The sequence below is a fragment of the Rhinopithecus roxellana genome, chromosome 8 (assembly GCF_007565055.1).
Source record: "Rhinopithecus roxellana isolate Shanxi Qingling chromosome 8, ASM756505v1, whole genome shotgun sequence".
Taxonomy (NCBI): domain Eukaryota; kingdom Metazoa; phylum Chordata; class Mammalia; order Primates; family Cercopithecidae; genus Rhinopithecus; species Rhinopithecus roxellana.
Window position 1 is genome coordinate 112236767 of NC_044556.1, and position 144179 is coordinate 112380945.

Below are 144179 nucleotides of genomic sequence, written 5' to 3' on the forward strand. Positions count from 1 at the left end.
CCTATGTATGCTAACATCTTCCTTTCAAATCAAAAAGTAAAAATAAGGCTGGGCGCAGTGGCTCACATCTATAATCCCAGCACTTTGGGAGGCCAACAAGGATGGATCACCTGATGTCAGGAGTTTGAGACCAGCCTGGCCCCCATGGTGAAACCTCATCTCTACTAAAAATACAAAAATTAGCCAGGCATGGTGGCTGGTGCCTGTAATCCCAGATACTAGGGAGACTGAGGCAGGAGAATTGCTTGAACCTGGGGGGGTGGAGGTTGCAAGCAGAGATAGCAGCACTTCACTCCAGCCTGGGCGAAAGAGCGAAACTCCATCTCAAAATAAATAAATTAAAAAAAAAAAAAAAAAACAGGCCACCCCGTGGCTCTTTAATGTATGTAATAATACACTTTATATGATTTTTTTTCACTATCTAGGACAATGGGTTCTTTCTTTCATACATAAAAATATTAGTAAAAAGAAGATGTCAAAATATTTTGGCCCTATTTTCAGCAGATATAAGGAGAAAAAAAAAAACAAGTGCATGATTCTGTTCTAGGTAGGATGGGACCAATTATGCCTCAGCTGTTTTCTTAGCCATATAATGATTCTTGGGAACAGGGGAGGGGAGCAAATGGCTCATTGGTATTTATGTTTTTAGAACAACAGTGGATTGAGTTCCCTAATTTTACTTACGTGAGGTAGTAAATTCTTTTTATATCAAGGGACAAATTCTCATGGTTCTCATTTTCTCTCGGGACCTGACGGGAAATGGGGCAATTTGATGTGGTGCACGGCTCTGTCTCAGTGGACGTGCTAGTGATCCCTGTGGCTCTGAAGTTTCCCCAGCGGTGTGAGATGCCGATGAACCCAGGCTGCTATCAGGGTCCGTCTCCAGTCTTCCCTCAGCAGAGCTGCAACACCGTGTAAATGCAGTAAACCCATATGAATAAATACTGTGGGCCACTGCATTTATAAGGAATGGGCCAAGCCTGAGAGAGGCACTTGGATTTCCTTACACCTGGCAGTAGCACCTGTGTGCGTCCAAGAGGGTACACGGCATTTCGAGATCTGACTGAGGCCCTCTGGCTACGTCTGTGCTCCTGCATTCTTTCAGTGTTGCCTGGCAGCAGACAAGGAAAAATGGTGAGTAGGTTTCTGCATTGAGGAACTCAGCTCAGAGGTCTGCACTTCTAGGTTGGTTTGGTAAATAAAGAAGCCATAGGGAGTGCCTCAAGGATTAGAAAAATCTGAAGAACACACTCGTTGCTCTTAGAACATTTATAAATTATGACAGGCCGGGTGCAGTGGCTCACGCCTGTAATCTCAGCACTTTGGCAGGCTGAGGCGGGCGGATCATGAGGTCAGGAGATCAAGACCATCCTGGCCAACATAGTGAAACCCCGTCTCTACTACAAATACAAAAACTAGCCGGGCGCGGTGGCGGGCGTCTGCAGTCCCAGCTACTCGGGAGGCTAAGGCAGGAGAATGGTGTGAACTTGGGAGGCGGAGCTTGCAGTGAGCCCAGATTGCGCCACTGCACTCCAGCCTGGGCAACAGAGCAAGACTCCATCTCAAAAAAAAAAAAACATATTATGACAGACACACCAACACACAAAGATACACAGTCAGCACTTATGTCACAACTCATTGTTTAATTATAACAAAGCAATACATCTACCAATGTGAAATTATTATTATTACTATTATTATTATTATTTTGAGATGGAGTTTTGCTCTGTTGCCCAGGCCGGAGTACAATGGTGGGATCTTGGCTCACTATAACCTCTGCCTCCCGGGTTCAAGTGATTCTCCTGCCTCAGCCTCCCGACTAGCTGGGATTACTGGCACCCACCACCTTGCCCAGCTAATTTTTTTTTTTGTATTTTTAGTAGAGACAGGTTTTCTCCATGTTGGTCAGGCTGGTCTTGAACTCCTGACTTCAGGTGATCCGCCCGCCTCAGCCTCCCAAAGTGCTGGGAGTACTGGCGTGGGCCACCGCACCCGGCCTAATGAGAGTCTTCTTTAACCTCCACTTCACTTTCTAAAAGAGAGTCTTTTTTCGGCGGGGGTGGGGGAGGACAGGGTCTCACTCTGTCGCCCAGGCTGGGGTGCCAGTGGCATGATCATAGCTCACTGCAGCCTTGACCTCCTGGGCCCATTGATCCCCCTGTCTCAGTCTCCTGAGTAGCTGGGACCTTACATTTGTGCGACCATGCTGGGCTAATGTTTAATTTTGACTTTTGTACAGATGGGGTCTCCCCATGTTGCCCAAGCTAGAAATGAGCCTTTTAAACAATTTCAAACCGTACATCCAGATATCGGTTCTATCTGAATACAAATACAGTCATATGTTGCTTAATGATGGGGATTTGTTCTGAGAAATGCGTCATTAGGTGATTTTGTCATTGTGTGAGCATCACAGAATGTGCTTACACAAACCCAGATGGTGTATCCTACCACAAGCCTAGGCCATAAGTGTGTGGTATAGCTTGTCACTCCCAGGCTACAAACAAATACGGCATGGTCCTGTACTGAGTACTGAAGACAGCTGTAACACAGTGGTAAGTATTTGTGTCTCTAAACATAGAAAAGGCACAGTAAAAATACTGTATAAAATGCAAAAAAAGGTAACCTGTCTAGGGCACTTACCATGAATGGAGCTTGCAGGACTGGAAATTGCTCTCAGTGAGTCAGTGAGTGGGTGGTGAGTGAACGTGAGGGCGCAGGACATTCCTGTACACGGCTACAGACTTTATCAACTTTGTACACTTAGGCTATATTAAATGCATTAAAAAATATTTTTCTTTCTTCAATAAGAAATTATCCTTAGCTTACTGAAACTTTTTACCTGGCAAACCTTTTACTTTTTATTAACTTTGTGACTTTTTTGTAATAGCACTTAGCTTAAAACACACATTGTAAAACTGTATAAAATACGCTCTTTTTATTCTTATTCTACAAGTCATATTCCATTTAATTTTTTAATATTTATTTATTTTTTACTTTTCAAACTTTTTCTTTGCAAACTAAGACATAAGCACACACATTAGCCTGGGTGTCCACTGAGACACAATGATCAGTACCACTGTCTTGACCTCTACACCTTGTCCCACCGGAAGGATTTCCGGGGCAGCCACATGCATGGAGCTGTCACCTCCTGTGATCACAATGCTTTCTACAATACTGCCCAAGGACCTGCCTCAGACCCCTCTTGAGGAGGTGGAACCACCACATATGTAATTTGTTATTGACCAAAATATGTTGTTCTGCAGCATGTGACTATATACATATATACATACGATGTGTGTTTGTGTGTGAATAGTAAGAGAGTTTGTGAACAAAAAATGGAGTCACACTATATACAATCTCACTGTACATTATATTTAGCTTTCTTTTTCTTTCTTTTTTTTTTTGAGACGGAGTCTCGCTCTGTCACTGGGCTGGAGTGCAGTGGCGTGACCTCGCCTCACTGCAACCTCCGCCTCCCAGGTTCAAGCCATTCTCCTGCCTGAGCCTCCTGAGTAGCTGGGGTTACAAGCATGTACCACCATGCCCGGCTAATTTTTGTTATTTTTTAGTTGGGATGGGATTTCACCATCTTGACCAGGCTGGTCTTGAACTCCTGCCTTGTGATCCATCCACCTTGGCCTCCCAAAGTGCTGGGATTACAGGCGTGAGCCACCGCACCCGGCATATTTAACTTTCTACTTGTTTGATATTAATATCTTTTTTTTTTTTGGACAAAATTCTTGGTAATGTCAAACCAATTTAATGGTTGTTTCCAGTCATCATCTATTAAATCATGTCTGCCACTTTAAACACATACCTTGTTTCCCAGTATTATCTATTTCAGTATATGCTATAATGAAGTTTTTGAGGGTATGTGTTTACTGATTGAGGGTTAATAAATGCAAAGCAGATTCCTAGATGTAGAATTAACAGGGCAATGAGAAAAGCATGTCATTTAACATTTTATGAAAGACAGATATTTCTTTTGTTAAAATAATATGGACTATGTCAAGGTATATGTGTATTTAAATAGTCATATTTTTTTAAGATCTCTCCAAAGATACTATTTCAATTTTGACTCTTATCAAGAGTTCATGAGGCCAGGCATGATGGCTCACACCTGTAATCCTGGCACTTTGGGATTCTAAGGTGGGCAGATCGCTTGAGACCAGGAGTTCAAGATCAGCCTGGGCAACATCGCAAAACCCCATCTCAACTAAATATACAAAAATTAGCCGGTGTGGTGGAACATGCCTGTAATCCCAGCTACTTGGGAGGCTGAGGCAGGAGAACCTGGGAGGATGAGGCTGCAGTGAGCCCAGATCACACCACTGCACTCAAGCCTGACGACACAGTGAGACTCTGTCTCAAAAAAAAAAAAAAAAAAAAAAAAAAAAAAAAGAAATACTCATGAGATTGGGCTTATTTCCCACATTTTTTCAAGCTCTGGATATTACCACACTTTTCATTATTTACCTATCTGGAAAAGCAAATATCTTTATATTTAAATTTTTATAACTTCAATCATCAGTGAAAATATTTCTAATGTTTATATCACTTGCTGATAAACCATTTTCCTGTGAACTGTTTGTTCAAGTCATTACATATTTTTCTTTTGCTACATGTTTTTCTTGCCAATTTTTTGAGAAAAAAAATTAAGCAAGGTAGCCTTCGGTTGTCTTCTTGAATTTTTCTACTCTTGTCATTATTTTTTAGAGTTTGCTAGTAGTGTTTCTTTTTTGTTTTGTTTTATTTTGTTTTGTTTTTGAGATGGAGTCTTGCTCTGTCGCCCAGGCTGGAGTGCAGTGGCGCGATCTCGACTCACTGCAACCTCCACCTCCCGGGTTCACGCCATTCTCCTGCCTCAGCCTCGAGAGTGGCTGGGACTACAGGCATGCACCACCACACCGTGTAATTTTTGTATGTTTAATAGGGAAGGGGTTTCATTGTGTTGGCCAGACTAGTTGTGAACTCCTGACCTCAGGTGATCCACCCATCTCGGCCTCCCAAAGTGCTGGGATTACAGACGTGAGCCACCGCACCCGGCCAATAGTGTTTCTTAAGAGTGTAGATTTTTCTAAATAGGTAACACAATTTATCTGTGTTTTGCTTTTTAACTTTTGAGAATTGCAGCTTGGCTTATGATGTATACTTATTCAAGATGATTGGGAAAAAAAGGAAAAATATCACGCTTTCTGATAGTAGTTGTATTTTTGAAATGTTTAAATATATAATTCATAATTTTAATATTTTTGGTGTAAGGAATAAAGATGGGGCCCACACTCCCTTCCTCCCACAAATGCCTTGTCAGTTATCATGATATAGTTATTGTATTTTCAAAGCTTGATTAGATAGAAGATAAGATGGTTTCTCTTCAGTAGGCTTTTTTTCTTCTGGATTTCTCTGGCTAGACTTATGGGCTTATGTTCCTATTCTGTGTTTGCATGACACATCACCTTTTTTTTTTTTTAACATATGTAGAAACCTTTACACCCACTAAACTTTTATATGTTTTATATATTTATATTTCATATTTAAAATCTCAAAGCATATCTGTAAACTAAGTAGGGTAGGTTTGATTGTTACCATTTTAGATGAGAAAACTATGAAAAGGCAAATGAGCTTGCTGAGATCTTGTAATTTACTCTTGTTGACCTAGGGATAATGCGGAATAGTTTGGAGCGATAGCCCAAAATGTATGTGTGTATTTTTATTTGTCTTAGTTTGGGAGTACTGTTTTGTTACCTGCATGTTTGGATTTATTTTTATTTGTATTAATTTGGGAGTACTGCTTTTTAGCTGCTCATACATATTTATATTTATTTATATTAATTTGGGAGTACTACTTTTTAGCTGCTCACACATATTTATATTTGTTTATATTAATTTGGGAGTACTGCTTTTTAGCTGCTCATACATATTTATATTTATATTAATTTGGGAGTACTGCTTTTTAGCTGCTTGTACATATTTATATTTATTTAAATTAATTTGGGAGTACTGCTTTTTAGCTGCTCATACATATTTATATTTATTTATATTAATTTGGGAGTACTGCTTTTTAGCTGCTCATACATATTTATATTTATTTATATTAATTTGGGAGTACTGCTTTTTAGCTGCACGTATTGCATAGTGGCGAAGTCTTGGCTTTTAATGCGTCCATCACCCAAACACCAGGATGGACCGAGTCTCTCTATGTCCATCTGTAAGACTTGTGGTTTGTCTCATCAAATACGCTTTGCTTTGAATATGATGTGATACTGGAATTAGAATGTGATAAGAGTTTCTGTACTTATGCGTGAATTATTGCATTACAGTTATAATATCTGTTACAAAGTTTTTCAAGCTGTTTTATCCCCTCAAGCGGTATATAGTACTTTGGAAGAAAAACTCATACACTCTATTTCTTCAATACCAGGCCCAATTAAAAGAGAGAGACAGAAAGAGATTTTATGTGTATTTTGCTTGTCTCTTACGTTATTTATCTACTAAGGTATTTTAAAAATTACCTCAGAAATGATAACCCAATGAATGAGGTGTTTCTTTGAGACCGGTAATAGATAAAGTACTCTGTGTGTAATGAATATTTCCTAAATACTATTGATGGATTATTCTGAGGTTCCATGTTGAGTCCTTGAGGTTTTTGGCAGGAGCTTAAGGACTGGAGTCTCCAGAAAAATTCATCATTCAGCCACAGCAGGATTTGTCTTCACTTCATTGGATTTAGAGGCAGTACTAATAGTGGTTAAGAATGCACACTCTCAGCCACGTTGCTGGGGTTCAGAATCAGCTCTGCGTCTTCCTACATATGACAGTTTGCTCAACACACATGTGTTTCAGCTTCCTTTTCTATAAGTTGGGAGCTAATAATAATAGTGCAACTCCATATAACTGTTGGGGTTACATGAATAGAATACACATAAAAAGCATAGAAGAATGCTTAGCTTCTGTTGGAGTTAAATGAATAAAATAAATATAAAAAGCATAGAAGAGAGGCCAGGCACGGTGGCTCACACCTGTAATCCCAGCACTTTGGGAGGCCAAGGTGGGTGGATCACAAGGTCAGGAGTTCAAGACCAGCCTGGCCAACATGTGAAACCCCATCTCTACTAAAAATACAAAAAATTAGCCGGGCATGGTGGTGGCACCTGTAATCCTAGCTACTTGGGAGGCTGAGGCAGGAGAATGGATTGAATCTGGGAGGCGAAGGTTGCAGTGAGCCGAGATCGCACCACTGCACTCCAGCCTGGGCAACAGAGCCAGATTCCATCTCAGAAAAAAAAAAAAAAAAAAAAGAAGCATAGAAGAATGCTTAGCTTGTGTTGGGGTCAAATTAATAAAATAAATATAAAAAGCAGAGAAGAATGCTTAACTTCTAATAAGTTCTCCCTTAATATCAGCGTTATTATTATTAGGATTGATATTTCTATTCAGCTGCAGTAGAGATGGATGGAACCAATGGCAGCACCCAAACCCATTTCGTCCTGCTGGGGTTCTCTGACCGACCCCATCTGGAGAGGATCCTCTTTGTGGTCATCCTGATCACATACCTCCTGACCCTCGTGGGCAACACCACCATCATCCTGGTGTCCCGGCTGGACCCCCACCTCCACACCCCCATGTACTTCTTCCTCACCCACCTCTCCTTCCTGGACCTCAGTTTCACCACCAATTCCATCCCCCAGCTGCTCTACAACCTTAATGGAAGTGACAAGACCATCAGCTACACGGGCTGTGCCATCCAGCTCTTCCTGTTCCTGGGTCTGGGTGGTGTGGAGTCTCCTGGCCGTCATGGCCTATGACTGGTTTGTGGCTATCTGCAAGCCCCTGCACTACATGGTGATCATGAACCCCAGGCTCTGCCGGGCCTTGGTGTCAGTGGCCTGGGGCTGTGGGGTGGCCAACTCCTTGGCCATGTCTCCCGTGACCCTGAGCTTACCCCGCTGTGGGCACCACGAGGTGGACCACTTCCTGTGTGAGATGCCCGCCCTGATCCGGACGGCCTGCGTCAGCACTGTGGCCGTCAAAGGCACCGTGTTTGTCCTGGCGGTGGGCGTTGTGCTGTCCCCCTTGGTGTTTATCCTGCTCTCTTACAGCTGCATTGTGAGGGCTGTGTTATGAATTCGGTCAGCATCAGGAAGGCAGAAGGCCTTCAGCACCTGCGGCTCCCATCTCACCGTGGTCTCCTTTTTCTATGGAAACATCATCTACATGTACATGCAACCAGGAGCCAGCTCCTCCCAGGACCAGGGCAAGTTCCTCATGCTCTTCTACAACATTGTCACCCCCTCCTCAATCCTCTCATCGACACCCTCAGAAACAGAGAGGTGAAGGGGGCGCTGGGAAGGTTGCTTCTGGGGAAGAGAGAGCTAGGAAAGGAGTAAGGGCATCTCCACCTGACTTCACCTCCATCTGGAGCCACTGGCGGCATCTGGAAGGGCTGAATTCCGGCTGGTATGAGCTTGTGACTCCCAACTTGCCTTTTTCTGGACTTCTGTGAGGCTGTTTCAGTTCTGACATTGTGTGCTTTTGCTGTTGCTTTTAAAATTGAGACGGGGTCTCACTCTGTCACCTAGGGAGGAGTGCAGTGGTGCCATCATAGCTCCTCCAACTCTTGGGCTTAAGCGATCCTCCCCCGCCTCAGCCTTCCAAGTAACTGGGACTGCAGGTGCGCACCACTGACGGTGGGAATTGTGGCTTTTCTATTTTCTATGGAGATAGGGTCTAGCTGTGTTGCCCAGGCTGGTCCCAAACTCCTGGCCTCATGTGATCCTCCTGCAATGGCCTCCTAAAGTTCTGGGATTACAGGTGTGAGTCACTGCGCCTGGACAACATTGCCTGCTTTATGTGTGAACTGAATAACACGAATCATCCCCAAAACCCATCATGATCTGTAAAGCAGCTGCAAAGAACAAAGTGAGATAAACCATTGTAAAGATGAGTTTCCACCAACTTATACCAGAGTGCTAAGAGGAAATAACTCTTCTCAGTCCGAGCTTTGCTTTGTTGTGGTTGTTTGCTGTAAAGTCTAACACACCTGACATGTTTCAGTCAGAATGACCCTAAATGCATCACTGTTCTCCACGTGGTCCAAGTGCCTCTCTGTTTAGAGTCATCAAATCGTGGAATTCAGCACAGTTTGATATTTTCTATATTCCCAATTCCTACCCAAACCTTTTCATGAAATCGTAAAGTTTGTTGTACCCTTTATCTAAACCTTTGGAATTTTCCCCAAAATCTGGTGTAAGATTCTGCATAAACCAAGAAGTGAACCTGTAAATAATGATACATGGGTCATTTAAATCTTAAAGCATCATTCTTTCTCAGGCATGTTTTTTCATTATTAGGAAGAAGAACGGGACATTGGTTCAGTCCCTTCTGTGTACCAGACGCTCCTCATTCATCTAACCTCAGTATTTGTATGAAGTCAGCATGATTATCATTATTCCCATTTTATCTCCCTGGTCCTTGAGATCTGAAGGTTAAATCTTTTGCTTGAGGGGAACTGAATCAGGTTATTTTTCCAAGTTCTTTCTGACTCCTGGTTCACGTGGTTTCTATTGCATCATGAAATTTCAAAGAGCAAAAGTCTTTAAGCATTTGGCACGCAATGTCAAAGACCCTTTGGGGCTAAGGAGCATGCCTGGCCACTGTTCCTTACACAGTGCGGTCCCCAGTGTCTCCCACTAATGTGCACTCCAGTTATCTGAGGTCTCGTTCCAATGTGGTTCCAATTCAGCTGGTGGTAAGAGGGGTCTGAGTTTCTGTGTCTCCTCCCAGGTGATGCCCTTACTTTGGGGACTCGGACTCCATTTTAAGGACCCAGGAAATACATCACCCCCTGCTCTGGTTCCAGGCAGTTGGAGGGCAGACACGTTCGGGAAAAAGCTGGGAGAGCCTTCATGGACAAAGGGCGAATACAAGGTGAGAGGGAGTGGTGTGAAAGGCCCGCTGAGGGGCGGTCCTCATTCCTCTGCCATGGCTCCTGTGCTCGGCTCCCTCCTCCTCCACGGGTGTATTTCTGTCCTCTTTTGTAGCCTTCTCACCTCCACACCTCACATCAAAGGTCACCAGCCCCAGGGCATTGTGTACGTGTAAACAAACCAGAGCCCCGAGAGGGGGATCCCTGGGCTTCCAGAGCTCCCCCTCTGACTATTCAAGGAGCTGTTTGTGAGAAGTACTGATGTGGGTGGGCTAATGGTGAACTGAGAATGAGTTATCTGTCTGGCAGTCAGGATTTATTTCCGACAGTTACAAAACTCCCCAAGTCCACATTTTTTAAAGAAAATACTTTATTTATTTTTTTGAGATGGAGTCTTGCTGTGTCTCCCCGACTGAAGTTTCTTCTGCTTTAGCTGAATGGTTTTCTGCTGCAATCGCTGTTTGATTAAGGCCGCTTTTGGATGCAGGTGTCCCGTTCCATACTTATTCTTTTGCTTGTTCCCCTTTCTCTAATAGTCACTACATTTTATATTTTGTCACGTCTTTCTTTTCTTCTTTAAAAAAAAATCTCTCTTGAAACTCCTGTTTGCTTAACTCTTTGGTGTTGTTTTCCCTCCCCGGCCACCACCCCGCCCCGTCCCTCTCTCCCTCCCCCGTCCCCCGCCCCGTCCCTCTCTCCCTCCCCCGTCCCCCGCCCCATCCCTCTCTCCCCTCCCCCGTCCCCCACCCCGTCCCTCTCTCCCCTCCTGCCCCCCCCACCTCCTTCCCTCCCCCTCCCTCCCTCCCCCTTTGCCTCCCTCCCTCCCTCCCTCCCTCCCTCCCTCCCTTCCTTCCTTCCTTCCTTTCCTTCAGATGGAGTTTCACTCTTGTCGCCCAGGCTGGACTGCAGTGGCACAACCTGGGCTCACTGCAACCTCTGCCTCCCGAGTTCAAGCGATTCTTCTGCCTCAGCCTCCCAAGTAGCTGGGATTACAGGCACTCACCACCACACCTGGTGAATATTTTTTTTTTTTTTTTTTTTAGTAGAGGCAGGGTTTCTCCATGTTGGTCAGGCTGGTCTCGAACTCCCAACCTCAGGTGATCCGCCCACCTCAGCCTCCCAGAGTGCTGGGATTACGGGCAGTGAGCCACCCCACCCGGCCTCATTCACAGTTTTCCGTTGAAACATAATTATGTTTTTAGCTAATGATGGTTAATACTCTTGAGGTGCTTGGTATGTGTCAGTCAACTCAGACAATTTACCTGTATTTACTCACAGAGTCCTCAAGAAAGAGAGGTGGGAAATACATCACATCTATCTTACAAAGGAGGAACTTAGGGCTCAGAGATTTTAGATTTCAATACGCTGTTACTGCGGGAGTGGAAATTTGAATAAGGGTGTTCTGATGGTCACATCTCAGTTCCTCGCCGCTGGGCTATGCTCGGTGTGAAGCCCTGAGCAGCTGAGTCCTAGGAAGTCATGCGGGCTCCAGAGTGGACAACAGCAGTGTCTCTCCACCTGGGAAGGTAGTGCTTCATTTTTTAACTTTCCAATTTTAACTGGAATAAACTTTCCTCCTCCTCCCACTACCCACATTCTCCACTGAATCCTCTATTACTAATTCTATGGAAATTTGTGGAAATTAATAAAACCTTGTGGAGGCCAAGGGAAAACTTCCCCCTTCGTTTGACTCTTCACTGAAAATCAAATGGAAAAACACAGCTGAGAAATAATAAGAGAAAAGACATATGAATTTATTAAGGTGCACAGGAGTTTTACAAAACATAACATCTCAAAGAAATGACTGGATGGTTGACGCTTTTATACCATCTTGAGGTTCCAGAAGGAATGAGGCTTGGATCAGTGGCAAAATGGCTTATGGGACTAGAGAAGAGGTGGCCTGTCTAGCAAAGGTGGTCTTGTTACGTGGATGGAACCTCACAGGTAACAGTGCTGAGAGAGAATAGATGTAAATGTTTCAGACCCTTAAAAATGTCACACCCTCAGTTAATCATCCCTAAATCAGGATGAGGGAAGGCCTCAGAGAAAACCTGGCTGCATCAATGCAGATTTTTCTCTACAGATGCAAATCTTCACAAAAGACAGCTTTTCAACTAAATTTGTATTTCCAGCCCTCCTGAACAACCATCTTGAAACATCTCAAAGAAGTATATTTTAGGCTAAAGTATTTTGGCATCCTTTGAGATCTGAGAAGCCAAAGTAGATATCTCTTTATCGAATAAGATGAACCCCAAGGTTAAGGGAATGAAAAGTTACCTACGGGCTAAGGGCTCCAAGGCCTTGCTGTCATGGCAACTCCCAAATTCCTATGGCTACAGCAAAAACCACAGGTTTGATAAACTCCCTATCAATAGGAGCCATCAGGCAAAATGCCAGGCCCTTCCTAACTCCGGTTTGCGACCTCTCTTGGTGTCTGGCTTGGGACCCCTTTCTGGTAAGAATCCTGGTCATTCTTTGGGTGACACTTTCAACCTTGCATATACAATATGATATACTGGCCCTGTTTGACGAATTGTCCAACTCGGTGTTTCTCAACCTGTTTATTTTTTATTACTGCCGGCCCTAAAAACCTTTCGTGCCTCTTTTTTTCCTTATTATTCCCTCTTCCATGGGACTTAAATAATGTTTTTATTATAGATTCAGGGGGAACCTGTGCACGTTTATTACATGGATGTATAGTGTAATGGTGGAGTCTGGGCTTCTGGTGAACCCTTTGATATAGGAGTTAGTAAGAAATTATTTAGACAGATAGTGAGGATTGAAGAGTTCTCGATGGAATTTTCCTTTAATAAAAAGCAGCCCCCAAATCATTTCTTTTCTAATAAAAAGCAGCCTGAAAAATCAAGCTGCAAGCTTACATAAGCAAGCTGGAAACGTCCATAGGTGAATGCCAGCAGCTGTGCCAATGGAAAAAGGCTGCCTGGAAGCCAGATACATCCAACTGGAGATTCCCTCCACCCTTGTTGCCAGGTGTGCAGATGTCATGGCTTCAGCCAGGTAAAAACCCCATCTGCATAATACAAGATTCTTGGCTATGTAAATGGCGCACTTGGTCAAAGCAATCCCCTGGGCCCTATGTAAATCAAACCCTGCCTCTTCAAGCCCCTCTGTGAAATCGACCGCATCTCACCCCAAACTCGGAAACCCACTTGGGCGCTCCCTTCCTCCGCATGAGGAAGCTCTCTCTTCTTCTGGCTATTAAACATTCCACTCTTACACCTACTCTGTGTGTGTGTGTGTGTGTGTGTGTGTGTGTGTGTGTGTGTGTGTGTGTGTCTGTGTGTGTGTGTAAGACTGCGTCTTTGTTCTCCTTACTGCCAGACACCAAACCTTGAGTGTTTGTCCCGATCAAGGACACCTCTTCACCCTCGCCCAAATAGTGAACATAGTACCCAATAGGCTGTTTTCCCAACCCTTACCCTGCTCCTTTTTCCTCTTTTGGAGTCCCCAGTGTCTACATTTTCCATCTTTATGTCCATCTTATACCCATTGCTTAGCTCCCACTTACAAGTGATATTGTGTGGTATTTGATTTGGTGTCTGCATTAATTGACTTAAGAATTAACTGATGGATCCCCCCGGGATATTGGAAGTAATATCACCCTCCTCTCCTGCCTGGGGTATTGTCAACCATATCACAGAGGTGTGTACACATCCGGCGTTTGGGGAGTAATATCATCATCCTCTCCCGCCTTGGGTGTAACAAATAATATCACAGAAGGGTGAACATCCCCCGGGATATGGGGAATAATATCACCCTTCTTTTTCTCACTGGGTATTATGAATTATATCACAGGGGGTTATATACCCCCGAGATATAATGAGTAATATCACCCTCCTCTCCCCTCCTGGATATTACAAATCATACCACAGAGGGTTGTACGCCCCCCGCGATATTGGAAGTAGTATCACCCTCCTGTCCCCCCCTGGGTATTATAAACCATATCACAGGAGGTATACACCCCCTGCAATATATAAAGACGTATCACCCTCCTCTCCCCCACTAAATATTAGAAAAAATATCACAGCGGGGGTGTACACACCCTGCGATATTGGGAGCAATATCATCCTCTCCCCCGTAGGTGTTAGGAACAATATCACTGGGAGGGTGTACACCCCCTGTGATACTGGAAGTAATATCATCATCCCCCTTCCTGGATACTAGGAACAATATCACAAATGGAGTGTCCATCCTTCGTGATATTGCAGGTAATATCATACTCATTTTTTCTAAATATTAGAAAAAATATCCTGGGGGTGCACACCCCTTGCAATACTGGGAGTAATGTCATTCTTTATCCCCCTTAAATAATGAAAACGATAGCACAGGGGGGTTTTACTCCCTGCAATATTGCAGTGGTGCCTTGTTCTTCTTCCCTGTGTATGAGGAACAATATCACAGGAGGGGTGTACACCCCCTGCGATATTGCGAATAATATCATTTTCTCCTTCCATGGATATTTGGAACAATATCACACGGGTGGTGCACACCCCCTGTGATATTAGGATTAATATCATCCTTTCCTTTCTGGATATTAAGAACAATATTACGGGGGAATGTACATTTTCTGCAATATTGGGAGTAATATCATCCTCTCCTGTTTTGCATATTTCGAACAATATCACAAGGGGGTGTACACTGCCTGCGATATTGGGAGTAATATCATTTTCTCTTCCCTGGATATTATGAACAATATCACAGGAGAGGGTACATTACATGAAATATTAAGAGTAATTTCATCCTTTTACATCTGGATATTATGAACAATATCACAAAGAGGCGTACAGTTCCTTCGATGTTTGAAGTAATATGATCCTATTTTCCCTGGATATTATGAGTAATATCACAGTGAGGTGTACACCCTCAGCGATATTGCGAGTAATATCATTTTCTCCCACCCTGGATATCACAAACAATATCACAGAGGGGTGTACAGCCCCAGAGATATTGGGAGTGATATCATTCACTCCCCCCACTAAGTATGAAGAACAATATCACAGCGATGTGTACACTCTCTGTGATATTAAGAGTAATATCACCCTCTCCCTTCTGGATATTACGAAAAATATCCCATGGGGATGTACTCCCCCTTCGATATTGAGAGTAATAGCATCCTCTCCTCTTGTTGATATTACAAACAATATCACAGTAGAGTAAACACATCCTGCGATATTGAGAATAATATCATCCTCTCCCCCCATGGATATTAGGAATAATATCAAAGGGGGCAGTGTACACTCCCTACGATATTGGGAGTAATATCATCGTCTCTCCCCATGGACATTAGGAACAATATTACAAAAAAATGTACACCCTTTGGAATATTGGGAGTAATATCATACTTATTTCCCCTGGATATTAGGAAAAATATCACGGGGGGTGCACACCCCCTGCAATATTGGGAGTAATATTCTCTTTCCCCCTTAAATATTAAAAACAGTATCATAGGGGGAGTTTACCCCTTGCAATATTGGAAGTACTATCTTGTTCATCTTCCCTGGATATTAGGAACAATATCACAGGAGGGGTGTACACCCCCTGCGATATTGGGAGTAATATTATTTTCTCTTTCCATGGATATTTCGAACAATATCACAGGGGTTGTACAACCCCTGTGATATTAAGATTAATGTTATTCTTTTTAAATATTAAAAATAATATTACAGGGGGTGCGCACTTCCTGCGATATTGGGAGTAATATCATTCTCTCCTCTTTTGGTTATTTCGAGCACTATCAAAGGGGGGTGCACACCCCCTACGATATTGAAAGTAATATCCTTTTCTCCCTTCTGGATATTACAAACAACATCACACGGGGGTGTACACTCCCTGGGATATTGGGAGTAATATCATCCTTCTTCTTCTAGATACTATGAGCAATATCATAGTGGGGTGTACAGCCTCTTCGATATTTGGTGTAATATTTTCTTTTTCCCTGGATATTACAAGCATTATCACAGAAGGGTGTACAGCTCCTGTGATATTGGGAGTGATATCATTCTCTACCTCCCTAAATATTACGAACAATGTTTCAGGGGGTGTACACCCTCTGCGATATTGAGTAATATCATTCTCTCCCCTTTTAGATATTACAAAAATTATCACATGAAGATCTACTCCCCCTTCAATATTGAGAGTAATGTCATCCTCTCCTCTTCTTGATATTACAAACAATATCACAGAAGGGTGTACACCCCCTGCGATTTTGGGGAGTCGTATCATTATCTCCCCCTCTGGATGTTAGGAGCAATATCACAGCTAGTGTACACTCTTTGTGATACTAGGAGAAATATCATCCTCTCCCGTTTTTAATATTATGAACACTATCACAAGAAGGTGTACCCCTCCTGTGATATTTGAATTAATATCATCCCCTTTCCCTCTGGATATTATGAACAATATCACAAGGGAATGTACACCTTCTGTGATATGGGGAGAAATATCTTCTTTTTTCCTGAATATTATGAACAATATCGCAGAGGGGTATACACAAGAGGGTTTAAACCTCCTGAGATATTGGGTGTAACATCATCCTCTTCCCTTCTGGATATTACAAACAATATCACAGCAAGTTTACATTTCCTGCGATATTGGGAGTAATAACATCCTCTCGCCCACCTGGATATTATGAACAATATCACAGGGGGGTGTATATCCTCTGCGATATTAGGAGTAATATCACCCTCTTTCCCCCTGGATATTACAAACAATATAACAGGGGAGTGCACAACCCTTGTGATATTTGGAGTAATAGTATCCTCTAACCCTGGATATTACAAACAGTATCACAGGGTGGTGTACACACTTTGCGATATTAGGAGTAATGTCAGTTTCTCCCCCAGTAGAAATTACAAGCAATATTACAGGAGAGGGGTACATCCCCTACGATATTGGGAGTAATACCATCCTCTCCTTCTTGGATATTAGGAACAATATTTCCAGGAAGGGTGTACACCTCCTGCGATATTGAAGGTACTAGCTTTCTTTCTCTTCCTGGATATTACAAACAATATCACAAAGGGGCTGTACACTTTCTGCTATATTGGGAGGAATATTCTCTCCCCTCCTGGATATTAGGAACCATATCACAGGGGGGTGTACATGCCCTGCGATATTGGAAGTGGTATCATCCTCTCTCTCTTTTGATATTATGACCGATATCACAGAGAGGCATACCTTTCTTGCAATGTAAGCAGTAATATCACCCTCTCCCCCACGGGATATTGCGAATCATATCACAGGGGTATGTAACCTTCCCCGCGACATGGGGAGTAATGTCACCATCTTTTCCCCAGGATATTATGGACCATATCACAGGGGGGTGTACGCCCCCTGAGATATGGGGAGTAATATCACTCTCCTCTCCTCTTCTGAGTATTACAAACCTTATTACAGAAGGGTGCACGCCCCCTGCTAGATGGGGAGTAATATAACCCACTTCTCCCCTCTGGATATTACGAACCATTTCACAGGGGAGTGTACGCCCAACGCAATATGGGGAGTAATATCACTATCCTCTTGTCCCTTGGATATTATGAACCATATCACAGGGGGGTGTTCGCCTCCCACCATATGGGGAGTAATATCACCCTCCTCATCCCCCAGGGATATTATGAAACATATGACAGATGGGTGTACGCCCCTTGCGATATAGGGAGTAATATCACCCTTCCCTCACCCCTGGATAGTATGAAACATATTACAGGGGGGTGTATGCCCCCCGCGTTTTGGGGAGTAATATCACCTTCTCCCTTTCTGGATATTAGGAGCCATAACATAGGGGGGCATGTGCCTTTCAAGAATGGAAAGTAATATCAACCCTCCTCTCCCCTCTTTGGATATTACGAACCATATCACAGAGGGGTTAATACCCCCCGTTATGTAAGAAGTAATATCACTCTACTCTCCCCCCTGGATATTATGAAACGTATCACAGGGGTGTGTGTACACCCCCGCGATATAAGGAGTAATATCACCCTTCTCTCCCCCACTGGATATTACGAACCATATCACAAGAGGCGATGAGGAAAGAGGATGACATTACCTCCACTACTGCGGGGAGTGTACACACCCCCTTTCGATATTGTTTCTAATATCCAGGGAAAGAGAGGATTATATTACTCTCAATATTGTGGGGGGATTGCACAACCACCCTGTGATACTTTCCTAACATCCAGTGGGGAAAGACGATGATATTGGAACCATATCTCAGGAGGTGATAGGGTTCATAATATCCAGAGGGGGAGACGATGATATTACTCTTAATATCGCAAGGGGTGTACACCCCCCTGTGATACTGTTTGTAATATCCAAGGTGGGGAGACTATGACATTAGTACCGATATCACAGGGGGTGTACACCCTCCTGTGATGGTGTTAGTAATATTCAGGGTGGGAGAGTATAATATCACTCGCAATATTGCGGGGGATATACACCCCTCTGTGATATTGTCCATAATATACAGAAGGAAAGAGGATGATATTACTCCCAATATCTCAGGGATTGTACACCTTCATTTAATGTTGTTCTTAATATCCAGGGTAGGAGAAGATGACATTACTCTTAATATCAGGGGCTGTACACTCCTCTCTGATATTGTTCATAATATTCATGGGGAAAGAGGATGATTTTACTCCCAGTATCCTAAACCCTCCATGTGTACACCACCCTCTTACATCGTTCATAATATCCAGCGAGGAAGAGGTTGATATTACCCTCAGTATCACAGAAGGTGTACACCCTGCTGTGATACTGTTTGTAATATCCAGGGAAAGAGAGGATGATGCTACTTCCAGTCTCGCAGAGCATGTACACCCCCCTGTGATATGGTTCCTAATATCCAAAGAAGGAGAGGATATTACTCTCAATATCGCGGGCAATGTACATTCCCCTGTGATATTGTTTCTAATATCCAGGGGGCGAGAGGATGATATTACCCCCAATATCACAGAAGGGTATATGCGCCCCACGATATGGGGAATAATATCACCCTTCTCTCCCTCGTGGATATTACGAACAATATTTATTGGGATATTGTTTCTAATATCCAGGCGAAAAATAATAATACTTCCAATATTGCAGGGGGTGTGCACTGCTCCTATGACACTATTCCTAATATCCACGGGGGGAGAGGATGATATTATTGCCAATATCGCAGGGGGTGTACACTCCCTCTCTTATATTGTTCCTTGTATCCGGGGGGGAGGGAATTATATTACTCCTAATATCGCAGAGGGTGTACCCCGCCTCTGTAATATTGTTTCTAATATCCACAGAGGAAAAGGATGATATAATTCCCAATATCGAAGGGGGTGTACTCCCCCGTTATATTGTTCCTAATATCCAGGGCGTGAGGAAATGATATTACTTTTAATATCGCAGGGGGTGTACACCCTCACGTTGATAATGTTCGCAATATCCAGGGGAAGGGAGGATAGTATTATTCCCAATATTGCAGGGACTGTACATCTCCCTGTGATATTGTTCCTAATATCCAGGAGGGTAGAGGATGATATTACTCCTAATATCGCAAAAGGTATACAAACCCCCTGGGATATTGTTTCTAATATCCAGGAAGGGAAAGAATGATATTACTCCAAGTATCACAGAAAGTATTTAATTTCCTGTGATATTATTCCTAATATCCAAGGAAAGAGAGAATAATATTACTCCCAATATCGAAGGGTGTGTACAGCCCCCAATGTCATGTTATTCCTAATATCTAGGAAGAGAAGATGATATTACTCCCAAAATTGCAGGCGGTATACACCCGTCCTGTGATATTGTTCCTAATACCCGGGGGGGAAAGGATAATATTACTTTCAGTACCACAGAGAGTGCACGCACCCCATGTGAGATTGTTCCTAATATTTAGTGGAAGAGGGGATGATATTACTACCAATATCTCAGGTGGTGTAAATTCCTTTGTGATAGTGTTCCTAATATCCAGGAGGAAAGAGGATAATATAACCTCCAATATCACAGGGAGTGTACACCCCCTCTTGTGATACTGTTTTTAATATCCAAGCAAAGAGAGGATTATATTACTCTCACTATCGCAGGGGGGTACACAACCACTCTGTGATATTTTCCTAATATCCAGGGAAGAAGACGATGATATTACTCCCAAAATCACAGAGGGTGTACACCCTTCCTCTGATTTTTTTTTTTTTTTCTTTAAGATGAAGTCTCACTCTTGTCACCCAGGCTGCTGGAGTGCAATGGCACAATCTTGGCTCACTACAGCCTCCGCCTCCCAGGTTCAAGTGATTCTCTTGCCTCAGCCTCCCGAGTACCTGGGATTACAGGCACATGCCACCACGCCTGGCTAATTTTTGTATTTTTAGTAGAGATGGGATTTCACCATGCTGGCCAACCTGGTCTCGAACTCCTGACCCCAGGTGATCCACCCGCCTCAGCCTCCCAAAGTGCTGGGATTACAGGCACGAGCTACCACGCCCGGCCTGATATTGTTCTTAATATTCAGAAGGAAATAAGATGATATTACTCGCAATATCTCAGGGGGTGTACATCTCCCCTGTGATATTGTTCTTAATATCCAGGCAGGGGGAGAGGATATTAATTCCAATATCCTAGCGGTTGTACAACTTTTCTGTAATATTGTTTTTAATACCAAGGGGAGGGGAGGATATTTCTCCCAATATCGCAGGGGTGTACAACCCACCTGTAATATTGTTCCTAATATTCAGGGAGGGAGAGGATGATATTCTTCCCAGTGTCACAGGGGATGCACACACCCCCTGAGATAATGTTTCTAATATCCAGTTAGGGAGAAAATGATATTACTCTCAGTATCGCAGGGGGTGTACACGCCCCCTATGATACTGTTTCTAGTATCCAGGAGAGGAAAGGATGATTTTACTCTTAATGTTGAAGGGCGTGTACACCCCCATGTGATACCGTTTTTAACATCCAGGTTGGGAGATGATAATATTACTTGCAATATCGCACAGGGTGTACACAACCCCTGTGACATTGTGCCTAATGTACAGGAAAGGAGAGAATGATATTACTTTTAATATCGCGGGGAATTTAACCTCCTGTATATTTTTTTGTAATATAAAAGGAGAAAGAGGATTATATTAATTTCACTATCACAGGGGGTGTACAACTTCTTAGTGATATTTTTTATATCTGGGGGGAGAGGATGATATTACTCTTAATATCGCAGGGGGTGCACCGTCCCTCTGTGATATTATTCCTAATTTACAGGGGAGGAGAGGGAATAATATTACTAACAATATTGCAGGAGTGTACACCCTCCCTTTAATATTCTTCCTGATATTTAGAGGGGGAGAGGATGATATTACTTCCCAGGAAATGTACACCCCCCTTTGATATTTTTCCTTATATGCAGATGAGAAGAGGATGATATTACTCTCAATATTGCAGAAGGTGTACACCTCCCCTGTGATATTGTTCTTAATATTTAGTTTGGGAGAAAATTATATTACTCCCAATATAGCAGGTGTTGTACACTCTTTCTGGTGATATTGTTTATAATATCCAGGGACGAAGACAAAAATATTACACCCATTATCCCAGGGGGTGAACATCCACCCTTGATATTGTTCCTAATATCTAGCGGGGGAGAGGATGATGTTACTCCCAATATCACAGCAGGTGTACAACATTCCTGTGACACTGGTTTTAATATCCACAAGCAGAGAGGATGATATTACTCCCAATATCACAGGCAGCGTCCTCCCCCACTATAATGTTCCTAATCTCCAGTATGGGAGAGAATGATATTGTTTTTAATTTCCAGTGAAGGAGAGGATGATCTTAAATTCAATATCACAGGGGCTGTACACACCCTTGTAATATTGTTCCTAATATCCTCAGAAGGAGAAAATAATATTACTCCCAATATCGCAGGGGCTGTAAAACCCCCACCCCAATACTGTTGCTCATATCCACGGGGGATAAATGATATCAATCTTAATATCACAGGAGGTGTACACTTTCCCTGTGATATTGTTTCCAATATCCAGGAACGGAGAGGGTGATATTACTCCCAATATCGCAGAACGTGTACGCCCCCTGTGATAATGTTTTTAATAACCAGGCTGGGAAAGGATGAGATTACTTGCAATATTGCATGGGGTGTACACACCTCCTGTGATACTATTCCTAATATACAGGGGAGGAGGTGATGATATTACTCCCAATATCGCAGGAAGTTTACACCCACACTGCTGTAATATTGTTTCTAATATGAAGGGAGGAAGAGGATTGTATTCCTCGCAATATTGCAGGGAGTGTACACATCCCCAGTGATATTTTTTCTAATATCCAGGTGCGGAGAGGATGATATTACTCTTAATATCGCTGGGGGTGAACACTGCCTCTGTATATACAGAAGGAGGGAGAGGATAATATTACTCCCAATATCGCAGGGGTATACATAATTTCTTTGATATTGTTCCTACTATTTAGAGGGAGAGAGGATTATATTCCTTTCAATATCGTATGGGTTTCCCCCTCCTTTGATACACTTCCTATATATAGAAGAGAGAGAATAATATTACTCTCAATATGACGGGGGTATCCACCTCCCCTGTGATATTGTTCTTAATGTTTAGTTTGGAAGAAAATGATATTACTCCTAGTATCACAAGGGGTGTAATATCTGCTGTCTAAGTAATAGCATTCTCTTCCACACTGGATATTAGGAACAATACCACAGGGGCTTTTCTCTCCCTGTGGTATTGTTCCTAATATCCAGTGTGGAAGAGGATGCTATTACTTCAAATATCACAGCAGGTGTACAAGTTTCCTGTGATATTGTTTTTAATATCAAAAAGGGGAGAGGATGATGTTACTCCCAATATCCTCCTTTCAGATTAGAAACAATATCACGGGGTCTGTCTGTAAACTACCTGCGATATTGGGAGTAGTGTCATCCTTTACCACCCTGTATATTAGAATCAACATCACAGGGGGTGTGTACACCCGGTGCGATATTGCAAGTAATATCATTTTCTTTCAACCTGGACATTAAAACAATATCACAAGGGGGTGTACACGCCCTGCAATATTGGGAGTAATGTCATCCTCTCCTCTCTTTGATATTAGAAACAATATCACAGGGGGCGTGTACACTCCCTGCGATATTGAGAGTAATATTATTTTCTCCACCCCTGGATATTAGGAACAATATCCCAGGGAGGTTTACACACCCCCTGAGATATTGTTCATAATATCCAGTGAAAGAGAGGATGATATTGCTTTCAATGTCGCAGGGGATGTACACCCCCCTGTGTTATTGTTCCTCATATCCAGGGACAAAGAGGATAATATGATTCCCAATATCGGAGGAGCTGTACACCACCCCTCCCATCATATAGTTTCTAGTATTCAGGGAGGGGGAGATAATGATATTACTCTCAATATAGCAGGAAGTGTATGCTCTTTTTTCATAATATCAAGAAGGGGAGAGGATGATATTACTCCCAATATCGCAGGGCATGTACACCCCCCTGGGATATTGTTTTTAATATTCAGGTTGGGAGATGGTGAAATTGCCTACAATGTCACACAGGGTGTACACACCCCCCTGTGATATTGTTCCTAGTATACCATGAGGGAAAGGATGATATCACTCCCAATATCTCAGGGAGCCTCCCCCACCCCTGTGAGATTGTTCCGAATATGAAGGGAGATAGAGGATTATATTACTTTCAATATCGCAGAGGGCATACACCTCTTCTGTGATATTGTTTCTAATATCCAGGGGAGAGAGGATGATATTACTCCCAATATCGTAGGGGGTGTATACCCCTTCGGTGATACTGTTCCTAATATCCAATGGTTAAGAGGCTGCTTTTACTGCCAACATCACAGAAGTGAACACTCCCACCCCCGTGATATTGTTGCTAACTTCCAGGAAGGGAAAAAATGCTGTTACTTCAATATCACAGAGGGTGTTAACCCCTCCCTGTGATATTGTTCCTAATATCCATAGGAGGAGATATTGCTACTCCCAATATCATAGGGAATGTACCTTCCCCTCCCGTGATATTCTTCCTAATATCCAGAAGAAGAGAGGATGTTATTACTCCCGATATTGCAGGGGGTGTACACCCGCTTTGTGATGCTGTTCCTAATATCAAGGGGAGAAGAGGATGCTATTACTAGCAATATCACAGGGGGTGTACACCCCTCCTGTGATAATGTTCCTAATATTCAGGGGAGAAGAGGATGATATTACTGTCAATATCCCAGACGGTTTACACGCGCCCTGTGATACTGTTTTCAATATCAAGAAGGAGAGAGAATGATATTACTCCCAATATCTCACGGGGTGTACACCCCAACTGTGAGGTTCTTTCTAATATCCAGTGGAAGAGTGGATGATACTACTCCCAATGTCACAGGAGGTGTAAACCCTCCTGTGACATTGTTATTAATATCCAGGCGGGGAGAGGATGATATTCACAATGTCACAGGAGGTGTAAACCCTCCTGTGACACTGTTATTAATATCCAGGCGGGGAGAGGATGATATTCCCAATGTCACAGGAGGTGTACATCCCCCTTTGTGATATTGTTTCTAATATCCGGGGGCGGGTGAGGATAATATTACTCACAATGTTGCAGAAGGTGTACTCCCACCCTGTGATATTATTCCTAATACTCAGGGGGGGAAGACGATTATATTACTTTCAATATCGCAGGAAATGTAGACTACCCCCATGATATTGTTTTAATATCCAGGAAGGGAGAGAATATTATTACTTTCAGTATCACAGGGGGTGTACAACCTTCCCTGTGATATTGTTCTTTATATCCAAGGGGAAAGAGGATGATACTACTTTCAATATCAGAGAGTTTGCGCACGACCCTCTGATACCGCTTCTAATATCCAGGAAGGGAGAATATTATAACAATTTATGGGCCAGGCGCGGTGGCTCAAGCCTGTAATCCCAGCACTTTGGGAGGCCGAGACGGGCGGATCACGAGGTCAGGAGATCGAGACCATCCTGGCTAACATGGTGAAACCCCGTCTCTACTAAAAAAATACAAAAAAACTAGCCGGGCGAGGTGGCGGGCGCTTGTAGTCCCAGCTACTCGGGAGGCTGAGGCAGGAGAATGGCGTAAACCCGGGAGGCGGAGCTTGCAGTGAGCTGAGATCCGGCCACTGCACTCCAGCCTGGGCGACAGAGCGAGACTCCGTCTCAAAAAAAAAAAAAAAAAAAAACAATTTATGGTAGAACAATATTATATTCCTGTAACAAATAATGGTATCGCTGGGTCGAACGGTAATTCTGCTTTAAGTTCTTTGAGAAATAGCCACAGTGCTTTCCACAGTGGATGAACTAATTTACACTCCCACCAATAGTGTCTAAGCACTTCCTTTTCTCTGCAATCTCACCAGCATCTATTATTTTTTGCCAATAGCCATTCTGACTAGTGTGAGATAGTATCTCATTGTGGTTTGATTTGCCTTTCTCTAATGAGTAGTGATGTTGAGCAGTTTTTCATAAGCTTTTTGGTCACATGTGTGTCTTTTGAAAAGTCTGTTTGTGTCCTTTGCCCACTTTTTAATGGGGTTGTTTTTTGCTCATATATTTGTTTGAGTCCCATATAGGTTCTGGTAGACTTTTGTCAGATGCATAGATTTCAAATATTTTCTCCCATTCTGTAGGTTTTCTGTTTACTTTGTTGATAGTTTCTTTAGCTGTGCAGAAACTCTTTATTAAAATTAGGTTCCATTTGTAAATTTTTGTTTTTGTTGCAATTGCTTTTTGGTGTCTTTATCATGAAATCTTTGACAGAATGGAATTTTCTAGTTTATCTTCCAGGGTTTTTATAGTTTTAGGTCTTACATTTAAGTCTTTATTCCATCCTGAGTTGATTTTTGTACATGGTATAAGGATTGGGTACAGCTTTCATCTCCTTCACGTGGCTAACCAGTTATCCAGCACGATGTATTCAACAGGGAGTCCTTTTCTCATTGCTTGTTTTTGTCAGCTTTGTCAGAGATCAAATGATTTTAGGTGTCCAGAATTACCTCTAGACTTTCTATTCTGTCCCATTGGTCTACTTGTCTGTGTTATATCCATATCATGCTGCTTTGGTTACTGTAGCCTTGTAGTATGGTTTGAAGCAGGATAACATGACGCCTCTAGCTTTGCTGTTTTTACTTAGGACTGCCTTCGCTCTTCAGGATCTTGTTTGGTTCCACATAAATGTTTTAATCAGTTTTTTTTTTTTTTAATTACGTGAAGAATGTCATTGGTAGTTTGGTAGGAGTAGCATTGAGTCTATAAATTGCTTTGAGTTGTATGGCCATTTTAATAATATTGATTCTTCCTGTCCATGGACATGGTATTTAGTTGTGTCAGTCTCTGATTTCTTTGAGCAATGTCTCATAATTCTTGTGACAGAGATCTTTCACCTGTCGGTTTAGCTGTATTCCTAGGTATTTTATTATTTTTGTGGCAATTGTGAATGGGATTGTGTTCCTAATTTGGCTTTCAGCTTGGATGTTGTTGGTGTATAGGAATGCTACTAAATTTTATACACTGATTTTTTTATCCTGAGACTTTATTAAAATTGTTTATCTATCAAAGAGCTTTTGGGCTGAGACTATGGGGTTTTCTAGATATAGAATCATGTTGGCTGCAAACAGGCATAGTTTGACTTTTTCTCTTTCTGTTTCAATGCCTTTTATTTTATTCTCTTGCCTGATTGCTCTAGCTAGGACTTTCAGTACTATATTGAACAGGAATGGTGAGAGAGGCTATCCTTGTCTTGTGCTGGTTTTCAAGGGGAATGCTTCCAGCTTTTCCATGTTCAGTATGGTACAGGATGTGAGCTTGTCATAGATGGTTCTTATTACTTGAAGTATGTTCCTTCAATGCCTAGTTTATTGAGAATTTTTTTTAACATCAAAGAATTCTGAATTTTACAAAGAACCTTTTCTGCATCTATTGCGATAATCATGTGGGTTTTGTTTTTACTTCTGTTTATGTGATGAATCACATTATTGATCTGTGTATGTTGAACCAGACTTTCATCCCAGGGATAAAACCTACTTGATCATGGTGGATTAGCTTTTTTGATGTGATCCTGGATTGAGTTTGCTAGTATTTTGTTGAGGATTTTTGCATCTGTAGTCATCAAGGATATTGGCCTGAAGTTCTCTTTGTGTGTGTGTCTCTGCCAGGTTTGGGTATCAGGCTGACGTTGGCCTCATAGAATGAATTGGGGAAGAGTTCCTCCTCCTCATTATTTTTGGAATAGTTTCCATAGGAATGGAATGAGTTCTTCTTTATGTATCTGGAAGAGTTCAGCTGTGAATCCATCTCGTCTTAGGCTTCTTTTTGTTGGTAGGCATTTTATTACTGATTTCATGTTGGAACTTGTTATTGGTATGTTCAGGGATTTGATTTCTTCCTGATTCAGTATTGGGAGGCTGTATGTGTCCAGGAATTCATCCATTTCTTCTAGATTTTCTAGTTTGTATACATAGAGATGTTTATAGTAGATTTTGAGAGATTTTCCTATTTCTGTGGAGTCAGTGATAATGTCCCCTTTGCCATTTCTAACTTTGTTTATTTGGATCTTCTCTCTTTTTCTCATTCATTGAGCTAGCAGTCTATCTATCTCATTAATTTTTTCAAAAAACAACTCCAGTGTTTGTTGATCTTTTGTATGGTTGTTTGCATCTCAATTTCCTTCAGTTCAGCTATGATTTTGATTATTTCTGATCTTCTGTTAACTTCTGGCTTGGTTTGCTCATGTTACTGTAGTTCTACTAGTTGTGATGTTAGGTTGTTTATTTGAGATCTTTCTAACTCTTTGATGTGGGTGTTTGGTGTTATAAGCTTCCTTCTTAACACTGTGTTAGCTGTGTCCCAGAGATTCTGTTTTATTGGATTTTGTTCTCATTCGTTTCCTTAATTTCATTATTTACCCATAAGTCATTCTGGAAGAGGTTGTTGAATTTCCATGTAATTGTATGGTTTTGAACAATATTCTTAGTATTGATTTTCATTTTTGTTGCACTGTAGTCCGAGAATGTGGTTGGTGTGATATTAATTTTCTTTTTAATTTGCTGAGGGTTGTTTTACGTATAATTGTGTGGTCAATTTTACAGTATGTACCACTCTGATTTTTCAAGCAACCAGAGGATGGCACATATAATTTCATTAATATGGAGCAAAGTCCATGGGTGCCTTTCCTCCCAGACTTTTCACTTGAGAATCAAATAATTAGAATTCACAAAACTGTTATCAAAAGCTCTTTATGTCAGAGAGGGCTGATTTGGATTTTTCACAAATGTGAATGTGATCAGTACCATGGATTTTGAGAACAATAATTAATTTACTATATCTAAGAGTTGTGAATTTTGCCTTATAATATTTTTTTTAAAAAATGGATAAATCCTTTCATTAGACTTGATTATTCACTGTTACTTAGAGGTTTGTATGAAGGTTAAATGAGTTAACGTATATATCACATAATGCCTGACACATAATAATGTATACATCACATAATGTATACCTCACATAATGCCTGACACATAGTAAGTATTCATATAGCTATAATGACACTAACATTGATGATAATAATTATCATTTTCTCCTTGCTTTTCCATTTCTGCCTAATCCTAACCAAGGCAATGAGGAGTGAGTGAGTTACTCATGTATACACTGTAATCCGGTACAGTATGTTCTTTACCTCTCCCATATGCACTCTCTTTTCTCATTCACCTTTGAAAATTACTTATTTTAAATTACATGATGCAATAGATTGTCTTAGACCCTCATGCAGCTACTATCTTAAAACACCTTTCTGATAGTCCTATAATTACTTGTTTTAAATATGGATTTAATCATCTTTGTGGAAAATCCATCAAATAGTTGTTAACAATTCTTTTTTTTTTTTAATACTTTAAGTTCTAGGGTACATGTGCATAACGTGCAGGTTTGTTACATATGTATACTTGTGCCATGTTGGTGTGCTGCACCCATCAACTCGTCAGCACCCATCAACTCGTCATTTACATCAGGTATAACTCCCAATGCAATCCCTCCCTCCTCCCCGCTTCCTGTGATAGATAGGCCCTGGTGTGTGATGTTCCCCTTCCCAAGTCCAGGTGATCTCATTGTTCAGTTCTCACCTATGAGTGAGAACATGCGGTGTTTGGTTTTCTGTTCTTGCGATAGTTTGCTGAGAATGATGGTTTCCAGCTGCAATCATGTCCCTACAAAGGACTCAAACTCATCCTTTTTTTATGGTTGCATAGTATTCCATGGTGTATATGTGCCACATTTTCTTAATCCAGTCTGTCACTGATGGACATTTGGGTTGATTCCAAGTCTTTGCTATTGTGAATAGTGCCGCAATAAACATATGTGTGCATCTGTCTTTATAGCAGCATGATTTGTAATCCTTTGGGTATATACCCAGTAATGGGATGGCTGGGTCATATGGTACTTCTAGTTCTAGATCCTTGAGGAATCGCCATACTGTTTTCCATAATGGTTGAACTAGTTTACAATCCCACCAACAGTGTAAAAGTGTTCCTATTTCTCCACATCCTCTCCAGCACCTGTTGTTTCCTGACTTTTTAATGATTGCCATTCTAACTGGTGTGAGATGGTATCTCATTGTGGTTTTGATTTGCATTTATCTGATGGCCAGTGATGATGAACATTTTTTCATGTGTCTGTTGGCTGTATGAATGTCTTCTTTTGAGAAATGTCTGTTCATATCCTTTGCCCACTTTTTGATGGGGTTGTTTGTTTTTTTCTTGTAAATTTGTTTGAGTTCTTTGTAGATTCTGGATATTAGCCCTTTGTCAGATGAGTAGATTGCAAAGATTTTCTCCCATTCTGTAGGTTGCCTGTTCACTCTGATGGTAGTTTATTTTGCAGTGCAGAGGCTCTTTAGTTTAATTAGATCCCATTTGTCAATTTTGGCTTTTGTTGCCATTGCTTTTGGTGTTTTAGACATGAAGTCCTTGCCCATGCCTATGTCCTGAATGGTACTACCTAGGTTTTCTTCTAGGGTTTTTATGGTATTAGGTCTAACATTTAAGTCTCTAATCCATCTTGAATTAATTTTCATATAAGGAGTAAGGAAAGGATCCAGTTTCAGCTTTCTACTTATGGCTAGCCAATTTTCTCAGCACCATTTATTAAATAGGGAATCCTTTCCCCCATTTCTTGTTTTTCTCAGGTTTATCAAAGATCAGATGGCTGTAGATGTGTGGTATTATTTCTGAGGACTCTGTTCTGTTCCATTGGTCTATATCTCTGTTTTGGTACCAGTACCATGCTGTTTTGGTTACTGTAGCCTTGTAGTATAGTTTGAAGTCAGGTAGCATGACGCCTCCAGCTTTGTCCTTTTGACTTAGGATTGTCTTGGCAATGCGGGCTCTTTTTTGGTTCCATATGAACTTTAAAGCAGTTTTTTCCAATTCTGTGAAGAAACTCATTGGTAGCTTGATGGGGATGGGATTGAATTTATAAATAACCTTGGGCAGTATGGCCATTTTCACGATATTGATTCTGCCTATCCATGAGCATGGTATGTTCTTCCATTTGTTTGTGTCCTCTTTTATTTCACTGAGCAGTGGTTTGTAGTTCTCCTTGAAGAGGTCCTTTACATCCCTTGTAAGTTGGATTCCTAGGTATTTGATTCTCTTTGAAGCAATTTTGAATGGAATTTCATTCCTGATTTGGCTCTCTGTTTGTCTGTTACTGGTGTATAAGAATGCTTGTGATTTTTGCACATTAATTTTGTATCCTGAGACTTTGCTGAAGTTGCTTATCAGCTTAAGGAGATTTTGGGCTGAGACGATGGGGTTTTCTAAATATACAATCATGTCATCTGCAAACAGGGACAATTTGACTTCTTCTTTTCCTAATTGAATACCCTTGATTTCTTTCTCTTGCCTGATTGCCCTAGCCAGAACTTCCAACACTATGTTGAATAGGAGTGGTGAGAGAGGGCATCCCTGTCTTGTGCCAGTTTTCGAAGGGAATTTTTCCAGTTTTTGCCCATTCAGTATGATATTGGCTGTGGGTTTGTCATAAATAGCTCTTATTATTTTGAGATACGTTCCATCAATACTGAATTTATTGAGCGTTTTTAGCATGAAGGGCTGTTGAATTTTGTCAAAAGCCTTTTCTGCATCTATTGAGATAATCATGTGGTTCTTGTCTTTGGTTCTGTTTATATGCTGGATTACATTTATTGATTTGTGAATGTTGAACCAGCCTTGCATCCCAGGGATGAAGCCCACTTGATCATGGTGGATAAGCTTTTTGATGTGCTGCTGAATCCGGTTTGCCAGTATTTTACTGAGGATTTTTGCATCAATGTTCATCAGGGATATTGGTCTAAAATTCTCTTTTTTTGTTGTGTCTCTGCTAGGCTTTGGTATCAGGATGATGTTGGCCTCATAAAATGAGTTAGGGAGGATTCCCTCTTTTTCTATTGATTGGAATAGTTTCAGAAGGAATGGTACCAGCTCCTCCTTGTACCTCTGGTAGAATTCAGCTGTGAATCCATCTGGTCCTGGACTTTTTTTGGTGGGTAGGCTATTAATTATTGCCTCAATTTCAGAGCCTGCTATTGGTCTATTCAGGGATTCAACTTCTTCCTGGTTTAGTCTTGGGAGAGTGTAAGTGTCCAGGAAATTATCTATTTCTTCTAGATTTTCTAGTTTATTTGCGTAGAGGTGTTTATAGTATTCTCTGATGGTAGTTTGTATTTCTGTGGGGTCAGTGGTGATATCCCCTTTATCATTTTTTATTGCGTCTATTTGATTCTTCTCTCTTTTCTTCTTTATTAGTCTTCTAGCGGTCGATCAATTTTGTTGATCTTTTCAAAAAACCAACTCCTGGATTCATTGATTTTTTGGAGGGTTTTTTGTGTCTCTATCTCCTTCAGTTCTGCTCTGATCTTAGTTATTTCTTGCCTTCTGCTAGCTTTTGAATGTGTTTGCTCTTGCTTCTCTAGTTCTTTTCATTGTGATGTTAGAGTGTCAATTTTAGATCTTTCCTGCTTTCTCTTGTGGGCATTTAGTGCTATAAATTTCCCTCTACACACTGCTTTAAATGTGTCCCAGAGATTCTGGTATGTTGTATCTTTGTTCTCATTGGTTTCAAAGAACATCTTTATTTCTGCCTTCATTTTGTTATGTACCCAGTAGTCATTCAGGAGCAGGTTATTCAGTTTCCATGTAGTTGAGCGGTTTTGACTGAGTTTCTTAGTCCTGAGTTCTAGTTTGATTGTACTGTGGTCTGAGAGACAGTTTGTTATAATTTCTGTTTTTGTACATTTGCTGAAGAGTGCTTTACTTCCAATTATGTGGTCAATTTTGGAATAAGTGTGATGTGGTGCTGAGAAGAATGTATGTTCTGTTTATTTGGGGTGGAGAGTTCTGTAGATGTCTATTAGGTCTGCTTGCTGCAGAGATGAGTTCAATTCCTGGATATCCTTGTTAACTTTCTGTCTCATTGATCTGTCTAATGTTGAGAGTGGGGTGTTGAAGTCTCCCATTATTATTGTATGGGAGTCTATAAAGTCCCTTTGTAAGTCTCTAAGGACTTGCTTTATGAATCTGTATTGGGTGCATATATATTTAGGATAGTTAGCTCTTCCTGTTGAATTGATCCCTATACCATTATGTAATGACCTTCTTTGTCTCTTTGATCTTTGATGGTTTAAAGTCTGTGTTATCAGAGACTAGGATTGCAATCCCTGCTTTGTTTTGTTCTCCATTTGCTTGGTAGATCTTCCTCCATCCCTTTATTTTGAGCCTATGTATGTCTCTGCATGTGAGATGGGTCTGCTGAATACAGACTGATGGGTCTTGTCTCTTTATCCAGTGTGCCAGTCTGTGTCTTTTAGTTGGAGCATTTAGTCCATTTACATTTAAGGTTAATATTGTTATGTGTGAACTTGATCCTGCCATTATGATATTAACTGGTTATTTTGCTCGTTAGTTGATGCAGTTTCTTCCTAGCCTCGATGGTCCCTACATTTTGGCATGGTTTTGCAATGGCTGGTACCGGTTGTTCCTTTCCATATTTAGTGCTTCCTTCAGGGTCTCTTTTAAGGCAGGCCTGGTAGTGACAAAATCTCTAAGCATTTGCTTATCTGCAAAGGATTTCATTTCTCCTTCACTTATGAAACTTAGTTTGGCTGGATATGAAATTCTGGGTTGAAAATTCTTTTCTTTAAGAATGTTGAATATTGGCCCCCACTCTATTCTGGCTTGTAGAGTTTCTGCCAAGAGATCTGCTGTTAGTCTGATGGGCTTCCCTTTGTGGGTAACCCAACCTTTCTCTCTGGCTGCCCTTAAGATTTTTTCCTTCATTTCAACTTTGGTGAATCTGGCAATTATGTGTCTTGGAGTTGCTCTTCTGGAGGAGTATCTTTGTGGCGTTCTCTGTATTTCCTGAATTTGAATGTTGGCCTGCCCTACTAGGTTGGGGAAGTTCTCCTGGATGATATCCTGAAGAGTGTTTTCCAACTTGGTTCCATTTTCTCCCTCACTTTCAGGCACCCCATTCAGACATAGATTTGGTCTTTTTACATAATCCCATACTTCTTGCAGGCTTTGCTCATTTCTTTTTCTTCTTTTATCGTTAGACTTCTCTTCTTGCTTCATTTCATTCATTTGATCCTCAATCGCTGATACTCTTTCTTCCAGTTGATCGAGTTGGTTACTGAAGCTTGTGCATTTGTCATGTATTTCTCGTGTCATGGTTTTCATCTCTGTCAGTTCGTTTATGGCCTTCTCTGCATTAATTATTCTGGTTATCATTTCTTCCACTCTTTTTTCAAGATTTTTAGTTTCTTTGCGCTGGGTACGTAATTCCTCCTTTAGCTCTGAGAAGTTTGATGGTCTGAAGCCTTCTTCTCTCATCTCATCAAAGTCATTCTCCGTCCAGCTTTGATCCATTGCTGGCGATGAGCTGCGTTCCTTTGGAGGGGGAGATGCGCTCTTATTCTTTGAATTTCCAGCTTTTCTGCCCTGCTTTTTCCCCATCTTTGTGGTTTTATCTGCCTCTGGTTGTTGATGATGATGACATACTGATGGGGTTTTGGTGTGGGTGTCCTTCCTGTTTGTTAGTTTTCCTTCTGACAGTCAGGCCCCTCAGCTGTAGGTCTGTAGGAGATTGCTTGAGGTCCACTCCAGACCCTGTTTGCCTGGGTGTCAGTAGCAGAGGCTGCAGAAGATAAAATACTGCTGAACAGCAAGTGTACCTGTCTGATTCTTGCTTTGGAAGCTTCCTCTCAGGGGTGTACTCCACCGTGTGAGGTGTGGGGTGTTGGTCTGCCCCTAGTGGGGGATGTCTCCCAGTTAGGCTACTCAGGGGTCAGGGACCCACTTGAGCAGGCAGTCTGTCCGTTCTCAGATCTCAACCTCCATGTTGGGAGATCCACTGCTCTCTTCAAAGCTGTCAGACAGAGTCGTTTGCGTCTGCAGAGGTTTCTGCTGCTTTTTTTTTTGTTGTTGTTGTTGTTTAGCTGCGCCCTGTCCCCAGAGGTGGAGTCTACAGAGACTGGCAGGCCTCCTTGAGCTGCTGTGAGCTCCACCCAGTTCGATCTTCCCAAGGCTTTGTTTACCTACTTAAGCCTCAGCAATGGCGGACGCCCCTCCCCCAGCCTCACTGCTGCCTTGCGGATAGATCGCTGCAGACTGCTGTGCAGCAATGAGGAAGGCTCCGTGGGTGTGGGACCCTCCCGGCCAGGTGTGGGATTAATCTCCTGGTGTGCCCGTTTGCTTAAAGCACAGTATTGGGGTGGGAGTTACCCAATTTTCCAGGTGTTGTGTGTCTCAGTTCCCCTGGCTAGGAAAAGGGATTCCCTTCCCCCTTGTGCTTCCCAGGTGAGGGGATGCCTCGCCCTGCTTCAGCTCTCACTGGTCGGGCTGCAACAGCTGACCAGCACCGATTGTCGGGCACTCCCTAGTGAGATAAACGCAGTACCTCAGTTGAAAATGCAGAAATCACCTGTCTTTTGTGTCGCTCGCACTGGGAGTTGGAGACTGGAGCTGTTCCTATTCAGCCATCTTGCTCTGCCCCTTAATTATCCACTTTTATAAAGATTCTATTAGCCTAGACAAGAATTTATATCCCACTTTTATTGTCCTTTATCAAAAAACAAGAAGAAACCGTCTCATAGTATTAACTGGCTATGCTTTCTTTCCATCTATTTATTCATTCCACAACAGTTATTGAATGACTTATCTGTTAAAGGCACTGTTCTAGGTGCTAGAATTAAATATCTCATCAAAACTGACAAAGTCCCTGAATTTATGAAATTTACTTCCTCAGTAAATTGTGAAAATCACCTGTGAAATAAAAATGAGCAGATGGCTGGGCGTGGTGGTTCAAACCTGTCATCCCAGCACTTTGGGAGGCTGAAACTGGAGGATCACTTGAGCCCAGTAGTTTCAGATCAGCCTGGGCAACATAGTGAGACCCCATCTCTACAAAAAATATCAAAATTAGCCGGGTGTGGTGGCGCACGCCTGTTGGTCTCAGCTACTTGGGAGGTTGAAGCAGAAGGGTCACTCGAGCCCATGAGGTTGAGGTTGCCATGAGCTGAGATCACGCCACTGCACTCCAGGCAAGGCAACAGAGCAAGACCTTGTCTCAAAAATAACAGCAGCAACAACAACAGGAAAACAAACAAAAACCCTTAATAAAAAAGAGCAGAAAATGGTAAATCACTTCTGAAGATTACTATTGACCACTTCTGCCATCCTGGACGTACATGTTGCTCTCTCATGAAGATACAAGCCCTTTAATCTGATCCAGCAATGTGACTTGCTTTAGACAACAGAGTGTGGCAAATATCATGTAGTGCCAGTTCTGGAGCCAGGTCACAATAGTCCTGGCAGCTACTATTTTTTGTTCTCTTGGAATCCAGCTTCCATGTAAAGGAGCTCAGACCAAAGTCCTGAATGATGAAAGACCACAGAAAGAGAGATGGAGACGTGTCCTGCCAGACTCCATTCATTCCAGGATCCAGCAGTGTCAGTGAGGCCATCTAGCCAGAGTCAAACACACAGCAAGTGCAGCCTCTCAAGCAACCCTTAGCAGGCAGACACTGAGCAGAGGCGAGATGTTCGTGCTAAGCCCTGTTAAAATTGCTGACTCATGAACAACAGCAAAAATATTGTCGTTATTTCAAGCCATTTGGTTTTGGGTGGTTTGTTTGCAGCTATAAGTAATAGCAAGTGAAGTAGAGGAGAAGTCAAGAGGTTGGATTTTTGTAAAGCAAGCTCAGGAAGGGAGTATCAAATGTCTGGAATGCTGCTAAGAAACTGACAAGACAGCATTGAAGTGACCATGGGATTTGCCAGTCTGGAGGGGCCAGTGACATCTCTGGGTAATCATTTCAAAAAATCTGATAATCATTTCAAAGGAGCAGTTGAGAATGAAATCCCAGTTGGCCTGTGATGAAGAAAGAAGAGAGATCAGAAAGTGGAGATTTTGTTTATAAAATGCTCTGTGGTAGGAAAAGAAAATGTTTTATTATTATTATACTTTAAGTTCTGGGATACATGTGCAGGTTTGTTACATATGTATACAGGTGCCATGGTGGTTTGCAGCACCCATCACCCCATCACCTACATTAGGTATTTCTCCTAATGATATCCCTCCCCTAGTCCCCTACCCCCCGTCAGGTCCCGGTGTGTGATGTTCACCTCCCTATGTCCATGTGTTCTCATTGTTCAACTCCCACTTATGAGTGAGAACATGCGGTGTTTGGTTTTCAGTTCTTGTGTTAGTTTGCTGAGAATGATGGTTTCCAGCTTTATCCATGGCCCTGCAAAGGACATGGACTTATCCCTTTTTTATGGCTGCATAGTATTCCATGGCATATATATGCCACATTTTCTTTATCCAGTCTATCATTGATGGGCATTTGGGTTGGTTCCATGTCTTTGCTGTTGTGAATAGTGTGCTTGTGTCTTTATAGGAGAATGATTTATAATCTTTTGGGTATATACCCAGTAATGGGATTGCTGGGTTAAATGGTATTTCTGGTTCTAGATTCTTGAGGAATTGCCACATTGTCTTCCACAATGGTTGAACTAATTGACACTCCCACCAACAGTGTAAAAGCATTTCTATTTCTCCACATTCTTTCTAGCACCTGTCATTTCCTGACTTTACAAACAATGGGGAAAGGATTCCCTATTTAATAAGTGATGTTGGGAAAACTGGCCAGCCATATGTAGAAAACTGAAACTGAACCCCTTCCTTATACCTTATATAAAAATGAACTCAAATGGATTAATGACTTAAATGTAAGACCTGAAATCATAAAAACCCAGAAGAAAACCTAGGTAATACCATTCAGGACATAGGCATGGGCAAAGGCTTCATGACTAAAACACGAAAAGCAATGGCAACAAAAGCCAAAATTGACAAATGGGATCTAATTAAACTAAAGAGCTTCTGCATAGCAAAAGAAGCTATCATCAGAGTGAACAGGCAACCTACAGAATGGGAGAAAATTTTTGCAATCTATCCATCTGACAAAGAGCTAATATCCAGAATCTACAAGAAACTTAAACAAATTTACAAGAAAAAAAAAAACATCAAAAAGTGAGTGACAGATATGAACAGACACGTCTCAAAAGAAGACATTTATGTGCCCAAGAAACATATGAAGAAAAGCTCATCATCACTGGTCATTAGAGAAATGCAAATCAAAAGCACAATGAAATACCATCTCACAGCAGTTAAGAAAATGTTTTAATGAGGCAATGCTTAGTGGAGACTAGGATGTTTTGTGTAATTTTTAAAGATGGGTTCTGCTACATGTGTTTATAAATTGAAGCAAATGTTTCAATGGAGAGGAGGATGCCAGACAAAGGATCTGATATTAGGATTGAAATCTTTAAATGACCAAATTTGGTGATATCTAAAAATTTCAGTAGGAACCTGGCCATTTTTCACTTGTGACAAGCTGAAAGATAGTGTATGTGAACAGGTGCAGAAGAATATATAGAGTTATTGACTGTTATTTCCTCATTGCAGTGTAAGAACTAGTCACTAAAAGCAGGACAAGAGGTACAATGGTGGTAGAGGGTGTAAGCTGGAGGTTCGAAGAGTGATGAGAAGGTAAAACATCGTCTCAAACTGGAAGATTGTATTATCTTTCTAGGCATACATTTATTTCTTGCTATTTTTACCTTTTTACATCTATTTCTTGTTATGGTCACCTTTTTGCAATTTGTGGACATGCATTTAAAATGAAACAAATGGTGCATATGTTGATTTTTCTCTGGAGGTGTGAAGCTTATGTGCTAGTGAACTGTTAGCAGATAGTGGAGTTCTTCCAGATGTAAAGGTTTCCCAGATGTGTATGACTGAGGACAAAACATATCTCCATTTACAGTTTGAAGCAGGAAATTATGTTGATATTGCTTACAAATGACATAACAGGGTTAAATTCCTAGAGTGGTAAAATAAAAAAGGTTGGTGTGAAGGTACGTGAGTAATTTCTGATATCATAACAGAGAAGCACAACAAAAAAGGACCAGAAAAATTGAAAACACTTGATTATATAACAAGAAGTTAGTGCAGAGCAGCTCATGTTATTTGCAACTCCTTTCTAGCATCTTCAGGATACTTTTATCCTTATGCCTGTCTCTTCAGAATCACAAGAAGGCTGCTGTATCTCTAGATGACCAACATCATCATAGCCTGAGAAAGAATAAGCAGGGAAAAAAATAGCCAAGGGACCTTGATGGTTGAATCACTCCCTTCACAGTCCTTTCTGGGAAACTCATCCAGGATCCCCCATTTAAATCTCATTGGTCATCTCTATCTGGAAGGGCATCCGGAAAGGTTAGCAAAGCATATTTCTGCTACCCCATAAAATATCAATATTTCATTAAGAATGTGATGTTTCTGCCACAGAGTCATTTGTCAGAGACTGGAATAACTGAAGTCCATTCTTGGAGGGTGCTTTATTGGCAATGAGCTCCATCTTGTGCAATTACTCTGAATTGGAATCACCTTGCAGAGGATTTACAAAACTCATGGTGGAGCCCCAGCCCAGACTGATTTAATAAATATCTCTGGGAGACTGGTCTAGAGTACAGGTCTGTATAGCCAGAAGTTTAACCCAGGTCTAGAATATGATCTTGTCTGTCTTTCTTTTTTTCTCTCTCTCTCTCTCTTTCTTTCTTTCTCTCTCTCTCTCTCTTTCTCTCTCTCTCTCTCTCTCTCTCTTTCTCTCTCTCTCTCTCTCTTTCTTTCTTCTTTCTTTTCTTTTTTCTTTTTTTCCGATGGAGTCTCACTCTGTCACCCAGGTTGTAGTACAGTGGTACGATCTCAGCTCAGTGCAACCTCTGTCTCCCAGGTTCAAGCAATTCTGCCTCAGCCTCCCAAATAGCTGGGATTACAGGCACCTGCCACCATGCCTGGCTAATTTTTGTATTTTTAGTAGAGACAGGGTTTTGCCATGTTGGTCAGGCTGGTCTTGAACTCCTGTCCTCAGGTGATCTGCCCACCCCAGCCTCCCAAAGTGCTGGGATTACAGGTGTGATCTACTGTGCCCAGCTGATCTTGAGGTTTCTAATCTGAGGAGGATGGAGGGAAAAATGATGGAGTTGAGCAAATCAGGGATCAGAAAGTCCAGAGGTCTAAAGATTAGTCATAAGAAGGGTAAAATCACCAAGAAAAAGGAATAAAGATGTGATGTAGAAGATACCTTGTGACAAGGGAAGAGGCTGGAGTGGTGTGTACTATTACTTTAATGCGGTTGTGGGCTTTCTATTCATGAGGAGATCAATGAGAAAAACAAACGTCATAGCATTTACAAAGTGCTTACTCATATAAATGCTTTGTAGATTTAGTTCCTTTAACCTTCACAACAATTCTATGAGGTGGTATTACCATCTTCATTTTGCATCCTGATACTAAGGCACAGAGTTTTTTTTTATTTGTTTGTTTTGAGATGGAGACTCATCCTGTCGCCCAGGCTGGAGTGCAGTGGCACGATTTCGGCTCACTGTGGCCTCTGCCTCCCAGGTTCAAGTGATTCTCCTGCCTCAGCCTCTTGAGTAGCTGGGATTACAGGAGTGTGCCACCACGCCCAGCTAATTTTTGTAGTTTTAGTAGAGACAGAATTTCACCATGTCAGGCTGGTCTCCGAATCCTGACCTCAGGTGATCCGCCCACCTCCGCCTCCCAAAGTGCTGGGATTACAGGCGTGAGCCACCGCCCCCGGCCTACGCACAGGATATTTAAGCAACTTTCCAAGACTTGGTAGGAACTATGTGACTGAATTGAAATTAATTCATAAACAGTCCACTTCCAGAGCACTTGATCTTAATTTCTTCTGTATAATCCTCCAGGCTGTAAGTTAGATGGGAAATGGGGGAACAAAACCAAAAACAACAAAAACAAAGCTTTAAGTCACATGGCAATAGGAGATATGCTGCCCTGGGTCTCAAATGCTTTGATTTGATTAACCACTGAAGATTATGATAGCCGGAATGAATTTAATTCTGAACAATAAAAATATCCCACTGAATGTTTGGGCTTCTTATTGCCAGTCTAGGAGACAAATGTGTATGTGTTAATATCTAGCATTTGCTTTGAAGAACTATGGTGAGAATACTGTGACCCAGATTAAAAAAACAAGACTTGGCCTCTTATTCAATTACATATTAGGTAATCGTGGGGAAATTGCTTCCTTCTCTAGGTCTAAGTTTCTTCATCATTAAAATGGAATACTTACCATGCATCTCATTTTATAGTATTTAGTCTTTGGGACATTCTTCTACATAAAATATTTTATTATCATAGAAGCTATGAATTAGGTTTATCATCCACATTTAATAAATGGTAAGATTTTGGCTCAGAGACAATTAGTTACCCAGTTTCAAACACTGAGATAATTGAGCTTGAATTATTTAATTTACTTTCAATTCAATAATCTTTTCATTAAATGGAGACTATGTATTTGAAATGGCTTTGAAATTTAACAATAAGTGTGCTACTCTAATACAAATACAGGGATTTGCATTGTCTTATGAGATGAAGGATAAAGGAATAGAACTCCTCCAGACCCCTTCTCTTATGTATTATCTCTTGAAATCTCCATCAGAGATGGCATACTTATTAGATAAACCATAGCACTGGTCCAGTATGGCAATGTACTTTAAAATATATTGCGGGCCTGGCGCCGTGGCTGGGATTACTGTCGTGAGCCACCGTGCCCGGCTACAATTTTTTTAATACTATTATATTTATACTTTGTTAGATTCGATTTATTAAGATTTGGTTGAGTGAGGAGTTTTGCCTCTGTGTTTCTAGGAGTTATTGATCTGTAGCTGTCCATTTTTGTAATGTTTTTGTCTAGTTTTGGAATTAGGGCCTTATAGAATGAGTCAGAAATTATTCCCTGTGCTTTCATTTTTCTGGAAGAGGTGGTGGATAACTGGAATAATTCTTTTAATAAATGGTAGAATTCACCAGTTATCATATCTGGGCCTGGTGCTTTCTCTTTTAGCATATTATTAATTATGCATTTTTTTTTTTTTTGAGATGGAGTTTCGCTCTTGTTGCCCAGGCTGGAGTACAATGGCATGATCTTGGCTCATTGTAACCTCCACCTACCAACTTCAAGTGATTCTCCTGACTCAGCCTCCTGAGTAACTGGGATTACAGGCATGTGTCACTACGCCCGGCTAATTTTGTATTTTTAGTAGAGACGGAGTTTCTCCATGTTGGTCAGGATGGTCTCGAACTCGTGACCTCAGGTGATCCACCTGCCTCGGCCTCCTAAAGTGCTAGGATTACAGGCGTGAGCTACTGCTCCTGGCAATTCAATATGTTTAATAGATATAGGCCTGTTCAGATTTTGTATTTCTTCTTCTGTGAGTTTTGATCGATTGTGTCTTCCAAGGAAATGATTCATCAGGCTGTCACACCTCTGGACATAGAGTTGTTTTTAATATGCCTTTATCATCCTTTTAACATTCATGGGATTACATGTCTTTTCTTTCCCTTTTGATAGTAGTAATTTTTTTTTTTTCTTTTTTAAGACGTAGTCTCCCTCTGTTGCCAGGCTGGAGTGCAATGGCACGATCTGGGCTCACTGCAACCTCCGCCTCCTGGATTTAAGTGGTTCTCGTGCCTCAGCCACCTGACTAGCTGGGACTACAGGTACGTGCCACTATGCCTAGATAATTTGTATTTTAAATTATAGCTCCTGGTCTGATAATTCTAACATAAATAAGCCTATATTACTGGTTTTTATGTTTATCTACCTGAGAATTAGGTTGTGCTTGCTGCTGGCTGTAGCTGTGTTAGAGACTGTATTTTTCTTGATGTTTTTGTCTCTCTCACTGTTTTTTGGGTTATCTACAGACTTTCCCTTAAGTAAAATTTGAGATGCACAATTATTTATTTTGTATTTTTCTGTTATTTTATGGGAGCCCTATAGATGTGATGGTAAGAAGTGAGGGGAGGGAAATGGTTTTATAATCCTATTACTAGATCTCCGTGTGTGTGTGTGTGTGTGTGTGTGTGTGTGTGTGTGTGTGTGTGTGTCTGAGAGAGAGGAGAGAGAGAGAGAGTGAGAGAGAGTGAGAGAACTAGAGAGAGAGAGAGGAGAGAGCGAGAGAGCGAGCGAGCGAGAGAGCTAGAGAAAGAGAGAGTGGAGAGAAAGAGCGAGAGCGAGCGAGAGAGAAACAGAGGAGAAAGAAAGCGAGAGAGAGAAGAGTTAGAGAGGGAGGAGAGGAGAGAGCCAGCGAGCCAGCTAGTGCTCCTGGCCTAGGACCTTCATGAGTGCTTCTTGGTTTTGTGTTTGTTTTTCCACTTAGGTGAGACGAAAAAAGTTAGTAGGGCCTAGAGCTGAATATTTTTTTTCCCCAAGGTCTGTTAGACTCTGATTAAAACCCTGTCAAGTGACGTCACGGGTAGGGCAACTTTTATGTAAATGGAGCTGCTACTTCGCCACCTGCTGCTTAGACACGAAGGATTTCCCGTGCTGTGGGAGGGAATGCAGGAGCCGCTTGGTCCCGAGTCAGCCAGCTGGGCAGCAGGGCTAATAGGGCTGGGGTTGCGCGGGGCAAGTCACCCTGTGTGTAAAGGGGAAGGCGTGCGAGGCTGTGGAGGGGCGAGGGGCGCTGTCCTCATACTGAGGCGGCAGAAAAGTTATCCTGATGCCGAGAAGTGGTTTTCCTAAGAGCGAGATTTCGAAAGGCGAAGACTATGTTGGCGGTTCCCCCCACAGGTACGGGGACAAAAATGTTTTTTTTTTTTTTTTTTTTTTTTTTTATTATACTTTAAGTTCTAGGGTACATGTGCATAACGTGCAGGTTTGTTACATATGTATACTTATGCCATGTTGGTGTGCTGCACCCATCAACTCGTCAGCACCCATCAATTCATCATTTATATCATGTATAACTCCCCAATGCAATCCCTCCCTCCTCCCCCCTCCCCCCTCCCCATGATAGACCCCAGTGTGTGATGTTCCCCTTCCCGAGTCCAAAAATGTTTTCTATATGCGGGTTGTACTGAGCAAGCACCCCGCGTTCTGGTGGTTAACCCGGTGATCGTGGCTTTTTCGGCGGTCCGGCCGCTGGCCTGTTGGGGGTGAGCGGCGGCCGTCTGTCCGCCGTGGGTAGGGGCTGGGGGAGCTGGCGCTGTCCGTCCTCCTGCGTGGGGGCGGCGAGCTCTCGGGGCCCCGGGTGGGTGTCAACACGGCACGCTCACACTGCGGGGAACAGCTGTGGGTACCCGCTGCTCCGGCGCGTGTCGCCAGGTCAGGGCCGCCGTGACGGGAACACGCCGCGCTCTTCCTGGACTGTGAGTCGGGGTTTCCTGAGGAGTCGTGGCCGCTGCGCCGCCGCCGGGGTCCTGGGAGAGGCTTCCAGGATGTTCCTACCCCCGCCGGCCGCGGGCGCGTCCAGTCCTCAGTCTCGGCTCAGTGAAAGCTGCCGGCGTCATGCTGCGTCCGGTCCTGCCTCCGCTGCCAGCCAGCGCTCCAGACAACGCCCAACCCGTCCTCACCCGCAGCCGCCGCCTGTCCCCGTCCCCTCTCCAGCCTCTCCCATCACCTTCCCGGGAGGAGGGGACGAGCCTCGGCCTGAGCCGCACAGCGGGCACCCTGGAGATTTCCGCAACGTCCCTCCCCGCGCGGCAGAGAAATGGCTCCTCCTCACTCCAGAAGCACCTGCCTGGTTCTCCCTGCACCATTCACAGGAACGCGGTGTCCACCCCTCTACAGTCCAGAGGAGAACCCCGGCGTTGGCGGTCGTGGGCGTTTGGCCACGCTCCGGGGGGGTGTGGCCCGCCCGTCGCGTCCTCCCTTCTGATCTGCAACGTCCTGGTCCGTGAAAACGACCCGCCCAAGGAAAGGCAGGAGGGACGCGGCGGGAAGTTAGGCGCTCGCAGGCCCGCGTGTCCCGGAAGCTCCTACCCCGCGGCGCGGGCTCCGCAGAGCGCGGCTGCTCCACGCGCCCCGGAGCCCCGGCGGGAACGCAGGAGGCCCAGGAGCGATCAGGACGCCGCAGGCAGGAGCCGGGTCTGCTACGGGTACATCGAGTTCCATGAGGACGAGCCATTGACTTCCGCCCCCAGCGAGGGGACATTGTCTTGCTCAGATATACAATATTCCAACCAAGACCGAAGGCAACTTTCAGTTGATTAACATGAATAAATGGGTTATTAAAATGTTGAAGAAACGTGCTTGGCCTGGGGACCATCATCACTAACGGGTGCTCCGGATCCCTGATCCGGGAATTTCTGACCAAAAGCAGCCGACCGAAGACGGACACAGTGGCTGGGAACGGTGTGGATTCTGGTTTCCAGGTCGATCAGACTTCCGGAGACTTCCGGGCCGATCAGACTTGTGACGAGGACACGTGCTTTGTCGGCCTTTGGGAAGGCCTTTTCCATCCCGGCGTCACCCTTGACTTCTGTTTGACCTGCGCCAGCTCCTTCACGTTGCCAGGCCTCAAGCTGGAAAGTGGTACAGGAAAATAATAACACGAAGTACCTCCTAGAGCTGTTGCACAGATGTTAAACGAGGTAGTCTAACAGTACATCTAGCAGAGTGTGTGGCTTACATTAAGGATTTGCCGACTGAAAACAATATCTCAGGTTTTCTCCCCTTAGTTATGAAATATAACATAAGGAAAATTGTGCAGACTTCTGCTTCAGGCTTCTGTCACATTTGCATGAATTTTGCATTTGTGAATGTAACATCCTTTTAGAAAGTAATGTTAATGTTAAAGAATAACAAATGAAATTTATAAAGCATGTACTCACAGAAAGAACTTCTTAGCAGCTTTGTTTATACTAGTCGCCAAACTGGAGACAATTTCTATGCATCCAGAGGTGAATGGATATATTGTGATTTAGTCATCCAATGGAATACTGGCCTGTAGTAAAACGGAACAAATGGGAATGGATATATTGTGATTTAGTCATCCAATGGAATACTGGCCTGTAGTAAAGCGGAACAAATTATGGAAACGTGAGGCAGCATGGATGAATCTCAAAAATCTCATGCTGGTGATGAAAAGAGTGCATTCCGTGTGTCGCCATTGAGGTAAATTTCTAGAACAGGTGAAACGAACCTGTATAGTGACAGAAACTACATCATTAACTGCTGGGGTCAGGGAGTGGGGGGGTAGACTGCAAAGGGCACAAAAGGATTTTTTGGGGTAATAGACGTGTCATCAAACTTGAAATGGATGCATTGTATCATTTTCAACTCAAAACTTAATCTATTTGATTGTAAAAGTAATAAGAAAACCACTGCAAATCATAATGCCTTCTACTTAATGTATGTTTAGCCTTAGAAAAGTGTCTCTAACTGTGACTGGGAGTTCAGGAATTCCTTCATTTCTGTTTCTGTCTCTGTCTTTAGTTAAATTCATGCAGTATTAAATGGAATATTTTTTTAAAACCCTGTCATTAAGTTCTTATAAAATAGTTTCTACTGAGGGTAAGACTTATTAAGAACAGGATGCTCTGGGTGCATTCCAAGATGACTGCCTTTGCCCTCTTCCTACACAAAGTACTAGGGAACTTTTTTTTTTTTTTTTCTGATCTTCACTGTGTGAAGTAAAACTGGATATAAAACTCACAAAAGTGGGAGGAGAGGTTCTTCCTAAGACTGGGCTTCCCTTGATGCTCAAAAGGTCTTAATATGTCTGAAGGAAAGCTGTATGACATACTGATACATTTATTGTTTTCTTCATGATATATTTGCTTTAATTTCCTTATTAAACTTAATCAAATACAAAAGTTTGATCTTTTAGGTTTGTTTTCCTTTGTGTGAATTTAAAAGCTGTAATCTGAAATAAAAAGACCTGCTGGCTCTTTGCTGAAATCTAGAATAAAAAGCCCTGCCGGCTCTGTTGGTCAAATCTTAGGGCTCAGATACCCATGTGTGTGGTGTCGGAGTGCTTCCCATGTCGAGGGGTAGCAGAAATTTGCCTTATACGGGATAATGAACCTAGGACACAGATCCTGCCATCTAGCTGGGAGGAAATCAGCCCTGAAAAGTGACCATGTGATTTTGCTGGGCTGGGCATGTGGGCAGAGAGAGTGGCTATGTTCATATTGTTGATTTAATATTCTCCGTCTGGATGTTCTGTTTTTTTCAATTTTTTTTTTTTTTGCAGTTTTAATGTATTTGTTTACAGATATATCACAGTTGTACAGACTTTGGGGGTACCTGTGATATTTTGATATGATATGTAATGATGAAGTAAGGGTAAATGGCATATCCATCACTTCAAACATTTATGTTTTTTTTGTGTGTGTGTCAGGAACATTGCATTTCTTCTCATCAAGCTATTTTGAAAGATACAATTAATTGTTTTTAACTACAGTTTCCCTACTGTGCTATAAAATATTAGAACTTACTCCTTCTATCTGACTGTATTTTTCATGATTTATGCATTTTCTCTTTGAGTGGAATGGCTTAACTTTGAATATAAGAACAACCGGGAACTCATTGTTTGTTTTTTAACTTACTTTTCTATTGAGAAAGAAAGAGTCTTGCTCCACAGGCTGAGGTGTAGTGGCACGATCATAGCTCAATGCAGCCTTCACCTCCTGGGCTTCAAGCTAGATAATCTCACCTCAGGACCAGTCCACTGCACCAAGCTACTTTAAAAAAAGAAAAAAAAAAATGTAGAGACGGGTCTTGCTATGTTGTCCAGGCTGATCTCAAACTCCCGGCCTCAAAGAATCCTCTCAGCCGGGTGTGGCACACCTGTAATCCCAGCACTTTCGGAGGCTGAGGCAGTGGATCACAAGGTCAGGAGATTGAGACCAGATCGAGACCATCCTGGCCAACACAGTGAAACCCCATCTTTACTAAAGATACACAAAGCAGCTGGGCGTGGTGGTAGGTGCCTGTAATACCAGCGACTCGGGAGGCTGAGGCAGGAGAATTGCTTGAACTGTGGAGGCAGAGGTTGCAGTGAACTGAGATCACGCCACTACACTCCAGCCTGGGCGACAATGTGAGACTCCATCTCAAAAAAAAAAAATAGAAAAGAATCCTCTCACCTCAGCCCTGGAGTAGCTGGGATTACAGGTGCAATGCACCACACTGTTTACTAATTTAAAAAAAATTTTTTTTTTTTCTGTCGCCCAGGCTAGTGTGCAGTGGCATGATCTCGGCTCACTGCAACCTCTGCCTCATGTGTTCAAGGGATTCTCCTGCGTCAGCCTCCCAAGTAGCTGGGATTACAGGCTTACACCACCCAGCTGAGCTAATTTTTGTATCTTTAGTAGAGACGGGGTTTCACCATGTTGGCCAGGATGGTCTCGATCTTTTGACCTCCCAAAGTGCTGGTATTACAGGCGTGAGCCACTGCGCGCCTGGCCACTGTTTGCTCTATTTATGCAAATAAATAGCTCCTTCCTTTCCATGATGTCTGGTGAGAGCACCTACCACTGAAGCTGATTTTTGAAAAGCAAATAACACAGGAAAATAACTCACAATGTCTGGCACCAAACAAGCCCTCGATAAACATTATTTTGAATGATGATTAATATTGTTGTTATTGCTGATATTATTACCTTTTAAAAAGTATCATTCTATGGCTATTGTTGGAAAGTCAAAAAATAACAGGTGCTGGTGAGGTGGAGAAATGGAATGCTTGCTTACACACTGTTGGCGGGAGTGTAAATTAGTTCAGCTATTGTGGAAGACAGTGGGGCAGTTCCTCAAATACCTAAAAACAGAAATGCCATTTGACTCAGCAATCTCATTATTGGGTATATGCCCAAAGAAATATAAATCGTTCTATTATAAAGACACACACACACACGTGTTCACTGAACACTATTCATAATAGCAAAGACATGGAATCAACCTAAATGCCCATCAGTGATAGACTGAATAAAGAAAATGGTACATATATACTATGGATTACTATGCAGCCATAAAAAAGAATGAGATCATGTCCCTTGCAGGAACATGGATGGAACTGGAAGCCTTAGTAATCTAACACAGGAACAGAAAACCAAATACTGTACCTTCTCACTAAGTGAGCTAAATGATGAGAATACATGGACATATAGAGCAGAATAACACACACTACGGAATGTGAGAGGGTGAAGGGTGGGAGAAGGGAGAGAATCAGGAAAATTAATAGGTGCTAGGCTTAATACCTGGGTGACAAAGTAATATGTACAACAACCCCCATGACACAAGTTTACCTATATAACAAACCTGCACATGTACCCATGTACCTAAACCAAGTTAAATTTTAAAAAAATCCTGTGTAAACTAAGTGGCTTCAGGGATGCAGTCATTCACTGCTTTCCTCCGAGGGGACACAAACCCTTTTGATAATTATCCACATCCCATTTTGACCTGGTTCTGTGAATCCATAACTGCGAGGGAAAGCACACAATGAGTCCCTGGTCCTGTTCAGACAGAGTGAAACCGTCGTGCCCAGCTCCCTTCCACCACGGCACTCCATGTTTACTCTCGTGCTCAGTGTCTGACATACCTCCATTCAAGTTAATTTTCTCATAACTTTTTAAAATTGCTTACTTTTTGGAATGGAATTACCTTAAAAATATGTCTCTCACACAATACCAAGTGAATATAATAAAACAAAACTGGTAACTACTACTAAAATGTATTAGACCTTTATTCAGAGGCAGACGTGAGGCTAAAGAAACCCAGTCTCAGGGCCTTTCCTGTGCATAAGCCCTTCCAAACTGTATCTTCATTTAGTAATAGTATTTTTTTTTTTTTTCTGAAGGAGAACACCCAATACAATATGTGTTTCAGGCTTTTCAAAATTCAGGTTTGTCCTTCGATATCCTAGAAATATCCCCGTCAGTGATTTCCCTCAAACATTCACATTCAATGATGTCTGAATACTGGAGTCCTCCTTCTGTGGAAATTATTGTAAGTTGTTTTACCAAAAAGTGAGGCAAACTATTCCATTCTAAAGAACACAATATCTTAGCTAGGGAAAATGAAGAGATGTGTGTGATTGTTTAATAGGAACTTCTATATCAAGTAAGTACAGAGTAGACTAAGCCTGTGTATCTTTCCCTCAAATTCTAACTTACATCACCCTGTCTCCTAAGCTCCTGCACTTTTTTTGTTTTTATTCCTGAACAAAGGGGTTGTTATGGCATCCATGACATTTTGCAGAGAGATTGGTTAAAATTCAACCTCACATTTATTTTCACAGGTTATAAATAAGACTTGTTGCAATAGAGGATTAAGTGGTCACACGGCATTATCTGACTTGCTTTCTATGAGCCTGGGAACAATGAACTGTTAGTGGTTACAACAGTTGTCACTGTATCTGTGGACCTCTAGATATCTGACTTGTCTAGTTCTGTGACCACAACAATCTTTAAAAAAAAATCGTAGGAAAAAATATTGTAATATGTTATATAGATCATCTCCTGGGTTATGTAATTCCTTAAAATGACATTTTTTATGTTGTTTGCAGAAAAATTTTGTATCAGTTGGTTAATTATGCAGAACCTAATCTATATGTATATCTTAAATGTAAAATAGAATAAAAATATATTTTTAAAAGTCTCAGTTAAAAATATCCTGATTGTTTATCAATTAAACCAATATATTTTGAGCATTCATCCTGAACTCAATTTTATCTTCTTTTTTGGAATTAAAGACACCAGTTCTAATATGTGCTTAATTGTGGATTGGAGACCAAGTTTTCCCAGAAGGTCTCTTAGACAAAGAATATGAAGGTCAACCTTGATTAGGCAGTTAACCCATTTAAATGTAGACATTAGCAACCTTATATAGGATAAAAAATGATGACTTTTTGTTTAAATTCTGCTTTCCTCTGAATTTCCTATGCTAAATGAACAAAGGCTTTACTGTCTGAGGTAAAAAGAAAAAAAAGACCATCTTACAAATTCAGTATAACAATTTCTAAAATGTTTTTCAGATTAGAAATTTTAAAAGTATAGGACTTCTTTTTCAGAACTGTCACATTAAATAGCTTGATTATTTAGACTATATGTCATTCTGCTTCTGTTTCTTTTTGATATATATAATTGATAAATAATATAATTTTATTTAAAAGTAAATAAAAAAAGGAATTGCTCTGATGCTCTGATTTTCTAACTACTACCTCCAACTGTGGTGGCAGAGAATGCTTCTTATAGTTAATTTTGCAGAGCTATTCAGATACATCTCCTGTTACTTAAAAATATATATATACATTTTTTTCTGGGAAAAAATCCTAGAAGAATGAAATTCATCTCTATGAAAGAGGCTACATAAACTAAAATTGAAATCATTTTAAAATTAATTACAAAATAAAAGACAATCTATATATATATATATGTTTTTCTTTTGGCAGAGTCTCGCTCTGTCTCCCAGGCTGGAGTGCAGTGGTGTGATTTTGGCTCACTGCAACATCTGCCTCCTAGGTTCAAGCGATTCTTCTGCTTCAGCCTCCTGAGTAGCTGGGATTACAGGTGCATGCCACCATGAGTGGCTAATTTTTGTATTTTTAGTAAAGACGGGGTTTCACCATATTGGCCAGGCTGGCCTCGAACTCCTGACCTCCTGATCCACCCACCTCAGCCTCCCAAAGTGCTGGGATTACAGGTGTGAGCCACTGCGCCTGGTCTATATGTCTTTTACCTAGAGGAAAAAATGCTTTCAAGGCCAGCCTTTGTCAGTTTCAAAGACGTGGCTTGGTGGAGGCAATAAGGCTTGCTCATGGTGGCAGTCACCTAGCTATCAAATCGCTGGTTAGCCAACTAATTACTGAGGTAAATCAGAAGAATTTGTAGTTCCTTGACAAATTTACTGTAACTTATGTGAGAGAAATATATTCTGAAACTAGATTCAGAGATATATTTAAAGGTATGTATTTTATTTAAATAATTACATAGAATTATATTATTGGCTGCATAGATCATCCAGATATTAATTAATGTCTGCAAAAAGAATCTCAAGGTATATACTTGAGACATATTTGGTCTGATATTGAATTTAAACAATCTCCGCCTTACCAGGATGAAGGGGCTGGGGCATGTTGGTGCAGAGATGTGGGCAAGTGTGGGTGAGTTCGGCACATCCCCCACCTGAGAGAACACAACTGGAAGGATCTCTGTGGTCTTAATGGAGGTAGGAAACATCTCTTCCTTACTTTAGCCTCCAATTTTAACATTATGTTCAGTATGTAATTATATTCAACAATATTTTTGGAATGATGAAAGTTTAAAATTAGGTAAAATATTTCAAAAACACAATGTGTGGTGAAATTTTTATTCAGTTCTATCAAAAAAAATGTCATAAGTTGTATGCCACTAGCATACATGGTTATTATTGACACTTAGAAATTTATGTTGTTATTGCCTGTTAGTATTAAGGAGATAATGTATTTGCATATCCATGGCTTCTATTTCTGCAGATCTCCCTAGTTCTCATCTCCTGTAATGAGTTACCTAACATCTTTCAATTGTTCTATAGAAGGAGTTTTTATAAAAGCAGAATTCAAACTTCAAGGTAAATGTGGAGGTCAGTGATGCCAAAATATATGTAGATGATGATAAGAATGACAAGAGGCTACATTATGATGAAACCAACAATGAATTAAATTGCATATTTCAAAAATTATTTGGGTGAAAATGTGTGGCTTTCAGTTTATGGCTGTAATAATAGTAGACTAGTTCTCAAATCCGTCATGATCAGCAGAAACGACAACATCGCCTCCTCTCTACCTGCGGAAGGACTCGATTGGTTTAGAGCACACTTTCGATGGATGTTATTTAAGTTGCTTAACTCACACTGAAGGTCCAAGCTATTACCTAATGGAGTGGGCTGCATTATAATTATATGCCTTTGAGGTTGGAAATTGCAGTTTGTTGAATGTATTGGTGAATATAGTATCATAAATTATGTCATACTTAATAGATTTCTTTTACATTAATTTCAATTGAAATTTTTATTTGGGATTTCATCTAAATAAAGAAAGGGCATGTTGGCTTAGGCCTATAATTCCAGCAGTATGTGGGGCCAAAGCGGGTGGTCACTTGAGGTCAGGAGTTCAAGACCAGCTTGGCTAACATGGTGAAACCCGTGTCTACTAAAAATACAAAAATTAGTCAAGTGTGGTGGCACATGCCTGAAACTCCAGCTACTTGGGAGCCTGAAGCAGGAAAATCGCTTGAATGGAGAGGCAGAGGTTGCAGTGAGCCAAGATCATGCCATTGCACCCCTGCCTGGGCGATAGAGTAGGACACTGTCTTAAAGAAAAAAAAAGAAAGTAATATTTGATATTGGGCAAGGAGCTTGGGAGGTGGGGAAATTATTTCTCAGGACTAAGGAAACTCTAGATGTGTTTTAGGTGCTTCTGTGCTCATCTTAGCACATTTCTCTATCAGGTGAAATATTCACCTATCAGGTGAAATATTTACGTTTATACAACATTATATTTGCTATAGCCTTGGTCTTCAGCATTACGAAGAGAATCTTGTAGCATTTAATATTGGTGATGCTTACCAGAGGATTATGTTTTGTAATTAGAGGTGGGAGAAAATTTGATTAGAAAATCTTCCAATATACTTAACAAGCAGCTTAAGGATTCTGTTTAATTAAAATTAAATGAAGAGAATAACAAATACATATTTTTAAATCTCACAGATTTTTAAAGTGTCTTTAATGTATGCAAGAATTGGTGAGTAGTTGAGTGCGATTAATATTTCTGATTTAATACCTCTCAACCACATACTCTCAGCAAGTTGACTTGTGTAAAGAATCTAATTAAGCCTGATTCATTGAGGCCTGCTGTCAGAAAGGTGCTGCAGTCAACATAGAATTTTACTTACAACTCAATTTAGGAAGAGATTAAGAGTAGCGTGCTGTGTAGTCTTTTGCTTGGCTGTAGTCTTTTGCTTGGCTGAGGGAGATGGAATGGAGGCCAGTATTTATTCCAGAAGTTTAGTGAAACCCGTGACCTGCTTCATAGCAGAGTAAGATTTGCAACATCCAAACCCCAGTGTGTTTCTGTTTTGGAATTTTTTTTTGGTATTTCCAATCATGAAGCATCTTTGAGTGAATTATGATCAATAGATACTATAACTGTTTATTTTTGCATTTATGTGTTTGTATTTGTGTGTAAAATTTCTGTTTATCCAGTTTTCATGACTACTTTTTGAATATGTGACATGTCATCAGATTAGTCATTTAAAAAATTTATCGCCGGGCGCGGTGGCTCAAGCCTGTAATCCCAGCACTTTGGGAGGCCGAGACGGGTGGATCACGAGGTCAGGAGATCGAGACCATCCTGGCTAACACGGTGAAACCCCGTCTCTACTAAAAAAAATACAAAAAACTAGCCGGGCGAGGTGGCGGGCGCTTGTAGTCCCAGCTACTCCGGAGGCTGAGGCAGGAGAATGGCGTGAACCCGGGGGGCGGAGCTTGCAGTGAGCTGAGATCTGGCCACTGCACTCCAGCCTGGGCGGCAGAGCGAGACTCCTTCTCAAAAAAAAAAAAATAATCATGCATTCATAATTCTAAATTGTTTTTAGAAAAGGTATCATCTTCAACATGTAATATATGTTTGTACCAAAGATTATTTCATATATTACTGTAGTAAAATTCCAGTAATAAAACTGTTAGTCCAAAATGTATGGAAATGATGTTTATGGTAAAAAAAAATCTTAAAAAATTCAACCATGTGTCACCAAAAATATATTATTGTACATTGGACTACAGTCTTGACCTTTTAAAAAATAGCTTAATGAGGTTGTTTTATCCACATGACATTGATTTAGGCTTAGACAGATAATTACCCTATTTTAAACCTTCTATTTTCCTTTGTATGCATTACCTATTTATATCTATTTCCAGGTTATGCAGTCAGGTCTTTTTTCTCCATGTGCTAGAGCCTTTATATATAAGACAGTAAATAGTTTACTTTATTGCCCTAAGAATTTTCTGTGTGTTCCAGTTAAAATCAATTATTTTCTACATGTAATGTTTGGAGAAGTAAGCAGTAGTAAATTTGAAGCATAGTCATCATATGATGAAATGATCATTCCAATACTTCCAAAACTGTTGCTCATTTTCTTATTTTTATTTGTTATTCAATTTTTTTGCCCTGTACAAATGATTGATAATATGCATTATATGAGGTATGTTACTATATTTTGTATAGTAATTTATTTTATTATATAAATTTTATTGTAGCTATAATATTCTTTCTCTCCTGTTTCTGTATCATACTCAATTATAACCAATATTTTCTTCATTTACCTCTATAAAATCTTATTGTTTTATTTCCCCCCTGTTAGATTTTTGTAAATAATTTTCACTCTTGCTTCGAGTTAGATCTCTTCTTTCTAGATTATATTAAAATAATTATGTCATAGTCTGAAACATATAATGTTAAAATTTAGGTTACATTTTTATGAATTGTTTTACCAAGAATTACCATCTGACCATATTTTTTATGTGAATTTGGTGACTTTTCATACTTTTTATTGTATACATTTTTAGAAATACAAGCTTTTTTGTATGATATTAAAATGTTGTTTAAATATCATTGAGTAATTGTAATTAGTAATGCGACAATATTTTAGACTAGTACAAAAGAAAGATAATTGAATATTACTAGTTTTGTATAACTATAACTTATAAAGTCAGCTTTATGTAATGCTTTCAGCAATGATTTGTATTATTTTTAATTTTTCAAACACAACCAAGCTTTTCAGTCTAAATATATTATGAGTTCCAGAGATTATCACTGTATTGTGCTCATTAACCATTCATTACATGCTACTTGAGTCAAAGAATAATAAATATTTTTATATTTCAATGATTCATTCTCAAGCTCTTCCTAATATTTGGTTTACCTTTTCCCCCAAGTTTATAAAATTGTGTCTACATTCATAGAAATAGATAAATACTAGTTAAATCATAAGATCTGTAATAGCACTGTAATTCACCCCACGTGAATCTTTACGTTCTTCACTTAGACCATGTAATAGCATTTATATAGTAAAATAACATTGACTATGTAAATGTTACTACATTTAGATTATTTGTCTGAACAAGTAAAATAACATTTACTGTATAAATGTTACTACATTTAGATTATTTGTCTGAACAAGTAAAATAACATTTACTATACAAATGTTACTACTTTTATATAGTGTTTATATTTATATATTCTTGTTTATAACCAATGTAATCAAAAGAGAAATGAGGTAAAGAATCCTTGAAATTATATATTTGACTAATTCTGTCATGTCACATATATGAGAAAATTGAGTCAGTGAGTGATTTTTAACAGGTAAACACAGCTTGTCTATCATCTTGAATATATTTACAAAGGAGAAACATAACTTGTTCAGACAAATAATCTAAATACTCTATTTTATTTTCATTTTATATTTTATTCTGCAGTCAGTAAACACACTTATTTTCATGTCATCATTTGTAAAATGGGAATTTTTCTATGGATACATTCCATGTGATGAATAGGAGAGATATAAATTCATCCTAAAGACAGTCCAGATAATTCTATTGTATTTAGTATTGTCATTTTGCTTTCTCTTAAAGGGCAGTCAACATTATTACATGAACGTTTCAGATGTCATCTGCTTTGATATTTTGGTTTCAGCCATGAAAGCAGAAAATCAAAGTTTTGGGACGGATTTTCTACTTGTTGGTCTTTTCCAATATGGCTGGACAAACTCTCTTCTCTTTGTCGTCGTTGCCACCATCTTTACAGTTGCTCTGACAGGAAATGTCATGCTGATCCACCTCATTCGATTGGACACCAGACTCCACACTCCAATGTACTTTCTGCTCAGTCAGCTTTCCATCATTGACCTCATGTACATCTCCACCACGGTGCCCAAGATGGCGGTCAACTTCCTCTCAAAGAGTAAGACCATTACATTTATGGGCTGTGAGATTCAAACGTATGTGTTCTTGGCCCTTGGTGGAACTGAAGCCCTTCTGCTTGGCTTTATGTCTTATGATCGCTATGTAGCTATCTGTCACCCTTTACATTATCCTATACTTATGAGCAAGAAGATCTGCTGTCTCATGGTTGCATGTGCATGGGCCAGTGGTTCTATCAACGCTTTCATACATACAATGTATGTGTTTCAACTTCCATTCTGTAGGTCTCGGCTCATTAACCACTTTTTCTGTGAAATTCCAGCTCTAATGTCATTGGTGTGTCAGGACACCTCCCATTATGAGTATACAGTCCTCCTGAGTGGACTTATTATCCTGCTGCTACCATTCCTGGCCATTCTGGCTTCCTATGCTCGTGTGCTTATTGTGGTATTCCAGATGAGCTTGGGAAAAGGACAGGCAAAAGCTATTTCCACTTGTTCCTCCCACCTGATTGTGGCAAGCCTGTTCTATGCAACCACTCTTGCTACCTACACGAAGCCACACTCCTTGCGTTCCCCTACACGGGACAAGGTGGTGGCAGTATTTTACACCATTATCACACCTCTACTGAACCCATTTATCTATAGCCTGCGAAATAAGGAAGTCACAGGGGCAATGAGAAGACTGTTGGGATAATGGATATGCCATAGAAAATAGGACTTCAGAACCTTGTATTGATTGAGCATTAACAACATTAAAAGCTATTCCTGAAAACTATCTGGAAAGATGTAAATAAATGTTTTCTGTATAGAAGTCGCAAAAACAGTGTTTGTCGAACTTGTTTAACTTCTAAAGCAGTAGAATTCAGCCTTTTCAACCCAGTGTTACCCTGGCATTTTAATATTTTGACTTGCCGTCTTGAATATCTGAAATGTGAACCATAAAAGTAAAATCTACCCAAACATTTAACATCAAGATAATCTATATAACAACCAAAGTTAATAGAAAAATGCAGAATACATTCATTCATTCATGCACTCAGGTGTTTCAATGCCTTAATTTTGTATGTGACCCTGTTACAGGGACTGGTCTTGTGAGAGTAAATAAAATAAAAGCTGACAGAAATCTCTGCTGATGAGCAACCTTAATTCCGTCTGCCACCTTAGTTTCCCTTTGCCATAGAAGCTGACATATTCACAGTTGCTAGAGGTTAGGACTCGTGGACCTCTTTGGTGGGCCATTTTTCTCTCTACGTGTTTAATGTTTTGTGCAATAGTGCATGTTTAACAAAACAATACTAAGGCCAACTCCTAGCAACACTGAGGCCCAACCAATACCACCTGGTCATCCCTGAATTGCAGGGACGGCTTTCCCCAGGTGAATAATACTCAACTGAAGAATCTTTAATTTCTTCACTTAGACCATGTGCACCTTTCTGAACATGTGTTCCCTTTGGATTCGTTTTCCTATCATGATTTCATTTTATTTTATCCATCTATATACTTCAATAACATTTAAAATATAATTACTTCAATAACACATTTTAATTTAGTACTAAGAATTATGAAAACCAGGATTTCAGTGATTTCAGTGATTGATGGTGTGCTATTGCATTATGTAACAAAGAGTGCTCCCTAGTTAGTTATGCTTTTAGACGTTCACTAGGAGGGTAACAACATCACATCCTAAACACTTTTCAGTAACCAAGTGCTATGCAAACTCAGAAAGCGTATTTTTCTAATTAACATAAACACACAAAAACATTATTCAATGGTTTAAGCAAGTACCATTGTTTTATCCTCATTATATAGACTGAGACCAAAGTTTATGGTGAAGAACTCCATGAACAACTCACTGGTCAATAGACAAATCCTGACATGAACTCATATTGCCTGATTCTCAGATTCCTCCCAAATTAATGACTCTTTTATGATTTAATAATTTGGAACAGTGTAAATAAATTCTTTTTAGTAAAAATTATGTTTACTCGCTAATACATTTTTCAGTGGTTTTTTTTTTTCATTGTTGAAGCAATGCTATTGTTATGACAATCCACTTCCTCGGGAATAGTAAATGGTGTAACATCACAGTCAACTTGGTGTAAGGGAAGAAATGTATGAGTAAGTGTGGATGACTGGACTGATTATAGTGTTAGGTAGTGCACATCATATGGATGCTACAAAGAGTTCAAGTTTTTAAAAATAATCCAGACAGAATCCAGGGCACCCTACAAAAGACCATAGGTAACAAAGCTAAAGAAAAAGAAACTACTTACGTCAAATATTGGGAGCCAGTATTGTGGCAACAGGGTTATAGAAAGATCCTGCATGATATGAACCATTATGGGAGCTAAGTGTTGTAGATATTATGAGAATTCAGCCTTAACAACCTATCATGTATTGGGAGAGGGTAGAGGAAGGGAAAAGCACAAAAAATGTATCACAGACTACTTAATAACTTCAGATTTCTGAAGTTTTTTTTGAGAAAACAATTCACCTGTGTATGGACAGGTGCACTCCCTCTTCTTTAGAGTCCTAGGAAAGTCAGGAACCACAGTGCTATATTGCCGGCACAACAAATCCAGAGTAATCTTCAGAACTGTGATCACTACACAAAAATATATTAATATGAAAGTTTACATTTTAGACCCAGTTAAATAACATCTAAATATATTCTCATTCTGCTTCTGTTTTTCTGTTGTGGTTTTCTTGCTTTATTAATGAAAGTTTCTTTATAAAAATCCAGTGACTAATATTTATTAATATTTAATAATGAATTAACAGGAGAGAAATCGCTGTTTTCTCTTCTAATATTGAGGAAGGGAAGAGTCAACGCTTACAGTATCTGGAGGGAAAATCAGGACAGATGGTGGTAAAGATAGTAGGGCCAAAAACAGGCAAGAGTATCTATTGACGTGACTCTTTTCCTCCTGCACCATAATACCCTTTGTGCGTGCGCACGTGTGCACACACACACACACACATGAGGTGCACACCCAGGCCCACCCAGGCACTTTTCCCAGGTGCCTTTGATAGGGATTACAGGACTGCTTTCCCTCTGCCTTTATTCTCAGAAAATATTCTGAGAATATTTTCAGATTCATTCACTATTTCAACCTGGAAATTAATGCCCTTGGTTTGAAACCTAGATTTTATTCTTATCATGGTTTCATTTTGGGCAGTTACATAACTTTATTGAGACAAAATTCCTCATCTATAATGGGAGACAAATATAACAGCAGTTTTACGGGGCAACTGAAGTAAAATCATGCGAATAAACTCTTAGACACAGTGCAGATCATTTAGTCATTCCTTAATGCAAAATTAATATATTTACTTATTGATGCTATTAATGTTCTTCAATATTATCAGTATTTCTATTTTTTTTATTTAATAATGTGTTCAGAACTACCAGCTTTTGATTTCTGTTTTTGGTATTTTCCTCCCCTCTCTCACTTCACTGACTTCCTGTAATTACCTGCCTATTTGAATGTGAATCTCAAATAGCCCTTTATATATTGTTCTTGAGAATCCTATTATAATTATTAAAAACAATTCCACGAAGTCACCAAAGCATTAATCCCAGCATCCATTAGCTCTTCTTCCTGGTCCCCTCCCTGCTGCTACCCTTGACCCTCTGACAGGCCCCAGTGCTTGTTATTCCCCTTCCTGTGTCCTTGTCTTCTCATCATTCAGCTCCCCCTTATAAACAAGAACATGCAGTGTTTGGTTTTCTATTCCTGTGTTAGTTTGCTGAGGATAATGGCTTCCAGCTCCATCCATGTCCCTGCAGAGGACATGATCTCATTCCTTTTTATGGCTGTATCGTAACCGTGGTGTATGTGTACCACATTTTCTTTATCAGGTCTATCACTGATGGGCATTTTGCTGGATTCCATGTGTTTACTATTGTGAATAGTGCTGCAATGAACATATGCGTGCATATATCTTTATGATAAAATGATTTATATTCCTTTGGGTATATACCCCGTAATGGGGTTGCTGGGTTAACTGATATTTCTGCCTCTAGGTCTTTGAGGAATCGCCACACTGTTTTCCACAATGGCTGAACTAATTTATACTCCTACCATCAGTGTAAAACTGTTCTTTTTTCTCCACAATCTCGCCAGCATCTGTTGTTTTAATAATAGCCATTCTGACTGATGTGAGATGGTATCTCATCGTGATATTGATTTGCATTTCTCTATTGATCTAATGTTGTTTCTATTGATCTAATGTTGTTTCTATTGAATTGTTTGAGTTCCTTATGTATTTCGGGTATTAGCCCCTTATAATATTAATCATTTACTAACTATTTTCTCCCAGTCTATGGTTTTCTCTTTACTCTGTTGTTTCCTTTGCTGTGCAGAAGCATTTTTAGTTTGAGGCAATCTCACTTTTCCATTTTCACTTTTGTTGCTCATGCTTTTGGAGTCCTGTGGGGGGAAAGTTTCGGTGTCCTGTTGCACTGCATGGTGACCACTGTTAACAATGAATGTATATTGCAAACCTGCTAAAAGAATAGATTTTTAGGTCAGGAGCAGTGGCTCATGCCTGTAATCCTAGCACATTGAGAGACTGAAACAAAAGAATTTCTTGAACTCAGGAGTTTAAGACCAACCTGGGCAATATAGGGAAACCTTGTCTCTACAAAAATACAAAAATTAGCTGGGTGTGGTGGTGTGCTCCTGTAGTAGTACTAGCTACTTGGGAGTTGGAGGCAGCAGGATCTCTTGAACCCAGGAGGTCAAGGCTGCAATGAGCCATGATTGCACCACTGCATTCCAGCCTAGGTGATGGAATGAGACCCTGTCTCAAAAAAAAAGGATAGTTTTTTTAACATTTTCACCACAAAAAAATAAGTTGGTAAGGTGATTGATATGTTAATTAGCTTTATTAAACTTTCTACAATGTATACATAGATAAAAGTCATGTTATACTCTATAAATAGACAGAATTATTATTTGTCAAATACAAATAAATTTCAAAAGATAAAAATAAGTAAAAATGAACAAATAATATGATTAAATAGGAATAAGAAAAGTCCATTTGATATAGCACATGAATTGACCAGACTTCATTTATGTTATCTTTGAATACGAAGATATAAATAAGAAAATGACTGATTTGCATATCAACTTTGGTTACAGGATATTTTTTTTGTCTACTGTCTGTTTCTCAAAATATTTCGCTCTTAGAGTTAAATGCACATTCATAAATCCCTCCATTTCAGTGCATATGCTTTCATTGTTTTGTATTTTCATTGGAAACAGAAAATGTCGTATTCTTTTTCCAAGGACTCTCTGGAAGGCTCAAATAATGTATTTGTTTCTTAAACTGTAAAAGAGAGGGTTGAACATTGGAGTTAGGATGAGGTAGAAGACGGAGACCATGCTGTCCTGCTCAGGGGAGTGGTAGGACTTTAGCAGAAAGTACCTGATAATCATGGCCCCATAGAATAAAGACACCGTGGTCATGTGAGAAGAGCAAGTAGCCTAGGTTTTCCTGAGCTCCAGCCTTGAGTCTATCAACAGTACAATGGATAATATGCTTACATGGGAGGCCATAATAGCTGAGATGGGTGGGAGGAGAAAAATAACACCACTGACAAAAAGACCTTTTTCATACCAGGCAGTGTGAGCACAGACTAGTTTCAGTAGGGGTGTGATCTCACAAAAAAGTGATGGATTTCTCTGGAGACACAGAAAGGGGGAGGCATGGTATAGACTACAGGGGTCAAGGCAATGAGCAGTGCTCTCAGCCAAGATGCAAGCAGCATGAGGACACAGATGGTCAGATACTTGAGGATGGAGTAGCACAAAGGTGAGGATGGAATAGCACAGTGGGTAACAGATGGCCACAAAGCAGTTGTAAGCCAATGGCCAGCAGCTCCTCCGCTGCCACCAAGGTGGTGAAGAGGAATAGCTGAATGCCACACCCAGTGGCGGAGGGACATATGAAGGTCCCCAGACAGAAAGTCAAGGGCCGTTTTGGGGACAAATGTGGACATATACAGGGGGTCCATGAGGGACAATGGGCTGAGCAGAAAATACATGGGGCAGTGGACGAGTGGGTCAGTCCGAATGAGGATGTTGTGAAGTTGCCAACGGGACCAACAGGAGTGCTAGTATGGTGAGGGAGAAGGGAGTCCAGGCAGTCCATGTGCTATGAAACTGGTCCAAGAAGACAAAATCACCCCCTGTTGTCTGGTTGTTCTGCCACGCCATTCTCTTGCTCCTTATTTGTAACTTTGGAGACAGTTTTAAAATGCATTATGTTCATAATGTATAGATAATTCCACCAAATTAAATCACACACTACGTTCCAACATCTTAAATCCATGTTTTTTTTTTTTTCTGTTTCTCATCTTTTAGTTTTACTAAAAACTAAAAGTTTTGCATATTTATGAAATGGAAATATATTTGCCTTGCATCACAGTTTACTAAAGATCTTAAGAGGCCATTAGGATATGACAGTTGTCTCACTGAAAGAATCAACAAAATCACTGTTTATGTTTAACATATTCTTTCAAAACATTTTCTTTAATAAAGTCCTAGAAACTGAAATCCTCCCACAATTACAGTAGACATCCTCTTTAGTGAATAGTCTTTAAACCTAGAGAAATGCATTAATTAATTAAATACATTCAGTGGTATCTGGATAAATTGTTTATTCAGTTTATCAATAAATTGTATGGGCAAGTATGGGAAAAGAGAAAAATCCCAAGTCAGAATGGAGACACAGCTGCCATCAATTAAATATCAAGTTACCTCTAGAATTCTGGTGTGTTTCAAAATGTAAAAAAAAAGTTCTCAAGAATGCATTTTAAATTAGAAGAAATCATTTAAGTGCTATTCTTGAAGTTTTTTAAAATTTGTGATTTAATTAATTCAGTCAAACAAATGAACTCAATGAGGAAGGAAGAATGTGGAACTGACAATGTAAGTTACTTACATAAATGGCCTCATATGGCTTCAAACTGAGTCTCTACATTGAGAAGATCTTAACGTGTGACAATTCGGTACATGATAGAGAAGAAACTACACAATGAAAATTTATTTCTATTTCTTGAGCAAAATTGGAATGATTGTCCTTATTTGTGGCAGCCCAGTAGAAAGATTCCAAGGGTTTCTTTCCCTTCTTTGTTTTTCTTTTCTTCTAGGTTTTCTTCCAAAATTAACTTAAAGTAACTCCTGAGGTTGTATATTGTATAGTAGAATGTAGACTTTCATAACATTGTTTGGAAGGCTGATTATATGATGAATGCAAAATGTTGGGATTTTGCATTTCATAATGACAGTTATGAAACACTTTCAAAATAAATCAGAGATGACACAAATAAATGGAAAAATATTCCATGCTTATACATAGGAAGAATTAATATTGTTTAAATGGCCATACTGTACAAAGCAATTTACAGATTCAATACTATTTCTGTCAAACTACCAATGTCATTTTTCACAGAATTAGAAAAAACTAATCTAATGACCAAACTAACCGAAAGGCCATATCAATCTCAAGCCAAAAGAAAAGAGCTGGAAGAACCACACTATCAGATTTCAAACTGTACTACAAGGCTACAGTAACCAAAACTGCATGGTACTGGTACAAAAACAGACTTATAGACCAATGGGACAGGTTAGAAAACCCTGATACAAAGCTGCACACCTATAACCAACTGATCTGACAAAGTCGACAATAACAAGCAATGGGGAAAGGATTTTCTATTCAATACAGACTTTGGGATGACTGGCTAGCCATATGCAGAGGATTGAAACTGGATTTCTTTATTTCACCATGTACAAAAATCAACTTAAGATGGATTAAAGACTTAAATGTAAAACTTAAAGATAAAAAAACTCTGAAAGAATACCTAGGGAAATACCATTCTGGACATAGGCCTTGGCAAAAGTTTCATAATGAAGACTCCAAAAGCGATTGCAACAAAAATAAATATTGACAAGTGGGACCTAATTTAACTAAAGGTCTGTTAACCTAATTTATTAACAGAATAAACAGACAAGGCAGAGAATGGGAAAAAATTTGCAAACCTTGTGTCCGACAAAGGTTTAATATCCAGAATCTATAAGGAACTTAAACAAATCAAGCAAAAAAAAAAAAAGGAATTCCATTAAAAAAATAGGCAAAGGGCATGAACAGACACTTTTCAAAACAAGACATACATGTGACCTACAAGCATAGGAAAAATGCCTATCACTAATTATTAGAGAAATGCAAATGAAAACCACAATGAGATACCATCTCACACCTGTCAGAATGGCTATTTATGATTAAAACGTCAAAAAAAAAAAAATCAAAACAACAGATGCTGGGAAGGCTGCAGAGAAAAGGGAATGCTTATACACTGCTGGTGAAAATGTAAATTAGTTAAGCCACTGTGGAACAATTTGAAATTTCTCACAAAACTGAAAACAGCTACCATTTGACCAGCAATCCCATGACTGAGTACTTTCAATGGCAAAAATCATTATTACCTTTGCACCAATCTCATACATATAAAGCATGGAATACTACACAACCATAAAAAAGAACAAAATCGTGTCCCTTGCAGCTGCATGGATGCAGCTGGAGGCCATTATCCTTAGTGAACTAACACAGGAACAGAAAACCAAATACTGAATGTTCTCACTCATAAGTGGCAGCTGAACATTGAGTGCACATGGACACAAAGAAGGTAATAGTAAACACCGGGGCTTATTGGAGGGTAGTAGGTGGGAGGAGGGTGAGGATCAAAAACTACCTATCAGGTACTATGCCCAAAAATACATGACAATGATGAATTATTCTAGCACAAACACACTTTACATATAAAGATTCACATAAATAATAAATAATAGATGGAGATTTCTTATGCTGACACCGTGAATTAGCTGCATACTTCACCCAAGAAAAATGATTCAGGCTAATTATGGGCAGTTCATAATAATAAATGGGATGCATACTCAAAAATACATAACAAGCTTTAAATTACATGTAATGACAAAGATGGTCTTGTTATTGTCCCACAGGACCCTGAAGCTCTTTTCATCACTCTTTCAATCTTTTTTCCTCATTATATTTACATTGTGTAATTCCTATTTGTTTATCGTTAAGTTTGCCGACTCTTCCACTTGTCATCTATATTTTGTTATTACGCTGAACTACAGTGAGGATTTTATTATTATTATTTCCTCTGTCTTTTTTGGCTCTTACATTTCTATTTAGTTCTTTTGTTTTTCTTTGCTGAGAATTCTCTTCACTGAATTATAGACTTAATGTTGCAGAAAGTACATTTAGACCTCTTGTATTTCTGGAACTGTATGCAAGTCCAGCTGCTCACCACCTGGAAGCTAATTGCAAAAGAGGCGGGAGGCAGTGATGGGAAATCAGTTTTATTTTTTAAATGCTAGGAGATGGGAGATGGGCTGCCTCAAGCCTCGAAAAATAAAACAAAACAAAACATCTCAAAGCTTTGAGCTGAGGGTAGGGCTTTAAAAAGGGAAACGTGGTGTGGGAGGTGTGCAGGGGTACGCAGAGTGCGGGGTCTGCGTGTCTTGTTGCGATGCCTATCTTGAATGATTGTTCACCTAGAGTGCCAGCTGGCACCATCTCAAGTGTGGCTGGGCTGCAGAGTATCTATCTTGAGGTCATTTTAAGAGGGAGAGAATTTGCCGCTGGGTCTCCATGCCTGGCTTGTTTCAAAATTAGTCCCTAGGATCTTTCAACAAGCATACAATAAGATAAGTGTGCATGGTGCAAGGGAGTGCCTGGTCGGAAAGAGAGGGAAGCTGTTTCCATTTCAGCTCCTCAGGCCAGTATATTCCTAGCTGGCAAATTCCAAACCAACTTTTACCTTTCAGTTGGAACTAGAACTTCCAGGCAAACATATTTTAGTGCCCTGGTCATTGTTTCTAGATGTCATCTATACTGCCCTCCAAGTGACCCCCCTGCTCTGTGCTACAGGAATACACCTGTGTGAATAGCATCAGGGGCTTCACACTGACTTCTGATTGAGTTTGGCTCATGCAGTGTAATGTACAGTGTACAGTGTCATGTGCTCTCCACACCTCCCACTTGAGTGGGAAGTACTTCAAGTACTTGCTCCTCCAGCTGCCAGGAGAATTAGTATCTGACAGCTCTCAGCTAAGTCCTTCTCAAGTCACTGTTCCCAGTTGAGGTAAACTGCCTCACCCAAGCTTATGCTCGCTTTCTGCGGGCAAGCCACATGTAATAATTTCTTCTGTGGGAACACAAACACTGGGACATTTGCCTACAAGACAACATGGAAGGGTAATCTCAGAGTTCATCCAAGGAGTAGCCGAGACCGTAGTTGTGATTGCATCACAGTTCATTTTCTCCCTGTGCCCAATTTTGCTTCATTAAGGCCACAGGAATTGACACTAGGAATACTCCTCGGTCAGCTTCCTGAATGTCTAAATCTCCATCTCAGTCTTTTATTCAGGAATTTCTAAGTGATATTTATTTCTCCTGCTCAGGCTTGCTGGTCTGTGGATTCTTGACTATGCCCTCTGCAGGGTCACCTTTGAGGTGGCCTCCTCCATACAGCCCATCTGTAATCTGGAAGCTGGTCCATCCCCACATGCCATCAAGAGGAGAGTGGGCAGAAGGTCAAGGTCTTGCTGGTGTAGGGACTCAGCAGAGCCTCTCTTTGGTTTTTGTAAATTGTGCCCACATAGTAGTTAATCTCCACTCAGCTACCCAGCATCACTGTCCTTTGTGTTTTCCTGTGGCACTCTGGGCAGTACATGCATCTTTTTCTCATCTGACTCACAGCTTGTCTGGCCTTAATTCTCTCACACATTGCAGTCCTTCAGAGAGACTGATCTACTTAAGGCAAAAGGCTACTCCCCCCATCAGACAGTAGCTACCCTGTGTTACTACACCATCATATCGATACCCCGGGACCCCAGAGACATTAGTATTCAGAACATGGAAAGATAAAACTTTTATTATAAGTGATAGGTAAACTTTCATTGAAAGTTTTATTTGTAACTTGATATACTAAGTATCTGTGACTTACTGCTTGCACTTAGCCAGGAATTTGGGTTTTTTTCCACAGGAAATAAGATAACCTGACTTTAACTGTAGACTGCATGTGATCAATAACATTCTAAATCAGAGTAGGATTGGCCACTTCAATAAGATCCAACATGCAAAGGCAGAGGTGTCACTAAAATCTATAAAGGGCTTGCCTTCTAAACAAAAACAATGGTAATTACAACTTCACTTGGAATAAGCAATTGCAGTTTCTCATGTTTTGTGTAGGAGCAGCTTTTCCCCAGATCTATTCCATGAGAAATTTTGTTTAAATATATATATATTTTTACAGTTTTGGAAGCTGAGATTTATATATACTAGTAGTGAAGCCCAAGTTCACAAAACTTGCAAAAGGTGGAGCCAGGATCCAAGGGTGCTTGACAGTAGAAAATATTAAGAAGAAATAACACAATCACAAAAAGCAGCCCCAGATAAAATCAATCACAAAGTGCCTGGCACAGTGAATACAATCTGTTGTTAACTATTGTTGTTATCACTGATTTTATTACATAGATACAAACATATAGAATATTAAAAAATGCAATTATATCACAGAGATGCAAACATACTGATACTTATAATGCAGCAGAGATTCTGTCAAGTTTAGTTCAATAAGGAAACTACCATGGATTCTACCACGGTTTCTTTTTATTTCAACTACTCTCTTTGACAACAGCTGATCTTTCAATATCACACTGTTTCATATTAAACTACAGACAAGTAATGCCAGAGCCACATTACCTCACCCCCTTAATGTATTTTTAAGCATTATCTTTTTCCATGAACATCTGTTTACCTATCATTTTTGATCCTAAATAATTCTCTTCTTTCAATAAATCACAGCTTTCCAAAAGCATTTTGGAAGTGTATTAAAATTATGGGTGTCTATAAAATGTCCCCCAAAATTAAACATCTTTGGCAACCAAAGTGGCAAGCTTATGCCTCTCTGGTTTATTAATCAGATTTAATTTAGGCCACACCCCTAAGAAGTAGAGTGTAGGCACTGATATAAGTGAAGCCGATACAGCCAGGCTGGAAGAAGCTTTTCTCCACCCAAAGAGGCATTAAGATGATGCTGCTCAGACAGGATCCAGCCTTTTGGAAGGAGTCATCACTTTTATCTTCTGTAAGTAGACAATCTGTGATTCTGTAAATACTCATCACTTCATATTTAATAATTTTCCTGTAGAGTTTGAACTCCAGAGAATTCACAGCTATACATCTTTATATATTTTACAAATAAAATTCTATTATCTATTCTACAACCTGAAGAATCAAAACTTGCTAGCTGACACAGTCATCAGGTAAAATTCTTGTAATAACCTGTGAATTTTGTCAAATATATGATTTGGCTGTTTCCAATTTATTTTCTGACAGAACAAATTGATTAAGCATTTCAGTGTCTTGGGGAGGAGAGTTACAGTTTTACTATTAAGTTTTGGCAACAGGTATCAGAAAAGTACAGAATGGAATGTTAAAGGCATTGTTCTCAATGTTCTACAATTACCCAACAAAATTATTGATGAGAAAAAGGAAGGGATATATATGTGCCTTCTACTAGCATTGCAAAAGAGATCAGTGTGATTTAAAGTAAAGATGTCCACATTTTATCACCATTCTAAGTAAGAAACTATGGGGACAGAAGAAAATATAGTTCAAAATTCTCTAGCTTTCTAAGCTATAGTGAAGAAACAAAAGGAAAATACTTATTTTTCAGAGTAGTACTTTATCATACTTCTTCCTACACTAGTCAGTCTTGAATTTTCAACCTTCTTTTAAATGAAATTATAGACATTTTATAGCAAGATTATTTAATTCTTCATTTTTCATTTAACTATACTTTGTTTCCATGGCCAATTTTTTAAAAAAATTATCCCAAATAATCATTTTTGTAGGTTTATAAACATTTTAATTAGTGGCAAATTATCTCCGCTTTGTAACATAAAAATATAGACAGTAATTTTAATAAAGCAAATAATTTAATATTATCACATCATAGAAAAATACAATTATCTACTAATTTTATTTAACACATTTAATTGATCAGTTCATGAAATAATCTGAATGCTATGGCATGATGACCAGTTAGACCGATAAAAACTGATAATTTTTACACACCTGGGAATAAAGAATTTTTATTCCACTTAAACATAAAGAATTGAAATATTACCTATTTTCACTGAAAAGGTACAAGCTAATGACATCAAATTTTACAAATTACTTAACCATAGTAGGAACTTCATAGTAAGAAAATGTATTTCCTGAACTGAAAAGTCATGCATGTTGTTCAGATTATTCTCTGGAAACATATGAACCAGTCTGGCATAATTTAAGTGGCTAATGAATTGAAATTACTATATATTTATGTTATATATGTTTACCTTACCAAAAAAAAAAAAAAAACCTAACATCTGTTATCAAACATGCCATTAAATTGATACTTAAACATACAGCTGAAGTGAGTGGGAGCAACATTAATGGCTGTAACTGGATAATTGAATAAACTGTTATATATACAGATAACGAAATAGTATTCATCCTTAGGAAGGAAATTCTGACACATGGGATGAACATTTGAGGACATTATGAGAAATGAAATAAGCCAGACATACACATACACACACACACGCACACACACACAATACCACATGATTCCATTTATATGAGGTTTCTAAAACACTCAAATTTATAGAGACACAAAATAGAATGGTGGTTGCTGGGGGCTGTGTGTGAGAAGAAGGGGGAGTTATTTCACAATGGCTACAGAATTTCAATTTAAGGTGATGAAAAGAGATTCGTGAGATGGATATTGTGGACAGTCATAAAACAATATGATTATACTTGAAGTCACTATACTGACTCTGCACTTAAAAATAGTTAATATGATAGAAAAAAATAATTTAAGAAACTTGTCCAACACCCTACAGTTATGACATTACAGATTGATTTTTTAAAAGATATTTAAAGTTGATCAATCTTCAACACTAAGGAAGGTTGGAAAAGCAGAGAAATGGAAGACATCGAGTGAAAGAAATGAGTTAGGAGGGCTTTGAGGTCTTTCAGCAAAGTGACACTGAGGACTATAATTAGAGATTTTGTATAGTTCCTACGTGTAGAAAGTACATGTTATTGCATTTTCTAAGAAGTAAAAAGAAAAAAATGTGCATGTTAGAGATAAGAGGGTGTGAAGATCACAAAGTTTTGTCAAATGCAGAATTTATTTGTCAAGAAGGAAATATGTATATTTCCATGATGTTTACATTTTAAACAACCAAATAAAACCCTCAGGTATTGTGCTGCCAATAAAATTATGATGCTCAAGTAATGCACTCTGGTATCCACTGACGCAACTGCACTGCGTTTCTCAGTCGTGATTGGCATTTGAGTTTAGGGTGGATACAAAAAGTGGAGGCAAAGGGAATGCCCATGGAAGAGACGGGCTCCTTCTGCCATGTAACTTTACTGAATTAGACCATATCCTTGAGATTGAATCAGCATCGATATGCAGGTGTGGCCGTATTTATTCAACAAGGTAGAAAACTTCCTGCACCAGCAGATCTAAGAGGAAAATGCCTATAAAGATTTCATTTCTCTTGAGACTGAAGAAAAAACTAACTTATCTCTGTGATTGGATAAAGATCTTAGTTTTCTTTTTCCTCCTTTACCTGGTAAAGGTTATGCTTGTGGAGTGATGAAAAAAAGTCTCATTGCAACAAAGTACCTTGTACAGTTAATGAAAATGTGTATTTACATTATACTCTTACATTGCAAAGAAATAAAAAATATTCAAGAAAGTCAGCACTGTTTTTAGTCTATCACCTATAAAGGAGGACTAAATGTGTTCACAACTCCAAATTAACTATGTTTTTATTTGCAGACTCAGCCTTTCCAGACCTGAGAATATAAGTCACCCTGTTTATAAAGCTAAAAAAAAAAGTCTTCTTGGATTAAGTCAGGGAAAACCACCTGATTTTGGTAGGTTTCAATGAGTTTTGGTATGTTATAGACCCACAACCTTCATAATCAAGGATGTAGTTTTATATAATGAAATATACTGACTGAATTCAGCTTCTAAAATATTGACTATGCATGACATAACTCAAGCACAAATAAAATGACAAATTATGTGAATCATTTCATTCCCACTCACTTATGATGGCATCAGATAAAGCAAAATCATTCTAATAGGTTACTTGCAACTTATCCAGAACGTGGATTTGTTATACAAAATTAATCAATACTCAGCCTGAGAATAATTTATTATGAAATCCTTGGAAATGAGAAAAAGTTGAATTAATTTTATGCACAAATTAGAACATTTTGCAAGTGGCAAATGAAAGATTTGACATAGGTTTCATCGCTTTCACACAAGTACTTTTCAAGAACTATATAACTCAAATGGAGTACCATAAAGGATAAACACTGTCATCTTTTTCTCCATTTGCAGTGTCACTCTTATTTGAAATCATGGAAAATGGGAGCTCTACCTCTTATTTCATTCTCCTAGGTCTCTTTAACCACACCACAGCCCACCAAATCCTCTTCATGATGATTCTGAGTGTCGTTTTGACCTCCCTGTTTGGCAATGCCCTCACGATTCTCCTGATTCACCGGGACCGCCGGCTCCACACGCCCATGTACTTCCTCCTGAGCCAACTCTCCCTCATGGACATGATGCTGGTTTCCACCACTGTGCCCAAAATGGCTGCTGACTACTTGACCGGAAATAAGGCCATCTCCCCTGCCGGCTGCGGTGTGCAGATCTTCTTCCTGCTCACCCTGGGGGGTGGAGAGTGCTTCCTCTTAGCAGCCATGGCCTATGACCGCTACGCGGCTCTCTGCCACCCACTCCGATATCCCATGCTCATGAGCTGGCAGCTGTGCCTGAGGATGACCATGTCGTGTTGGTTCCTGGGTGCAGCAGACGAGCTCCTGCAGGCTGTTGCTTCCCTGAGCTTCCCGTATTGCGGGGCACGTGAGATCGATCATTTCTTCTGCGAGGCCCCCGTGCTGGTGCGTTTGGCTTGTGCTGACACTTTAGTCTTCGAAAACGCCGTGTACATCTGCTGTGTGTTAATGCTCCTGGTCCCCTTGTCTCTCATCCTGTCCTCCTATGGTCTCATCCTCGCCGCTGTTCTCCACATGCGTTCTACAGAAGCCCGCAAGAAGGCCTTTGCCACCTGCTCTTCACATGTGGCTGTGGTAGGACTCTTTTATGGAGCTGCCATTTTTACCTATATGAGACCCAAATCTCATAGGTCCACTAACCACGATAAGGTTGTGTCAGCCTTCTATACTGTGTTCACCCCTTTGCTAAACCCCCTCATCTACAGTGTGAGGAACAGTGAGGTCAAGGGAGCCCTGATAAGGTGTATGGGTCAGTGTGTGGCCTTAAGTCATGAATAAGAGTATGTATATTTGCTCCAACATTCAAAACTGTGCAAAGTGTTTGTGTGGAATTTCCTAGAGATAAGGAATATACACTTTTATGTCTACATCTGTTGTGTCTCTCTCTGTCTCTCTGTGTGTTTGTGTGTGTGTGTCTATGTGTTGCTTTGAATTGCAGATGAATCTTCATTCCTTGGGTTCATTTACTCAGCTATCATTATCCAATCAAATTGTGGATTGTTAAAAATCGGTGAAATCACTAATTTTTAGTAAGATGGTTTTACGTCATACCTCACAATAATATTTTATTCAAAGAATTGATTAACTGTTCGAGCAGTTTTGAAGGTTACTTGTTGCCATTTGTTTCAAATTGAGGTGTAGCTTACACATAGCAGAATTCTCACATTTAAGGTGTTCCTTTTCAACCGATTTCCACAAATATCTACCCTGGTAATTACCCATGATCAAGAGATACCATTTTCACCACCTCAGAAAGGTCCTGCAAGCCATTTTCCAGTGATACCCCAGGCCTAAGATACACCCACTGCTCTAATTTTTATCTCTGTTCATCAGTTTGGGCTATTCTAAAATTTCATATCAAAGGAAACCAGTAGTATTGTCTTGAATCTTGTTTCCTTCTTTCAGCTTAATATATTTCTAAAATCCCTCCACATTTTTACCTCATTGATATGTTGCTCTTCTTTTACTGCTAAGTAGTATTTCGTTTTTGGAAAATTTCATCATTTGTTTATCCATTATTTTGCTGATGGGCATCTGGGCTATTATAAGTTTGAAGCTCTTATGACTGAAATGTCTGTTAATCTCCTATTTGTAATAATATGTTTTTATTTTTCTTGGTAGCTGTCTGATGAACTCCTTAGTAAACTGAAGAGTTTTCAAAGTGATTGTTTACTCTTATACTGCCACTGACAATGCACACAAGTTCCAGTTGCTCCAAATATTGATATTTTCTTCATTTTAGCAGTTCTTCTGAGTGTAGTAGGAACTCAGTTTGCTTATAATTTGCATTTTCCTGATGACTAATAATGTCAAGGCCTCTTGCATTAGCTTATTTTCTATTGCCTAGTGATGTAAACTGTCTATTTCAGTTTTTGGAAAAAAAAATCTGTATATGCTTCCAAAGCAAAAACAACTTGGTTATTAATTAATAGGCAATCTATAGCATTCATAGGACTACTTGGAATTTTGGAAATAAAATCATATATTGGGTTATTTGTTATTATATTTCCTGACATATGTGTTATCATTCAATGCCTCAAGATTTGCTATTTTATTAAACCAGGTATTTAGTACATCTCTTCCACCTCCTGCATTCTGCTTAAAGCTATAAATCTGTTTGTTTTAATTATGAATTGTAACAGAACATTCCACTTCACTGGAGGAATGATGCCACTAAAAACACACAGATTTTATTAATTTTACATATACAGGGACTTCTTCACAAGAGTATGGAGTCTGAAGAAGTGGCCAAAGAGAGACAATTTTATATTTTCCCAAGAAGAAATGACAGGACAAAGGGGATTGGGTAGCAGCAATACATTTCTAAGTGAGTCATTAGGAGGTATATGAAGGGGAGTAAAACTTGTAGAAGGATTACTTAGGTAAGTGTATTCATTCTGATCCATTGCAGCACAGATCCCAGTGTCTGGTGTGAGGGCTATTTTCTCAGCTGGTACATGGAGGGTGTACCTGCTGAGGAATCTCTATGGCTTCACGCATGTATGAAGAGAATGATCAGCTGGCCCTTTCTGAAACGACCACTGCTCCTATGTTTTTAACTCAAAGTAATCAGTATTCCAATTTGGTCCAATTTGCTATTTGGGGGATGGCATGTCTCTCACTCCTTTACTAGTAAATGATTATATAGATATAGTAACTTTCAGGCAAGAAATTTGGCTTGTTAAAGTGACTGCTGCGTTTACAAAGGAAACAACAATAAATATACATTTATTTCTATATCAATTTATTTATAAATATATACTCATGTGATCTCCAAAGAGAAAAATCAAAAAATCAACTGGAATACAATGGTTTCACATATTTAGAGTTTTTTTTTTTACTTTGCTTTTTTTTAGTCTGAATCTTTTCTTTCACAACTTTTCCTTTTCTGGAAATAAGGAGCAGAGGAATGTAGAGCAGACGCTCTCAGGGAGCAGGAGCCAGTGAGATCCAGGTTGGCAGGTCCCTGCAGTACTGTGGAAGTGGCGGCCCCTGGGGATTGAGGAAGACAGGCTGGTTGAGACATTTACCTTGGGCCTGCAGGTTGTGCTTTAGGGTATCTAAAGCCAATTTATTACCCTTTAAACCTGGTTTATTTCTATAAACACAGGCATAATTTGATCATAGGGTAATTTCATCAAATAGTCAACTTCCATATCCTTTCAGACACATTAAGTGAATTGTTTTAACCCTCGCCTAGATGGAGTAAAGAGAGCATAATTTCTTATATAATAACTATAATAATAGTAATAAACAGAAATACCTCTTGTTCATTTAGTACTTACTTTGCAACTGTATTTTGCTTAATATTTCTCCTTCATTTTATTATTTTAGTTACAACCATAACCTTCCAGAATCGGCTCAGTGTTAATTCTCATTTTTTAAAAAACAATGGAGACAAGCTTATTGGGATAAAATTCATTGTCCACCTTTATATAGACCGGAATCCAGTTGCCTGCCTTTAAAAAGCTTGCACTCAGGAAACAGCTAGTTGTCACAGGGTTTCAGTGAGCACTGCCCCCATCCCGCTCATATACACGTGCACACTCATTTGAAATCGCCATCATTTCTTCTACTAGAGTTCAAGATGTTGTCAAATGGTTTTCCTCCTTTCACACAAGCTACTGCTGCAGGTTCTCCTCGCTTTTCTCACGCATCCCCGAGGGACATGGCTCCTAATGGTGCCCTGTGAAAGGGTGGCCGTTTTATCTCCCAGAAGCCACACACTACAGGACTTCCTGTTGGGAAGGTGTCTTTCATATGCTCCTTTCAAACCACATATCCCCCTTCTCCCTGCAAACTGTCAGCTAATCAGAAAGAAATCACTGAACTGAGTATCACCCAATGCCTCGGAGTCACTCTCAAGGACGTGACATTGAAACAAACATCTGAGTAGCATGAACAGCAGCTGGACACCATGAGGAAGGAAGGACATGATGCTGGCTTAAGGATATGGGCTGCATATTTCAAACTTTGTAGAATTCTCTTGAGTTTTCTTATGTGGCCAAGAACATTTTATATTGTATAGGAAATTCATAACTTTTGATCAATCATTTTATCATTCCTTGAAGCCTTCTGCCATGCTCCTCTTAAAGGGCACATTTTCTGCTCCATCCACTCCTGAGTGTTCTTTGCGCCTAGAGTGACCTGCTCTGCCTGCTCCAGGCTTTGGGGGGGCAGAGGTAATAAGGGTCATTTCTCCACTTCTACCCTAGGCCCTTGAGTGCATCTCAATGTCAAAGTTTATTAAATGGAAGAAGAAACTGCTCTTCTCTTCCGAAACAAATTAATTCTCCTTTTAGATCTCACAAATAAGTGAGAGCGTGCAATGTTTATCTTTCTGTGCCTGACTTACTTCACTTAACATAGTGACCTCCAGTTCCATCCATGTTGCTGCAGATTAAAGGATCTCATTACTTTGTAGAGCTGAATAGTGCTCCGTTGTGTGTAGGCACCACATTTTCTTTATCCATTTATCTGCTGATGGACACTTAGGTTGCTTCCAAATTTCGGCTATTGTGAAAAGGTCTGTAACAAACATAGGAGTGCAGACATCTCTTTGATACTGTTTTCCTTTATTTTGGGTATGTCCAGGGGGATTGATGGATCATATGATGGCTCTGTTTTTAGTTTCTTAAGGAGCCTCCAAACCATTCTTCATAGTAGTTGTACTAATTTACGTTTTCACCAAGAGTGCACCATGGTTTTCTTTTCTCCACATCCTTGCCAGCATTTGTTGTTGTCTTTTGGATATAAGGCATTTTAACTGGGGTGAGATTATATCTCATTGTAATTTTGATTTGTATTTCTTTTATAATCAGTGATGTTGAGCACCCTTTTTTATGCGTGTTTGCAATTTGTATGTCATCTTTGGAGAAATGTGTATTCAGATTTTTTGCCCATTTTATAATTATATTATTAAATTTTTTTCTAGACAGTTGTTTGAGCTCCTTATATATTCTGGTTATTAATCCTTGTCAGATGGGTAGTTTGCAAATATTTTCTCCCATTCTGTGGATTGTCTATTCATTTCGTTGATTGTTTCCTTTGCTGTGCAGCTTTTCGACTGTGATCCCATTTGTTGATTTTTGCTCTGTTGTCTGTGCTTGTGGGGTATTACTTAAGACATCTTTGCCCGGACCAATGTCCTGGAGACTTTTCCCAGTGTTTTCTTGTAGTAGTTTCATAATTTAAGGTGTTAGATTTAAGTCTTTAATCCATTTTGATTTGATTTTTGTATAGGGCAAGAGATAGGGGTGTGGTTTCATCTTCTGCATGTGAATATCCAGTTTTCCCAGAACATTTATAGAAGAGACTGTCTTTTCCCCAGTGTGTGATTTGGCACCTTTGGTTGCAAATGAGCTCACTGTAGGTGTGTGGATTTGTTTTGGGTTCTTTATGCTGTTCCATTGGTCTATGTGTCTGTTTTGTGCCAGTATCTTGCTGTTTTGATTGCATAGCTCTGTAGTGTAATTTGAAGTCAATTAATGTGATTCCTCCACTTCTGGTTTTTGCTAAGGATAGCTTTATCTATTCAGGGTCTTTTATGGTTCCTTATAAATTTTAGGGTTGTTTTTTCTATTCCTGTAAAGAATGGCATTGGTATATTGACAAGGGACTGCATTGACTCTGTATACTGCTTTAGATAGTATGGACATTTTAAGAATATTCATTTCTCCCATTCATGAACGTGGAATTTCTTTCCATTTTCTTGTTTCCTCTTCAATTCAGTGTTTTATAGTTTTTATTATAGAGATCTTTCTCTTCTGATGTTAATTCCTGGGTATTTAATGTTATTCATGGCGACTAGAAATGAGACTACATTTTTTTCATATTGTTCACTGTTGACATATAGAAATGCTTCTGATTTTTAAATGTTAATTTTGCATCTTGCAACTTTACTGAATTTGTTCATCAGTTCCAAGAGGTTTTGGTGACATCTTTAGGTTTTTCCAAATATAAGGTGATATCATTGGCAAACAAGAATAATTTTACTTCTTTCATTCCAATTTGGATGCCCTTTATTTCATTCTCTTGTCTAATTGCTCCAGCTAGGACTTCCAGTGCTATATTGAATAACAGTAGAGAAAGTGGGCATCTTTGTCATGATCTATATCTTAGAGGAAAGGGCTTTAGTTTTCCCCCATTCAGTATACTAGCTGTGTGTCTGTCATATATAGTTTTTATTATGTTGAGTTATGTTCCTTCCATCTTCAGTTTTTTTTTTTTTTTTTTTTTTGAGACGGAGTCTCGCTCTGTCGCCCAGGCTGGAGTGTAGTGGCCGGATCTCAGCTCACTGCAAGCTCCGCCTCCCGGGTTCACGCCATTCTCCTGCCTCAGCCTCCCGAGTAGCTGGGACTACAGGCGCCGCCATCTCGCCCGGCTAATTTTTTGTATTTTTTTTTAAGTGGAGACGGGGTTTCACTGTGTTAGCCAGGATGGTCTCAACCTCCTGACCTTGTGATCCGCCCGCCTCTGCCTCCCAAAGTGCTGGGATTACAGGCTTGAGCCACCGCGCCCGGCCCATCTTCAGTTTTTTAGTGGTTTTTATCATGAAAGGATGTTGAATTTTATCAACTGCTTTGTTTAGCATCAATTTAAACGATCATATGGCTTTTATCCTTCATCTGTTAATATGATTCATCACATTGATAAATTTGCATACATTGAACTATTCTTGCATCTCAGGGATAAATCCTACTTGGTCATGATGAGTGATCTTTCTAATGTATTGTATGCCAATTGTATTCTCCAGCTCTAGAATTTCTGCTTGATTCTTTTTAATGATTTCAATCTCTTTGTTAAATTTATCTAATTCTGAATGCCCTCTCTGTGTTATCTTGGATTTCTCTGAGTTTTCTAAAACAGCTACTTTGAATTCCCTGTCTGGAAAGTCACATATCTCTGTATCTCCAGGACTGTTACCTGTTGGCTATTTAGTTTATTTGGTGAGGTCATGTTTTGTTGAATGGTATTGATGCTAGTAGATGTTTAGTGTCTGGGCATTGAAGAGTTACGTATTTATTGTAGTCTTCACTATCTGGGCTTTTTGTACACGTCCTACTTGGGAAAGCATTCAAAATATTCAAAAGTACATGTGTGTTGTGATCTAAGCCGTGTCTACTTTAGGGGGCACACCAAGCCCAGTAATGCTGTAGTTCTTGTAGACTCATTGAGGTATCACCTTGATATTCTTGAACAAGATCTGGATGAATTATACAGATTACCAAAGACTCTTGTTTTCTTCCCTTACTTTCTCCCAAACAAACAAAATCTTTGTCTGTGTTCTGAGCCACTTGGAGCTAAGAGTGGAGTTACACAAGCACCCCCGTGGCAACCACCACACTAACACACCACACACCACAAAGTCCCCTTTACTCTTTTCTCCACTTTTTTTTTTTAAAGCAGGAGTTTCACCCTCATAGCCACCACATCTGGGAATGTGTTGAGTCTCGTCTGTGAGCCAGTAATCTCAGGCTCACCTAAGGTCCTCAGCATGGTACCTGGGTATCACTGCTGGTTATTCAGGGCTCAAGGGCCTTTCAGTTAGCAGTTGATGAATGCTGCCAGGATTGGGTCCTTCCCTTCATGACAGCAGGTTCCCTTCTGGCCCAAGGAGTGTCTAGAAATGTCCACAATCTAGGGCCTGGAACTAGGGGTTGGGGCAATGATTAGATCAATGATGAAAGTCTCAAAGCCTTGGCACAGTGGTACTGATTACTGGTAGCGATTTCTGATGACTCTGATTGGTGCCCTCTCCTGCTATGGCTGGGTTGATGCCAAGATGCAAGAAAAAGTCCTCACTGTTTCTTATCTTCTCAGCAGAGGGAAGGGGTTTTTTTGGAGCCACACACTGTGCAGCCTGGGGCTAGGGCAGTTGTTCCAGCACTCCCTTAGTTGTCCTGGCTGGTGTCTCAGTAGGTCGTGTCCCCCTATAGTCCACAGGCTCTGGGCCAGGTCAGCACTCGGACTCACTTAGGGATTGTGGTCACCGTGGCCTGGTTTCTTTTTCTCGGTTTTCTTTTAAGGCCCCAGAGCACTTTAGTCCATGGTGGAAAGGTTTGCAGGAACTCGAGTTCAAACTGCTGGGATTGGCAACTGCCCTCGGGCTAGGGCTAGTCTAAATGCTCCCTCCACGGATGGGCATCAGCTGAGTTTGGTCCAGCTTTGTTTTCTGCTCTAGCAGGGCAGCGCTGAGTTCAATGCCTCACAATTGCTGCGCTCTCCCTCTCCCCAGAGCACAGAATTGCTCTCTGCACCATGCTGATGCGGCTGGGGGATGAGGCCAGGGTGCATTTGCAACTCACAATTGTTTTTCTATCTCGTCAGTGCTTCCTTCAGCCATATAAAGCTAAGGCCAGGTACAATGAGTGCTCATGTGATTTTTATGTGTATAAAGGTGCTTTTTGTGTGTGGGCAGTTAATAAATTGCTGTCCTTGCCGTGGGAACAATTGGTGGAGCCTTCTATTCTGCCATCTTCTTCCTCCTCCTTCCAAATTTTGATTTCTTTAAAATAACATAACTGGGCTTGTTATGCCTGTAATGATTGTCTTTTGTACATATAAAGTATTTCCAGTTTATGGCTACCTAATATTGTCATTGTCTATGTTTGCATTTATTTTTACTTTACAACTCATATTCTCTCTTTCTATACACGCACACACAAATATACATTCATGTAGATATAAATATTTGTTACATATATGTGTGTGTGTGTGCTAAAACTAAGATGTAGGCATTTTCACGAGTAGTATCCCATAAAAAAAATGGATAGAAGTTGGCATGTATATGAATAAAGAAACCTGAGGTGGGTGGTGAAAGGGGCAGAGAGAAACAATCTAAAGTAGAAAAGAGTCAACAATCCATTAAACCTTTGATCCCATTGTTTCCTTTTCCTGGAACTAACATTTACACAAGCTATTTTACACACTGTTTAGTTTTCTTTAGATATTACGATTAAATGCATTTAAAGCCCAGTTGATGTCTTTACAGTTAAAAATTGAATATGTATGTTATGATGTGTCACAATATAAGTAGCAAAATATAACCAACAAAACTTAGCAGGGGAAGAAATAGAATGTTGGAAAACAACACATCTGCACATGTTAATTTCATCTTTTAAGCCAGGCATAGATTTATCATTTAAAGTTGATACATCAGGTAATACAACATAATTTGCATTCATATATATTTCTATGAGAAGACTAAACGAAAGGGATTCGTAACAGTCCACCTTATGGATCAAGAGAATGCGGCCAGGCTGGGCACAGTGGCTGGCGCCTGTAACGCCAGCAGTTTCGGGGGCCGAGGCCGGCAGGTCACCTGAGCTCAGGAGAATGAGAACCACCCATCGAGTATAAACTGATTTTCATCAACTTCATCTCCTATCATGTGTTCAAAAGGGTTTTGTAGCAACAGTTTCCATAAGTTGGATTTTTACACCAAACTGTTCTGCAAGAGCCTGCTTGACAATGTTCTTAACAGATTGTTTAGTACCTTTATTGAATTGGCAATTAAAAACTTTTTCTTAGTGACATTTGGTAAATGAGTGATGTTTATTGGGAAGCTGCTTAATGGAAGAGAAAAATGAAAGGATTAGATCATGACTATTGTTAGGAAAAGTGAGAAATTAAATGGCCACGTGAAAAACTTCTCTTCTCTTCCTTGGGTATTTTTTACTCATTTGCCCTCTAGGGAAACAAACAACAGAGTTTGGTGATGAAACGTGCATTAAACAGCTGTTCTCAAGCTGTTAATTAAAAACAAAACAAACAAACAAACTGCAGAGGAGGCAGCCCAAGCCTTGGTTTTGGAACACATTCTCTGCTTGCCATTTACATGTTTTGAGTCAAGTTTTCAGTACCAACCAGAACCAGTTTAATTGATATTCCTTCTGGATTATTAGGAGGAGTTTTCTCCATGAGAAATCTCAGGACGTTTATGATGTCATATGCTAGATGACTTAAACTCTTCTGTCTTTGGTTCCTGGAGCTGTGTGCACGGTGCTGAAGTGTGAAATCCATGCCTTCAGCTAAATGGTCATCTTCAAATACCTCTAACTGGCACTCTCTTTTTTGGAAGCTTGTGCCGTTTAACCTGGATCTCCTCTCATCTTTTCAAGGAAAGACACTAACATGAAGACGGAAAACAAGAAGATCGAGAAGGTTCCCTTTTATCTCTTGTTTCTAAGGTCTCACCTCTTGTGAAGTTGTTTGTAACCCATTTTGTCTTCACCTAATATTCCTCTCTCTGGATATATTATACCTGTAAGTGATCCACTATCATCAACTGCTCTCTCCATTCTCAGGGGAAGAAAGCCATTTGGCTCTCTCAGATAATGTGCGTGAATAGCAGAAAAACAGGAAAGTTCACTCATTTGAGATAATTCAGATACTTTGTGCATGTTCAGTTCCCACAAACTTGATATCTTTTAAGTGACAGGGAATTAGGTAAGATGATCAAAATAATTAAATCGAATGGGATTGGAAAGTAGGAATTTTGGTAGAGGTATGAGTAACTGGCATGTTTACTTTAAGAGGATTGGATTGAAGAAAATGAATTAAGCATAATCCAGGAGTACACAGGCAAATACTTTTAACTAAACTAACGAAGGAAAAACTAGACAAAAACCTAGTTGTCAAAACTAAAAACAGGTTACTGTTGAACTATTCCTGAGTACTGTCAAACTCTCCATTTAGCACACTTAAAGATTCATTTTTCAGGGAAAAGTGGAACCTTTACAATTAAATGGAGTCACCAGTTTGGCATAAATAACCATGGAAACACTTGAGGAAGGCTGTACATTTTCTGTTGTTTCGTCTATAAAATACCCACTCATGTATATATTTAATTTTTAAAAATTTTTATTTTTTTTCTACTTTTATTTTAGATTCTGGTAGTACATGTGCAGGTTTGTTACCTGGTAATATTTTGTGATGGCGAGGTTTGGGGTGTAAATGGTCCCATCACCCAGGCACCTAGCATATACCCTTCTTCTAGCCATCTCTGTTTTCTATTGCTGCCATCTTTATTCCATGAGTATATAAATGTTGAGCTCTTATTCATAAGTGCCACTCACTTACTTAAAACAAACATCACTTTCTTGAAAAAATGTTTAACAATAGTCAACTACCCTGCTTGCATTTTGATAGATTCAGTCACTCTTTTGTGAACTTATTTTATTGATTGCTTTTTATGACCCATTTTGGACACACTAAGAGACGGTCTGTGACAGGAATGTTCTTGCTATCGTGTGGTGGTTGGTGGGTCAGAAGTCGTCAGTCGGGCTCTGTTGAAGGCACTTGCGTAACACTTCCTGTGAGGTTAGAAGGGACCAAGTGGCCTACGTCTTCCCATTGCCTTGTGGACTGCGTCATTAGCTTGCTTTCTTTTCCAAAGATCAGTTTTATTCACATTTAAGTGGTCTTCACAGCCACTTGTCACAATGCAATATCATAGAAGATATCAAAGCAAATCTTTCTACCATTTGTGCTCTCAAATTAATAGTATGAGTTTGGAATGGGAAAAGATAAAGTGTTCTAGGAGTAATCAATTGATGTATAGACGACTGAATATATACAAGGCTGTGCCAATGGCTGTGGATATAAGGACTATTTAGAGGATGACTCTACCCTCAAACAGCTCATATTATATTTGAGGAGGCAGAAGCATGCAGCAAATCAAAACAACAAAGAGAGTTGTAGAAACAAGTTGAAGAGGTGCCGTGAGGGCAGCATGGGGCTTGCCCCTGTCAGAACGTATCACAGAAAGACTCAAGAGGTCTTCATTAAACTCTGGTAAACATCCGAGTGTGGTCCATGTTATTTAGAAAGGCACGAAATACAAAGTTCATACCATGTGATGAGTGAAATAAATCAGGTTCTAGGATGCTCTGGTCAAGTGTATTCCTGATTCTTCAATCTCCATTCAATTCCGCAAAATCTCCTGATTGCTCTACCTTGAGCTTTATTTCTGCCTTTGGGGGAATTTTTTTCCTATCCCAATCCAAAACTTTCCAGGCTGACTACAAGTGATTGTAATTTATCTATGCACATGTATGTTTGTAAACAGGCAGTGCTATGTTTCCTACTTAAAAATATGTTATGCATATCTTTACATGAAAAGACAGCTAACCTACATCATTATCAATGTGGATAATGTAAATGGAGCAATGTTTGATTTATTTATTATTTACACAACCTATTTATGTTGATCATTAAGTTTGTTTCCAGTTTATTTTCACAACCAATAGCAATAATTTATTTAAGGTCGTCACATATGATTCCCACTTCACACTATTTATTTCCTCAGAATAAACTGATGAAAATGGCTAACACATGGATTTTTTAAGTTTGCTAAATGCCAGACACTTCCAGAAAAAAAAAAAAATGGTTTCAATTTGTACTTACACTAGCAGTGTGTGATGTTGCCCGCTTCTTCACAATAAAAATCCTAATTTATTGCCGTTACTTCAGCATTTTTTCAGAATACAAATGCGTACCTCTTCATTAAAGAGACTCAAACATCATAAAAAAGTTTTCACAAAGAAATGTATTTATTTATTAAGTTTTTTGAGCCACTTCATCTGGAGTGTGCATTTTAAAGTCTAACTCTTTACCTCTAAGTTACAATTTTGTTTTCTTCACATATATAAACACTACCTTTCCCAGTTATCTGAATTCTCATCTTACTTATATGAAACATTGGCATGTATGTGGGTTTTTTGTATTTTGGGGGGAGATGACAGTGTTTATTTCTAGATACTCTCCGTTTAATATCTCTTAGTTGTTGAGCCTTGTTTTTTTCTGTTCAGTTACTCATCCTTTACATTTCACATTGGTCCTACAGCGGTCAAAGTCAAGTTTTAACATTAAATGTGCTGGACAATTAATATGTGCTTGTCCTTTCAGATAAAATTTATAATCATTTTGACAAATTCCTCTAGAATAATGTAGCACATGTCTGTAATCCCAACACTTTGGGAGACCATGACAGGAAGATTTCTTTAGGCCAGAAGTTCAAGACCAGCCTGAACAACATGGCAAGATCCTGTCTCTACAAAAAATACAAAAACATAAGCTGGATATGGTGGTCTGGGCCTGTAGCCCCAGCTATGCAGGAGGCTGAGGTAGGAGAATTGCTTGAGCCCAGAAGGTTGAGGCTGCAATGAGCTGTGGTCATGCTACTGTGCTCCAGCCTGAGGAACAGAGCAAGATCCTGTCTCAAAAAGGAAAAGAATAAGAAATATTTTGTTGATATGTTGTTGATATTATGAGTAACTACTTGTTCATATATGCTGGGGCATTTGACATTCTTATTAAAACCAGAGTGGATTCCTGCAAGAAGTATAAGTGACCTGAGACCTGGGGCTACAGTAACCAGATGAAGAGAGAATTGCGCTCTAGGCAGAGAGAGCTCCTGAGTCAGGCTATTTTCTGGGAGCGAGGTGCCAGGAATTGACAGAGCACTGCAGAGAGCTGAGTATCCAGGTCACTCAGGGACATACAAACCACAGTCAAAACTTGATCTTCAGCTCACAAACAACCAAGAATCTTTGAAGGGCATTAGAATGGCAAAAGAGGGAGTTTATATGAACAGGTTTGAAGATGTGTTATTATTAATGTACTTCTGAGTTTAATAATTAATATTCATTTGGGAAATATATATGTGAACTTGTTTATAATTATGAGAGTTTTCTGTCTTTTGAAGGCTATATATATTTATAAAATAAATGATTAATTAATTCCATATTTTTCTGTATACAAAGATTTTTAAATTTTCTGTCCTTAGAAGATTTTTATGGGAGGCTTTCTGAACTAGGAATTTTGGGAAAGCAGAGTTCCATTAAAACTTTTAAATTGTTCCAAATTTAGAGATCTTCTTTGGCATTCTCTTAGAATTTTGACTATATGTGTGTGTATGCATTATGTCTACTTATAATAATATATGCATATTAAGAATTTTGACTATGTGTGTATGCATTATATCTACTTATAACTATATATGCATATTATGTGTATGCACACACTCATACAAAACCATACTTTAAAATCGTCTTCTTCACTAAAATTTCAAACTATATCAATATAATGTTAAAATAACTTCCCATACTATAAATATTTTATCACTCTTCTCGTATCTGTAGTTGGATCATTTTTCTTACTTTTATGATGCTTTGTGTCATCCTTTCTGCCCTCAAGTGTCATTAGCATGGCCAGAAATAGGTCTATTTCATTTCAGTTTTAAAGAATCAACTTTAAATGTTCAGTCTGCTTTTTTTTAAAATCCATTAATATCCGTTTAAGTATTTAATGCTCTTTCTCTTATTTAAATGTATTCTGTGGATATTTTTCTAATGTATTGGGTTGAATCTTTATTAACATCCATATTTTTTATAAGAATTACATTATTAGAGGTTATAAAATTTTGTCTGGATACATCTTGAGCTATATCCTATAGGCTTCCATACATATTTAATTTAATGAAAGTTTGAACTTCCTTTGGCCTAAGTAGTGTTTTAGGCATATGTTAAAGTATTTCAAATTCTCTGATTTAGATGTGAACCTGTTATTATGATTTTAGAATTCTAATATATTTTAGTAAAAAAAAAAAAAAACAAGAGATTGTCCTATGGAAGCTAACTGAATATATTAAGCACAAAATGCATTTCCATTTAAAATTCAAATTACAGGATTATTCTCTTTGTTCCATTGATAATATCGCATTATATCATAGTTTATATATACTTATGCCATTCCTTTTTGCATCTTTTAGTTCTCGTTTCCATTTGTACATTTTGTTTTGTTTTCTTTGAAGAGTAAATCTACACTTTAAAAGGGGATGTTTACGTTGAATGATGTTGTAGCCATGATTAACATAGCTGTTTTCTATCTCATTTCACCATATGCTTCATTTTAATTTCCTGTGCTGTTATATCTTTTTTCTTTCATTATTTTAAGCCATTTTAATACATACCCAAACACACATGTACACACATACAAACATTCTTGTAACTCATTTTAATATTAGTAACTGATTTTGTTAATCTTTTCCAAAGTCGTTCTTATTCTTACAGTTGCCTCCGTGTTGGAGTCATAGGCAAAAATGTATTTTTCTCTAGCTCATTTACTGAGAAAAAATGTTAGATTCTTCATAATTGTATATGTTTTTGTTTATCATCAGTCCTTTGCCCTGTATGTTCCAAGAAAGAGGGAATATTGTAAATGGTATCTTCCGCTCCTGGAAAAATGTCTAGTGAATAGCTGGATCACAATAAGCAGTTGAGTGAATAAATACATGAATAAATGAAAGCTGCTTTCTGGTACTTCGTAATTTTACATTCTATTTAAATAGAATTTGTTTTGCATGTATAGTATTAGCATTCCATTTTCAGACCCTGTTTTCTGTAGAGATAGAGATAGGTATATCTCTCTGTGTCTACATATTAGATGTCATAGATATATATGTATCTATCTATTTCTACATATATATATATTTTTGTTAATAAGAATCTTTTGAATTCTATGCAATGAGGCAATCATATTTATATTATTTTTTAAATATGTATATTTAACCTGAATTCAACATTTACTATCAGTAGTATTACAGTTTCTTCCTTTTTCTCAATTCTGTTTCATCTACACAAATATTCAGCTGTATCTTAGTGTTTATTCCTCCTAAGTCATCTCAGAATGTCTTCCTGCTTGAGCTACACATTACTTTCAACTAAAATGTATCTAATGATATCGAGAATAAGTTTTACTGAACAGACAGCACATTCTAGAGACTAGTCTAAGAAACTGACGTGTGTGAATGATGTAATCTTTAAAACTTGTGACCTTTCTATTATTACAGAGCAAATGGGGGACACGGGTACAAAAATAATTTAAGTGCTTGTGATTACAGGATTTAGTGGTGGAGAAAGGATCAAACCCAAGGAAATTCTGGCTCCAGAGCCCTCTTTTTACTGCAACGTTGTGTATCTTCAGTTCAGACATTTTTTCACTTTTATTTGGAATTTCTCAGGAAGACACCTGTGGTCAGTGTGAATTTTAGCCTGTGTAGGTGACTGTGTTTTCCTTTTCTTGTGTTTTGTTTGCATGATACTATGTTTTTATTAGATGCTGCCAGATGCTTTTACTTCAAATCACTTTCCCAGACACACACAAGTGTATGTGTTAACGCAATGAAACATCCATATACAGAGTCTGTTTATTCCTTTCCTAAGTTTCCTTTTCAATTTTTATTAATAATTCTCTCCTATTTGTGAAATCACTCTTTTTAAAACATTGATTATTTATGTTTTGCTTTTGTAGTTCCAATATTTCATGTATGTAAGTCTTTCTCTCTCTCTCTCTCTTTTTCTTTCTTGATGGAGTCTTGCTTTGTCACACAAGTTGGAGTGCAGTGGCACGATCTCAGCTCACTGCAACCTCTGCCTCCCAGGTACAAGCAATTCTCCCTTCTCAGCCTCCCGAGTAGCTGGGATTACAGGTGCCCACCATCATGACTGGCTAATTTTTGTAGAGACAGGGTTTCACTATGTTGGCCAGGCTTGTCTTGAACTCCTGACCTCAGGAGTGACCTCAGGTGATCCGCCCGCTTCGGCCTCCCAAAGTGCTGGGATTACAGGCGTTAGTCACTGCGCCCAGTGCATGTCTATCTTTCTTATAATTTAATATCTGCCTTTCTGCATCCCCGGAGAGCTACTAAAGTTTTATCCTCCACAACCCTAATACAATTTTATGTCTTCAGCTCTCTTATTTGCAGCTTTTCTTGTAACTTCTCATGCTGGAACTGTTTTTAATTGTCATGGGCAAAGCACTGCACTCGCCTGAGTGTGTTCACCCTCTCCTGAAGTGTTCCCTAACGTTGTCGTCTGTTTCTGCTCCCATTGACATTGCAGGAAGCTCCTTCTAATTCATCAGGTCGTCACGAGGAGCTCATTAGATGAGATTCTACCCACGAGATGGAGGATCTGCATTCTGGATGGATAGTGGGCAGAACAAATCTTCAGCCCCTTTTCCCCTCACCACCTAATCCACTCAGCCTCTTCTAAACTGGTAAGCAAAACTGTGCAGTTATGTTTGAAGTTTTGTTGAAAGAGAAGGAAAAACTTAGAAAGGAAAAGTTTTGATTTCTTGTTAGCTTGCATTTTTCCTTCTGTCTGTGTATTTCTCACTTTCCTAAATGAAGTCACTGTGCTGAGAACACTCCTTCAAGAACCTCCTTTGTTGGTCTACTTGCAACACTCTACCCTTGTTCTTCACAACTTCTTGGCTAGGGGAGGGTAAGAATGGGGAAAGCAGAGAAGCAGACCCTGCTGCAGAGAAAACCTGGCACAGAGACGCACAGTCAGTCCTTTCTCTGAGTGGTTCACACCCTGAGAGACCTTGTACATGTGCTGGCCAAAACTGAAGAGGCTTTTCTCTACCGAGGAGTCACCAGGGTTCATCTTTTCCTGTGTCCCAAGATTTTAAATTTTCATTGTAGATAAAAAGTTGAGTCGTTTCTGTGGTTTTGTGAGCATGTACTCAGAAGTTGAAACAGGCCTCCCTGGAGAATGTGTAGACACTTGCAAACTATTTTTTAGGCCCTAGTTGTTCATGTAATGCTATTACCTAACATATTGATCCTCACTGTTTAATCTGAGAGTGAACTTAGGAAATGACAGTCTTCTTCCTGGAATGAGTTTTCCCAGAAACTAGTCTTTTACAAGTCCATATCTCTTGCTAAAAGATTCCTCTAATGGCAATTATTTGCATGATCAGGAAGAATGTTCTGAGATTTTATTATTTTAAATAATTCAGAAGACAGTGCACAAGCCTGGAACCCTGCCTAGTGTCCAACAGGTGACACGTGCTTTTTAAAGTGCGTCCCTGAGTGTTCAACAGACAACACGTGCTTTTCGGAGTATGTCCCCCTAGTGTTCAACAGGCGACACATGCTTTTTGGAGTATGTCCCCTAGTGTTCAACAGGCGAGACGTGGCTTTTCGGAGTATGTCCCCTAGTGTTCACAGGCGACATGTGCTTTTTAAAAAGTGCATCCCTGAGTGTTCAACAGGAGACACGTGCTTTTTAGAGTGTGTCCCCTAGTGTTCACAGGCGACATGTGCTTTTTAAAAAGTGCATCCCTGAGTGTTCAACAGGAGACACGTGCTTTTTAGAGTGTGTCCCCTAGTGTTCACAGGCGACATGTGCTTTTTAAAAAGTGCATCCCTGAGTGTTCAACAGGAGACACGTGCTTTTTAGAGTATGTCCCCTAGTGTTCAACAGGCGACACGTGCTTTTCGGAGTATGTCCCCTAGTGTTCACAGGCGACATGTGCTTTTCAGAGTGTGTCCCCTAGTGTTCACAGGCGACACGTGCTTTTCAGAGTGTATCCCCTAGTGTTCAACAGGCGACATGTGTTTTTTATAGTGTATCTCCTGTTGTTTGTGCCTATGGTATACACACAGTAGCTACGAAATGCAATATTGCCTTTGGCAAGAAATTGTGTCCTCAGTATCAGCATTATCTCACAAGCACAACAGCTTACCATAGATTAGCATTTGAATTTACTCAGCTGTGGTCCTTTGCATATGTTACATGATGTTTGATCATCACAACATCCCTTAAGTTTCCTGTGATATCCTAATTATAGACCAGGAAACGGGCTCTAAGATTTTAAGTAACATGCATTAGGGTACATTGCAAATGATGAAGCCAGAACCCCAAACAAGCATTCTCAGTGCAAGTATTTCAGAATCGAGCAACCCCCTACTCCACGACGGTGTCCTAGAAACTGGCTGCCACCTCTGTGCACTTACTGCTGCGTCATCTGCCTCTCTGTTTCGTATAATACCTGAGTGCACACAGAAGTGCTCAAGAATTCAAAAACCAAGTCAGATTTTAAAGAGTGTTAAAATGATGAGGAAACTTTTAAAAGATGTTCTTATATTCATCGTATATTCAAGATGTGACTGCACCACCCATAGCTCTCTAAGATTGTGTATGGTTTCCTGCCTCTGGCCTATAAGATCTTTTATCCATTTCACTCAGTCACCATCTCCAAGGCTTACAACTGACCAACCAAATCAGGAAGCTTTTGAGTGAAATGAGGGGGATATTAGGACAGAAAGCACAACCTGGTCTATCCCAGTCTAAACCAGATGAGTTTCCCCTCTTGTGACACCTTCAAGACCCACAAAAATACAACACTAAGCAAAAACAAAAAAAATGGCTTAAATGTACCAAAGAGACAAAAAGAAAAAAACAAAAAGATCATAATGAACATGTTAAAGTTAAACTGTTATATGTTACAAACTGCAACTCAATTCTACTGATAATACTTAGAAAATAATTCTGTCCTCTTTATCCCGGCCTGCATACCTTGCAGAACTGATCCCTAATATCTCACTGTCTTCATCACTGGTAATTCTCTCCCTGAACTGACTTTTGTTTCCTGACTATCCCAAACTACTTTTTGCTTTAGGGATGTCACATTTGCTGTTTATTTTGTAGGAACACCCTAGCCCTAAATCTTCACATGAATTTTCTTTCATCTTTCATTATCTGTGTTGAAGTTTTCCATAAAGCACTTATTTGCATTACCTGGAACCATGGTTCCCACATGTGATTTACTGTGCCTATTTCATAACTAGAATGTAAGTCACATGATTCATATTCTTTTTATTTACTACAGTATCCCCAGAGCATAGAACACTGCACAGGACTCTCTCCATAAAGATTTGGTGTGCAAATGAATGAGAAAGTGACAAATGATGAAGGAACACATAAGAATGGCCAATGATCAGGTAGATAATGTAATCATATTTATTTCAGTTTAACTTAGTTTTCAGCTGTGTCTACAATTTATGGTTATTTCTGGATGGGACTAGTAGGTTTTAAAATTATCACAGAAATTCCCAATTTGCTCCAATGGCCTATTGAATTATTTTCTTGGGTTGTTTGAATATATTGGATCAATTGTCTTGCAGTTGTATCCACATTTTAAATAAATGGAGCCAACTCCAAATGAAGGATCCTTTCTAGGGCCCAAATTTTCTTCAGTCATAATGAAACTCCCTTAAGCCAAATATCAATTGGCAAACATTCATTCGTCTTCATCCCATGGAATCCTAATGTAGAAATTATTCTTCATCAAAAAGAAATAGCCAAGAAAAAAGAAGCTACAAATCTACCACACCAAAAAAAAAGTTTCATATTAGCTACATAAAAAATTTTCATCTCATAATGTTTACACAGACATGTTTAAGTGATTTATTTTATCTTTTGTCATTTTTGTTGACCCTGCTTCTCTTCTTATGCCTCCAGGTCAAACTCACTACCACGAATGAAAACAATGAAACCTTGTCCAGTGGCTTTACCCTCATGGGGCTCTTCACTCACGGTAAAGGCTCAGGATTCTTTTTCGGTGTCATTTGTGCCATCTTCTTCATGGCCGTGATAGCTAATGGGGTCATGGTCTTCCTGATTAACATAGACCCTCATCTCCACACCCCCATGTACTTCCTCCTCAGCCACCTCTCCCTCATTGACACATTATACATCTCCACCATTGTGCCCAAGATGCTGGTAGATTATCTCGTGGGCCAGGGGACCATCTCTTTCATCGCCTGCACTGCTCAGTGCTTTCTCTACATGGGCTTTATGGGGGCTGAATTCTTCCTGCTGGGGCTCATGGCTTATGACCGCTACGTGGCCATCTGCAACCCACTGCACTATCCTGTCCTCATCAGCCAGCGGGTCTGCTGCATGATCCTGGCCAGCTCTTGGTTCGGCGGAGCTTTGGACACTTTTCTCCTCACCCCCATCACCATGAGTCTCCCGTTCTGTGCCTCTCACCAAATCAATCACTTTTTCTGTGAGGCACCCACCATGCTGAGGCTGGCCTGTGGGGACAAAACCGCCTATGAAACAGTGATGTACGTGTGCTGTGTTGCAATGCTACTCATCCCCTTCTCGGTGGTGACTGCATCCTACACCAGGATTCTCATCACAGTGCACCAGATGACATCGGCTGAAGGGAGGAAGAAGGCCTTTGCCACCTGCTCCTCACACATGACTGTGGTGACATTATTCTATGGGGCTGCCTTGTATACGTATATGCTTCCCCAATCCTACCACACCCCAATCAAAGATAAGGTCTTCTCTGCCTTTTACACCATCCTCACCCCCTTATTAAACCCTCTCATCTACAGTCTGAGGAACAGGGATGTGATGGGTGCCTTGAAGAGAGTTGTGGCAAGATGTTAAGGGACCTGTGGTGTGATGAGGAAAGAATTCTGATCGTCTAAAACCTCCACATCCTGTTTAGGCATATATGGGCTTGCATCATGGATACCATGGGTAATGCTGACTGGAACTGCCAATACCAGCTGTGCTAAATGGTGTGTCCAGCAGTACTTCCATCCAAAATGTGAAGATGCTGTAACAGTCACACACAAACAATACCAGCTGTGCTAAAAGGCGTATCCAGCAGTACTTCCATCCAAAATGTGAAGATGCTGTAACAGTCACACACAAACAATACCGGAGTTCTAGAAACACCACTCGTGTTTATTCTTTTGTTTCTACCAATTCCAAGTCTTCTCTCATATCACTTCTCCGATTGCAGTTCGTGTATATGAATGCCCCCAAATGTTGAGTTAACATGACATATTCTGCCCATCTTCAATGGCTCCATAAGAACTGGTGATTTTGACTATATTGTTTAAACAATCCATCAATTGGTTTATCAAAGGTGTAGGGATGTCAAGGTTCGAAAGACATATGAAAGAGACTAAACTGTCATAAAACTGTAAAAGAAAAATCTACATACTTACACCAAGATTTAGAAAATCCAAATATCTCTTCTTTGAGTAACAACTGAAAACACTCCTCCTTTATCTACATTTGGAACTAAAAACAATGATTCTTGTGTTTTGTAGAAATGCCAAGACTAAACCTTTATGGGGGAGGGAGTCTGTGATGTTATTTTTTTAATATGGCATCTATAACTGTTACATTGGAAGACACAGCAAAAGGTAGTTGAGAAAAAAATGTCCTATTAACTAGCAGTTTCTGTAATCACTTTTCAGCTTCTTTAATTCACTAGCATTTTTAGACTTTGGGGATCCCTGCGTAGATGTTAGTGTTGTTGGAGCTATTTCTATCAAGTTTTCTCTTTTAAAAAAGTAGTGGACAGCATATTTTTCCTTCTCTATAGCACTGGCTTTTGCATTGGATAACACTGCAAAGTGGGAAGGAAGTACCCAGCTTTTCATCTGAAAATTAGAACTGGAAACCCCTTGTAAATGATTTAGTGTCATGAGCGGTGCAAGGTTAGAAATAACCAGGACCACAAATGCTCGTGTCTTTCACAATGTCAGGGTTTTCAGAGCGTCAGGGTTTTCAGAGCGTCAGGGTTTTCAGAGCGTCAGGGTTTTCACAGCGTCAGGGTTTTCACAGCGTCAGGGTTTTCACAGCGTCAGGGTTTTCACAGTGTCAGGATTTTCTTGATGCTATTCCAATCACAAAAGCCAGCCTGGGCTACATGGAGTTCCCAAGGGGGCCACTCCCCTTAGTACTTTTCATTCACTGGGTAGTCAGAGCCGCGGGCACAGACTCAAGCCACTCCACAAGTCAGTCAATATTGCACATCATACATAGTGAGTCCCCTGGTGAGAACTGATCCTATTTCGAGCTGCTAAAGACCTGCTCTCTGACAGTTACAGAGTCCTCCCACGAGAACTGATCATGGAAGAGTGTGCTTGTTTGAGTCCTTTTCTGGTTGGATACAGTCTTTTTTGTTGTTGTTGTTTGGTAGACAACACATCTTATCCTTGTTGGAAAAGTGCCCTATGAAATATAAAATAGAGTATTTTTCTAAGATGGAGTTGGCTATGTCAAGGGTGTTCTATACACTTAGTATGATTTCTTTTTAAGTGGCTAAGAATTGGAGAGAAAATGTTTGGTCTAAATTGTAGGCACAGTAGTGAAACCAGGACCACATCCCAAACCCCTCAGGCCACTTCTACCAGCTGCTGTGCCAGGCTTTGTACTGTCATTGGTTTAACAAAATCCAAGCTGGGTTCAGGGATGTTCTGCAGGCACTGGAGATGGTGGGTGAAGGAAACGTTGCCACACCTCGTTTTGTACTGAAAAAAGCTGCTGGGTATTTGACAAAATATTTAGCCAAATAGAACAGCTCAGCTTGGTGTTGGGCTGAGCACTTAATCAAGAAAATAGACCTGGTCTTGCTGAACTGAGCAGGGTTTTCAGTTGAAATCCAGGAACAGCTTTTCCGAGGCTCTTCAGCTGGAGGCTCAACATCGCCTCAATCTTGTCAGACTGTCTTGGAGAACACTATGTGCCAGGTAGTATGAGGGAGCATTTCCAACCAAGAAGATGTTGAGGTACAAAAACCACAAGTCAGAGAGAAGCAGGGGGCTGGCCCATAAGAACTGGTCATCAGTTTCAGCTCCACATAAACACCATGGGAATTTCTGCCAATCATTCAATGCTTCTGAGGACCAACTTTTCTTTTTATAAAATTTGATTTAATACATACATTTTTTCTTGTAAGATTTTAAAATCAAGTAAGATGATGAATGCAATAAAATTTTATAAATATTAGTCAATATTTCAGCTATTCTTTGAAAAGGTGATTGACTTTTGTATTCAGTTTTTACAATTTCTTTCATTTCTATCAATCCGTTACACACAAAAGAACACTCTTGTACAGCCACTTTGGAATACAGTTTGACAGTTTCTTACAATATTGACCATAATCTTACCATATGATCTGGCAATTGTGTTTCTCGGTATTAACTCTGCTGATTTGGAAACTTACGTTCATAGTAGATATTTCATACATTCCAAAACATAGACTTAATCAGAACGTCCTTCAGAAGTTAAATGGATAAAGTGTGGCACATTCCTACAGTGGAATATTATTTAGTGATAAAAATAAATGATTTATCAAGCCATTGGAAGACATGGAGGAAACTTAAATGCATATTGTGATGTGAAAGAAGCTAATCTGAAAAGGCTACATACTGTGTGATTCCAGCTGCATGACATCCTGGAAAAAACAAAACTGTGGAGACAGGAAAAAGATAAGTGTTGCAAGGGGTCAGGGGAGGGATGGATGGATAGACAGAGCACAGAGGACTTTTAGAGTAGTGAAACTATTCTATAGGACACAGTAATTAATGTTACATAATATTATGTTACATGGTACTATGCTCTTGTGAAAAAAATACAACTCCGGAACAGAAAGACTCATCCTTATGTAAAATATGAACTGTTAATAGTAATGTATCAAAATTGATTCATTCATTGTAACAAATGTACTACACTAATGCCAGATGTTAACAATAGGGGAAAGAGAGGGGATAAAAACTCTCTGAATGATCAGTTCAATTTTTTGGTGAACCTCATTGTCCTAAAATACAAAATTTCATTTCAAAAGTTTTCTAACAATTATATAACTCTCTGATACTATATTTCTTGACTGGATTTCAGTCAGTAAATCATTGGGAGTTCCCATCAAAGAACTGTGGTGTTTGTAGAAGTTAGGATGCGGGTTGGGGATGAAATAATAAAAGTTTGTTAACCTAATTGGTCTTGTTTTGGGAGTTTGGTTATATGTTGTTTTGAAGACTTGGGAGCAGTGAGGCTAATATTTCCAGGAAAGTTAGAAGAACATGGGCCAAATATTAATTAGTTTTATGCTTGGGGCATATGGTAGGAGCCCCTCATTCCAACTTAGCATTCCTTCCCCATTCTGCATATATAAGAAAACACTGGAAATGCATCATCTGTATATGGAAGAGGGGGAAAAATGTCTATATTACCTCACACCAGAAAACCAAAACCTATTAAAAGATGGATGCTGCTGCAGGAGAAGGCCTTTTTAGAATGAGTGAATTTTTTAATGAAGAATTTGATTATTCATGACCCATCATTGTTAATTTCATCTCAAGTTCAGATATTCAGCCTCTGAAGGAATGCAAAGCCATTTGTGAGCCATTTGGCCATCCCTGCAGGAAAATCAGTTCAAAACTCAGCCTGACTCTGTGGGAAACTTGTGCTTCCTCTGGTTGAAACCAGCTAGCAAAATGCATAATTTGTGCTCAAGGAAGAATTAGTAATGGCTAGAAGAGAGATTGATTTGTCTTTTAGCTCTCCCAGTAACTCAGTCGACCATTTGGACGACTCTGTTGCCTTAGCCTGAGTTTCTACTTAAGTGAATAGGGAATACTCTCTTAGATATGGTTGTTGATTCCCTCAGAACAAAATTAACATGGCAACAATCAAGTCATGCACAACCCTTTTGGAAACTTGAGGAAGAACGTGAGCAACATTTCTAAAGGTTTTTGTTACTGAAATTCGTAATGTCATACATATGTCATTTTATTACTAGACTTTAGAAGTATGTAGGCATTGTGTAGCACATAGAGTGATTTTGATATGAATTGATATTCTCAAGAAGTCAATGGTTTTACATTAAAAAACGCAGGACCATGCATGGGAAGGAGTGTAGGTGGAATGATTGGGGACCATAGAGCAATGGAAATCTGGTGCCTTCTAGGACCTGTCCAGAGATATTCAGCCTGACAACCATCAGGCATTCAAAATGATGCTCAAATGAAATGTGGAGAATTATTAATGCAGGAGGAGAATTCAAGGTAGTTTTGTCAAACTGATGAGTTTTTGGTACATGCTGGTTGCAAAGATCACTGCTGGGTTTCTGGATTGCTGTGCTGAGGATTTTTCTGAGGTCACATGCAGGCTCTGTGGGAAGAGTGATGTAAACTAATTAGCCAGGATGGACATAGGGATGAGTTCTAAGGCATGGGGTGGCACATTGGCTGCAGTCAGCTCTTACCCATAAGTGCCATTGAATGGTTTATAGCATAGCAGTCGCACAGCAAGAAGAAATAAAAAGCATCTAAATAAGGAAAAGAAGAAGGCAAACTATGTCTCTTTGCTGATAATACGATTCAATACCCCCAGAAAACCAAAAGACTTTGCCAAAAGATTCCCGGAACTGAGAAACAACTTCAAGTAAAGACTTAGGAAACAAACAATGTACAAAATTCAGTAACATTTCTAAACACTGATAACATTCAAGCTGAGAGCCAAATCAAGAACTCCATTCCATTTACAACAGCCACAAAAATAAAAAATCTAGGAATACAGTTAACCACAGAGGTGAAAGATCTCTACAAGGAGAACCACAAAACACTGCTGAAAGAAAGTAGATAAGACTCAAACAAATGAATAAACATTCCATGCTAACTGGTTGGAAGAATTACTCTCATTAAAATGGCCCAAAGAAATCTACAGATTTAATGTCATTCATAGAAAACTACAGACTTTATTTTTCAAAGAAGTAGAGACAACTATTCTAAAATTAAGATGAAACCAAAAAAGAGGCCAAAAGTCAAAGTAACCCTAACCAAAAAGAATAATGCTAAAGACATCACAATACCTGACTTCAAACTATACTATAATGTTACAGTAACCAAAGCAGATTGTACTGGCATAAAAACAGACACATAGACTAAATGGAACTGAATAGAGAACAAAGAAATAAAGCCACAGATCTATACCCTGTTTATCTTTGACAAAGTTGACAAAAGCAAGCAATGGGGAAAGGACTCCCTACCTAATAAATGGTGCTGTAATAGCTGGACAGCCATATGCAAAAGAATGAAAGTGGACCCCTGCCTTTCACTATATACAAAAATTAAATCAAGGTGAAATAAAGATTTAAATATAATAACTCAAATAAAGAAACCTAGAAGAAAGCCTACAAAACCCCATTCTGAACATTGCCCATGGGAAATAATTTATGACTAAATCCTCAAAAGCAATTGCAACCAAAACGAAAATTGACAAGAGGAACCTAATTAAACTAAAGAGCTTTTGCACAGCAAAAGAAACTATCAACTGGGTAAGCAAACAACCTATAGAAAGGGATAAAATAGATTTTCTAGTTTATTTGCATAGAGGTGTTTATAGTATTCTTTGATGGTAGTCTGTACTTCTGTGAGATCAGTGGTGATATCCCCTTTATCATATTTTACTGTGTCTCTTTGATTCTTCTCCCTTTTCTTCTTTATTAGTCTGCCTAGCATTCTATCTATTTTGTTTATCTTTTTAAAAAACCAGCTTCTGGATTCATTGAATTTTTGAAGGGTTTTTTGATGTCTCTGTCTCCTTCAAATTCTGCTCTGATCTTAGTTATTTCTTGTCTTTTGCTAGCTTTTGAATTTGTTTGCTCCTGCAGGGTGTCAATTTTACATCTTTCCTGCTTTATCCTGTGGGCATTTAGTGCTATAAATTTACCTCTAAACACTGCTTTAGCTGTGACCCAGAGATTCTAGTACATTGTGTCTTTGTTCTCATTGGTTTCAAATAATTTACTTATTTCTGTCTTAATTTCATTATTTACCCAGTGGTCATTCAGGCACAGATTGTTCAGTTTCCATGTAGTTGTGCAGTTTTTAGTGAGTTTCTTGATGCTGAGTTCTAATTTGATTGCCCTGTGGTCTGAGAGACTGTTTGTTATGATTTTTGTTCTTTTGCATTTGCTGAGGAGTGTTTTACTTCCAATGATGTGGTTGATTTTAGAATAAGCATTATGTGGTGCTGAGAAGAATGTATATTTGGTTGATTTGGGTTGGAGATTTCTGTAAATGTCTATTAGGTCCACTTGGTCCAGAGCTAAGTTCAAGTCCTGAATATCCTTGTTAATTTTCTATCTCATTGATCTGTCTAATATTGACAGTGGGGTGTTAAAGTCTCCCACTATTATTGTGTGAGAGTCTAAGTCTCTTTGTAGGTCTCTAAGAACTTGCTTTATGAATTGGAATGCTCCTGTATTGGGTGCATATATATTCAGGATAGTTAGCTCTGCTTGTTGCATTGATACCTTTACCATTGTGTAATGCCTGTCTTTGTCTTTTTCAATCTTTGTTGGTTTGAAATCTATGTTATCAGAGACTAGGATTGTAACCCCTGCATTTTTTGTTGTCGTTTTTGTTTTTGTTTTTGTTTTTTTGCTTTCCACTTGCTTGGTAAATCTTCCTCCATCTCTTTATTTTGAGTATATGTGTGTCTTTGCATGCGAGATGGGTATCCTGAATATAGCACACTGATGGGTCTTGACTCTTTATCAAATTTGCTAGTCTGTGCCTTTTAATTGGGGGCATTTAGCCCATTTACATTTAAGGTTAATATTGTTATGTGTGAATTTGATCCTGTCATTATGATGCTAGCTGGTTATTTTGCCCATTAGTTGATGCCGTTTCTTCATAGTGTCAATGGCCTTTACATTTTGGTTTGTTTTGGCAGTGGCTGGTACCGGTTTTTCCTTTTCATATTTAGTTCTTCCTTCAGGAGCTCTTGTAAGGCAGGCAGGCCTGGTGATGACAAAATCTCTCAGCATTTGCTTGTCTGTAAAAGATTTTATTTCTCCTTCACATATGAAACTTAGTTTGGCTGGATATGAAATTCTGGGTTGAATTATTTTTTCTTTAAGAATGTTGAATATTGGCCCCTACTCTCTTCTGGCTTGTAGGGTTTCTGCAGAGAGATCCACTCCTAGTCTGATGGACTTCCCTTTGTGGGTAACCCAATCTTTCTCTCCAGCTGCCCTTAACATTTTTTCCTTCATTTCAACCTCAGAGAATCTGACAATTACATGTCTTGGGGTTGCTCAACCATCTAATCTTTGACAAACCTGACAAAATCAAACAATGGAGAAAGGATTTCCTATTTAATAAATGGCGTTAGGAAAACTGGATAGCCTTATGAAGAAAATTGAAACTGGATCCCTTCCTTACACCTTATACAAAAATTAACTCAAAATGAATTACAATTTAAATTTAAGACCTAAAACCATAAAAACCCTAGAAGAAAACCTAGGCAATACCATCTAGGACATGGGCATGGGCAAACACTTCATGACTGAACCACCAAAACCAATTGCAACAAAAGCCGAAATTGACAAATGGAATCTAATTAAATTAAAGAGCTTCTGCACAGCAAAAGAAACTATCCTCAGAGTGAACAGACAACCTATAAAATGGGAGAAAATTTTTGCAATCTATCCATCTGACAAAGGGCTAATATCCAGAATCTACAAGGAACTTAAACAAATTTACAAGAGAAAAACAAACAACTCCATCAGAAAGTGGGTGAAGGATATGAACAGACACTTTTCAAAAGAAGACATTTATATGGCCAACAAACATATAATAAAATGCTCATCATCACTGGTCATTAGAGAAATGCAAATCAAAACCACTATGAGATACCATCTCAAACCAGTTAGAATGGTAATCATCAAAAAGTCAGGAAACAACAGATGCTGGAGAGGATGTGGAGAAATAGGAAGACCTTTACAGTGTTGGTGGGAATGTAAATTAGTCCAGCCAATGTAGAAAACAGTTTGTAGGTTTTTCAAAGAACTTAAAACAGAGCTACCATTTGACCCAGTAATCCCATTACTGGGTATATACCCAAAGGAAAGTAGATCATTATACCAAAAAGACACATGCACTCATGTTAAACACCATGCTATTCACAATAGCAAGATATGGAATCAACCTAGTTGTCCATCAGTGGCAGATTGGATAAAGAAAATGTGGCAAACACAAAAAAGAAAAATGAAAATGTGGCACATATACACCATGAAATACTATGAAGGCATTAAAAAAGTATGAAATCCTGTCCCTTGCAGCAATATGGATAGAGCCAGAGGCCATAATCCTAAGTGAATTAACACAGGAACAGAAAGCCAAATACAGGATGTTCTTACTCATCAATGGGAGCTAAACATTGAACACCTGGCCACAGAGATGGCAACTATTAGATCCCAGAGGTGGGAGGAAGGGAGGGGGGTAGGTGTTGAAAAACTATTGGGTACCATGCTCAATACTTGGGTGATGGGATCATTTATAATCCAAACCTCAGCATCACACAATATACTCAGGCACTTGTATGCCATGAATTTCAAATAAAGTGGAATGAATAAATAAAATAATTTTTAAAAAAGAAGTTAAATAAATGAATAGTAAAAATAAAAGTTGGCCGGGTGCAGTGGTGCACGCCTGTAATTCCCGCACTTTGGGAGGCCAAGGCGTATGGATCACCCGAGGTCAGGAGCTTGAAACCAGCCTATCCAACATGGTGAAACCCCATCACTACTAAAAATACAAAATTAGCTGGGTTTGGTGGCACATGTCTGTAGTCCCAGCTACTCAGGAGGCTGAGACAGGAGAATCACTGGAACCCAGGAGGTGGAGGCTGCAGTGAGCCAAGATCCTACCACTGCACCCCAGCCTGGACAAGACAGAACTAGACTCTTGTCTCAAAAAAAAAAAAAAAAAAAATTTTTTTTGAAGTTAATGACAGTAATCAACCTTTCTAGGATCCCTGGCTCAGGATCCACTAGTCTAAGTCAGCTGGGCTCCTGAGTGGGGTGAGGACTTGGAGAACTTTTACGTCTAGCTAGAGGATTGTAATCGCACCAATCAGCTCTCTGTAAAATGGACCAATCAGCTCTCTGTAAAATGGACCAATCAGCAGGATGTGGGTGGGGCCAGACAAGGGAATAAAAGCAGGCTGCCGTGGCCCCCGCGGCTGCCCGGCTACCGCTGTGGTGCCGCGTGGGAGGGCTGTGGTCTCGTGTTTGCAGTGAATCTTGCTGGGGCTCACTTTGGGGCCATACTACCTTAAGAGCTGCAGCACTCACCGTGAAGCTGTGCGGCTTCACTCCTGAAGCCAGTGAGACGGCGAACCCACGGAGAGGAATCAGCAACCCCAGGCGTGGCCCGGCTTGAGAGCTGTAGCCTGGCCCTGGAGGTCTGGGCTTCACTGCCGAAGCCGGCGAGACCGCGAACCCGTGGGAGGAAAGAACTCTCCAGATGCACCCTCCTTAGGAACTGTAACACCGCAGGGTCCGCTACTTCTTTCTTGAAGTCAGCGAGACCAAGAACCTGCCAATGGCAGACACAATAGTATTTTTGAGGTGCAACTTGATGAAATCAAAACTTGAAAAATATTCACACAAATGAATTAAATAATGTTGACTGAGGAAGAGTTAATGAGGAAACCGTCCAAAATCTGTACTCAAATTAGATGTAAGGATTTAATCAGCACATTATTTTAGTCCCCCAAATTAAAACTGTATGCATGCTATAAAAATGGAGCATTAATTAAATAATATTGAGCATGCCCATAAAGTATAATACTTTGGGGTTATTGCATGCTACATTTGGGAAAATATTTCACATCAGGGACACTTTTTATGGTGTATTTTGTGAACAATGCAAATTGTGAAATTACATGTAAACCCACAGACACTCATTACACACATGTTGTATAAATGCCATATATATTTATAGTGTTTAAGTTTCTGCATGTCTCTGTTGCTTCTCTACCTCTTGTTTAGTTACATAAAGCTCTTGTAGTGTGCTGGTACATACACACCCACGAACATACATACACACCAACACATACAGTATAAGTGCAATTTTGTAAGGATAATCATCTATATGGTATGTTTTCGATAACCCTCTCTGGTATGTTTTTCCCGATGGGTATGCATTACCTTCATGCTGAAACAAAATAATAATTATTAAGCTACCAATAAGCATAACAGATGTTTTGTTACTAAAATATAACAGAAATAAAGCTACTTTTAATCTTTTTAATGGCTTTCCACATTTGTTGCCACATTTCTCTGTGAGGAAGAGCTGCTGGCAGAACTTTCTGATGAAACACTCAGGAAATCAGTTTTACACTTTGAAGCACAGGAGTAGAAACACGTTCTCAAAGCCCTTATCACTTGAACATTCACTCTTTTCCACCCATCAGTACACTTCTCATTAGCTGTAATAAGTCAGTCTCATTAAAGTCTCCTGAGATCCAAAAGGAAGGAAATTGCGCTTTCCCAGAGCACTTCATTCATGTCCCCTCAAAGAAAACTATTTAAACTCATACCTCTTCTCAATCTGGGCGCTCCCTCGTGGCGCCAGGGATCTCAAAAGCAGAACACCCAGAATAATACTGCATTCTTTACTGGTCTGCTGCTTTCTTCCTCCATGTTTAGTTTTTCAGACCTGTTATCCCTCTTTAGTTGCTAAATATTTCCCTGTAAAAATAAGAAACAGGCAGTATTACATGTTTCTAGAAGGCTGGAGAATTTATGCAGTTTGTCCTGGCAATGCAAATTGTTTCAAGGATTTCTAAGGTGACATTTATTTGTTTGGCTTAGTAATACTTCCTTCTGCAGAGTTATATTACAAGAATAGCCCCTAATAAACTTGTTGCATGTCTCTCTTTGTCCTAACTCCATCATCAGTTGCTAAGGATACCTTCAGTCATGCCAAGTTCATAAATCCAGATTAGAAACCTATGCATACTGGATCTTCAGGGGTAACATGCTGACAGCATTTTGGCATCCAGATGGCCTAGGTGTTGAAGGTTTTCCTGTTGTGGATACCATTGCCTGTTAATTGCTTTGTGTGTTTTCTTCTCGGTATAAGCTAGAAGAGAATTTAAGTCTACTAAATCTGATCATTTTTCCTTCTAGCAAAATACCACCTTCAACCCTCTAAAAAGTCTTAGTTCTTCATAGCTTGTTTAGTTACATAAAGTTCCTGTAGTTTACCACTAAGTTTTTGATTTACTAAATTATACATAACCTTCTGGCTATCCTGAGAGATTCAGCTCTCTGTGAGTGACAGATAATCATCTTTTGATGGAATACAGTTTGGGATAAAATTAGATATTTGGACAATTTTTATGAAAATTATGTGTATTCTATTCCTTGATTCCTACTTAGTGATGTGTGTCACATGCTGTGTCACATGTCACATGTGTTGTGAGTGGGTGGCATTCAGATTGCATGGATGAGAGGAGATATGAGAAATGTGAGATCATATAGAACACATGAATACAATATTTTATGAAGCTCTTTGGAAATTAAATAATTGGATTTAATAGTTAAGGTTTTGTCTAAATGATGCAAAATCCTTGAGTAAAATTAGGCAATTAATATGGATCATCTAGGAGTTTCTACTCTACTTATACTCACTCTTTGTTTGTTCTACTCTTCCTATTCCCTTAATGAAAATCCAGGTCTTTCGGAATTATGCCGGACTTTCACAGGTGACAAACCAAATGCTGATGAGCACCTAGACTGACTCCCCCTCATAGTAGAACTTTAAATATTTGGTGCATATGCAAATGACTGGGTTTCCAGAACATTTCATTGTGGTCTGACTTAATTTACATTCTTTATATGACATAAACAAGATTTACGTAAACTGAATCTAAGAAAGTTGAGGCAGAGTTGTCTGCAACTCCTGGGCTGGAAATCTCAGATACAGGTATAAAGAGGAATGACTGTGCCATTCCCTCCATGCCAAATGCAAGTGCATTGAGAAGAAGATTGCCTGTTTGATTTTCTGTGGGAATTACATGGAGTGAGTATTGTAGTATTGTAAATCTCAGGTGTAAGGATGCTATTGAGTGTAACAGTGCAAAGAATCTTTTCTTAAATGGTTGCTGCTTGTTTTTTAAAAGATAATTTAAGCAAACCTTAGTCTTATGAGTTAGATAGAATAAGGTCAATACTGTTTGAAAGGAAAAACCCGGAAGGCACGGAGTCCGAAAGGAAAAACCCGGAAGGCGCGGAGTCCGAAAGGAAAAACCCGGAAGGCGCGGAGTCCGAAAGGAAAAACCCGGAAGGCGCGGAGTCCGAAAGGAAAAACCCGGAAGGCGCGGAGTCCGAAAGGAAAAACCCGGAAGGCGCGGAGTCCGAAAGGAAAAACCCGGAAGGCGCGGAGTCCGAAAGGAAAAACCCGGAAGGCGCGGAGTCCGAAAGGAAAAACCCGGAAGGCGCGGAGTCCGAAAGGAAAAACCCGGAAGGCGCGGAGTCCGAAAGGAAAAACCCGGAAGGCGCGGAGTCCGAAAGGAAAAACCCGGAAGGCGCGGAGTCCGAAAGGAAAAACCCGGAAGGCGCGGAGTCCGAAAGGAAAAACCCGGAAGGCGCGGAGTCCGAAAGGAAAAACCCGGAAGGCGCGGAGTCCGAAAGGAAAAACCCGGAAGGCGCGGAGTCCGAAAGGAAAAACCGGAAGGCGCGGAGTCCGAAAGGAAAAACCCGGAAGGCGCGGAGTCCGAAAGGAAAAACCCGGAAGGCGCGGAGTCCGAAAGGAAAACCCGGAAGGCGCGGAGTCCGAAAGGAAAAAACCCGGAAGGCGCGGAGTCCGAAAGGAAAAACCCGGAAGGCGCGGAGTCCGAAAGGAAAAACCCGGAAGGCGCGGAGTCCGAAAGGAAAAACCCGGAAGGCGCGGAGTCCGAAAGGAAAAACCCGGAAGGCGCGGAGTCCGAAAGGAAAAACCTGGAAGGCGCGGAGTCCGAAAGGAAAAACCTGTACTTACTCTTGGTTTCTAAAGTACAGACTATGAACCAGGCTTCCTGAATCTCTGAACGGTGCATTGTCTTTGTCTTCGTGCCTTCATTTTACAGATAAGAACACTGATGACTGGAGAGTTGAAGATGCTTGCATTAAAGACACAGAGCTGACGTAAGGCAGACTCCTACAGGCGTTCTAATCTCAAACACAGACTCGTTGCCTGACTGTCAAACGTGCAAGCATTTTAAAAATCCTTTCTTCCACAATGATTTCAAAGAATGTGCAGACACCTGGATTTCTCAGATCCACTTTGCCAGTGATTCACAAGCAATTTTTTAGTGTCCACCACACCAAGGCATAAAATAAACTCTCATCAGAAATCACAGGTCTCTTTAGTTGCGGGATTTCTTCTAGTGTGTAGTCTCTTTCCAGGTCTTGTCAGGAGGCACGTGTGAGTTGAGGAATGTGGTTCTAAGTTACTCTAAAATTGTCAGAGTACATCAGTGCTTTATTATCTAATCATTGTATGATTTTTCTTTCAATATGAGTTCATTCTTAATGATTCCAACTTTTTGAGATACTAAACAGAATTTAGGAAGACAGAAAAATTAGGAACATACATTTTTGTATTTAGTCTAAAAAATTGCACAACACTGTATTGACCTGTCTAGAGAACTTCTCATGTGAAAAGATAACTGTAAGTTTGAATGTGTATATAATGAGTCAAAGTGTCTGGGATAACAGAAAAGTAATGTTGCCAGTGTATTCTGTACAGGAAAAACCGCACCTAGAGTAATCTGTTGAAATTGAGGTATTATATTCTAAAATAGACGTTGCAAAAGCTATCCCAGGTAAATACCTGGAAGTTGAGCACTTTGGAAAATTCATACATGAATGCACAAAATAACTGGAGAAGTGTGACTGGTATAGAGAAGGAGGAAAGATAATCTTGTAGTCATATTCACATTATGAAATGTTGAATATTGCAAAGAGAGAAAACTGGTTCCAAGCAGATTCAGAGGGCAAGGAAGAAAACTGCATGAAGCAGCTTTAATCTAAGCTATCACAGAGCTTCCTAACAGGCTGCTGCATTGAAGGAGCATGGAGCATGCTCTTTTCTTTGGCAAAAACTTCACCAGTGGTCACATGGAAGCAGGCAAAGGCTGCAGCTTACAACGTAGGAACTACGTTGTCACTCGTTTTAAAGGATGGGCTGGGTGATCATCACAGTCCTGGGCAAGCGTTGTGTCCTGTGTTCCAATTGTAGTGATGTGGGAGGAAATTATTTGCAGCCATCCCTACTCAACCAACACATACCCCTTATAAAATAGTAGAGAATATTTACAAATGTCAGGATAATATAAATGTGTTGATTTATGCAACTTGGTGTATGGTGTATGGTGTTATGGTATTGGTGTATGGTATTATGCAATAAAAAATAGTGTAAGTAAGCCTAAAAGAAAATTTTATCCAATAAAATTATGTCTATTTTATCCATTAACATTTTTTTCTAATTTTCTCAAAATTTGCAGGCCAAGCATACTCCTGCTCTTCAAAGGTGTTTAGATTTTCTGCAAGCTTAATTGCGATGCATACCTTTTTCTGAGAATTTCTACTAAGTAACATTTCTTTCAAGTCAAAGGATATCTGGGGGAAAAGATAGACTTTAACTGCTGATGTAACTTCACTGGGAGCGCCTGGGTTTACAGACGTTTTCTGAAGATTGGGAGGTATTTGCAATTTAAATTCATGGATTTCAGTTGAATATGTAGATTGCTTAAATGAGGCATTGAGAATTCGCACCCATTTACCAATAGTTTTGAAATAATTTGCAGATATCTTACATTTTACTTTGTATTGTATAAAATATCTTTACCTGTAACTATCAATTTCTTATTTGATTCTTAAAGTAACCCTGAGTGTTTCATTATCTCAATTAATATAAGCAGATACTGAGGCTCAGGGTGTTTAGGAAGAGAATTCAAGATCACAGAATTAATTAATGTCATGACCAGAGGAAGAACTCAATTCATTTAATTTTAAATTTTGTTTTACTGTATGTTGCCTTCATCATTTCAGAAACAAATGCCTATATAAAGTCACGGAATCATTCCAAACATTTTCTGATTATTTTTATGTGTACTAAACCATAGCAAAGCTGTATGATCTATGCCCAGGAGAAATTCAACAAGTATAGTTACTTACTGTGCTCACTCTAGTGAGAGAGGAGATAATACATTTAACAAAACATTTACTTAAAATCATAATTTACTTTGAGGAGGGCTTGTTCTCTGATAAATTAGACCTTTTGTGTGCAGATAGGAAAAGTAAGGCCAGTTGGCTGCGAAATGCAGTCCACTTTAGAATTTCCCTTTGTATTGCTAGGTCTACAGGGCTAGCTGGCCACAGAAAAAGCTAGAACCACAGAAGAATTACATATATACATATATAAATCTATGGAAGGAGATTATGAAAATAAATACTTATATATATATAAATGGATAAAAGATCATCCTTTATGTTCTTGAAGTTTTTTGTGGATTTTATTGTAACCTGAAATTGTATAAAACCATCACTCAGTTTTTCTTAATTACCAGAACTATGGAAAAATTCCAATTTCCAAAAATAATCGGTGAGTTACAGCTCAAGATGTATGTCCCTGTGCTATTACATATACGTGTGTGTGTGTATAAAATGGGAGTGAGCATGAACAGAGAGCAGAGGCCGCTATTTGACTTTGCGAAGCAACACGATTTTCCCTCTGTTTCTGCTGCCTTATCGCACCATAAAAGTCAAACCCAAAATGCAGGAAGTGTGGAAGTAGCTGAAATACTGCTAATATTTAAGCTATGACATAAACTGGAGGTCAGTTTTCCTTTAGAAATATATTTTAATAGGCTCTATTAATGAAACCTAAAAAAAGTAAAAGTAAAATGAGGGAAGTTTTAAATAATGTTGACATTGTACATAGTATCAGAAAAATGTATAAAAGCTGACACCAAAGATTCTGAATTGGCAAAATATACCTATATATAATATATATAATATGCATATGTATATATGTGTACATTTTTATACATGTGTATATCTGTATACATAATTTACACCCATGAAACAGCAATCCTGATTCTAATGATTTATGTGATCTACTCTCAAGTATGACTGATTTTCAGTAGTCACATTAATCATCACACAGTGTTAACAATTTAGCAGGTTCCCATGGTTGGTACGTTTTATTTGCTAATTACAGGAACTGTCCAGCTGCTGTTCCCATATAAAGCCTCCCATATACACAATGGATGTGTATGAACATATAATGAATCGAGACTCCAGTCCAGACACTCCTCGCACGAACAGACCCCGTGACCACAACACATCACCCTCGATGCTGTCGCTGGTGAACGCGGCTTTTACAGCTCCTCACATCTTAGTTCTATTGTGAAGATCAGGGAGTTGATAGAAACAAAGCAATTCTTAGCATGACACTTGGCAAAAGTAAACTCCACGATGTCATCATCATCATTCTCAGTAGCAACTTCTTTTTCTTGGCAATGGACTCAAACTGCTAATATTTTTAGAATATTTAGAGGAGCATTAATTAGTTTTACTCCCAAATATGCTGGTAAAATGTCTGTCTTGAAACACGTTTAGCCTTAAAACACGTGAAAAATTATCCTTTACTTTCATGAAGTTTGTTGTGGACATTTGTTACTTTATTGTAACCTGAAATTATATAATACACACTCAGTTTTTCTCAATTATCAAGAACTATGAAAAATTATAATTTCTAAAAATAATCAGTGAGTTATAGCTCAAGGTTTATGTCCCTGTGGTATTTCCTCTGAATAGTAATTGCCAATACTAGTTTCTAGTGGTCATGCTAATCATAATCCTAATGCTAATTCCTCATCATCTTAAAATTGAAAATAAAAAAAATTCAGTAACACTGAATGCCCCTTTTATTAATTTTTTGTGTCTAAATTTGCAAGAGTAGTTTCCATTGAGTTTCTGTTGCCCTTTTTATTTCATCCCTTATAATTTGTCTGGGACATGGATAAACTAACACCAAGTATACTCTCATGACGTAGACAGTGACTTGTGATCCAAATGGTAGATAACTCATACTTGTAGCTAAATGGAAGACATGAGCTACTCACAGCCAGCACCAAAGATGTTTTGAAAGTGGTGGTGATGCTGACCACACGAAGACTGCATTAAATAATAATACAAATTTAAATGCATCTAAGGTAATACATACACACACACACACACACACACACACCAGACCATGGTAGGTTTAACTGCTGTGTAGCATGGTATGCACCCTTAGACATTGTTATGTATATCATTGTAATACAGTATCATCTGCTGACATCATCTTCTCCAATGTATTTAAGCAATTATTGATTAATAATGACCAATTTTATTTAAAAACCCTTTGGAATAGATTAAATGCTAGATATCAGTCCCAGTGTGCCAAGAATATGATTTTTTAAATGTTTTCTTCCCAGTTTTAAAAGTTTGCTGCCTAACAATTAATTCAAATGTTGTTATTTTACTGCCCTGGGAATGCTGTCATCTTATTTGGAAGATATTACCTGATATCAACACAATTGTAGGATCAATGGAAGAGTACAACACATCCTCTACAGACTTCACTTTCATGGGGCTGTTCGACAGAAAGGAAACCTCAGGTCTTCTTTCTGCCATCATCTCTATCATCTTCGTCACTGCACTGATGGCCAATGGGGTTATGATCTTCCTGATCCAAACGGATTTGCGCCTTCATACACCCATGTACTTCCTCCTCAGCCACCTTTCCTTAATTGACATGATGTACATTTCCACCATTGTGCCTAAGATGCTGGTTGATTACCTGCTGGATCAAAGGACCATTTCCTTTGTGGGGTGCACAGCTCAACACTTCCTCTACCTTACCCTTGTGGGAGCTGAATTTTTCTTGTTGGGCCTCATGGCCTATGACCACTATGTGGCCATCTGCAACCCTCTGAGATACCCTGTCCTCATGAGCCGCCGGGTCTGTTGGATGATTATAGCAGGTTCCTGGTTTGGGGGCTCCTTGGATGGCTTCCTCCTAACCCCCATCACCATGAGCTTTCCGTTCTGCAATTCCCGGGAGATCAACCACTTCTTCTGTGAGGCTCCGGCAGTCCTGAAGTTGGCATGTGCAGACACAGCCCTCTACGAGACAGTGATGTATGTGTGCTGTGTTTTGATGCTGCTGATTCCTTTCTCTGTAGTGCTTGCTTCCTATGCCCGAATCCTGCCCACAGTTCACCGCATGAGCTCAGTGGAGGGCAGGAAGAAGGCATTTGCCACTTGTTCATCCCACGTGACTGTGGTGTCCTTGTTCTATGGGGCTGCCATGTACACCTACATGTTGCCACACTCCTACCACACGCCAGCCCAGGACAAAGTCCTCTCTGTGTTTTACACCATTCTCACACCCATGCTGAACCCCCTCATCTACAGCCTTAGAAACAAGGATGTGACTGGAGCTCTGAAGAGGGCCTTGGGGAGGTTCAAGGGTCCTTAAAGGGTGTCAAGAGGTGTCTTTTGACAGTCGACTCCTTCCCATGCATATGGTAAATGGGAGACTCTGTGGTCACTGTGGCTGTGCTTTCACTGAAAGATGAAGCAAAAAGGGAGGGAGTGATATGATTACAATATTGATTTTTTGTCTAGGGTTTCTGGTTCATAATTCCATAGTTATGTTCCAATGTTGTGGTTCTTTAGGCCTCAGAAAACCGAATGTCTGTGATCTTTGCCTTCCCTCTTTCCACCTGCTTCTTTTTCTCCCCAAAGAAAGCCTTAGAAACTAAAAATATAATCCAATATTTCCCCACTTTTGGTCACAAAGAAATTATCTGACTACCTTGTCTGATTGCAGGTCACAAGAGCTCTGTTTCAAAAGAGGCCCTCTCTCATACCCTGGAGGAGGGAATGCTATACGGAGAGGCCAAGAAGAATCTGATCAGACAGTCCTTCATGGGTGTCCCCACTCACTCTATCAACATTAGGTCATACTCTTTGTCTAATCATATTTCTATGCAATTGTCCATGCTTCGATCATGACTATTCAATAAAGTCTCCACATAAAGGCCAAAAGGAGAGGACAGAAAACTTCTGGACAGCTAAGCTCATGAAGCTGAACAGGAGGGTGATAAGAACCCACCCACCTGCCTGGAGGGCGGCATGCCCCAACTCCCCAGAGACAGAAGCTCTAATGCCCCAGAGACAGAAGCTCTAATGCTCCAGAGACAGAAGCTCTAATGCTCCAGAGACAGAAGCTCTAATGCCCCAGAGACAGAAGCTCTAATGCTCTCCTAGACCTCACCCTGGTGTCTGTTCGTCTGGTTGTTTCTGTGTATCCTGTGTAATATCACTTACAATAAATGGTAAACATAGGAAAGTATTTCCTTGAGTTCTGTGAGCCTCTATAGCAAACTAACCGAACCCAAGGAAGGGCCGTGGGATCCCCAATTAACAATCACTTGGTCAAAAGCACAGGACAACTTGGGACTTGTGATTGACACTGGAAATGGAAGGCAGTATTAACGGACTGAGCCCCCACCCTGTGGGATCTGATACTATCTCCAGATAGATCGTGGCAGATGGTCGTGGGAGTTTAGCTTGGGCTAGAGCATTTGACTGTAGATAGTGGCAGAATGGAATTGATTTGGAGGACCCCCAAATGGTGTCCCTTACCTTAACTCCCTTACCTTAACTCGAGCGTTTTTTTCTACTGACTTCACATCTTTAGCTTAACTCTTTCAACCAATTGCCAGTCAGAAAAATCTTTGCATCCACCTGTGACTTATAAGCCTTCCACTTCATGTCCTGCTTTTTCAGGCTGGAACAATGTATATTTTACATGTTTTGATTTATGACTTTGCATGTAAGTTCTTTCCCTAAGTTTTAGGGAGACAGAGGTTACCTTGGGCACACTTTCTCAGGATCTTCTGAGGCTTTTCCCCAGGTCATCATGACTCACATTGGCTCAGAATACACCTCTTTAAGTATTTTACAGTGTTCAGCTTTTTCATCAGATGCAAACTTGACATACTAAATACGCTGAAGAAAATTGAGAAAACTGAAGAAGTAGAAAGGTAACTTTCTGATTTTTTTCTGCCCTTCTCCCCTGAGAGCTGTCCACAAAAGAATTCTCAGACCTACCACTTCTGAAAGAAGGTAACAAGCACCTTATTCCATAGGGGCCCTGACCAATGCCCAGAGCGGAAAAATTATCACATGGGGAGGCCACTAGAATCTGAACAGACAAACCTTGCTCAGTCGTTTATTTCCATCACATCATATTTTTAAATGATCTAATCATGCTTTTAAGGTTTGCCTCATGAAACTTCTATTAAGTAAATTTGCCACACTTTTCTGTTGCTAATCTGTCTTTTGTTGGAAGTTACCAGCCATGAACATTTTGATGAGCAAGGAAAAAAAGTCTTACTTTCCTCCCCCTCCCGTACCACTAATTGTAAACTTTGCAAAGTTTTGATACTGTCTATCATCTTACGGTGTGACCCATCTTATTCACAGGGAACTCACAACAAACCTCATGTGGTCTATGCAGTCCGTTTCTAGGGGGTTTTACTTAAAGTTTCTATACCCCTAGATTTTAGGCTTAGCATCATTACAGAGGGATAAAATGTGTGTCTGAACTGTGTCAGCTCATTATATCAGGGATGTAAGGTGTGTCCGAACCTATCCGTACATTTTATCAGGGATAGAATGTGTATGTGAACTGTATCAGTTCATTACATCAGGGATAGAAAGTGTCTGTGAACTGTATCCATACATTATATCAGGGATGGAATGTGTGTGTGAACTGTATCAGTTCATTACATCAGGGATAGAAAGTGTCTGTGAACTGTATCCATACATTATATCAGGGATGGAATGTGTGTGTGAACTGTATCAGTTCATTACATCAGGGATAGAAAGTGTCTGTGAACTGTATCCATACATTATATCAGGGAGATAAGGTGTGTCTGAACCGTATCCATACATTGTATCAGGGATAGAATGTGTGTGTGAAGTATATCAGTTCATTGTATCAGGGATAGAAAGTGTCTGTGAACTGTATCAGTTCATTACATCAGGGATAGAAAGTGTCTGTGAACCGTATCCATACATTATATCAGGGATAGAATGTGTGTGTGAAGTATATCAGTTCATTACATCAGGGGTAGAAAGTGTCTGTGAACTGTATCCATACATTGTATCAGGGATGGAATGTGTGTGTGAACTGTATCCGTACATTATATCAGGGATGGAATGTGTGTGTGAAGTATATCAGTTCATTGCATCAGGGATGGAAGGTGTGTCTGAACTGTATCCCTACATTATGTCAGGGATCAGCCATCTATTGAACTATTAAGACCCTTGGGATATATTTGTTTGCAAAATAGGTGCCTGTCCTCATGAAGCTGCCCATGTAGCCCAGAGGCAGTGAACAACAATAAACAGAATAAGTAAGTTAACTATGTAGTCTGTGAATGTCAAATGGTACAGAGAGAAGGAGAAAAGTAGAGTTGATTGAGGAACAGAAAGAATTGCTGGAGCGGTTGTCATATTTGTTGCTTTTTACAACATCATCGATAGTCTAGATCTCTTTGGAAGGATAACATTCAAGCAGTCTTGAGGAGATAAAGAATTTAGCCCTGAAGATAGTGTTGGGGTGGGAGGGATCCCACGTGGAGGGAAAAAAAAAAAAAAAACTGGAAGGACAGCCCTGAGGCTAGAGTGTGCACAGCTTATTCAAAGAGTGAGAAGAAGCCAGGATGACTGGAGCAGTGAGGGAAACAGTGGTACGCGCAGACATCTAAGAGGTAACGGGGAGAGGAGCATGGAAAAGGCCCCCTTATAGCTTACTGTAAAAATTTTAGATTTTACTCCCAATAAACGGTGAGCTACAATGGGGTTTTAATCACCAAAGTGGCACAATCTGATGTTTCTTCAACTGCTGCTTTAGAAATAACCCTTAGAGGATTTAGGTGAAGCAGGAACATACCGTAGAAATGGCTGGAACCTAGGTGTATTCTGAAGGTAGAGCCAACAGGATCCGTTTACTAGTTGGATATCAGTTTCAAGGGAAAGACAAGCACCAGGGGCAACTCTAAGGGCTTAGATGGAGCAACTGAAATTGGGGACCTCCTACCAGTGGGACTATGGAAAGACACAGCTGCAGGAAGTTTAGGGTGGGAAGAAAGAGGCACAGATCCGTTCAGTTTGGTGAATGCCAAGTTTGTTTTGAACTGAAGTCATTAATACATAGATATTATATAGAGACAAGGTTATAGCTAAGAACCCCAATGAGCTTAACAGAGAAAAGGTACAGAAAAAAAGAAGAGGACCAGTAACTGAGCTAGGAGCCCTCCAGTTTAAGAAGTGAGCCTGGGGAAATGACACAAGGAGAAAAAAACTTAAAAGGAAAAACAAAACAGTGGGTTAGGAAACTCGGTCACAGTTTGGTGGACTTGAAGACAGATGAAAATGCAACAAAACAAAACACACATCCTCAGCTGAGGGGATAGACAGTTATATCAAAACAAGGAAGAAAACAGACAAACAAAACTGTGCTGATGGCCCTGGTACAATAAGGCCTGAAAGGTTTGATTTATCCACATAAAGATCATTGAAATGAGAGGTAAATATCCTGAATAGAGAGGACAGTGGAGGAACTGAGGAGACTAAGAACAGGCAAAGTTCTTGGAGAATGTGACTATAAAGGAGACAGAGATGTCACTGCAGATCTGGGAAAAATAAATTCATCAAGTTGTACTGGGAAAACTGTTCATCTGGAAAATGGAACATTTGCCCAAGGTCACATACCATACCACAAATATGTTTTAGGTGAGTTAAAAACTAAAAGGTGAAGAAAGGAAAAATAAACTATGAGCTTTTACAAGATAAGATAGGATAATATTTTCTTAAGTTATGAACACATTGCTTAAGACACAAAAAGAACTAATATAAACTAAAATATTGGTAATTCAATTTACAAACAAACAATTTAAACACTTGGATAGGTCACAAACTAGCAGATGTGTAACAAAACTGAAAACAAAATATCCAGCACATGTATAAAAAAATTCTTATGTATCTATAACAAAAGGCCAAAATTTGATAGCAAATGGGAAAAATACTCAAATATATACAAATGTATATGTCTCAACTTATTGAAGATACCGTTCAACAGAATTTCAAAGTTATTTTTGAAATTAAAAATTATTTTGAAATTCAAAAGAATTAAAATCATGAACTCAGAAAATTGGGCAACAGTGTTCATGGCTCCATTATTTACAATAGCCAAAAGGTTGTGTCCATCAATAGACAAATACATAAGCAAAATGTGATCTATACAAACAATATGATACTATTCCACCTTCAAAAGGAATGAAACTCTGATATTTTCTGCCACATGAATGAACCTTGAAAATGTTATGTGAAATGAAATAAGCATAAAGGCAAACATTGTATGATTCACATTCCTATGAGATACCCTGTTGGAGGCCGAAAGAGTAAGGGTCATCATCGGCTCAGGATACCACCGGAGGCTGAGTAAGCCGCAAAACTGCTTCTCATAAATGCAGAATGTTGGCAAACAGACAAACTGCGTTTGCCGCGCAGAGGTTATGCTGAGGGCAGTCACGCCCCAGGCACAAGTGTTTGTTATTAGGTAGGTCCTGAAAGTCTGATGACAATAATGTGAACCTGTGATCCATCACGTGGCTGACCAGTCGTGACGTCCTCCTCCCTGCTCTTTCTACTCAATAAATGCGGAGGGTTGTAAACGCTCGGGTGGCTGCCCTTAGCTCTCTCGAAGCTGGAATCTCTCTTCCCTTAAGCGAGCCTTTCCTTCAGACGGTTTTCTTTTATCTGTTACCATTTCTACGTTCATTTCTGCTTTCAGTCCTGTAATGATGGTCTCAAGCGGTAACAGTAACTGCTGTAGTGACGGTCTCAAGCAGTAATAGTACAAGTCTGTCACAAGTGGTGCCTGAGCAGGGACATCCAGGGACGAGCAGAGACCTGAAGGGACCTGAAGAGGCCTGGGGGACAAATAGAGATAAGTAGGGATAAAGAGATAAAGACAGAGTATGGGTAGGAAGAGACAGGAACTAGCAGGGACCATGGGGACAGATAAGGATAATGACTAGCAGAGACTAGCAGAAACTTGCAGGGACAGACAGGGTCCTACAGGGACTTGAACGAGGAAGGTCAGCTGGAACTTTTCTGTTCCTAAAACCAACCAGCTGAACGAGAAACCCCATTACAAGTCTGCCAGCAGCAACATGAGGCCAGTGCTCTAACAAGGTACTGGTCAGTGCCCCCAGAGGTATGAAGAACGGGAAGTTCTTGAATCAGGGTAACACGGGGAAGAATTTGGTTATTTTTTCCTTTTGTTTAGAGTTTGGTGTATGCCATCTCTTTATTTCAGGGCCTGAGAATTTTTTGCCCCACTTACAGCACCTATCAAAAGTGGTAGACGAGAGAGGGAGAATGAAAATTGGCTTGTGCCATCTTCTGTGGCTACAGAAAGGCTCAGTTTGACTATGGCTCATGAGAATACAAATGTGGGTTGTGAACGTGCAGTGGCACCGGTGAGGTGTGTGGGAAGTTTAGGAGGTTTTCTTAGAACTTGTCAAGATGTGGGAATTGAGCCTCATTGCTTTATAATGTTGACTCGCAACGGCTAATTCTGGTAGTTGAAGGATGTAAAAGGAGCCAAGGGTTGAGCCCTGGAGTGGGAAAGTGTTGTAAGTGTAGAAAAATCGGACGTTTCAGAAGGGAATGCCGACAGACCTCTAGGCAGAAAGGATCTCAACAGTTCTCACTACAGAAAAAGCACCAGAACGTTGCCCTCGTTGCCATTAAGGAAATCATTGGGCTTATCGGTCCCACTGAAGATTTCATCAAAACGGCACCCCCTGCTGGGAAACAAGGAGGCCTGGACCTGGGCACCTTGAACAAGGGGGCGTCCCCAGGCCAGGCCACGACTCCATTTCAGGGGGGCGGTTCCCGAGGTGCCTTGACTCCCCCCTCAAACACCTTAGAAGCACAGGATTAGATCATCCAAAGAATGAGTTAAGTTAGAGAAAACAAACTTGACACTGGCATTTGGGGACCTTTGCCGACAGGATAGATGGGATTAATTTTAGGCAAAAGTCATGTGAACTCCCAGGGCATTCCTGAAACCCCAGGAGTTCTTGCTCCGGGTTATGGAGAAATTCGGGTGGTGGTAATGTCACAAGATCTCTGGGTTTTGAACCAGGAGAATATATTACACAACTGTTGCGTATTCCCTGTAAATCGTGCCCTTCTCTACGTAAGAAGCGAGGTGGTCAGGCATTTAGAAGCACACGTAGGAGAAAGATTTGTCTATCACAACCCACAGCGTCTAATAGACCCGCCTGTGTAAGTGCGAATTGAAGGTTTCAGGACGGCTTTTTTTGCTGTAGTGCTGCATGAGAAGGATGTCTCAATTTGTTTTTTCTGTGCCTTCTGTTCATCAGAAAAAGCTTGTCTTTCATTTATCAACATAGTTTTACCCCCCAGCAATTCTGCAAAGAGGCAGAAGCTGAGTTGCACCTCGTGGAGCGGATGCTTCAGCAACGGTGTTGCCTCCCAGCTGCAGCCACAGAAACCTTTGTTTCTGTAGATTTACTGACGTGGGGATGAGGGTGTGCCTGTGGCTTTAGAGGAGACGAACAAACCGTGTGGGTGCCCTGGGGACTGAGGACCGACCGGAGTCACGCTGACATCAACTCCCATGATACAGGGAACAGATCTTATTCAATTGAAAAAACGGAAAGGTTGGAGGCCAAAAGAGGGTCGTGATCAAGTCAGTAACTCGGTACACCCCGGAGGCTGAGTAAGCAGCAAAACTGCTTCTCATAAAGGCAGAATGTTGGCAAACTGACAAACCGCGATTGCCACGCAGAGGTTATGCTGAGGGTAGTCACGCCTCAGGCCACAAGTGTTATTACTACATCTGAAAGTGTGACAGCAATAATGTGAAGCTGTGATCAATCACACAGCTGACCAGTGGTGACGGCCTCCTCCCTGCTATTGCTACTCAATAGAGGCCTGAGAGGCTGGGGCGGCTGCCCTTGCTCACTCAAAGCTGGGATCTCTCTTCCCTCAAGCTATCCTTTCCTTGAAAGTCTTTTTTTTTTTTCTTTTACCATTTCTACATTCATTTCTTCGTTCAGTCCTATAATGGTCTCAAGCGGTAACAGTAACTGCTGTAGTGATGGTCTCAAGCAGTAATAGTACAAGTCTGTCACAAGTGGTGCCTGAGCAGGGACATCCAGGGACAAGCACAGAGGCCTGGAGGAAAAAATAGAGATAAGTACGGATAGAGACAGAGTATGCATAGGGAAAGGCAGGAAACTAGCCAGGGACCATGGGGGACAGGTAGGGGATAAGACCAGCAGAGACTAGTAGAAACTTGCAGGGACAGACAGGGTCCTACAGGAACTTGAACGAGGAAGGTCAGCTGGAACAGAAAACTAAAACCAACCAGACGAACGAGAAACCCCATTACAAGTCTGCCAGCAGCAACATAAGGCCAGTGCTCTAACAAGGTACTGGTCAGTGCCCCAGAGGTATGAAGAATGTGGGAGGTTTTTGAATCAGGATAACGTGGGGAATTTTTCCCCCCTTTTGTTGGGAATTTGGTGCATACCATCTCTTTATTTCAGGGCCTGAGAACTTTTTGCTCCGGTCGCAGCACCTATCAAAAGTGGTAGACGAGAGAGGGAGAATGAAAATTGGCTTGTACCATCTTCTGTGGCTACAGAAAGGCTCACTTTGACTATGGCTTATGAGAATACAAATGTGGGTTGTGAACGTGCAGTGGCACCTGTGAGGTGTGTGGGAAGTTTAAGAGGTTTTCTTAGAGCTTGTCAAGATGTGGGAACTGAGCCTCATTGCTTTACAGTGTTGACTCGGGCAATGGCTAATTTTGGTAGCTGACGGATCTGAAAGGAGCCAAGGGTTGAGCCCTGGAGTGGGAAAATGTTGTAAGTGTAGAAAAATCGGACGTTTCAGAAGAGAATGCCGACAGACCTCTGGGCCGAAGGAATCACACAACAGTTCTCGCTACAGAAAAAGCGCCAGGACTTTGCCCTTGTTGCCATTAGGGAAATCATTGGGCTAATCAGTCCCACTCAAAATTTCATCAAAACGGCACCCCCTGTTGGGAAACAAGGAGGCCTGGACCTGGGCACCTGGAAGAAGGGGGCATCCCCAGGCCAGGCCACAGCTCTGTTTTGTGGGGGGGGGGGGGTCTCTGGAGGTGCCTTGACTCCCCCTCAAACACCTGGAAGCACAGGATTAGGTCCCCCAAAGAACGGGTTATGTTTAGAGGAAACAAACTTGATACTGGCATTTGGGGACCTTTTGCCAACAGGAAGATGGGATTAATTTTAGGCAAAAGGCATCTGAACTTGCAGGGCATTCCTGAAGTCCCAGGAGTTCTTGCTCCGGGTTATGGAAAAATTCAGGTAGTGGTGGTAGGCCAGGGATTTAAAAGCACGACTAGGAGAAAGATTTATTACAACCCATAGCGTCTAATAGACCCGCCTGTGTAAGCGCGAATTGAAGGTTTCCAGGATGGCTTATTTGCTGTACTGTTGCGTGAGAAGAATAAGCCTCAATTTGTTTTGTTTTCTCTGCCTTCTGTTCATCAGAAAAAGCTTCTTTCATTATCAATAGAAAGTTTTACCCCCAGCAATTCTGCAGAGGCAGAAGCTGAGTTTGCAGCTCGTGGAGCGGATGCTTCATCCAGGGTGTTGCCTCCCGGCTGCAGCCACAGAAACCTTTGTTCTGTAGATTTACTACTAACATGGGGACAGGCTGCCTGTGTCTTTACAGGAGATGAACAAACCATGTCCTCGCGCCCGAGGACTGACCGGAGTCACGCTGACATCAACCCCCGTAATACAGGGACAGATGTTATTCAATTCAAAAAAACGGAAAGTTTGGAGGCTGAAAAGAGGGTTGTGATCAACTCAGTGTTATACCCTTGGAGGCTGAGTAAGCAGCAAAACCGCTTCTCACAAATGCAGAATGTTGGCAAACGGACAAACTGCGGTTGCTGCGCAGAGGTTATGCTGAGGGCAGTCACGCCCCAGGCACCAGTGTTTGTTATTAGGTACGTCTGAAAGTCTGATGGCAATGATGTGAACCTGTGATCCATCACGTGGCTGACCAGTCGTGACGGCCCCTCCCTGCTATTGCTACTCAATATATAGAGGCCTGAGAACCTCAGGTGGCTGCCCTTGTCCACTCGAAGCTGGGAGGTCTCTTCTACCCCAAGCTGGCCTTGCCTTAGAAGTTCTATTTTTTTCTCACCATTTCTATGTTCATCCCTTGTTCAGTCCTATAATGACAGTCTGGAGCAGTAACAGTAACTGCTGTAGTGATAGTCTCGAGTAGTAGTTGGACAAGTTTGCTACAGTACCTAGAAGAGGAAAATCCATAGAAACAGAATTAGATGTTGCCAGAGACTAAGAAAAAGAGAAAGTTAATGTTTAATTGGGTACAGAGGATTTGTTTGGGATGAGGAGAAAGTTCTGGAGAATGGATAGTGTGGTGATGGTTGTCAACCTAAAGGAAAAAACTGAGGCAAAATCAACATAAGGTAGAGTTTATTTGGGCCAAGACTGAGAAAAATACGATCTGAGAGATTCTAGTAGCCCTTAAATACTCCAACTAACAGCAGTTATAATGGGGTGTTTGAGGGGAAGGGAAGCTCTAAAGCTGACATGAGCTATTGATCAGCTAGACCTTGTTTGTATCTAATTCCCCTAACAAGATAATTGGTAAAGGTCACATTGTACAACTTGTAACATTTTAGGTAATTTATCAGCTAGTCTGGAAACCATGGGGGGGGGTAAAAGTATATAAAATTCCTTTAAACAACCCCCCAGGCATGTGTGTGTGAGCAGGGCTGGGTAGGGAAGTTACTCTCATGCTCGCGTCTCGGCCTAAAATATTTTGCAAAGCACATTCTTCAGACTGCTCAACTGTTTTTCTTAGTTTCAAATATTTTCTAAAGTCAGCTCTTGGTGGGAGGGGAAGCTAAGGCAGGTCATACAAAAGGAATTTAACAGTGGTTTTCTCAGATTGGACCTCAATCCTAAACAAAGTGGAAGACAATTTTCTAAAGTACCAAATTTTAAAAATTTTCAACCAACCATACTAGGATTGAACCATCTCTTGCTATAGAAAATTGGAGTACATAGTGCGTAGCCATTTGGGGGAAAATGGGAAGTGATAGGGTCAACCAGTTGAGAAAGATAGTGTTATGTATTTGTGGCACTCATCAGCTTTTTAAAGGTGTAATTTGTTTTTTCACTGAGTATTATACCCATGCAATCATGATTTGTAGCCTTTTAAGCCCCAGATTGCATAAGCTTCAGCCTCAGAAAACCTGAATTCCAACCCTCACTAATTCTTAAACACCAGTGAGGTAAATAATGAATTACATGAAAGCCAAGATCATGCAGGCATAGATTGCAGCACAGCAAGACTGCAGGGTCTGGGATTCCCCCTCCCTCCCCCCGCCCCCGCCCCTGCCCCTGCCCCCCTGCCAGGAATTGGTGTGGGCCCTTGTGAGAATACTGGAATGAGAAAAGGTCTTGATATTTTGAAGTAACTCAGATCTGCTTATTTTACTAATCTCAGTGTATATATTAAATGCTTGCAATGCTGAAAGCTTTCTTATGTGTATTACAAGTCACCAGAAAGGATGATTTCATATTACTTGAGAGAATGGGGAATGGCCCAAAATGCAAGACTACTAAATACTTCCTTAGAAATGTTGGATTTCCATTTCAAGAGAAATGCCTCAAAGTTGGAAGTGTTGAAAAAGAAACTTTCAAAACAATGCCATGAACAAAGTTAAAAGAAAGCAATTTAATTGCAGCTGCCTGCAACATAACTTTATCTGGGTGTTTAATTTGTAAATTGAGGTTACATTTTTCTTAAGGTGAAGGAGTTTGTCACATTTACATGAACTGTGTAATTGTAGGCTAGAGACAAGGACCCCAGAGACATACTGATGTCAATTACCTCCTGAATGGGAGTACTAGCCATCACCATGATGCAAGCTCTCCTGGGTAAGTCGCTGGATCTCTATCTTAGCAGCCTGCATATAATGTAGCTGCTGTCAACTTTGCATTAGTATTAGGCATTTACAGATTCAGGCTGGTCTGTTTCTAGATCTTCAAAGTATTCATCTATCACTGTATTCTAAAGTCTTATAATAGTTAGGGACTGACCCTTATCTTTCTGCCAACAAGACATAATTCCGTGCCTAATCCACTGTACCTTGTTTGAATTCAGACACTCCCTGCCTGCACTCTTTCAGGTCAGAAAACAAGTTTGAAATGCAGAAGATAGAATACCTCCAGTTTAGAAAGTCTGATGTATGCCTCTTAGTTCCCCACACTTACTACATAAAAGGAAATGCTGAACAACTGTTTTACTACCTTAGTTCTGTCAGGTTTTTCTCTAAATATTCAGATCATGTTTGGGGAAGATACTGTGTAAGGTAAGTTTGCAGTCTTGATGCTGATCAATCGCAGGATGCTTTTAAATAGATTCTGGACTTGCAAAGTAGGGTCAAACTAGAAATTGAGAATGCTGAAGCTGATAGGTCCAACTTTGAACTGTAGATACTTGTGGATAGTGCTACTCATATGTTAAATTCGATTCCGTTTCTTTTATGGACTTTTGTGTACATCAGAATGTAGCAGATTACTTGAATTCTAGACAGATTTGTAATTCCAACAAAGTTTTTATTGCAACATATGTTCACCTATACAATTTTAACAATCTTTATAAAGAGCTTATCTAATTTGTAGTATGCCACCTTCTTAGGTACCTCATAAGTATCTCTAAAAATGGTTTAGGAAGACCCTCCCTATCCTACTCCAAGAAACCATTGCACCATACTTTCTTAATACTTAGAAATTCCCAGAGGCTGATAGAACAATGTGAGTGCTTGCCAGACATCCAGAAGCTTAATGATGAAGATAGGATTATAAACCCAGCTTTCTGATTAAACACAGTTTTTAATGTTCACAATGCTACATAACAAATGCCAAGAATAAAGTTCCAAGGGTAGGAATAGACAGGGGGAGAACTCGGTCCAACTTCTCTAGAGACTGAGAGTGATCATGCCCTTGGTCTGCTTCAAGACAATCTCTCGGCCTTAAAACTTCTCTGCCGTTCTAAAGATTCCCCAAGTGATTTTACTTTAGAAAATGTCTTGTCTTCAACTAGAAGTGACACTTCATGTGAAGATACTGCTGGGCAGGAAACAATCTGATTATACAGAGAATTAAATGTCTTACAGTCAGGGTCACCATTAGCCCTGTTTTCTCAAGATGCTCTATTTTTATGCCTGTTCTCATCTCTTGTCTAGCTTAGCCTTTCAGCACTCAAACATTGAGTTAGATGGTCACCAAGAATTGTTACCAATCTTTGATGCAGAGCAAGAGTCTGACGAGTGACAACATCAAAAATAAAGTAGAAGAAAATTAGCTACCTACTGTTGGATCTGCTGTTTAAGAGAAACATATGGACAGCAGAAGGTGAGATTCCCAAAGTTAATTGTCACTGCTATTACTATCTTAAGGCTAACCTGGCGCTCACTTGTTTAGTTCCCACTTCTACCAGAATTTACACGTGCACCAGGGTGGGAACTAACTTGACCCATGCTGGTGTTCCCACATCCACAAGGAGAACTGTTGGAACTTAGGTCATTCCTGCTCATCACACTTGGACTCGTGCTTATTTGAAGAACTACAATTAGATAAACCCACTGGCATGATCTTAAGGTACAAATTCATTATGGTTGACCTCATAAACCAATAGTTGCATAATTTGTAATGTCTAGACCAAAGATTTTAAATGCATAAATAGCATTTTAAACATTCAAGTAAAATAGTACAAATCACATACCTGGATGGAAAATATTTTTCAAACATTCGGCATACAGAATGATAAATGTCTTAAATATTTCAAAACTTTTTGGCCTAAACATCAGTTACAATTAACCTTGAGGGCAAAATAGCTGCACCTAAATACTACATCAGAATATTACTAAATGTTAAAAAATCAATGTTCTTGTTCTGTAGAAGACACCAATTTTAACAAATCACCTACATTGATATGACCTTTTCTATGACAATATACATAATGTTCAGTTTTCTTACTAATCAAAGAAATCCATATTAACAAGTTTGGATACTAGTGCTAAACACGGGGGCAAGCACAATGCGGCCGTAAGTGTGCTCTGTTATTGTTAAGCATCTAACAATCTGGTGATGGGCTTAAGCATCGTACACCATTCTCCATGAACTATGCCATAATCAACCTCACAATATTGTATATTATAAGCGAACTTGGTTTACATTCATGTTTCTGAGTGTCACATCATTCAATCATGGCAATAGTCTAGAGAGAGAGACTACGTGGGAAAGGTGCTAAATATTAAGTATATATAACAGGAGTTCACTAAAGCTTGAAATTATGCATAGACACAAATATTACATGGGGGCATGGAGTAACCCAGTTGATTACTTCTTTTCCAAGTATTAAACGTTGCTATATTGGGTAGTTTTTAAAATACAGGGAATGAATCAACACTGACAGTGAGAGGAAGATGGTTTTAAAATCTGAGTGGTTACAGAGCCACTCGCATCTCCCCTTTCCCTTTGTGAAGAAAGCTGGGGACATCCCTGGGGTCTCATTAACAAGTTTCAGGGCCAGGAGTATTCATGGTCAGGATTTGGGACACAGCTGCCCTGATCAAGCATATTTTTGGACCCATTTTTCCTCTTGGGCTGTCATATTCCCAGTGGACCAATTTGTGGACAACCAGGTCTGGGTGAACATTTACCTCTCTCCATCATACGAATTTGCTGCTAAATGTTTGCCTTTAATTTCCCCAATGGTTTAACATGGTTTAAAAAAATCATAAAACAGCTGGTGGAAAGCTCTGGCATAAAGCTGGTAACATTTCAAGAATGAGAACTGAAATGCATAAGAATATAATGTGGGTTTCATCAGTAAAAATCTGGCTGAGAATTTAATTTTCATCATTTTCCATTCGTCCATTGTGGCCTGGTTGTGGTGGAATGTACCAAGGGGCCCTGGTGTGAGTTTCCTGTCTACCAGTCAGTGGCTGCAGCTTCCATCATTGTCCTTTCTTCACATACCAAATAAGTCAAAACTGCAGAGGTCTTCAAACCATTCTGAAAGTGCACCTGTGGTCACACATACTACATACATTCATGTGCCTTGATTCTAGGCTCCCTGAAGACAGAGGTCTTACATTCTTTCAGGTCCTTTTGGAATATCAAACTTTGGCTTACCCAGTGTGCCTCTCAGGAAACATTTGTGGGATGAATTGATGTCTACTTTCTCCTGTTGGAGAACAGCATAGAACAATTATACTGTCACTGTTTGAAGAGAACCAGGTTCCTCTGGGGAAGTTTCCTTAAGCCTCGTTTTCAACTGTAGAATGGTCTAGTATCTTACAAGATTGTTCAGAAATGTAAAATTTATGAATCAGTTATTACTATTTGCAGGTGAATGCATATACAAGTAGATATTTTTCTAATTTGGTATCACACCTAAATTTCTTGGCTCAATTCTAATTTGGGTTAATTCTGGAGGACTTGTTTGGATGAAGGTATTTGGAGCTGTCATTCTCAGAAAGGGATAACTCTAGACCAGTGCTGTCTAGTAGAAATCCTAGGGGAGCCACAGAGATAATTCTAAATTTTCTGGTAACCACATCAAAAATGTAAAATAAGTGAAACTAAATCTATATCATCCAAATGTATCTAAAATATTTACCATATAATATAAAGTTTTAAGGAGCTGTGTTACATATATTTTAACAAGATTTGGAATTCTTAATGTAACTTGTACTGACGGCACATCTTGACTTGGAGCATCATGTCTTGGGCTCCACAGCTTCCTGAGACTCATGGCTGCCACACTGGACAGTGCAGCTCTGTATGATGTAAAGAAGCTATCCACATAAATGTGTTCCTAAATGTGGTAAGATATTAACTGATATGGATATACATGCATAATCTAACTTCATTTGAGAGAGCCCTCTTGGGATAGTCTCTAATATTTAGTTTATTCATAAAATGTTATGCTCCCATTTAACTTAATTGTTAATGAGTCGTATGTTAACCAGTAGTTTTCTGCTGCAAGGAGGAGGAAAGCAAACACGGCTTGACCCTAAACATTTTCTCCCGTGATTTCTTCCTATGGATTCTCGGATGACTTCTCAGAACTCAGCTCTTTTTATTCAACACAGGTTCATTTTCAAACATGCCACCTGATAGAAGTTGAGCACTCGCATTTGACAATGTACAAACGTGTTCAGAATGGTAGAAATTAGGTCAGATCAATGCAGTTATTCAATAGGCAACATATATACTGTTGGTGATATTCAAACTGCTGAGTGTGAGAACTCGAATCTGGTATAAGGAGGGCAGTCTAGGACGGGGACAATCCTCCCTTCCTCCCACCACCCTCTCCTATTCGATCAGGCTGGTTCCTTATGTGCATCCTCCCCGATGTAAGGTGGTACTCGAAAGACAAGTGAATGTGGTCATGAACAAAAATTGGTTTCATCATGAACTCTAAACAGTAGTCACCAAATCAAGAAAATCATCCTTAACTATGATATGAGATGTAGCACAATCCTGCTCAGGCAGCTCTCAGGAAATTATGAGCTTCAAGAAGATGACTTGACCTTGGTTGGTTCATGACTGCTTCATAATGTTTTAGCTAATCGGATACCTTTCCAACCTTGCCGATATGTCTCTTGTGTACCCTACAGAGCTATGGAGCAGGGCAATTATTCCGTGTATGCCGACTTTATCCTCTTGGGTTTGTTCAGCAACGCCCGTTTCCCCTGGCTTCTCTTTGCCCTCATTCTCCTGGTCTTTGTGATCTCTGTAGCCAGCAACATGGCCATGATCATTCTCATCCACATAGACTCCCGCCTCCACACCCCCATGTACTTCCTGCTCAGCCAGCTCTCCCTCATGGACATCCTGTACATTTCCACCATTGTGCCCAAAATGCTGGTGGACCAGGTGATGAGCCAGAGAGCCATTTCCTTTGCAGGATGCACTGCCCAACACTTCCTCTACTTGACCTTAGCAGGGGCTGAGTTCTTCCTCCTAGGACTCATGTCTTATGATCGCTACATAGCCATCTGCAACCCTCTCCGCTACCCTGTCCTCATGAGCCGCAGGATCTGCTGGTTGATTGTGGCGGCAGCCTGGCTGGTAGGCTCTATGGACGGTTTCCTGCTCACCCCCGTCACCATGCAGTTCCCCTTCTGTGCCTCTCGGGAGATCAACCACTTCTTCTGCGAGGTCCCTGCCCTTCTGAAGCTCTCCTGCATGGACACGTCAGCCTACGAGACAGCCATGTATGTCTGCTGTATTATGATGCTCCTCATCCCTTTCTCTGTCATCTCAGCCTCGTACACAAGAATTCTCATTACTGTTTATAGGATGAGTGAGGCAGAGGGGAGGGGAAAGGCTGTGGCCACCTGCTCCTCACACATGGTGGTTGTCGGCCTCTTCTATGGGGCTGCCATGTACACATACGTGCTGCCTCACTCTTATCACACCCCTGAGCAGGACAAAGCTGTATCTGCCTTCTACACCATCCTCACTCCCATGCTCAACCCACTCATTTATAGCCTTAGGAACAAGGATGTCACAGGGGCCCTACAGAAGGTGGTGGGGAGGTGTATGTCCTCAGGAAAGGTAACCACTTTCTAAAGAAACTGCATATGCTGCTAGAAATTTGAAATGAAGGATACAAGACTTTGTCGTTGCCCTTGCATTTAAATATTCTCTGCCTGGAAACAAGTCACCCCCATGCCAGCAACTGTGGGGCATGTGAGATTTGGAAAGCTGCCTGGAATTTTAAGGATTTCATTTTTGACAGGAATGAGGGTTCTGAACAATGACCAGTCTGGGATGGCGTAGGCATAATGGGGTTTAGTAGTCACCCATCAGCTTTTAACAAGGTTGTGCACTCCACTAAAAATCCATGGAGTAGCCTGTTTCTGGCGCCACTCTGTTATGACAAAAGAAACGGTCATCTTCAGCTGCTTCCCTGACTTCTCCAGACTTCTCCCCTTTAGACACTGTCCATTGACCATTATAGAGAATCAACTCGTCAAATACCATATTTCAAACATAGCAGTCACCATCTTATCCTCAGAGGCTGTGTTCTAAGACTCCTGGGGGAAGCCTGAAGCTGTAGTCTAGAACCTGATGTTGGTCACAACACACATTTGCGTGTCTTCTACCATAAATGTAATGCGTTTTTTTTCTTACCTAAACACTTACCGCACACAGTGGCTATAAGTTTTGCAGTTTGAGGTGCAACCATAGAATTGCCACATGTTTTCCTTCTACAGAATTTCAAAGATAGAAGATTTATTCTTACTGTAGATCTTAACCTCAACATATAACTTTTTCTTGCCAGAACTTTCAGTGAAGAACTTACTGGAATGTGTCTCTGATATGGGTTGGCTGTGCCCCTACCCAAATATCTTGAATTCTAGCTGCTATAAACCGCATATAGTGCGAGGAGCCTCATGGGAGGTAATTGAATCCTGGGGTTGGGGGAAGGGGGGCTCTTCCATGCTGTTCTCATGATGAATAAGTCTCATAAGATCTGATGGTTTTACTAAAGGCAGTTCCCCTGCACATGCCTCTTGCCTGCCGCCATGTAAGACATGCCTTTGCTTCTCCTTCACCTTCCAGCATGGTCGTGAGGCCTCCACAGCCATGTGGAACTGAGCCCATTTAACCTTTTTCTTTATAAATGACCCAGTCCTGGGTATTTTATAGCAGTGTGAAAATGGATTAAGTCTGTTTTTCAGAGACATGAGCAGAGGGCCAATATCTTTAGAAATTTAGAAAGAACACTTAAAAATTCTTAAGGTAACTAGCAGGGTTTTTCCAAATAGATTCACCCTAAATGTCAAGTGGCACTTCGGAATGGAGTGAGAGTGAGCAGGCAGAATTATTTGCAATTAAAACCCTGAGAACCTAAACTCCAAACTTGTGGGAGTCATTCTCAGCTTGTAGCAACGAAATCTATACCTACTAATATAAAAGGATTACTTCTTAAAGTTAAGGAAGAGAAGCGAAAAATGAATAAGAACCTTGAAAAGGAACATTGAGATGCCACAAAATACCTTTTATAGAAATAATGTAGACTTCTATTTTCACAAGATAACTAAATTCAACACTAGACAAAATACTGTGACATGTGAGTTAGAAACTAGTACCAATCAATACATTGTTCACAGGTCTTATTTTTCCTTAGGAAAGTTAATATAAGCCCAACCTAATTGATACAGCAGCACTTCTCAAACACTTTCATGACAACTATAAAAAGTTTTATGGCACATTGAGGAAAACTGGTTGTTGACAGCAAAATCAACTTCCCTGTGGCTGTAGCCAAATCAGGCACTGAGACCAATCCAGGGTTGTAGAGGATCAATATTGATCGTAACCCATTTGTGGCTCTGTAGAAAGACACATCACACCAAAGGCAAGAGTATCCAATCAATCCAATAGCTAGTTGGAGAACTTTATGGACGACATACAAAATTTTTTAGGAAGAATTATTAAATCACATTCTAAAGGCTGAAGAGGTACAGAGTTTTCTGTTCATCTGTAATATTAGGAGGACATAAGGAATAAGGTATGTGTCTAATGGATTTGTGATGACTAGAAATGATCATGTGCCCATGAGCTGACTTAAATCATGAAAAGCACTCAATGTTATTACTCTTATGGAAGTTGTTCAGCTCCCCAAACAAGACCACCTTTTCCCCATTAGAGAAATAAATGTTAGGAAGCTCAATTTTCCTAATGTTTAAATATCTTAACATACTCTTGTGAAAAATTTTTAGAAAACGTATAACTTGTTTTACCCTCATTTTTCTCTACCCATTGCATCCTTTCCCTCATTCTTCTAGTTTCTCATGTCTCCTTTACTCCTACTGAATTCAACATTCTTCTGTACTATGCATAAGACAAATAATTCTGAAGAACACTTAACCTGAGTGACAAATACCACTTTTGTGAAAATAGAAGGTAGGAGAAAGTAGAAGGAAAATAACTCTTGGGATCCAAACTTGGCCAAAGGGAAAAGTCAAGCTTTGGGAACTGTCATGCAAAAAACTAGTTTATATTGTTCCTGACTGGATAGCTACAGACTCCACACTGTTCCCGAATGGATAGCTAACACAGATAGAAGGCTACAGCCCTCCCCAAGGAACCTCCCTCACAATTTGCTCCCAAGGAAGTTCCTTGCCGGCCCAAAGATCTTGACCCTAAAACCATTCTGTTGAATGTTGTGCTGACAATGTAAATGAGCGACTTATCTTCAGAGGCAGTGGACAGACAGGCCTGGGGGTCGTCCCTCCACTTCCCTGAAAGAAATGCGTATTTGACTTTTTCCTCTGTGTGCCTTTATATACAAATCCAGATTGAGCAGGAGATGAATGCCCAGTTGACTGTTCCTCTAAACCCTCTCCTTTCACATCTAAAGTGCAAATTCAGTGAACACTGATGAAAGCCTTGAATAGAAGGCAACCACTTACTCCACTTACCCACACTCCCACACTCACTTTTTCCTTTTTTTTTTTTTTTTCCTCAAATTCCCACTCTTTCCCTTGTAAATATTGAAGTCTCCCAACTCTCTTTGGAAGAAGCACAAATCTCAGATGCTCCTGTCATTTTGTGTTCCTTTTTCCCAGGTGCATCCTCAACCTTGGCACCAGAAACCTCTACACTGAGACTTGGCTCCAATGCTCTTTGGTTCACACTTATATTTATAACTTTAAATATTTCTCCCCAAACAAAATAGGCCAGTGACTTTTGAGAGTTTTTTTAGTTTGTCATAGCTTCTATGTTTCTAAAGATTTAAAATATAATTTTCAATTTAGAGCAAGGCTCTTATCCCCATATTACTTCTCAATCTCTGGAGAGATGCCAAGATTCAGTAAGACATTTTCATGATGAAATAGCAAGAAACAATTCCAGTCCTTCACTTGGGAAAACAATGCACCCTCTGCAAGAAAGGATGGGCTGCTTCTAAAATCCGTGGTAAACCCAGTCAACCTGGCTTAATTGCTAACCCAGGAATCCTTCCTGGGGGATGTGGGAAATCTATTAGTGAAAAGACTTTCTGACCTAGCCTCACCCCCACATACATGTATTTAAGAAGTCTGACTTTCCACTGCTGCTTTAGAAAGACTTGGACCCAGATTCTTTGAGGTAGGATCTTAGATTTCCCAAATATTGGGATGTTTTCTTCAGTTGTTACTCTGTAACTGTTAGAAGGCCACCTTACTGTGAACTTATCTGCTGATAGCTGAGGCAGTGGTCCTTCTCAGGATTAAGAAGCATAAATGCATGTATTCACTAATCGGCAAGCAGATGACTGAAAAAAGGCATTTAGCATGAAGCGTGGGAAGCGAAGAAGCGAAGGGAAATCGAATAGTTTAGAAGAACATGAAGAGATTTACTGGAGGAAAATGGCGTGTAAGAGCTGACAGCTGGAAGAAAGTTTCAGACTTTCACTGGTAGCAAGGGTGCATATTATTGGATAAGCATAGATTGCCCTCTGAATATTTTGTTAAAATTTTAATTTACATTTTAAGTTAAATGACAATTGCTCCCTTTCATATGCATTTAGGTGTGACTGAAGACTTTCTGCATGCTTGGAGGAAAATTTGATTTTTTTTCCTTTTTTTCCCCCTAACCTCCTTCCTCTTTTATTTATCCCATAAGGCATCCACATGTGCCTTAAGATAAAATCCTTAAAAATATGCAGGTAGAGTGGGATATCTAAAGGCAGTATGTAACTAGAACTGGAGATACAAGGTAAAGGAAAAGAGAAATTCACATCCTTGGCTACTAGGTTGCTGTGGAGAGACTAAAACTGCCAGGTCTTTTGTACATAACCTATTTCAGCATGTAACTTTCTTACCGAAACAATTCACATTTACACCTTATTTCTCAACACTGAGTTCTGGTCTCTCCGCCTTCACTTTCCAGCCGCACTCCACCCCACACACCTCAGCTCTCCATGGGCTCTTCAGCTGTGGTTAGACTGGACTTTCCCCTTTTTCACTCCAGGTGCCTAATTCCTGCTTTCGAGCCTTTTCTGACATTAATTACACTGTCTTTGATCATGTCCTCTTTCAGTCTCGAGTTTTGGAATCGGACCAGTTTCCCTCTCCGGTGTTGCACGGTTTAGCTGGACTGACTCCTGTCTTCTGGTTCTTGCAATATACTGTCTTCAAAGCAGTGATCACTTAGATTCTCTTTAAAAGTTTCGTGCTTTAAGATCATTTCAGTCTCTCTAGCCCTTGGGTGAACCTTTTGACATAAGAGGAAAACTGTCAGAATTCTTTAACACTTTCATTTCCAGTTTTAGTTACCTGCAATCTGCCAGGTTCCTGTTATCTACCATGTTTAAAGATTAAAAAATTTAAGCTGAGATTTTTCATTTAAATTGCACACCATCTTAAGTATGATCTCTTGTCCTGCAGAGGACATGGATTGTCCTTTTGTCTAGCTTATTCATGCTGTGTGTGCTACCCCGAGTCATTCAGTAGCTGTTTTGGTCATCGACTGTGGAGGGCTCGCAGTGCTTGCATTCAAGTAACTCAGTAATTTTTCTTAATGGCCCCGAAGAGATGGAGCAGTGAAGCTGGCAATTTAGATGTGCCAAAGAGAGGCTATAAGGTGTTTTAAGTAAAAAAGTGAAAGTTCTTGACTTAAACCTCATAAGCTGAGTTTGCCAAGATCTACATTAAGAAAAACTTTCTTTGAAATCATGAAGGAAGAAAAGTTTTGCTGTCACACATCAAACGAAGTTACAGCCACAGTATATTGTCTTAGGTGTTCGATTTTATTGTCAATCCCTTCCTTACTGTGCCTAATCTATAAATTCAACTTGATCATAGGTATGTATGCATGGGATAGAAAATGGTGGATGTATAGGGCTCAGTGCTGTCTGCAGTTCCAGACATCCACGGGGAGGGGGGGCGGGTCTTAAACTGTCTCCCACAGATAAGGGGAATCTGTACCTCTGTCCACTACTCAAGCTGATGTGTAGCATCTTCTGGTTTGCTGTGACTTCATGTATGTAAAGCTTCGAAAGTACCCGGCACATGTAAAGCCCTGTTCTCTATGGTTTGGGGAATATCACAACTTCCTATTTCTCTTCCTCCATCTCTTGGTATTTTTCACACCATTATCGTCTCTTTATAAGCTTTAATCAAAGCAGAAAGACCCCACTATACTATCCTTGGCCCCCTTTTTCTCATCCAGTGACAAATGACTTTAGAGCTATGTGGCACTTTGGCGTGTCACCAACATGTTACTAATCCATTCTTTTACTGAACACTGAGGTCTGGAGAAGTAACTATGCATGTCATCCCCAAAGCGATTTTGACAGCTGAGTTAAAGCACAACGGCATTAGCTGTTATTTGTGGTTAAACACCTCTTAAAATAGTCCCCAACATACTTTCATTTTTAGAAATCCCCACTTTAGGCTTAAAATGATTTGCTTTTATGAAGATTTTTGATATGATACATTAATCGATCTTAGCTATATACCACTTAAGAATATTGTCAGTTGCTATTAATCTTAGCTCACACAGTACTAAGTGACAGTCTTGAACACGGAATGTGTTTGCGCTTGAGGCGTTCTGTCTCCAAGGATGGAATGGAAAACCCCTCCCTTTAAAGCTGTGCAGGTACATTGTGTCAAGTGGAGGTCAGTTCCACAGAAGGGACACTGGCTGATTCTTCTCATAGCTCTAGTCATGCTGAATTCCCGGAAAGGGGTGTCAGAATGAATTGCTCGAAGCTCTTCCTGGTAGAAGAACATCGGACCTCTCGGAGTTCTCTTCATACCATTTTCAGTGAGTCACCAATTGTGCTTGATTTCTGTGGCTTCTCCCAGAACAACTCCAGGACTGTTGTCCTGAAACATCCAGCTTAGATCACCTGGCACCCTGCAGAGATTCTCCTCATTCTCTTTCCTGCTTCTCGCCATGTGGCAGGTAGAATAAATGCCTCTTGGTGAGCTCACTCATCCCTTACCCACCAGCCCCAAGTGTGCAGATAACAGACGCAGAGCTCCCGTGCATTATGCTGCAACACTGGGTGATGTTACAACTGGTCCTGGGGGTCAGGGTTTCTGGGTTATGTTCTAACCTGCACTGGGGACAAAGTGTTCCTCGTCTTGAACAGCAGAAAGGCCTGAAGCTTCGATCATGGAAATAAAAGCTTTTTTTTTTTGTCTTCCTCCTTTTTCAAAAGCTTTTTTTTTTTTTTTTTTTTTTTTTTTTTTTAAAAAGACTAGTTGGTACAAGAAAACCTAAAGGTCTTAGAGTGGAGAATAATGAAAGTGGAGGAAAGATGACCTGATGGGGAATGGAATCTAGGATCTTGTGTGTGTGAATAAGCCAAACCACACATAATGTTCATAGCGTCAACTCTAATGTTAACATTTAGATGCCTGGAACTGACGTAAACAGAAGTAACTGATAACAATTTTTTTCATAATGCAGATACTTTGTCTGCCTACTTGCAATGCCCAGTGTCCTGTGGAACAATATCAGGCTCGCATTGTGAACATGTCACATTTGGTTCTCAATATTGGCTTCATTGAAATGGGTGAATTGCTCGTTTGTGCCGAGCAGTGTAGTGTTCCGCTCTTCAGCGGGGCCTGCTCCCTACACACATCCCACCCATACCATGCGCACTCACATATGAACACTCTACACACATGTACACACAACACACAAGCAATCTCTAATCTTTTTTAAACAGTCTTGGTTGTATAAAAATAAGAGAGGTAGCTAAAATCCTTTCGCCTATTTTAGTTTTTTACTCTCCTCTTCTGGGATCTACAATGAGAAGATCTGGGAGTTGAAAATGGTTTTACTCCTATCATAGGCATTTGAGGCAATAGTTTGTTTTGCCTCCCCTTTGAATACCTTGTGAAGTGTAGTCTGATTATTCACATGAAACAAAATGCTTTGACTTGTGTTCTGATTCAAAAGTAATTATTTTAAGTCACTTTCATTTATCTCATTCTTGCGTATTTCAGTTTCTCAAAGTATATTTTTAAAGGATGATTGTAAGCTAACAACACTATAGTAACTCATGTGTAATATCCATAATGCATTTAAGTGAAACAATAGATATGGGTCAAGATAAACTTATTGTCTGCCAGACAAATACTTTTCATTTCCAACAAGCTGTTGGAAAAGCCACTGTAAATGGAATTTTATATTTAAATAGTCTGTTGACCCATGACTCAAAGCTGTGGCTATCACAAGAAAATCTTCCACCTATTGGAGAAGGCAAAAGTAGCTGACTTATCAAGCTTGACAGGAGTTAATATTTGAGGCTCATGTATTTTTTTTCCCCTCAACCAAGGGTGATCAATTGAAGTTTCAGCACAGACCAACACAAAAATTGCTTTTCTTTTTCTTCCTTTGAAAGTTGACTCATCTTTTAGGTCTATTAGAAAGTTTACTCATCTTTTGGGTCTATTAGAAAGTTGACTCATCTTTTAGGTCTATTAGAAAGTTGACTAATCTTTTTAGGTCTAGTAGAAAGTTGACTAATCTTTTTAGGTCTATTAGAAAGTTGACTCATCTTTTAGGTCTGTTAGAAAGTTGACTCATCTTTTAGGTCTATTACTCGCATCTCCATCTTGGAGCACTAAGAAGGAAAACTGTCGACTGTTCCTGTTGTTTTTGCTTCAGTGTAAGGGGAGTTTATTCCTTCTTGATGCTTCAGAGATTTTACTATCCTGGAACCAAAAGATTCAGATATATTTGTAGTATTGGTGGTCAAAACGTTTTACAGAAATGTTTCTTCAGTAATCCTTTCACTAAAGTGAGAAGAGATACACCATAATCTAAAAGGAACAATTCATCCCTCAATATCCCTGAACATATCAAAAGAACATGCATTCACGTTTCTCAAAGCATGAGAATTCATTGAGTTCAAGGAATGCTTGATACTGCTGTCTTCTGAGTTCAGAAATATCTTTACCATCTATAGATTCTTTTGTTATGTTTTGTTTGAGACGAAGTCTCGCTCTTGTCCCCCAGGCTGGAGTGCAATGGCACGATCTCAGCTCACTGCAACCTCCGCCTCCCCTGCCTCCCAGGTGCAAGCGATTCTCCTTCCTCAGCCTCCCGAGTAGCTGGGATTTTACAGGCACCTACCACCAAGCCCGACTAACTTTTGTATTAGTAGAGATGAGGTTTCACCATGTTGGCCAGGCTGATCTCGAAGTCCTGACCTCAGGTGATCTGCCTGCTTCGGCCACCCAAAGTGCTGGGGACTACAGGTGTAAGCCACTGGAACTGTGATTGTAGTTATTTTTAGAGACATGAAGGATCAGCAAAATGGTAGAGAAATTTGAGGAAAAAACCCAACTAGCAGTGGATTCCTAGGATGACATAACAGTAGGACAGGTTCAGAATGCCACTCTGTCAGAGAAATGCTAGCGTTTTGGCTAAACAATAAGAGAAGATTAAGTCATCGAGTGATACGCAGTATCTAGTCATAAAATTTCAGCAGAATTCATTGTCAACCAGAAAGACCACCATGATAAGGAAACCAAAGCCATACTGCTCTGAAGCAGTTTGTGGTGGTTCTTCCAGATTTATGATCCCCAAATTAGTCTGTGAGAATAGACACAAGGTGTCGCAGCAATCCATGACTAAAACATGAACTCCCTTTGCAGGGCAAAAGTCTAACCACAAGACAGTGGCTCCTGACCTCAAATGAGGTCATCTGTACTGCTTTGAGGTTGCAGACTTTCGTAAAGCTGTTAGTAACAGCAGCCAAAAAAGTCAGTTATTTGAATATCTTCTACCAATTTCATAAGTCACAAGTAGATGTCTGTGTATGCTCTTAATACAATCTTAATGGAGATGCAGAGAGCAATTTAAACCCAAACCATGTATTGCAAGGTGAAATGGGAAATAAGGCACAGTAACCACCCTCAGAAAACTTTGAATCTAAAGTGGTAAGATTATAAAATGTATTCAGAAGATAGTTCAAAATAAAGCCGATTCTAAACCAGGTACTGTATGAATTATTACATTTACATCTCACATCCCGCCTGTATAGAACTAGGATGGCTTTTCACAGATAATGAAACCGAGTTGAGATTGATTTTCTGTCCAATATCATACAGATCATTAACACTGAAACTGGGATTTCAAATGATCCCTGAAGTAGGCGATCTGTTTTATCACACGCTGCTGACATACTATTCCTGGTGGGTTCTTCCTACATGTCAGGTCATTAAATAAGCTGCCAGATTTCTGCCTTGACAGCTCAAGGAGCTCTCATGGACCATGGGCATGGAGGGTCTTCTCCAGAACTCCACTAACTTCGTCCTCATAGGCCTCATCACCCATCCTGCCTTCCCCGGGCTTCTCTTTGCAATAGTCTTCTCCATCTTTGTGGTGGCGATAACAGCCAACGTGGTCATGATTCTGCTCATCCATGTGGACTCCCGCCTCCACACTCCCATGTACTTCTTGCTCAGCCAGCTCTCCATCATGGATACCATCTACATCTGTATCACAGTCCCCAAGATGCTCCAGGACCTCCTGTCCAAGGACAAGACCATTTCCTTCCTGGGCTGTGCACTTCAGATCTTCCTCTACCTGACCCTGATTGGAGGGGAATTCTTCCTGCTGGGTCTCATGGCCTATGACCGGTACGTGGCTGTGTGCAACCCTCTACGGTACCCTCTCCTCATGAACCGCAGGGTCTGCTTATTCGTGGTGCTCGGCTCCTGGGTGGGTGGCTCCTTGGATGGGTTCATGCTGACTCCTGTCACTATGAGTTTCCCCTTCTGTAGCTCCCGAGAGATCAATCACTTTTTCTGTGAGATCCCAGCCGTGCTGAAGTTGTCGTGCATAGACACGTCGCTCTACGAGACCCTGATGTATGCCTGCTGCGTGCTGCTGCTGCTGCTCCCTCTGTCCGTCATCTCTGTGTCCTACACGCGCATCCTCCTGACTGTCCACCGGATGAAGTCTGCTGAGGGCCGGCGCAAAGCCTTTGCTACGTGTTCGTCCCACGTCATGGTGGTGAGCATTTTCTACGGGGCAGCCTTCTACACCAATGTGCTGCCCCATTCCTACCACACCCTCAGAGAAGGATAAAGTAGTGTCTGCTTTCTACACCATCCTCACCCCCATGCTCAACCCACTCATCTACAGCTTGAGGAATAAAGAGGTGGCCGCAGCTCTGAGGAAAGTGCTGGGGAGATGTGGCTCCTCCCAGGGTATCAGGGTGGGGACTGTGATGAGGAAGGACTAGCGGGGACTCGGCAAACAGCTGCGGTGCTGCGGCCAATGACGCAGCTATTCCAGAAAATACGGTACTGCTTCTGAAGCTCAGGGTGGCGACTGTGATCAGGGAGGACTAGCGGGGACTCCCAGGGCATCAGGGTGGCAACTGTGACCAGGAAAGACTATCGGGGACTCCCAGGGCATCAGGGTGGCAACTGTGATCAGGGAGGACTAGTGGGGACTCTGCAAACATCCGCGGTGCTGCAACCAATAACGCAGCTATTCCAGAACATACGGTATTGCTTCTGAAGCCTGTTCAGTGTCACTTTTAGCTAATTCAAAATTATTAACAGGCAAAATCACCCTGTTGCGATGATTACTCGGGAACAATAGCAAAGCTGGGGAGCATCTCTGCATTAGCCAACTTGTTCAACTGGATTCACCAAGAAACCTTTCCAGAGGGCATTCTCAGGCAGGCCTAGAAACCATTCCTGGCGAGCCCAGCAGCCCTCTGGAGTGCCCGTGTTAACCTGCGATCATGATCCTTCCTGTCTGTGTTGCTGACCATCCTCTGAATGGAAATCGGAGCATTTGCCACCTCCTTGATTTACTTTCAAACATTCAATACAAGCAAAATATTTTCCAGTGCTAAACATGTAGCAGTTTTATTTAGAAAACTTGTAGGAAGGTGATACTATCGTATTGTGGTTCTGTATTCTTACATTTTATGAATGTTCTTATTTCAGAGCTAAGTGATAAAGCATTATAAATACTTGCCCTGTCTTTATTCCCATGGAGTCCAGTATATTTCTGGAAATAAATATTGATTCATTGATTGAAAATTGACTGCCATTAAGATGGTTACACGGCCAAAAATCTACAAAACTGCCATTTACGCTTAAATGGTAACAGATAAAATGTCTTGGTTTATTCATTCTACATTTATTAGCTAACTAAGTTCCCTTGGAAATAAGTTGCTCAATTTTCTTATTCTCAACATCTTCACTGATATGCTAAAGTATTTCTGTAACGAGTTGGAGGTAGGTGTGGTGCTTTGATAGACGTGTGACTTTGGTGGAATACTAACTAAGCCAAGACTGCACTCACCCCACCATTTAACTTTAGCTGCTTCTGTGTGTAAGGTCCTGAAATAGAAATAAAAAATATTGAGGGACCTGGTGTTTATTTTATTGATACAAGGTTTAGAAAACACCGGACAAAGTGGTTACACAGTTGAAGACTAAGCAAAGGTTCCTCAGCCTTATGTTCTAGTGTCAACACAGAAGGAACAATGTTTCCTCCTTGTTGCTGATGTAGATAAAGAATATTCCCTTCAATATGCTAATCCCTAGGTTTCTTATTCAGAACGTTCCTAATAATTTGATCTTTACCCTGAAATCAAACACATGGAAAAGAGATGGAAGAATGTCCTGGAGGGATTAAGTGAGGAAACAGACCAGGATTCATCTATGAAATCGCTCAGTGTTATTTCAATGGCGCTCCATTCACATTTAATTGCTCTGTATCTGCACTAACGTCTCCCCCTTCCCCATTCTCCTGCCTTAGCTAGCACCCCTCTTGATCTTTCTTCCCTCTGCAAAACTCCGGTTCACATTTCCCTCTACAAAACTCCAGTTCACATTTCCCTCTACAAAACTCCGGTTCACACTGCCTCTGTGCTCTATCCTGGGACATTTGTGTTTTCCCATTTCCTCAGTTGCTATATATTAAAAAATAGGACTTTTGTTCTTACATTTCCAAGATTAATTCTCTGCACATTTGGCTAGAATATTTAACTCTAACACTGACAGACATTTCAAAAGTATACCTGAAGCAATAAGTGAGGTGCATCTTGACAAGTTTCTAGGGATATCATGGACTTCAGTGATCGGGACATGGAAGGAGGTGACTTATTCAATGTTTAAGAGTCTATTCAAGCAATTCCGTGGTGGTTACATCAACATGTTCTTTTCCTGGTGATTTATCAATCTTTCCACTGTTGCGCACTTTTCTGTTGTAGGCTCTACTTTAATACAACTTAGAAAAAATTCTCATTTTACACATGCTGGGTACCCATTCTTGTCACACATAAAACTAGTCCCACTATAAAAGGGAGTGACCAAGGATTTTTCCCCAGTCATCTCACCAAATTCTTTATAAGGTAATTTGTGGTCACCAGATTTGCTTATTAAAATATATGAATTATTTTAGTAATATACATATTTAGTAATTTGGTTAATATTATCAGTTGTATACCTGAAACATAGCATGCACTAATCCAAGTAATGAAAACATAGACTGTCCCCAGGACTGTCCCTAGTTTTGAAAACTATATTATCTGATTTTTGATTCTGACCTTCACAAAATATTAAAGAATCGGCCCCATGGGAGATGTAGAAGCTGATGTTCACAGCAAATTATTTCCCCATTCAAGCGAGAGGCAGATGGGGCTTCAGAACCACGTCTTCTAACCTCTGGTCTGGTGTTTTGTGCCAAGCCATGATACTGATATAATTTACAAAGGGGAGAAGCGGCGGGGCACGGTGACTCAAGCCTGTAATCCCAGCATTTTAGGTGGCCGAGGCAGGTGGATCACTTGAGGCCGGGAGTTTGAGACCAGCCTGGCCAACATGGCGAAACCCTGTCTCTACTAAAAATACAAAAAATTGGTGTGGTGGCACATGCCTGTAATCCCAGCTACTTGGTCGGCTTGAGGCAGGAGAATCACTAGAACTCAGAGGGAGGTTACAATGGGCCGAGATAGTGCCACTGCACTCCAGCCTTGGCAGCAAGGCTGTCTCCAGAACACAAAGGGGAGAAGCACATGGCACGATGTGCAGCTGCCGGCTTAACCCTCATAATGATCTGGGGACAAAGGTCCCTTCAGAGCAACATGCTGATGAAAGCCATGTTCATTTGCTGTTGGAGGCCAGTTAGGCTGGTCTAGCGAGGACCTGATGACCCACGTTGAGGGGTAATCGGATTCCCTGTGGGGTCTTTCTGCAGGTGAGGGATATGGATATAAAGTTAACTGAACACTTGCTTCTACAGACTTGTTTTATTTATACAGCAAGCATCTATTTAGGCAATATGAAATTGTAATAGAAGAAAGCATAAAGTCTACTTATTAAATGCCTTATTTAACTGCCTTATTCAATACTCAGGAAGATAGAGGCAAAAAGGAATGATCAGAGAAACTGAAGATAATTAGATAACTGTCTAATATGCTAATTAGTATAAAGATTGCAGACCTCTGTATCCACAAAAATTAAAAACTGAAAATTGAAAAAATTAAAGCGACGGAACATCCCTGTCAAGTTAAAACTGACTCTAAATGAAATCTGAGAATTCTGACAATTATGTGAAAGCAAAATGACCAAAACGTCAGGTCCTGACTCTACAAAGTTCCATACATGAAACAATTGTATTAAGAGATAATCGTATGGCATTGATAGGTTATTTAGTTAAAGCAATAGGCTGATTCTTACACAAATGATAAAAATCAGATGCATTTTTAAGCTTTTTTCCAGTTGGATTGTATTGAGGGTAGATTTCTTAAACCTGGGTGACTCCCTTGACCATGCACACACTTTCCAGCATTTCACTGTATGCTTCCTTCTAAATCCCAGGTCATCAAAGGCCAAGAAAATATGTAGTTTGTTTTGACTACATTCCTTTGGTTTATACAACTGGTTAAGAATATAAAATGGTAAATAAATACCTGTAGCTTCAACTCTGGTTATTTCACATTGTATTTTTATGAGCACTTTAAGCTGCTTTGGTTTTATTAAATCATCACAAACCTAAAAACAAGGATCTTTATCTTGTGATGCATCCCAAGGATCTAAAAACTTTGCTGATGGAGAATCTGCCCTTAATAAATGAGTATAAGAAACGAGTGAAAACTATTTCATGAATTTGCCCTTAATAAATACGAGTGTAAGAAATGAATGAAAACTATTTCACTTTAGAAGGCGTAGTTACCCCAAAGTACAAACTCTAGTTTCTAAAAATCCTTAAAAACAAACAAAAAGAAACAAAAAACTTGGCATCTCAGGTTTGAAGAGATGTCGTGGAAACTGGAGATTAACAAAGTTAGATGACTCATACAGGCTCACACATAGAACTGCATGTCGGGGTGATGCTAGAAGCAAAAAAAAAAAAAAAAAAAACCCAAAAACTGTACTTAAATTATTTCCACCTTCACTAAGTGATTTCTAACTATTTTAAAATTGCAGCTTATGTAAAAAAGTCATTGGCTTTTGCTAGA

The 144179-nt window shown here is 40.2% G+C and overlaps 7 protein-coding genes and 1 long non-coding RNA gene across 9 annotated transcripts; 7 read left to right on the forward strand and 1 right to left on the reverse strand.

Moving 5' to 3' along the window:
* Window positions 1-7448: 7448 nt before the first annotated feature.
* On the forward strand, window positions 7449-8485 carry LOC104681143 (olfactory receptor 2W3). Its single transcript, XM_010387361.2, is given in 3 exon segments — window positions 7449-7780; window positions 7782-8290; window positions 8293-8485. Coding segments are annotated over 3 exon segments (936 nt in total). The 3' UTR covers window positions 8388-8485.
* Window positions 8486-43098: 34613 nt separating this feature from the next.
* LOC104681146 (olfactory receptor 2T6) lies at window positions 43099-94066 on the forward strand. Of its 2 annotated transcripts, none has more exons than XM_030937250.1 (4): window positions 43099-43212; window positions 88913-89069; window positions 91692-91803; window positions 92324-94066. In XM_030937250.1, the coding sequence occupies exons 3-4, from the start codon at window positions 91768-91770 to the stop codon at window positions 93263-93265; spliced, it is 978 nt and encodes a 325-aa protein (XP_030793110.1). In that variant the 5' UTR covers window positions 43099-43212; window positions 88913-89069; window positions 91692-91767; the 3' UTR covers window positions 93266-94066. The 2 variants fall into 2 exon arrangements, with proteins under 2 accessions (XP_030793110.1, XP_030793109.1); XM_030937249.1 differs by lacking the exon at window positions 43099-43212 and adding an exon at window positions 51524-51594.
* LOC104681144 (olfactory receptor 2AK2) lies at window positions 51516-57388 on the forward strand. Its single transcript, XM_010387362.2, has 2 exons — window positions 51516-51594; window positions 56035-57388. Exons 1-2 carry the CDS (start codon window positions 51589-51591, stop codon window positions 57016-57018), a joined length of 990 nt encoding a protein of 329 aa, XP_010385664.2. The 5' UTR covers window positions 51516-51588; the 3' UTR covers window positions 57019-57388.
* Window positions 71847-72785, forward strand: LOC104681145 (olfactory receptor 2T8). The gene has a single exon (XM_030937251.1). The coding sequence runs from the start codon at window positions 71847-71849 to the stop codon at window positions 72783-72785; it is 939 nt and encodes a 312-aa protein (XP_030793111.1).
* Window positions 94067-97555: 3489 nt separating the features above from the next.
* On the reverse strand, window positions 97556-104151 carry LOC115899288. Its single transcript, XR_004059040.1, has 3 exons — window positions 104012-104151; window positions 102762-103005; window positions 97556-97789 (listed from the first exon to the last, which is right to left on the reverse strand). It is a non-coding gene; the product is annotated as an uncharacterized LOC115899288 (long non-coding RNA).
* A 5574-nt stretch (window positions 104152-109725) lies between these two features.
* LOC104681159 (olfactory receptor 2T1) lies at window positions 109726-112011 on the forward strand. The gene is given in 2 exon segments (XM_030934944.1): window positions 109726-109827; window positions 110890-112011. Coding segments are annotated over 2 exon segments (1224 nt in total).
* Window positions 112012-128353: 16342 nt separating this feature from the next.
* On the forward strand, window positions 128354-129307 carry LOC104681147 (olfactory receptor 2T27). The gene has a single exon (XM_010387366.2). The coding sequence runs from the start codon at window positions 128354-128356 to the stop codon at window positions 129305-129307; it is 954 nt and encodes a 317-aa protein (XP_010385668.2).
* Window positions 129308-138961: 9654 nt separating this feature from the next.
* Window positions 138962-139937, forward strand: LOC104681148 (olfactory receptor 2T2). Its single transcript, XM_010387367.2, is given in 2 exon segments — window positions 138962-139765; window positions 139767-139937. Coding segments are annotated over 2 exon segments (975 nt in total).
* Window positions 139938-144179: the final 4242 nt, after the last annotated feature.

Bases quoted from the DNA above. Each gene is read 5' to 3' on its own strand.
- LOC104681147 (XM_010387366.2), top strand. From the start codon at position 128,354: ATGGAGCAGGGCAATTATTCCGTGTATGCCGACTTTATCCTCTTGGGT.
- LOC104681146 (XM_030937250.1), top strand. From the start codon at position 91,768: ATGATGAAGGAACACATAAGAATGGCCAATGATCAG. The intron at 91,804-92,323 runs GTAGATAATGTA...TTATGCCTCCAG, and splicing joins TAAGAATGGCCAATGATCAG to GTCAAACTCACTACCACGAA.
- LOC104681145 (XM_030937251.1), top strand. From the start codon at position 71,847: ATGGAAAATGGGAGCTCTACCTCTTATTTCATTCTCCTAGGTCTCTTT.